Raw genomic sequence first — 144179 nt, 5'->3', positions numbered from 1 at the left:
CACGTCCAGAGAGAAGAAGGAAAGGCAGGAGAAGGGAACGATTACTGACTGCATTCTGTTTTGTGCCAGGTTCTGCCCTCCTCACTGCCTGCATTATCTCCAAAATCCCTAACAACAAGGCTTGTGGGGTGGGTATCATCTCCCCCTTTTTACCAAAGTAGAAACTCAAAGACCTTAAGTAATGTGGCCAAGGTCACACAAGTTTGAATCTAGATCTGTCAGAAGATAAGCCTTCTCCTTTAGCATGCTTTCTGATGTAGGAAGGGATGATAGGGAAGTGAAGGGACACAGAGGAAAGGGACACTGGATTCTTTTTTTTTTTTTTTTTTTTCTCGGTACGCGGGCCTCTCACTGTTGTGGCCTCTCCCGCTGCGGAGAGCAGGCTCAGCGGCCATGGCTCACGGGCCCAGCCGCTCCATGGCATGTGGGATCCTCCCGGACCGGGGCACGAACCCGCGTCCCCTGCATCGGCAGGCGGACTCTCAGCCACTGCGCCACCAGGGAAGCCCGGGACACTGGATTCTGATTCCAGGGCAGAGAACATGCAGCAGTGAGATCTGTGGTTCTGAATGTCAGACTTGGCTCTCAGACACCCCCTTGCATGTACCTCTGAGTCTTTGTTTCCTTCGGCCAATTTTCAGGAAGACAATTGTCAGGTGAGGCTTGGACACCTGGTCTCCTCTGCTTGGAACCAGGGAAGGTCATCTCATAATTAACTTTGTGACACAACTCATTGGAATGAGAAGGGTATTCTTCAGTTGTTTTGTGGTGCAGAACAAATGCCTCATTAATCAGAAATACATCAACCTGAGCCCAAGCACTAATAATGTGAGGGAGAATAATGAGTTGGCATCACCTGGGACACAACTGCAGCCACAGAGCCATTCTTCAAAGGAGGCCATCATGCTTGGACTTGCAAAATATTCACAGGAGGGGTGAAGGGCAAGAGATGGAGGAGAGAGTTGCAGAGAGAGGAAGAGGGGCTCTAGCAGCTCTCCTTCAGAGAAATTGGGGAGCAAGGGAAAGCACAGCATTTTGAGGCCCATGATCCTGGGGCTAAGAAGTAGAGTCAAGGACCACACTGTTTTGGGGTTTGGGACAACATCCCAGAAGCAAAAAATCTACCCCATGGGGCCACATGGCCATGGGCTCTTGGTTCCAGCATAGCCTCTCTGGGCCCATCCAGACAAGAACACAGAGATAGATATGGGACTTATAGGTCATGTGCTGGTTTCAAATCCATAAGCTATTACGTCATTTGTTCCTTTGCTCATTCATTCATTCACTGATCTTATCACCCATTCAATCAATAAATAGTCATTGTGGAGAGTCTTGACTTTGAACTGGAAAGACATCTGATGAATGTGGCCACCCTGGTTATCTCATACCAATCCAAAGCTCTGACTGACTGCTGGGTCATCGTAAACTTCCCATATGTTGAATCACAGGAGAATATCATCCCAATATCCCAATTAAATGAACCGAGTTTTAGCTATCTTTGATTTATAAAACTGAAAATAAATTACTACATAATTGGTGCACTTTATTTGCAAACAAAAAATTTGAAACATAAGATTTAGTGGGGCTGGTGAGAATAAGAGCTCCTTGGTGATAAAAAAAAAAAAAAGTAAAAATCATCTGAATGAGCCCTAATCCCTCATTTTAAACATAAAGAGACCAGCGCCTTCTGAGAAGGAGGTTTTGCCCAAAATCAGCACAAAATCTGAGACAAAGAAGGAATTGAAACCCAGAGAGTCTTGACTCCTGCCTGGTTCCATACCCTTTCCATCACCTCATGTCATGAAACCTTCTGATGCAAGGAAGACAGGTGATCTTCCCAGTCATGATAGGACTGGCCTAAGCCCTTAGGAGACAGGCCAACTTTCCCAAGCAGAGTACATCCAGACACTTGCTGGGGTGCCCATACGCTTGCTGGCTGTGCAGGAAGCTGTTCTGAACTTCCACGTTCCTGGATCTCCTCAGCTTTCCTCAGCCTCATCCCAGGCCAGAAGCTGGCCCACCTCAGGATGAAGCCACCCTTCCCTCTAACTCAGAACGCAGTCTCCAGCCATATGGGGGTCCCCTTGAAAGAACACGGGGCTCGGGAAAGAGCTTGGAGACTCTGCCAGAAAATGTTGAAAGGCTGAGAAGATTTCACAGGAATCCAAAGTGAAGTAGATGAGAGTCAGCAGAAGAGAACCTTCAACTGAACAAAGATATCATCTGAGGAAGGAATTCTTTTTCTCAGTAGAAAGCATCTTTTATTTAGGTAACTGTTTCACAGTACAGTGATAAATACACCTGTTGGTTTTACTATATTGAGTGAAGGCTATTAGGAGTTAAAAATATTTTTATTTTTCAAATGCAAAACAATGTTTATTTATATTTTAATCCAAAGGTCTAGTGTGCAGTCAGTCAGACTTCAGCCCCCAAATATCACACATGGGAGAAGAAGTTGGGGAGGGGACTTTGTTGTTGAAGTGATGGGTAGGTGCAAACAAATAGTCTTTAAACTATCTTCAAATAGTCAAAATGTCTTCACCCAGGAAGGGATTCCTCTTTCCATGACCTGGAGGGGAATGGAATGAATGTTGACTTCATACTTTGCTCCATATTAGGACCAAGTCTTATTTTACTTTGCGAGACAAGGCTTATTACAGGAATGGTCCTCGGATGGGACCAAATCTAGTCAGTACTTTTCAGTCCTTACTCTAGAGTCCTTGACTCTTGAACATTCTTTCCTTTTTAAACTCTTTTCTTCCTACTGCCTCAGTGGTACTTAAATAACCACGTGTGTGTGTGTGTGTGTGTGTTCCTGATGCTTTCCAACCCTCCACCCTTCTCCCGTTCTCTTCGTTCAAGGCCCTAGGACTATTCCATACTCTCTTTCCTCATCTCCAGTTAAAACCTTTTACTGTATCACCATCTCCCTTAACATATAGACTCCTTAAAAATGGCTTTTTCCCCATGGTCTGTTCCCTGCCTCTTTGGTCTCATCTTTCCCCATAGTCTCCTTGAATTATGTCCAGTATTTGGAATACACTTCTTTATTTCTTGCATCTAAGATTTTTCACATATAAGTCAGGTTTATAGATGAGGAAATCAGGGCTCTAAGAGATGAGATAATTTATACCTAAGGTCACATAATTGTTAGGAGGAGGCCAGAACACTGCTTTGGGTAGCCTGGTTTCTTTCCTTGGAGTCTTGTGGGATCATGCAGCATACAGGGTAGGCAGATTTCGATAACCAGACTCTCGTCCAATATGGTGATGCTTTCTCCAGTAGTACCCATGATTCTTTGCCCTGCCAGCAGGTGAACTGAAATCCACCCTGCTCTAGATGCAACACTGGGGAAGAGGAGAGGCTCACTGGTGCCACCTAGTGGTTAGTATGCTCTATTTCACTGTGCCCTCCAGTGCAGGGGCAAAGGGTTTCCCTGTGCTTCACTCAAGTGCAAGAATAACTACCCATCTGTGACCACCTAGATGGGTGGGATGGATGGGGGTGGGGAGGGAGGTCCAAGAGGGAGGGGATAGATGTATACGTATAGCTGATTCACTTCATCGTACAGCAGAAACTAACACAACATTGTAAAGCAATTATACTCCAGTAAAAGAAAGAAGGGAAAGAAAGAAAGGAAAGAGAGAAAGAGAGAAAGAAGGGAAAGAAAGAAAGGAAAGAGAGAAAGAGAGAAAGAAGGAAAGAAAAGAAAGTATGAGATTAAAAAAAGAAAAACTACCCATCTCACCCTCATCTCCTCCTCCTCCTACTTTTTCCTGCTGTCTCTTCTCCATCCTCTTCCACTTCTGTTGTCATCTTTCTACTCTTTCTTCTTTCTCTTTCTCATCCTTCCTCTTTTTTTCCTTCTTTGCCTTCTTTTTAAACATTCCCTTTTTCTTTTCCCTGCAGTCCTCAGCAGGACAGCACTTTTGACCCTGACTCTCATTGGTCCTTGGCCTCTCACTTGTTATAACGGGAAATCAACAACTCTCTCTTTTCTCCTCTGCCTCGCATTCCCAGTCTTCTGCAAAGGTCTCATCCTACAGCACTGCGCTGTGTGAGGCTTGAGGCTCTAAGTCAGGACACATGTGTTTGCATCAGGGATTGCTTTAATTAGAGTCTATGAGACTTCAGGCAAGTCATTTCATTACTGAGTGCTTTTGCTTCCTTACCTATTGTAGGGATAACCAAGACTACTTTGCTACACTGAGGTGAGGATTAAATGAGACAAGACATGATGGTGGCATCTTTATCAGCTACAAGTTCTCAAAACCATGGGGCCTGGAACACCTGCTAATTCCTGTGGGGTTACCATCCTCCACGTGCCCCATCACCCAGCCTGTATTCTAGGCACCACTGGTCCCTCACTGCCATCCTGCCCCATCATAGCATTCTGACCATTGCATTTGTGCCTTCGCCCACATCCAACTTGCGCATTTGTCATCTGCCAGAGACCAACTCCTATGTCAGCTCTGCCAGAGGCCTTCCTTGCTGCAGCTCCTTAAACATCAGCATTCCCTCCAGCACTGTGTTCTTCACTCTGTGGTAAAGGCTTTTCTACTCAGGTTTAAGCAATAGACGAAGGAGAAATTATTTTCCTTTTAAATTCTCTGTGGCACTAACCTAGCTCTGAGTACAGAGGTGACTCTCACTGAGTACTTGATTTATTGATTTCCTAAAGCTCCTCAGAGTGCTGCTTAATTCTAGTGCTGGGGAGTAGAAGCCTGAAGGCTCATGAGCTATGTCAACACCCCTCAATTTTTTTCTGCAGAAAACAGTGCATGAAAGCATTAAAGGATCAGACAGAAATGGCTTTGAGCCCCAACTCCACTATTCCCTGGCTGTGTGGTCTCAGGCATAATACTTAACTTCTCTGATCCTTATATTGCTTTTTTTTTTCCTGTAAAATGGGACTATTACTAGTATCTACCTCATAGGTTTGTTGTGAGGATTAAATAAGATAATGGTTATTAGGTTCTTCCAAAAATTAGCAATAGATTCATTTTAGCTCCACCCTCTCTACTTTTTCCCAAATGATTCATCTGTCATGGTTCCCTTCCTCATAGTAGAGACTGGTCTGTCAGATGAATGGGAGAAATGAGGAATCTGTAAATACTGATGGCTCAAGAAGTCAAAGACATATTCAGAAGGACAGTGACCTTACAGTCTAGTCATTTAGAGGCAGCCTTGCTGCTTTTTAATGCTAGGGACATTTTAACATGCCTTCTCCTGCCCATTTTCACTTACCAAGACATGGGTACAACAGATACAATCATTGCACACCTGTTCGTATCTCATCCTTGAGCCCAGCCCACATCAAAATGATCTTAGCAGAATCTCCACTTTTGTGCTAAAAAATGTCTCAAGATGCAATTCCACCATTGGGGCAAGATGGGTTCCCCTACACCACCAAGCAATTCTTAAGACACCAGCTGGGTATCCTATAATTCAACTCAATTCTGACACTATCTATGCAGAGATAGCATCGGATTCCACAGGTTAACAGCTCAGTCCCACAAAACGGTCCCCACTTCAAATGCCGATCCGAAGTCCAGATTGTTACCTGAACTTCTGACTGACTGCCTATAAATCACAGGTTCCCATAATCTCCTTTTGGGTTTGATTAATTTGCTAGAGCAGCTCACAGACTCAGGAAACCTGTTTACTCACTAGAATAACAGATTATTACAAAGGGCATTAAAGGGTACAAATCAACAGCCAGATAAAGTGATTCATAGGGTGAGGTTCCAAACAAAGGAGTTTCTGTCCTCCTGGAGCTTGGGGCTCAGCCTGGTGGCAGGAGAACTTTTTCTAGTTCCCAACCTGGAAGCTCCCCCATGTGCCCTCCTTTTGGGTTTTTATGGAGGCTCCATTACACAGGCATTGTTGATTAAATCATTGGCCATCAGTGACTGATTCAACCTCCAGCTCCTCTCCATTTCCCAGAAATCAGGAGGCAAGACTGAGTTCCACCCCTCTATTCATGGTTGGTTCCCCTGATAGCCAACTCTCCCCATCCTTAGGTGTTTTCCAAAAGTCACCTCATTAACAGAAACCCAGTAGTGATGGTGGAAAAGGGCTTGTTAGGAATAACAAGATACTCGTTTCACCTTTATGGCTCAGAAGGGTTTTCAGGAACTGAGGACAAGAGGCCAAATATCATAACAAAAGATTGCTCTTATCACGCAGGGAATTAATTCCAAGTGTTTTGGGGAGTTGTGAGCTAGGAGCTGTGGACAAAGACCAAATATGTATTTCTTATAAGTCACAGTATCACCCCTGCCAGGGAAGGCAGTGCTCAGACCAAAAGGAGGCTGCTGGTAAGGGTTAAATACTGTTGAGATAGGGACCAAGCAGTTCTAGTAAGGGGCCCAGGCACAGAAGTTCAAACTAAAATACCAGAGGTGTCAAAGTAGAAGTAGCTGCCACCTAGGAAGGCAAGTTAAGAAATGTCACCATCCCTCAAAGCAAGTAAAGTGGCTGATACCCCAGTGGGAAGGAAGGTATGGCCCCCAGAAATTCCTATTAACTTCTTTGGCCCCTAAATTGCAATTTTGGCAAGGTTTTTAAATTCATTTGCTTCGTGAGAAGGAAGAAAAGAATTTTTTCTTTTTTTTTTTTTTGCGGTATGTGGGCCTCTCACTGTTGTGGCCTCTCCTGTCGCGGAGCACAGGCTCTAGACACGCAGGCTCAGCGGCCATGACTCACGGGCCTAGCCGCTCCGCAGCATGTGGGATCTTCCTGGACCAGGGCACGAACCCGTGTCCCCTGCATCGGCAGGCGGATTCTCAACCACTGCGCCACCAGAGAAGCCCAAGAATTGTTTTTTTAATTGAAGTATAGTTGATTTACAATACTGTGTTTTAGGTGTATAGCAAGGTGATTCAGTTATATATATGTCTATTTTTTCAGATTATTTTCCATGATACATTATTATAAAATATTGAATATAGTTCCCTGTGCTATACAGTAAATACTTGTTGCTTATCTATTTTATGTATAATCACTTGTACCTGTTAATCCCATACTCCTAATTTATCCCCCACCCCGCTTGAGTCTATTTCCATTTTGTATATAAACTCATTTGTATTACTTTTCACATTCCACACATAAGTGATATCATATAATATTTGTCGTACCCTGTCTGACTTACTTCACTTGGTATGGTATTCTCTAGGTCCATCCATGTTGCTGCAAATGGCAATATATCATTCTTTATTATGGCTGAGTAATATTCCATTGTATATATGTACCACATCTTTTTGTTTTAACATCTTTATTGGAGTATAATTGCTTTACAATGGTGTGTTAGTTTCTTCTTTATAACAAAGTGAATCAGCTATATGTATACATATATCCCCATATCTCTTCCCTCTTGCATCTCCCTCCCGCCCACCCTCGCTATCCCACCCCTCTACGTGGAAACAAAGCACCGAGTTGATCTCCCTGGGCTATGTGGCTGCTTCCGACTAGCTATCAGTTTTACATTTGGTAGTGTATATATGTACATGCCACTCTCTCACTATGTCCCTGCTTACCCTTCCCCCTCCCTGAGTTCTCAAGTCGATTCTTTAGTAGGTCTGTGTCTTTATTCCCATTCTGACCCTAGGTTCTTCATGACCTTTTTTTTTTTTTTTAAGATTCCATATATATGTGTTAGCATACAGTATTTGTTTTTCTCTTTTTGACTTACTTCACTCTGTATGACAGACTCTATGTCCATCTGCCTTACTACAAATAATTCAATTTCGTTTCCTTTTATGGCTGAGTAATATTCCATTGTATATATGTGCCACATCTTCTTTATCCATTCATCTGTCGATGGACACTTAGGTTGCTTCCATGTCCTGGCTATTGTAAATAGAGCTGCAATGAACGTTGTGGTACATGACCCATTTTGAATTATGGTTTCCTCAGGGTATATGCCCAGTAGTGGGATTGCTGGATCATATGGTAATTCTATTTTTATTTTTCTAAGGAACCTCCATACTGTTCTCCATAGTGGCTGTATCAATTTACATGCCCACCAACAGTGCAAGAGGGTTCCCTTTTCTCCACACTCTCTCCAGCATTTATTGGTTGTAGATTTTTTGATGAAGGCCATTCTGACTGGTGTGAGGTGATACCTCATTGTAGTTTTGATTTGCATTTCTCTAATGATTAATGATGTTGAGCATTGTTTCATGTGTTTGTTGGCAATCTGTATATCTTCTTTGGAGAAATGTCTATTTAGGTCTTCTGCCCATTTTTGGATTGGGTTGTTTGTTTTTCTGATATTGAGCTGCGTGAGCTACTTATAAATTTTGGAGATTAATCCTTTGTCAGTTGCTTCATTTGCAAATATTTTCTCCCATTCTCAGGGTTGTCTTTTCATCTTGTTTATAGTTCCCTTTGCTGTGCAAAAGCTTTTAAGTTTCATTAGGTTCCATTTGTTTATTTTTGTTTTTATTTCCATTTCTCTAGGAGGTGGGTCAAAAAGAATCTTGCTGTGATTTATGTCATAGAGTGTTCTGCCTACGTTTTCCTCTAAGAGTTTTATATTGTCTGGCCTTACATTAATCCATTTTGAGTTTATTTTTGTGTATCAAGTTAGGGAGTATTCTAATTTCATTCTTTTACATGTAGCTGTCCAGTTTTCCCAGCACCACTTATTGAAGAGGCCATCTTTTCTCCATTATATATTCTTGCCTGCTTTATCAAAAATAATGTGACCATATGTGCGTGGGTTTATCTCTGGACTTTCTATCCTGTTCCATTGATCTATATTTCGGTTGTTGTGCCAGTAGAATACTATCTTGATTACTGTAGATTTTTAGTATAATCTGAAGTCGGGGAGCCTGATTCCTCCAGCTCTGTTTTGCTTTCTCAAGATTCCTTTGGTTATTCGGTGTCTTTTGTGTTTCCATACAAATTGTGAAATTTTTTGTTGTAGTTCTGTGAAAAATGCCAGCGGTCGTTTGATAGGGATTGCACTGAATCTGTAGTTTGCTTTGGGTAGTATAGTCATTTTCACAATGTAGGTTCTTCCAATCCAAGAACATGGTATATCTCTCCATTTGTTTGTATCATCTTTAATTTCTTTCATGAGTGTCTTAATAGTTTTCTGCATTCAGGTCTTTTGTCTCCTTAGGTAGGTTTATTCCTAGGTATTTTATTCTTTTTGTTGCAGTGGTAAATGGGAGTGTTTCCTTAATTTCACTATCAGAATTTTCATCATTAGTATATAGGAATGCAAGATATTTCTGTGCATTAATTTTGTATCCTGCTACTTTACCAGTTCATTGATTAGCTCTAGTAGTTTTCTTATAGTATCTTTAGGATTCTCTATGTATAGTATCATGTCATCTGCAAACAGTGACAGCTTTACTTCTTCCTTTCTGATTTGGATTCCTTTTATTTCTGTTTCTTCTCTGATTGCTGTGGCTAAAACTTCCAAAACAATGTTGAATAAGAGTGGTGAGAGTGGACAACCTTGCCTTCTTCCTCATCTTAGAGGAAATGATTTCAGTTTTTCGCCATTGAGGACGATGTTGGCTGTGGGTTTGTCATATATGGCCTTTATTATGTTGAGGTAAGTTCCCTCAATGCCTACTTTCTGGAGGGTTTTTATCATAAATGGGTGTTGAATTTTGTCAAAAGCTTTCTCTGCATCTATTGAGATGATCATATGGTTTTTCTCCTTCAGTTTGTTGATATGGTTTATCACATTGATTGATTTGTGTATATTGAAGAATCCCTGCATTCCTGGGATAAACCCCACTTGATCATGATGTATGATCCTTTTAATGTGCTGTTGGATTCTGTTTGCTAGTATTTTGTTGAGGATTTTTGCGTTCATCAGTGATATTGGCCTGTAGTTTTCTTTCTTTGTGACATCTTTGTCTGGTTTTGGTTTCATGGTGATGGTGGCCTCATAGAATGAATTTGGGTGTGTTCCTCCCTCTGCTTTATTTTGGAAGAGTTTGAAAAGGATAGGTGTTAGCTCTTCTCTAAATGTTTGATAGAATTCTCCTGTGAAGCTGTCTGGTCCTGCGGTTTTGTTTGCTGGAAGGTTTTTTTTTTTTTTTTTTTTTTTGCTTTTGAGATTTATTTTCTTTCAATCTTAAATATTACATACACACACCAAAATTACATAGCTGCAATGTGCTCAACAGTATCCTATTCAGCTGGAGCTTCAACATTATCAAATGCTTAGAAAACGTGTAAACCTCTGGGCCCATCGCTGCGAGGGAGAAGCCTGCCGGCTGCCTCTCTCCCGCACTGAGCCTGCAGCTTGTGAGAGAAGGGTTGACAGGCCTCTCTCTCATCCTCCGGAAGGGAGGGCTGGCTCGCTGTGTTCAGGGAGCTATATGCCGCCTCCCAACGTTAGCATTCGATAGCGGGAGGGGCACAGTCTACAGGAGAGGCCCTCTCACTTGCCCTGGCCTTGTCTGTGCTGCTGCCTCCTGTGGCCCTGGGATGGGGCCGAGCGGGTCAGCAGATGAGCAAGGCCTTGAAGCCAGAGCTGCCATCCCCCGGCCCCATGGGACGGGAAGAGCAAGGCACCTACAGCTGTTTCTCTCCCAGCAGCTCCCTGGTCCTCACTCCATGTCAGCGTGTGAGGGCCACCACCTCTCCTGGGGGTGTTGGAAGGTTTTTAATTACAGTCTCGATTTCAATGCTTGTGATTGGTCTGTTTATATTTTCTATTTCTTCCTGGTTCAGTCTCAGAAGGTTGTGCTTTTCTAAGAATTTGTCCATTTCTTTCAGGTTGTCCGTTTTATTGGCAAAGAGTTGCTTGTAGGAATCTCTCATGATCCTTTGCATTTCTGCAGTGTCAGTTACTTCTCCTTCTTCTTTTCTAATTCTGTTGATTTGAGTCTTCTCCCTTTTTATCTTGATGAGTCTGTCTAATGGTTTATCAACTTTGTTTATCTTCTCAAAGAGCCAGCTTTTAGTTTTATTGATCTTTGCTATTGTTTCCTTCATTTCTTTTTCATTTATTTCTCATCTGATCTTTCTGATTTCTTTCCTTCTGCTAATTTTGGGGGTTTTTTGTTCTTCTTTCTCTGATGGCTTTAGGTGTAAGGTTAGGTTGTATAATTGAGATGTATCTAATTTCTAAATGTAGGATTGTACTGCTATAAACTTCCCGCTTGGAACTGTTTTTGTTGCATCCCATAGGTTTTGGGTCATCGTGTTTTCATTGTCATTTGCTTCTAGGTATTTTAGGATTTCCTCTTTGATTTCTGCAGTGATCTCTTGGTTATTAAGTAGTGTGTTGTTTAGCTTCCATATGTTTATATTTTTTACAGATCTTTTCCTGTAATTGATATTTAGTCTCATAGTGTTGTGGTCAGAAAAGATACATGATATGATTTCAATTTTCTTAAATTTACCAAGGCTTGATTTGTGACCCAAGATATGATCTATCCTGTAGAATGTTCCATGAGCACTTGAGAAGAAAGTATATTCTGTTGTTTTTGGATGGAATGTCCTATAAATATCAATTAAGTCCATCTTGTTTAATGTATTATTTAAAGCTTGCATTTCCTTATTTGTTTTCATTTTGGATAATAGGTCCACTGGTGAAAGTGGGGTGTTAAAGTCCCCTAACTACTGTCGATTTCCCCTTTTATGGCTGTTAGCATTTGCCTTATGTATTGAGGTGCTCCTTTGTTGGAAGCATAAATATTTACAATTGTTACATCTTCTTGGATTGATCCCTTGATCATTATGTAGTGCCCTTCTTTGTCTCTTGTAATACTCTTTGTTTTAAAGTCAATTTTGTCTGATATGGGCATTGCTCCAGCTTTCTTTTGATTTCTATTTGCATGGAAAATCTTTTTCCATCCCCTCACTTTCAGTCTGTATGTGTCCCGAGGTCTGAAGTGGGTCTCTTGTAGACAGCATATATACGCATCTTGTTTTTGTATCCATTCAGCCAGTCTTTGTCTTTTGGTTGGAGCATTTAATCCATTTACATTTAAGGTAATTATCGATATGTATGTTCCTATTACCATTTTCTTAATTATTTGGGGTTTGTTTTTGTAGGGTTTTTCCTTCTGTTGTGTTTCCTGCCTAGAGAAGTTCCTTTAGCATTTGTTGTAAAGCTGGTTTGGTGGTGCTCAATTCCTTACCTTTTGCTTATCTGTAAGAGTTTTAATTTCTCCATCAAATCTGAATGAGATCCTTTTGGGTACAGTAATCTTGGTTGTAGGTTTTTCCCTTTCATCACTTAAAATATGTCCTGCCACTCCCTCTGGCTTGCAGAATTTCTGCTGAGAGATCAGCTGTTAACCTTATGGGGATTCCCTTGGATGTTATTTGTTGTTTGTCCCTACTGCTTTTAATATTTTTCTTTGTATTTAATTTTTGATAGTTGATTATATGTGTCTTGGTGTGTTTCTCCTTGGATTTATCCTGTATGGGACTCTCTGTGCTTCCTGGACTTGATTAACTATTTCCTTTCCCATATTAGGGAAGTTTTCAACTATAATCTCTTCAACTATTTTGTCAGTCCCTTTCTTTTTCTCTTCTTCTTCTGGGAACCCTGTAATTTGAATTTTGGTGCATTTAATCTTGTCCCAGAGGTCTCTGAGACTGTCCTCAATTCTTTTCATTCTTTGTTCTTTTCATTCTTTGTTCTTTATTCTGCTCTGCAGTAGTTATTTCCACTATTTTATCTTCCAGGTCACTTATCTGTTCTTCAGCCTCAGTTATTCTGCTATTGATTCCTTCTAGAGAATTTTTAATTTCACTTATTGTGTTGTTCATTATTGTTTGTTTGCTCTGTAGTTCTTCTAGGTCCTTGTTAAATGTTTCTTGTATTTTCTCCATTCTAATTCCAAGATTTTTGATCATCTTTACTATCATTACTCTGAATTCTTTTTCAGGTAGACTGCATGTTTCCTCTTCATTTGTTTGGTCTGGTGAGGTTTTACCTTGCTCCTTCATCTGCTGTGTGTTTCTCTGTCTTCTCATTTTGCTTAACTTACTGTGTCTGTGGTCTCTTTTTCTCAGGCTGCAGGTTCGTAGTCCCCATTGTTTTTGGTGTCTGCTCCTAGTGGCTAAGTTTGGTTCAGTGGGTTGTGTAGACTTCCTGGTGGAGGGAACTGGTGCCTGTGTTCTGGTGGATGAGGCTGGATCTTGTCTTTCTGGTGGGCAGGTCCCCGCCCAGTGGTGTGTTTTGAGGTGTCTGTGACCTTATTATGATTTTAGGCAGCCTCTCTACTAATGGGTGGGGTTGTGTTCCTGTCTTGCTAGTTGTTTGGCATGAGGTGTCCAGCACTGTAGCTTGCTGGTCGTTGAGTGGAGCTCGGTCTTGGCATTGAGATAGAGATCTCTGGGAGATTTTTGCCATTTGATGTTTCATGGAGCTGGGAGGTCTTTGGTGAACCAGTGTCCTGAACTCAGTCTCCCACCTCAGAGGCACAGGCCTGACACCCAGCCAGAGCACCAACACACTGTTATCCACATGGCTCAGAATTAAAGGAAGGAAGGAAGGAAGGAAGGGAGGGAGGGAGGGGGGGCGGGGGGAGGGGGAGGGAGGGAAAGAAAGAAAGAAAGAAAAGAATAAAATTAAATTAAAAAGCTATTAAAATCAAAAATAATTATCAAAAATTTTAAAAATTTAAAAAATAACTTAAAAAAAAAAGAAATAAAGGAATTAGAGAGCAACCAAACCAAAAAACAAATCCATCAATGATAACAAGCGTTTGAAACTATACTAAAAAGAAAACAAAAAAAACAGGACAGACAGAACCCTAGGACAAATGGTAAAAGCAAAGCTATATAGACAAAATCACACACAGAAGCGTACACATACACACTCACAAAAAGGGAAAAAGGAAAAATATATATATATCGTTGCTGCCAAAGTCCACCACCTCAATTTGGGATGATTCATTGTGTATTCAGGTATTCCACAGATGCAGCGTATATCAAGTTGATTGTGGAGATTTAATCCGCTGCTCCTGAGGCTGCTGGGAGAAATTTTCCTTTTTGTTCACACAGCTCTTGGAGTTCTGCTTTGGATTGGCCCCGTCTCTGCATGTAGGTCACCTGAGGGTGTTTGTTCCCGCTCAGAGAGGACAGGGTTAAAGTAACAGCTGATTAGGGGGCTCTGGCTCACTCAGGCCGGAGGGAGGGAGGGGTACGGAGTGCGGGGTGAGCCTGCAGCGGCAGAGGCCAGCTGATGTTACAACAGCCTGAGGTGCTCCGTGTGTTCTTCCGTGGAAGTTGTCCCCGGATCACGGGACCCTGGTAGTAGCAGGCTGCACAGGCTCCCGGGAGGGGAGGTGTGGATAGTGACCTGTGCTTGCACACAGGCTTCTTGGTGGTGGCAGCAGCAGCCTTAGTGTCTCACGCCTGTCTCTGGGGTCCATGCTGATAGCCACGGCTCGTGCCTGTCTCTGGAGCTCCTTTAAGCAGCTCTCTTAATCCCCTCTCCTCGTGCACCATGAAACAAAGTGGCAAGAAAAAGTCTCTTGCCTCTTCATCAGCTCCAGACCTTTTCCCGGACTCCCACCCGGCTAGCTGTGGCGCACTAGTCCCCTTCAGGCTTTGTTCACACAGCCAACCCCAGTCCTCTCCCTGGGATCTGACCTCCGAAGCCCGAGCCTCAGCTCCCAGCCCCCCGCCCGTCCCGGTGGGTGAGCAGACAAGCCTCTCAGGCTGGTGAGTGCTGGTCGGTACTGTTCTTCTGTGCAGGAATCTCTCCGCTTTGTTCTGCGCACCCCTGTTGCTGCATTCTCTTCCATGGCTCTGAAGCTTCCCCTCTCCACCACCCGCAGTCTTCTCCCTTGAAGGGGCTTCCTAGTGTGTGAAAACCTTTCCTCCTTCCCAGCTCCCTCCCACTGGTGCAGGTCCCGTCCCTATTCTTTTGTCTTTGTTTTTTCTTTTGCCCTACCCAGGTATGTGGGGAGTTTCTTGCCTTTTAGGAGGTCTGAGTTTTTCTGCCAATGTTCAGTAAGTATTCTGTAGGAGTTGTTCCACATGTAGATGTATTTCTGATGTATTTGTGGAGAGAAAGGTGATTTCCACTTCTTACTCTTCCACCATCTTGAAGCTCCCCCTCTACCACATCTTCTTAAGCCAATTGTCTGTTGGCTTAATTGTTGAAGGGCACTCGGGTTGTTTCCATGTCCTGGCAATTGTAAATAGTGCTGGTGTGAACAGTGGGGTGCGTGTATCTTTTCAAAGTACAGTTTTCCTCTTTTTCGGGTATATGCCCAGGAGTGGGATTGCTGGATCATATGGTAACTCTGTTTTTAGTTTTTTTAAGGAAAGTCAATACTGTTGTTGTTTTTCATAGTGGCTGCACAAATTTACACTCCCACTAATAGTGTAGGAGAGTTACCTTTTCTCCACACCCTCTCCAGCATATATTATTTGTAAACTTTTTGGTGATGGCCATTCTGACCCATATGAGCTGATATCTCATTGTGGTTTTGATCTGCATTTCTCTAATAATTAGTGATGTTGAACATCTTTTCATGTGCTTGTTGGACACCTGTATGTCTTCTTTGAAGGGATGTCTATTTAGGTTTTCTGCCCATTTTTTGTTTGGGTTGTTTGTTTTTTTAATATTGAGTTGTATGAGCTGTTTATGTATTTTGAATATTAACCCCTTTTCGGTTGCACTGTTTGCAAATATTTTTCCCTTTCCATAGGTTGTCTTTTTGTTTTTTTTGATACTTTCCTCTGCTATGTGAAAGCTGTGTGTGTGTGTGTGTGTGTGTGTGTGTGTGTGTGTATCTGAAAGCTTTTAAGTTTGATTAGTCCCATTTGTTTATTTTTGCTAAAAAACAGAATTCTTAATTGAATGCCTGCTATGTGTTTAATATAATCATATACATGTTATTTAATTACAAATATATCTATAAAATATATTTATAAAAATAGTGTGAAATAACCCCACTTCATTTGACTCTGCCCTGATCTTGTTACCAAACCAAACTCAAGTCCAGTTGCCCGTGCACAGCAAAGCCAATCATCTGACACGAGGTTGTGGTGAAGGAAAGTACAGTGTTTATTGCAGAACACCAATCAGGGAGAATGGGCAGCTCATGCTCAAAAGACCTGAGCTCCTTGATGGCTTTCAGGGGAGGGTTTTTAAAGGTAACATTTGGGGTGAAGGTTGAAGCTTGTGGACTTTCTTCTGATTGATTGATAGTGAGGTGACAGGTGATGTTTTGGGCATCTTAACCATCAAACTTATGGTCCATCCAGTCTGGGGTCTACATGCTTGTGGTCAGCATGTAGTCACTATCCTCCACCTGGATGGGTCGTCTTTATTTCTGCAGAACAACTTGAAGATATACACCAGATTGTCATGTATATCCCTTGAAGAGGAACTAGGACTCTGTTCTGTCGATGAACTATCATTTAAGCTATCACTACTTTTCTTGCTTGACTTTTTCCGTTGTTTCTGTGTTCCCTCACTTCCCTAATTATTTACTCCTTGAGTCTGCTCTTTGGGACTCAAAGAAGGCCAGGAGGCTAAAGCCATTTTCCACAAACAAGAAATGGGGGACATGGAAGGGTTTTTGTGCCCAGAAGAGCTCCACAGGGTCCTGTTCTGTTTCAGACCCCCTTTTCTTTGATCTTCTCAATCCTGAGGGGAAAAAGAGTGGGACACAAAAGGGAATAGAGTTTTGGATAGAGATGTTAATCATAAACTCAACAGAGAACTCGGTTTTACGGGGACTTGATTTCACTCTCCTGTACTCTGCTCTGCCCTCCCCCTCCCCCACTCTGCTCCACCACATTGGCCTACATCTTGTGCTTCAAACACTCCAATCTCACCCCTACCTCAGTGCCTTTGCACTTGTTGTTTCCTCTGCCTGGAATATTTTTACCCTACATGTCCTCATGGCCTGCTTGTTTCCTCCTTCAGGTCTGTATTTATATGTGCCGTCTAATGAGAGAGGCCCAAATTATGGAGCTCACCCAGTACTCCATATCCCCTTCTCTGCTTTCTTTTTACCTCCTTGGTAGTCATGGCTGTGTAAACACACACACACACACGTACATACTTGTGTGTATATATATATATCCAGAGTAATATATATATATATAAAACTTCTTATATATATATTATATATATACATATATATAATATATATAACTTCTTTATTATGCTTTTTATATTTTATCATCCTCTGTTAGAACCTAAGCCCCTTTGAGGCAGGTCAGGGATATGTGCCTAGCACTTAGCATAACACTTGGCATATAGCAGATACTTGCAGAAAAGATAAATGTTTGCAGAAAGAATGAATGGATGGATGAATGAATGGGGATTATTCTTGTCATTTCATTGATGAGGAAACTGAGGCTCAGAGAGGTGAAACGCTATGGCCATGGGCATCTAGGCAGGGAGTGCCTAAACCAGAATCGAAGCACAGTCTGCCCAGCCTGAGAGCAGTGATGGCCTTGGCCTCTCCATACCTCCCTCACCCGGGGCAATGAAACAGAGGCAACAGGGCATAGGATGCACTGGGCTGAAGTTAAGTGGGAAGGAGAAGTTGAGATGTTCCCATAAGACAAGTTTGAAGAAATAGAAATCAGGGCTTTGAACTCATTCCTACAAACTGTGTTGGGAGGCAAAGCTGGGGCAGCTAATGCCATAGATTGTTTTCAAATTGAAAGCCAGAAATGGCCAGATATGAGGTTATTGGTTATGTGATCCACTTCATCCTCTGTGTGAATTAAATATTATCATCAGTCTCATTTTATAGGTGGGCAATTATATGCTCAGAGCATTTGAAACTCTTTCCCATGGCTATACAGTCTGGGTCCTGAGACCCTCACCCACACCCTTTCTTCTTCCCTACCCTGCCTTTCACCTGGTGTCTGATCCCCTCTGACCACAGAGAGTGTTGTTCAGGCTGACCTGCAGCCTGCCTCACAAGCTCACCGCTACATGACTGGACGTGAGCTGCCAGCTGGGCTCCGGGCTCCCAGCATGTGGCTAGCCTCTCTGGGCCAGTCAGCTTATTTTCTCCAGATGCAGGGAGGCATGGGAATCTCCATGGCAGGACATTCAGGTGTTTTATCCTGTGAAATATCACAGAAGGCCCTACTTTGAAATTCTCACCCTCACCAATATGCAGAAGTGCTAGAGTCATTCCCATTAATCTGAATCGAGGGCAGGATAGCTGATGACATGAGTGTTGCTTAACCTTGACCCTGGGGAGCTGGATAGGGCATATTCGCTGGTCCACCAGGAGAAATCGCCTCCACCAGGACCTTGGTAAGTAAGAACTTGTGCTCATTTGGATGGGGAATGGGTGGAAGTCTGTTCTGACTGTGAAAAAAGTGTTTACAAAGCTAACAAGAAGTACAAACAAGGACTGGAGGGGAATGCTGCTGCTTCTAATGTGCTTGATATGCTAATTACAAATTATGCACATCTTTTTGTATTAAAGCAGGTCCTCTCAGGAATTTATGTTAGCTAGTTGTTCTGAGTACTTGAAAGATGGTCGATGGGATTTCTTTATATAATTTAGGCAAGTGTTACCATCTATTTAATCATTCAACCATTTATTCAATAAATGTTTACTGAATTCTTATTCTGTGACAGGGACTGCTCAGGACACTGGAGTGGGGGAGGAAGTAGAGAATGAAACAGAGGAGGTCCTGCCCTCAGGAGCTTCTGTTGGGTGGGGAGGGAGGAGTGGACACTGTTCTGGCTGGACAGGGATGGTGTAGCCTGCTGCCATTTCAGAAGCGGAGTGAGGACGTCTCAAAACATGTTGAAACATGGTGTCTGTGCTCTGCCAGGCTGCAGGAGGTGGGGCTCTAGCCCATACATTAATTGGTGCCCAGTTCCTGATAAGCCTCCCTTGCAGTGCCAGAGAGATCTAGGTTCAAATCCTAACCCTGCCACTTAGTCGCTATGTGACATGGACGAGTCACATGACCTCCAGGAGTCTTAGAGGATTTATTGGCAAAACAGGGACGCTAATTTGAACCTCAGGGGACTTTATGGATTAAATGAGAAAATGGACATAAAATGCTTGTCACAACATAGAAAACAGCATGTGATTGCCAGTGTCATCAGCCTTTACCTCTAAAGTATAAGATATCCTGTAATATCCTGAGCTTTGATGTTAACCTTTAGCACAGGTGTGCATGTGCATATATAGAAAAAACGATATATACGTATTTGTGTGTCAACACTTGCATATATCTTCACTACACACAAGTATATATGCCCATGAACCTGCAGGATAAGTATGAGCATATTCACAGATGCACACACATATCCACATGCATGTACACTTTATGGCCATTTTGCTCTTTCATGCTTTCTTCATCCACATGGACCTGGGCCTCCTTTAATTTTCCAAATTCCAAATGTGAAGAACACCAGTTACAAGTTACTGAAGATCCTCTATGTTTCTTTCTTTGACTGCTTTCACTCTCTCATTCATATGTGTTTCTTTATTTTCTCCCTGTAGCTCACTACCTTTCTCCACTCCACACTCACCTCCCCTACAGGGAGACAGTCCACAGAGGACAGTCATTCCTCTATCACTAGGAGTCTAGGGTTCTGAGTTTACTGAAATTGGGAATTTTTCCTGTTTGAAAAGCTCCTGCTTTTCAAGCTTTGCCTCTGGGATACCTTCTGGGATTGCTCAGTTTCCTTCCAGTGAACTCCAGGTTCTAGCTCTATGGTGGGAGGAATTTGTCAACTTAATTGTTGTCCCCTGTTCAACTCAGTCTCTGCCATCAACATTTCTCTTCATCTACACAAACACCTCTGGGCTTCTTCAGAATATTTGTAACTAAAGTTAGAAAGCTATCCTCTCTCTTCAGCTGTGAAATTTGCAAGATGGACTCCCCTCAGACATTTAGCCATACATAGCTGGAAATGTATGAACTTGCATTCAGAGACATACACACACACTCTCACGTACCTTCTTTATTTTATTGTTGTTTCTTTCTACCACTCTTTCGCCCTGTTACTTCAAGTTCATGTGCTAGAAGATGGAACTCTGGTGAAAAAGCAAGTTGAACTTTACTACTTCAATGATGTATTTTTTTAAAAAAACTTTGAGGTTTTCTTCATGTGTATCTTTTTTTTTAATATTTATATATTTGGTTGCACCAGGTCTTTGTTGTGGCACATGGGCTCCTTAGTTGTGGCATGTGAGCTCTTAGTCACATCATGCATGTGGGATCTAGTTCCCTGACCAGGGATTGAACCCAGGCCCCCTACATTAGGAGCGTGGAGTCTTATCCACTGTGCCACCAGGGAAGTCCCCAGTGATGTATTTTATTCTGTTTCTCAGTAAGTCTTTATTTCCACTCAAAATGAACCTGAAATCCTCACTTTTTTCATTCTTCCTTCCATATATTAGTGGAGATTGACATGTGAGTGAAATGGATGTAGGAGTTTGGTCAGGGAAATAGAGGACTGGTTCCCTCTGCAGAAAGGTTCTTAGGATCTTCCCCAGTGAGAATCAGGCTTGACTGTGAAGATTCCCTGGTATCCTCCAAACCCCTGGAGTTGTCTTATGTAAGACACAACTCTTCCCATGTAAGGTAGGATGTAATTCTTACAACCATCCATCAAGCACTGGAGTGGAGTTCCAGTTCTAACCTACAGGGCAGAGGTTAGCTCTAGGAATCAGAGAACAAGAAAGATGCCTTAATCTGTTCAGTAATTCAGCAAATATTTATTGAGCACCTGTTTTGCAGCAGACATCACACTAGGTATTAAAGTTGGTTGACAAGACAGACTCAATTCCAGATAACACTTACAATCAAACGAGGGACATGGGCATTAAATGCAATAGCACACTAACAGTGTTCCAAGTACAACTGTGATAAACACTAAGAAGAACAAAAGTGGGGTCTACGGCAGTGTAAAATAGGGATCTTGGCCAAGTGAGAGTTGCGATAGGGTGAGAAGAGTGTTACTTAGGGAAAATTCCCTGAGGGAGTGTCGTTTTACACTATGACTTGAAGGATACACAGAAGTTGGCCAGAGGAAGAAGTGAGGAGAACATTCCAGAAAGAGAAAGCACATGCAAAAACCCTAGCTCATCCACAGGGCATAGATGTCAAAGTGGTTGGAACATAGTGAGTTGGGCAGGGTGGTTTGAGATGGAGCTGGGGACGGTGGGGAGCTGAGCACTCTGTTAGTTCACCCTGAAGACTCCTGGTGCTGCGGCCATGTCTGTGGGATAAATGACACCAAGACATATTCAGAGCAAAGGACAGCCTCTTGGATGCGAAGGTCCATCAGGATAAAAATGATAAATATTTTATGTTTGCCTTTAGACCTGTGCAAAATTACTTCTTTTTGTGGAAAGGCTGTTTTCAAATGACAACTTTACTTTTTTCCCTGTGTCAGAAGAGCCACATCAACATATCATGTACCAAATCCCCTCTCTAGCTGTTGAAATGACCTTCTTAAATGGCTTATCATTATCTCAGAAATTGCACCACAGGGCAGAGGCACCAAGAAGCCAAACCTTTTACTTCCCAGGTTAGTGTATATGTTTAATCCTCATTATAGCAATACAACTGTAAAGCATTTTAAGTAGTTTTATATCTGATGAAGTTGAACTAATCAGCATAGAGACCTTTAACCTGATTTACTTTCCAACAATCAACAAGCTAAAAATATTAGTTAATGAAGCTTTTTAACTACTTGTTAATGTGAAAAATAATTCTTTAAATTTATGTTATTTGTATGATAAAAATGACAGAATACTAGCCTGAAGAAGTTGAAACACATTTTCAGGAATTGGCTGCTTCACAAAAATCCATGGGTTCTTTGAATGTGACAGTTAGGCCAGTTGAGGTTCTTCATGCAAATGCTGAAGAGATTGATGGCATTGTGAGAGAAGACAGAACATTAAACCCACACGTGCCCTGGGCATTTTGACAGGCTCCAAATTCCCTGGCAACTCTTTCCCTTCCTGTCAGCAAAAATGAAGTTTTTGACGCAAGCTAGTAATTATAGAAGATACCTTAGGTAGAACAAAGCCTGATCTATATTCACTCCTTAGCTGTGATTCCAAACCTCAACACCCATTTGAGTGTTATCACTTTTGCCTCTAACAGCTGAAAAACTTTGTACAAAAGAGACCTCTGCTTCTTGGACTGGCTAGGAAAGAGCAGTTGAAATTTGTGGAAGATCCAAATTATTGATCTATTTTTTAAGCAAACGCAATTTGATTATTTATTTATTTATACATTTATTTCTTTTATTTAATTCTTTTTGGCTGCATTGGGTCTTCGTTGCTGCGCGCGGGCTTTCTCTAGTTGTGGCGAGCGGGGGCTACTCCTCATTGCTGTGCACGAGCTTCTCGTTGAGGTGGCTTCTCTTGTTGTGGAGCATGGGTTCTAGGCGCACAAGCTTCAGCAGTTGTGGCACGCGGGCTCAGTAGTTGTGGCTCACAGGCTCTAGAGCGCAGGCTCAGTAGTTGTGGTACACGGGCTTAGCTGCTCCGCGGCACGTGGGATCTTCCCGGACCAGAGCTCGAACCCGTGTCCCCTGTATTGGCAGGCGGATTCTTAACCTCTGTACCATCAGGAAAGTCCCTAATTTGATTGTTTAGAGTGCAGACCAGAAGAGGACTGACCCATGGGAAACGAATTCTGTAACCTCTGCTGTTTTCTCTCCTGGGCTCCCCAGCCTCCTGGCTCATTTATCACAGCCCATACTATTTTTGCATATGATTTTTGGTTCACCTGTGTATCAGTTAGGAAAAAGATTACACACTTGGAGTGGGTAATTTGAGGAGAGTTTAACAAAACACAAGCATTTACAAAGATGGGGACAGGGATTAAGGAGAACAAGAGCTGGTGCAGGACCCTAGAGCTGGTAATGATGGGGTACTCTTCCCATGCCAGGCCTGAAGGGGTGAGGGGAGGGAGTGGCTACCTGACAGGAGTTTGACCTCTGATAGAGGGACTCAGCCAGCCCTCGGTGTCTCTGCTTGGAGGGAGCTGGGAATAAATACCTGATCTCATTTCCCTTGCACGCTCTGACTCCCAGTGCTTCTAGTTGACCAAAGAAAACCAGAAGCCGGTAGACAAGGGAACACCCTTCAGCAGCCTTCCAGAGCAGAGTGGTGTCAAGAAGAGTGGAAAGTGAATCTCAGGGACGTGGGGGTGGAGCATGGGTGGATGGAACGTCCTGCACAAACTGCTGGCCTCCTGTACTCAACCGTGAAAGCCTTTTCAACAGGGGATGTGTCTTTTATTTTGTAGCCCAAGCTCCAAACTCAAGCCCTGACAAACAGAAAGGACTTAATAAATTCTGAGTCAATGAATGGATGTAGGGATGGTGAATGGATGGATGATTAAATGGGTGAATAAGCAAGTGACTGAATGAATGATGGTAAGATAAAGTTTTCCCTACTGGAGTCCTTTCGATGATCTGCTCTGGTAACTACCTCGGAACAATTTGTAATTAACATATCAAATTCTTCTAAAGGTCTTGAAAGACTGTCTCTTCTGCAGCTTAAGCAGTCTGCACAGAAGCTTGCGTATTGGATGAAATTGCTTCCTTCATAGCAGAGATAAAGCACCCCCTACCTCCTGTTCCAAAGACCTCAAATTCTGAATTAGGAGAGACATGAATTAATGAGCTCTGCATGTAACAAGAAAAACCTCTTTTAATAACTGGGAGTTAACAGAGTTTGGATCCCTGCTGATCTTATTGGCAAAATTAAATAAAAGTGACATTCTGCTGGCCCAAGCAAATTAGCAGCCAGCCTGTGTAAAGGCTCAGTTAACCCAAGACATTGTGTGATGTATTACCCATTGTTTGACATACTTTCATAAGAGCAAGACGAAGTGTCCCATCCTTTAGACTCTGGTAATGTGCTTCATTGTTAAATTCAATAGGAAAAGTGATTCATACTGTGGTATGATTGAAAAGAAAATTGAATCCTTTTGATGTTATAAATGTGTCTATTACTGCGTGTGCACACAAATTTTCCATGGAAATTATGGTGAAAGTAGTGATTCTCCTCGAAAAATGCATTAGTGTTGACACGTTCAATTTTATCTGCATCAGAATATAAATACCCTTTAACCATGGTCAAATTGTGCGGAATGTATATACCACATCTGCATAAGTCACTTGTCTATCCATCTATTGGAAAAAAGCATTGAGCTCTGAGAGCTATCCTGGTTCTCCATTTGCAGTTTTAAAAATATATATTATTGAAAGCATTGGTGCAAGATTTGTGTGAGGGTCTTTCTAATTTAAAAAACAGTTTCATAAAGCAAAGGTCTGTAATTTCATGTCTCGGTTACACAAAGCTAGTTTGAAGGCTTTGGGAAACCTGGCGAGTTGCAATCTGCGTGTCATGCTAGCATTGGCCACCAGGCCATTATTGGCCATGCCCTGACCAAGTGGTCATGGAACCTTCTTACAAAGCAGTGGGTGATGTCAGGGACATATACTCAGCTTGGCTCTGTGGTTTCAAATCCCATTGCTTACAAGCTAAATGAGGACAGTAAAATGCCTGTCACCTCTTGCCTCCCTCTGCCTAAGATCTGCCCCTTTTCTGCTCTGCTCCTCCATCCTCCTGACTTTGTCCTTCTTTGGATCTGAAACTCAAGGGAGCCACTTATCCTCTCTGGGTTTCAGTCTTCTCTTCTGCAGTCAAGGTGGGTGGTCTCTGTGTCCTTCAAAGTCAAATGTTTGGTACTATTTGAACACATTATCCTCTTTTTTCCTTTCCTTCCTATATGTCAGGACTTTTTTGGTCACAAGCAGTAAAAAATTCAACACAGAATGGATTAATAAATCTGAAAATTCATTGCTCTTCCACCTTACCACCCCACCCTCCAAAAAAAAAAAAAAAACCTCAGGGGCAAATTGGGCATTGGGCATTGACATCAGAATTGGCTTCTCCTTTAGGGTTGAGTCCATTTGCAAACTCTCTTGGTGATCTCTTCTCCTGGAGGCAAGACAGCCACACTCCTTGTTCACATCCTTCCTACTCCACATTCAGGCACACAAAAAATTATGAATGTATTTTTGAAAAATATTCCTGGACGTGGCTCTCCTTGGCCCAAATTAGGTCAGCATCTATCCCCGAAACAATCACTTCAGTCAGAGGCAGGCAGTGCTCTGATTTGCCAGGCTGGTGTCACATCCACCCTTGGAGTTAAAGGGCAAATAGACAGAGAAAGGGGGATGCGGTAATCACTCCAAGAAAAATTATGTTCCTGTTATTAAAAGAAGGATAAACATGCAACGGAAGGCGATTGGGCAGGCACATCTGCTGTAACGTGTTCATGCAAGCAGTTCCTGTTTCCTGAAATACCTCTTTTTCCGTGTCAGTATGATGAATCCTTGCTTATCCTTCAAGATCAAGTACAAAAAAAACCCCTCCTCACTGAGCCCTCTCAAATCCCTACCTGACTTCTTTGCTCTCTTAGCACTGAAACATATCTCTGTTACAGAATCTGCAATACTCGTCCCATCCTTCCAACAAATATTTATTGAACACCTATTACGTACAAAGCACTGCAGGCTTACTTTCTCTAAGGATTTGGAATACCAGGCTCTCTGTGCCAACTGCGTGACTTACGAGAAGAGAAATGTGGGGCTAACTTAAGGAGGAGGGTAGTGGAAGTGTTGGCAGGGGAACAGAGAAACTAGCAGGAGAAGGTAAAAGAATAACAGAATAACTTGCTCTTCTAGGAGGGCACTGGCAAACCAAGACCACTCAATACATATTATTATTGAGTATCTACTAAGGGCCAGATACTGTCTTGGTGCCTGGGGTGAATCAGTGAAAAAAAAACGTGCAGAAATATCTGTCCTTATGGAGGGCATTCCAGGCTAAAGAAACAGCCAGAGCAAAGCCCTGGACTAGGAGTGTGTTTGACTTACTAACAGATCAGCAAAATGGTTAGTGTGGCTGAGAGGGAGTATAGAAGGAGGTGACATTAGAAAGATACCAGGGCCGGATCATGGAGGGACTAGTAGGCCATGATAAGGACTTTAGCCTTTACTCTTCAACCCACCATCCAAGTCCTGGAGCAATTCGGAACTGGACAAAAAAATGCATTATCAGTCCATGGAGATAATGGGGCTAGGATTAGACTTGAATCAGGAATCCTGGGTTCTCACCAAATTATCACATTCCTCTCAGTATATCCCAGGCTATGAAAAAATGGACTTCTGCCTGAGTTTCCCAATTAACAATTCTTATTGACCAGCTAGCTCTGCTGAGATTGTGACATCTTTGACATAACCTATAGCTCTTGGGGGTTGGGGGGGTGGAAGAAGGGTAGAGGAATGGGTAGAGTTTAATATTCAAGAACACGATCTATGACTCAAAGTACTGGGTTTGGACCATGGCTCTGCCACTTATATGTGTATAGCACTGGGTTGTTACTTGCTCTGAGTCTCATTTTCCTCATCTGTTAAATGGGAGCACGAAAACCCGTTCCACAATGCACTATATAAGAGTGTATGTCAACTGCATAGCATAGAATTATCCCTCACTAAATAATCACTATTACTACCCTGGATATTTCTTGCAAATCCTCTCTACCTGGGGTTGACAGAGTTCTTTATCCTTCCACTCACTGGCTGAGACCTGTTTTCTAAGCGCCATGAAGCTGCTGCATACTTGGACTTTCAGTGTAATCAGTCACCTGAGTTTTGGCCCTTTATCACCTTTGTTCCATTCCTTCCCAAGAGATGAGTTAGACCCTGTTGGCTCTTAAAGCCTGTCTGACTTATGTCCAATGGAACCATAACTATTTGGACGTGGAATATTTGGCTGCTGACCACTCCTCCAGTTGTGGAGAGCAACCTGAGAATTGCCTTGTTTATACCCACATAGGCTCTGTCCTGCCTTGTCCCCATTCACACCCTACAAGCTTGGCTGGTCCCAGCAGGACTTGTAGCCAAGCCTTAGCAGAATCATGCCACATGTCTGCTACATTATTCCTCATCCAAAAAGCAGTTTCTCCAGGTGCTACATAAGTAACAAAACTCTTCCTTGGATTGTTTCATACAGATGTTGTCTCTAATTCACCTCCAGGCAAAACTGACCAGTGGCCCCTTTCCTAGGGAAAAACTTCCTTGTGTCATTTCTCTGCCTCTTGCTCCTTTCTCTCTCTCCATGTGGAAGTCTCTGCCACTCTCCCTCTTGTATCATGTGAATGTTGCCTTGTAAATTGTTCAGAATCCAAGTCTGGGTGGGATATTTACCCAGAGCAAATTATGGCTGGATGCATTCCTATGTCAACATGTGCCATGCTTATTTCTTATAAAGTAGTTCATTATTCTGTGGGACATAAATAGTATTACCAGATTGATATGATTAAAGCTAGTGAGTTGTTAATTAGCATCTAATTAAAAGAGATGAGTTACATACCCATGTACAGTAGCTAATGTTATGTTTTCCTTAAAAAAGAAATGATTAAGTGTACAGCAATTGTGTTTTCAAAGAAACCATACCAGACCATATGTGAGGTTCTCTAGGGATGCAGGGCCAGTGTCTACCTTGGGACATCAGAAAATTGAGTTTGCTACTCCCCAAAGAAGCAGATGCCAACATGGGCTAGGATCTTCCTTGTCACAGGGAGCTGGCTTGAACTGTGCATGGTTTCCAGAAATAGCAACAGAGAAGCCATCAAGGCAGCTTCGTAGAGCCCAAGCCCGGGCTCCAGAGCTGTGTATCCTTCTGTTCAACTTTCTACTGTGATTATCAACTCACACTGCCAAGTATTCTTGCACTCTTTATCTAATTTAATTTTCAAAGAACCCATATCCCCATTTTATAAACCAGAAAACTAAACCTCAGGCAGGACTCAGTTGTGACTCACTTGATAAGACCAGAGAATTTCTGAAGAAGCACCAGGACACGTTCTGAGCATCCAAGCCAAGGCCTTCTGAAACCTGATTTTTTTTTTTTTTTTTAGTAAATTTATTTATTTATTTATTTATTTTTGGCTGTGTTGGGTCTTCGTTTCTGTGTGAGGGCTTTCTCTAGTTGCGGCGAGCGGGGGCCTCTCTTCATCGCGGTGCGTGGGCCTCTCACTGTCACGGCCTCTCTTGTTGTGGAGCACAGGCTCCAGACGCGCAGGCTCAGCAGTTGTGGCTCACGGGCCTAGTTGCTCCACGGCATGTGGGATCTTCCCAGACCAGGGCTCGAACCCATGTCCCCTGCATTGGCAGGCAGATTATCAACCACTGCGCCACCAGGGAAGCCCTGAAACCTGATTTTGATGTCTCCATATAGCCTTCTCTCTCCCTATTCCATACTTTTCTCCAGCTGAACTGCGCTCCACCATGTCTTTCCTAATGGCCTCATTCTGCTCACAGCCAACTGAGAAGGCTTCCATATGTCTACCTCCCACCTGAACTTCTGGATGCAGGCCAATCCTAATTTCATCAACCTTGACTAACCTATACTCTAGTCACTCTCCCTCTCAGAGAATTCTTGGTAGATTTGTATAATAGAACTCAAATGGGAAGAAGATGAGGGTCCACTGGACTCCAGCTCTCCACAATGCAGAAATTTCCATTATGACATCCCACAGATGTAGTCACTGAGCCTGTTTTACAGTTTGTTGTAAGTGGGTTGTTTACATTTTTATTACTTATTGCCTCTGAGTATCCAAATAATACAGAAAAGTGATCTGGAAAGAAGTAAAAGAAAATAGTGGTTACTCCTATAGAATGGATTAAGGTGGGAATAGGAAGAGAGCAGCTGAGAATGTCAAAGGGAACTTTTATTTTATTAGTACTTGTATCTTTTATATCACTATTATATTCATGTATTGCTTATGTAATAAAAAACAATAAACAAAATCAACATATTCCCATTGGAGGAATCTTGTGTATTTATAGAAAAGACAAATAAATAGAACAAAATATAACTCTCTTGCCTATAAATAACTGTTATTATCTGTATATCTACATTTGGTATTTTTATTCTACTTTGTTTTTTATTAAATTTATATTAGATATTATGATACTGTATAAGAATTGGGAATCTTTGTTTTTAATAGGTTAACATATGCATCTCCCAACTTATTAAAAAGTTGTTATTAATATGAATTTTATTTATGGCATAATATTCTATTGAGGGTTGAAACATCACTCATATAACCTTTCCCTGAGGTTGAACATGTATGTTTCTAATATTTTTGCAGTATAAATATTGCTGAGGAAAACATCTGTTTTTAATTGGGAAGTTTAAATTATTTATTTTTCTTATAACTAGTATGCTCATTTGTTCTTATTCTATTATATTTGTTATATTTGATCCTTCCTTGCTGTTTTCTTTGGACCATCTTCTCTTTCATTACTTTTTCCCTATGGTAGTTTTAAAGATATATATGTTGTTTTTAACGCTACTAATGTTTCCTTTTAAACTTAGTACTTAAGGGTGAACTATTCAAAGTTCTCTTCTAAAGTTTCTAATCTTGTTCCTCCAGTACAATGATGACTAGCTAATCCTACTGTTAACTCATCTACCGAGTTCTTAATTTCAATCATTATATTGTTCTTGATTCTATAATTTCAATTTGATATTTTTTCATAGATTGATTTCTCTGGAATCTTAGCCAAACTGTTGCAGATTTTAGTAGATACTTTTTACGTGATTAAAGAATTATACCATTATTTTTCCTTAATATATTAAGGAAGAACCCATACGCCCTTTTTGGCCAACCGAATCATTGGCAATGTTGTTATATTTAGATTCAGAATTTTTATATCTTCATGGGGGAATTTGTGATTTGCCATTATGAATTATATATGTTTACTTCAAGTATATTTGCCTTAAAATTTTCCTTGTCTGGAATTACTGGTTATAATTCCTGGTTATATCAGTTTTTTGTTCTCTTCTTTTTTGAAATATAAATGATATAGGCTGAAAGGCACATCACTGAGTTTTAATGAATTCATATAAATATGAAGCTCATATCCCTATCAATATACAAAATATTTTCATCACTCCAGAGAGTTCTAAGTCAATCTTTTCTAAATCTTTTACAATAGTAAAAAGAGATGAGTTATGTACCCATGTACCTTTTGCTCATTTACATATTACAGTATGTACAGTATATACTCTTTTCCATCAGCTTATTTCACCTAATGTCTGTGAAATGCATCCACATTGTGCATGAATAAGAAGTGTTTCTTTTTGTTTTGGCGTAATATTCCATCATATAAATATACCACAATTTATTTATGCACTCGCCAGTTGATAGACATTATGAATAAAGATTCTATGAATATTCTTGTACAAGCATTTGTACAGACCTAAGTTTTCATTTCTTTTGAGTAAATGCCTAGGAAAGGGATTGCTAGTTCATACGGTATGTATGTATATGCTTAATTTTATAAGAAACTGCCAAATTGTTTTTCAAAAAGACTGTACCATTTTACACTGCTACCAGAAATATATGAGTTCTGGTTGTTCTACATTCTCAAGCCAAGGAAGTTCCTTCTATTTCCAGCTTCCTGAGATTTTATCATGAATGTGTATTGAATATTTCAAATGCTTTTTTTGTAGATATTGAAATTATCACTTTTTTTCTTTAGTTCATAAATCTTCTTTAGTCTGTCAATTAATATTTTAAAGTTACACAACCTTGTATTCCTAGAATAAATTTCCCCTGGTCATGATACATTATCAGTTTTATATATTACTAGATTTGATATGCTAATATTTTATTAACAACTTTTGTATCTTCTGTGTTCATGAGGATTGTTGTTCTGTAATTTTCTTCTCTTGTAGTGTATTTGCCTGATTTTGGTATTAAGATTTTCCTGGCCTTATAAAATGACTTGAAAAGTTTTTTTGTGATTTTTTGGAGAGTTTTGGTAAAATTGCCATTATTTCTTTCTTAAAAATATGGTAGGGCTTCCCTGGTGGCGCAGTGGTTGAGAATCCGCCTGCCAATGCAGGGGACACGGGTTCGTGCCCCGGTCTGGGAAGATCTCACATGCCATGGAGCAGCTGGGCCCGTGAGCCATGGCCACTGAGCCTGTGCTTCCGGAGCCTGCGCTCTGCAACGGGAGAGGCCACAACAGTGTGAGGCCCGCATACCGAAAAAAAAAAAAAAAATGGTAAAATTTACTAATGAAGACACTGAGTGTGGAGTTTTCTTTAAAGTAATTTTGTCAGTTACAAGTTCATGTTATTTAAACAGATACGGGACTATACAGCTATTTATCTTTTCTTGAGCTAGTTTTGACAATTTGCATCATTCAAGGAATTTGTCTAATTTATCCAAGATGTAAAATTTATTGGCATAAAATTTTTCATAATATGTCCTTATCCTTTTGATATCTGCAGGATCCATAGTGATGTTCCCTCTGTCATTTTTGATATTGGCAAATTGTGATTTCTCTTTTCTTGATAGTTTAGCTAGAAGTTTATCCATTTTTTTGGTTTTAATTTTCCTTCAAATACCAGCTTTCAGTTACATTTTCTCTGTTGTTTATCTATTTTATATTTCATTGATTTTTTTCTCTTCATTATTTTCTTCCCTCTTAATTTGGTCTAATTTGCTCTTCTTTTTCTAGCTTCCTAAGGTGGGAACTTAGATTATTGATCTGTTTTTCTTTTAAGTTAGTTTGATTAAGGTAGAATTTAAAATAAAACAAAATCCATCAATTTTAGGGGAAGGGGTATATTGTTCACAGAGTTATGAAATGTGTATACACCTAGGTCTCTATCACCAAAATCAATACATTGAATATTTTCATCTACTCAAAGGGTTTCCTCAAACTCCTTTTCAAGAAATCCCCCAACTTTACAGCAACCACCGTTGTGATTATTTTCCACAATGAATAAATATTTTCTTCACTCAACACAATAATTTTGGGATTTATCAATGCTATTGTACAAATTAATATTTTCTAGTATTCCACTTCATCAATATACCAAAATTTGAGTGTGTTTGCTCACCTGTTGATAGATATTTGGGATGTTATAAATAAAGCTGATATTTTTCTTTCTTTTTTATCTTTTGACCCCCTTTACCCATTTCTCCCCCCCCTACCAACCCCTTGCCTCCAGCAACCACCAATCTGATCTCTGTATCTATAAGCATGTTTTTTTGCTTTTGTTTTTGTTTAGATTCTACATATATGAAATATGATATTTGTCTTTCTCTGACTTATTTCACTAAACGTTATGCCCTTGAGGTCCATCCATGTTGTCATAAATGGCAAGATTTCATTCTTTTTTTAGGCTGAATAATATTCTACTGTATATACAATATGCAGCAATTATTTCATCCATGCATCCATCGATGGATACTTAGGTTGTTTCCATATCTTGGCTATTGTAAATAAAGCTGCAGTGAATATGGGGGTGCACATAACTTTTTGAGTTACTGTTTTCATTTTCTTCAGTTAAATACCAAGGAGTACAATTGCTGGATCATATGGTAGTTCTATTTTTAATTTTTAAGGAACCTGCATACTGTTTTCCACAGTGGCTGCACCAATTTACATTCCCATCAAATGTGCGCAAGGGTTTCCTTTTCTTCACATCCTCACCAACACTTGTTATGTCTCGTCTTTTTGATAATAGCCATTCTAATAGATGTGAGGTGATACCTCATCATGGTTTTGAATGCATTTCCCTGATGATTAATATTTTGAGCATTCTTTTCTATACTTGGCCAACTTTATGTCTACTTTGGAAAAATGTCTATTCCGATTTTCTGCTCATGTTTAAAATCATATTGTTTGCTATTGTTTTGTATGAGTTCTTTATATATTTTGGATATTAGCCCCTTATCAGATATAGGATATGAAAATATTTTCACCCATTCAGTAGGTTGTCTTTTCATTTTGTTGATGGTTTGCTTTGCTGTGAAGAAGATTTTTAGTTTGATACAGTCCCACTTATTTATTTTTCCTTTTGTTGCTTTTGCTTTTGGTGTCAGATTAAAAAAATCATTGCCGAGACCTATGTTAAGGAGCTTACTGCCTATATTTTCTTCCAGGAGTTTTATGTTTTTAGGTCTTATGTTCAAATCTTTAATCCATTTTGAGTTAATTTATGTGTATGGTATAAGATGGTGGTTAAATTTCAGTCTTCTGCATGTGGCTGTCCAGTTTTCCCAGCACCATTTATCGAAAAGACTGTCCTTTCCCCAATGTATATTCTCAGCTCTTTTGTTGTAAATTAGTTGACCATAATATATGTGGGTTTATTTCTTGGCTCTTAATTCTGTTTCATTGATCTATGTGTCTGTTTTCATGCCAATATCATACTGTTTTGATTACTGTAATATAGTCTGAAATCAGGGAGCATGATGCCTTCTGCTTTGTTCAAATAAAGCTGACTTGACCTGTCATGTACAAGCCTCTTTATGGACATATGGTTTTATTTCTCTTAGGTAAATATTAAAAAGAATACTGAATCATATAAGTATATGTATAACTCCATAAGAAGTTGAAAAATATTTTCTAAAGTTATCATACTATTCTATACTCCTACCAGCACTGTATGAAAGTTATAAATGCTCCACATCTTTACCAACGCTTGATATTCACAGGTTTTAAAATTTTAGCCATTATAGTGAGTGTCTGGCAGTATCTCATGATTTTAATTTGCATTTTCCTGATGGCTAATGCTATTGATCATTTTTTCTTGTGCTTATTGGCCATTCATATATCTTTGTGTGTTTGGAGTGTCCATTCAAATGTTTTGCTCATTTATTACTGGATTATTTATATTATTTTGATTGACTTGTAAGATTTCTTCATATACTGGATACCAGTCTTTCATCAGATATATGTTTTATGAATATTTGCTCCCAGTCTTTGACTTGCTTTCTCATTTTCTTAATGGCTTTTTTGAAGAATAGAAGTTTTTAATTTTAATAGAATCCACTTCATTCGTTCTTCCTTTTATGGTTTGTGGTTTTTTTGTCTTAAGTCATCTTTTCCTGCCATGAGATCACAAAGATTATTTTATGATTTATTCTAAAAGTTTTATATTTTAAGCTTTATGTATAGGTCTATGATCCATTCTGAGTTAATTTTTGTGTATAGCATGAAATGAGTCAGTGTTATTGTTTATTGTTTGTTTGTTTACCACATGGTTATCCAATTGTTCCTTTTCCATTTGTTGAAAAGACTATCATTTTTCCACTGAATTACTCTCGTGTTTTTGTAAAAATTCAACTACCATATTCATGGGTCTCTTTCTGGGCTCTAATTTGTTTTGTTCATTTACTTGTCTCTCTTTATGAAAACACCATCAGGTCTTAATTACTGAGGATTTCTAATAAGTATTTAAATTAGATGGTATGGATTTTTCAACTGTGTTATTCATTGTTAAATTTAATTTTGTTATTCTTTTGGTTTCACTGGTTTTCTCTATTGTTTGTTCATTTTATATTATTATTATTATTATCATATTATTCTTTATACTTTGAGTTTAATTTCTTTTTCTACCTTCTTGAGGTAGAAACTGAGATCATTGATTTAAAATATTCTTTTTATTTTCTAAAATAAACAGAACTAACAAAAATTTCTCCTGAAGCACTGCTTAGGTTAGTTGAATACACAGATTTTGTTATGTTTTATTTTTATTATTATGCAGTTCAAAATATTTTCTAATTTTCCTTGTGAATTTTTCTTTGACTTTTGTGTTATTTAGAAATATCACTTAATTTCCAAATATTTGAGGATTTTCTAGATATATTTGTGTTTGATCATTCATTTTTATTGTAATCCAATAACATATTTTGCAGTTGTTCATTTTTAAAAATTTGCTTAGACTTTATTCATGGTCCAGTATTTGGTATAGCTTGGTGACTGTTTCATGCACACTTGAAAAAAGAAAATGTCTTCTGCAGCTGTTGAGTATAGTGGCATATAAATCTTAATCAGGCTACTTTGATTGATAGTGCCTTTCAAATCTTTTGTATTCTTCCTGTGTTTTTGTTTACTTTGACTGTTGGAGAAATATTAAATTTTCCAACAGTCATTGTGAATTTTCTGTTTCTCCTTTCAGTTCTACCAGATTGTGTTATATGCATTTTGAACCTCTGTTATTACATGAATACTCATTCAGGATTGTTTTGCTTTCTTGATGGACTGACACTTTCATCATTATGAAATGTCCCTCTTTATCTCTGGTAATAACTCTTTGTCTTAATGTCAGCTTTGTCTGGTATTAATATAGCCACTTCAGCTTCTGGTGATTAGTGTTTTCATGGTATACCATTTTCTATCTTTTACCTCTAAGCTTCCTGTTTTTGTATTTAAAATGTATATATTATTGTATATTGCTTTCATATCCAATCTGCCAATCTTTGCCTTTTAATTAGGGTGTTAATGACATTTATATTAATATAATTATTAATACCACTACATTTAAATCTATCTTAGTTTTAGAAAAAAATAAGATAAACTGTCTTCGTTTTTCTATTTATCACATCTGTTTTTTGACCATTTTTTTCTCCTTTTTTACCATTTTTTGGACTAATTGAGAATTGTTTTTAAAATTCCACCTTTTCTCCTTTTTTAACTATAACTCTGTTTTATTATAATTTTTTTTAGTGGCTGCAGTAGGGCTTACACTATGTTTTCTTAACTTATTGTAATCTTCCATGAGTTAATATATCACTTCTCAGATAATGTACTAACATTACAAGAGTACCCTTCAATCTACCCCCATTTTTTTCACTGTTGTTGTCATACATTTTATTTCTGTATATGTTATTATCACACAATATATAATCAGTTTTGCTTTAAATAGTCAATTATCTCTTAAAGGAATTAAGTTTTAAAAAAGGCTTATATTTACCTATATACTTACCATTTCTGGCACTCCTTTTTCCTTCATGTAGGTTTGATTTTCCAGATGGTGGAAATTGTTCATTTTCAAGAACTTCTTTAATATTCCTTGTAGTGCAGGTTTGCTGGTGATGAATTCTCTTAGATTTTGCTTATTGGAAAATGTTTTCATTTTACCTTTATTTTTGAAAGATATTTTGTCTGGATATAGAATTCTAGACTGACAGCTTTTTCTTTCAGCACTTTAAAGGTGTTGTTTCTCTGTCTGCTAGCTTGCTTTGTTTCTGATGAGAAGTTAGTGCACATGTTTATTCCTAGTTCCTCAGTGTGTGTGTGTGTGTGTGTGTGTGTGTGTGTGTGTGTGTGTGTGTGTGTGTGTGCATGTGTGTGTTTTAAATGTGTTCTGGTTGTGGGTCATAGAGCCTCTTGAGTCTGTAAGTTGATAGCTTTCTTCAGTTTTGGAAAATTCTTACCTAGTGTTACTTCAAATATTGCTTCTTCTAAATTCTCTTTCCTCTTCTTCTGAAGCTTACCAATTCTTTTATACTCGACTTTTTCAAACTACCCATATATCTTGTGCACTGTGTCACCAATTTCCATTTCTATTTCATTATTTTTCTCTGTGCTTCATTCCACATATTTTACAAATATATATTCTAATTCATGATTCCTCTTTTTTGCTTCTAGTTAATAGTTAATATATTGTGAAACCATGTATCAAGTTCTTAATTTCAGTTGCTGTATTTTTCAGCTCTATAATTTCTATGTAATGATATTTATAGATTCCAAGTCAATTTCTCTACCTTTTCTCCTATATTCTTGAACATATAAGTCATATCTGATAAAAAATAAAGTCCATGTTAGATAATGCCAAACAACTAGATCATTGTTAAGTGTGCCTCTATTGCCTTTTTTCTCTTAATTTTTAGTCATTTGGTTCTTTTTCCCGAGATGCAATTTAATTTCTAATTGCCATTAGACATTTTTTTAATAAAAATGGTAGAGGCTTTGGATGCATTATCTTCCTACATTATTTTTTTTTTCTGAAAAGCTATGAGCAAGTCACTGTCATCCAACCACAGATTGTAGTCATTTGAGAGTGGATTTCAGGCATCACAAGGGCTGGCTTATTTATGAGTTGTCTTAAGTATAGCTCTTCAGGTATTTCAGCTGAAAGCCTAAGGTTTCCATGCTAGGTCTGGACTCCTATTTTTGTGGTTTTATGGCCATGAAACTGCTGAAATTCTGTTTACCATTTTCATCTCTTAGCAGTCACTTTCTCCTTTTTGTATTTTCGTCTCTTTATGGGAGTATGTGCAATTTAAAATTCAGCTTAAGATTCAGAAAATTCCTTTGAAGGAAATGTTAGGCTCACTTCTCTGGGGTTCCTTTTACTTCTGGGATCTCGGCTCCTCCATCCTGGTTACCTTGAAAGCCTTGGGCTCTAATTTTTGTCTTCTAGCACAATGAGACTGCCATAGACTTTAGGCTTCCACTTTCTGATCAGTATCTCTGCCCCACACTATGAATTTAAAAATGCCCCACAGGGGGACTTCCCTGGTGACACAGTGGTTAAGAATCCGCCTGCCAATGCAGGGGACATGGATTAGAGCCCTGGTCTGGGAAGATCCCACATGCCTCGGAGCAACTAACCCCATGCGCCACAATCACTGAGGCTGCACTCTAGGGCCTGAGAGCCACAACTACTGAGCCTGTGTGCCACAACTGCTGAAGGCCACACACCTAGAGCCTGTGCTCCACAACTAGAGAAGCCACCACAATGAGAAGCCTGCGCACAGCAATGAAGGGTAGGCCCCGCTCGCCACACTAGAGAAAGCCCTTGTGCAGAAAAGAAGACACAATGCATGCAGCCATAAACAAACAAACAAATAAATAAATGAATTGCGGCACACAGGCTTCGTTGCTCCACGGCATGTGGGATCTTCCCGGAGCAGGGATCGAACCCCGGTCCCCTGCATTAGCAGGCAGATTCTTAACCACTGCACCACCGGGGAAGTTCCTAGCCTTGTTATTTCTGATATCTCTTGTCACTGTCTGTTTTGCTTATTCTAGTCGAGCTACACTGGTTTCCTTGTCATTCTCTCACCATACCCAGGGCCTTTGCACTTGCTGTTCTCTTTTTGAGGAACACTCTTCCCCTAAATCTTTGCATGACCTGCTCCCATATATTATTCCAGGCTCTACTCAAAGGTGTCAGCTTAAGAGACATCCTCCCCGACCATCGTATGAGAACTGCTCCACTGCCAGCCTCTATCCTCTGACCCTGCTTCATCCTCCTTCAGAGCACTGACATGTTGGATAGCTTTATGTATATTGTTTCTTTTCCTCAATTGGAATGTGAGCTCCTGGAGAGCAGATGTATTGCTGTGTTTATTGTTACATGGTCAGAAATATCCACCATGTAAATGATTTGGTTGAATGTGGCAGTGAGGAAAGAGACAGTGCTGAGGATGGCTCCCTTGTTTCCGGCTTAGAAAGTAGGGTAACTGGGAGTGCTGTCCACTGAGAAAGGGAAGTTGGAGGAGGAAGGGTTTTGGAGAGATCAGGAGTTTGAAACTGGACAGGCTGAATTTAAGATAACCTTAAAACATCAAAAGGAGATATCTAGTAGCCAAATGGACACATGGGCTTGTAAAGTGATCCATATATGGGCGTTCTCAGCCCTAGGTGACCAATTCCTCCCAGTTAGCTTAGGACTTTTCCTAATTTTAGCACTATATCCCAAGTCTTCTGAAACCCCTCAGCCATGGACAAACTGTGCTGGTTGGTCTACCTACAGTCATCACGTAGGTCATAGGTGGAAGTCATGGCGTGACTGTTGGATCACAGGGAGAGTGTGCAGAGTGAGAAAAGATGCTTGTCCAAGCTTGAGCCCTGTGGAGCTCCAGTGATAAAGGCACGGTGGGCATGCTTCACCTCCCGTTGGGCTCTGGGCTCCCTGTGGGCTGGGAGGCATAATGCATGGTAGCTGCCCAATCATATTTGTTATGAATGAAAGAAGAATTAAAGGTTGAATAAGTGAGGCAGAAAGGAAGCTGAGAGAAATAGGAGTAAAGAAGAGTTTTAAAGTAAAGTTTTAAACATTGTGTTACTCTTGTCCTCTGTTCAAAACTCTTCAAAGATTTTCTCAGGTAAAAATTCAAAAACCTTGCTTGCAAGGCCTTGTAAGGCTCTACTTTCTCCAACCTCATCACCTGCTTCTCTTTACCTTGCTGACTTTGCTGCCGCAGGGCCTTTGTACCTCTCTGCCTGTTACGCTCTTCCCTGATAACTGCAATGCTGGTAGAAGAGGAAATTGGAATCAAGAGGGATCTTTTCTATCTTTTTAAAACTCCCTGCCTCTCTTACATGTGTGTGTGATAAGTTTCTCTAGTCATCTTGGTGTGTGTGTGTGTGTAGTGATATATCATTATGGTCTCAATTTGCACCTCTATAACAAGAAATGATGTTGAGTGTTTCTTTTGAACATTTGGACACCCCATTTTGTGAAGTGCCTCTTTAAGCCCTTTTTGTGTATTTTTCTATTGGATTGTTTTTCATTTTCTTATTGTTTTGTACAAATTCTTTACATTTCTGGATACTAAACTTTTGTCAGATATGTATTATAAATATCTTCTACTCTGTGGCTTTCCTTTTCCCCATTTTAATGGTATCATTGATAAATTCTTAATTTAAAAGTATTCCAGTGTACCAGTCTTCTTCTTCATGGTTTGTGCTTTATGTGTCCTACTAGAATAATTTTTTTTTTTTTTTTTTTTTTTTTTTGCCAACTTGAGGTCATGAAGATATTCTCCTGTATTTTCATCTTGAAGCTTTATTGTTTTTCTTTTCACATGTAGAGCTATGCTTTCTGGGACTCCATCCTTCCCATGTTGTACTACAGTGTGACTGTTCTTATACATCAAGTGGCTATATGTGTGGGTCTGTTTCTAGATTTTTTATTCTGTTCCATTGGTTTCTTTGTCTATCTTTGGGCTAATACCACACTATGTTTACTACTGTAGCTTTATAACAAGTCTTGATGTGGCACAGGGTGTACTTGACCTATGTTGATCCCATTGCCTTGAGTGTGAAATATACAAACTCCTTACCAAGGACTACAAGGCCCACATTCTTGTCCCTGCCTATGTCCCCAATCCCATCTCTCCACTCTCCTAACTCACTACACTCCAGTAGGCATTTCTCTTCCTTCGAAAACAGACATTCAAGGCTTGTTCCTGTCTTAGCACCTTTGCACTTGCTGTTCTTTTTCTCTGGATCTCTCTTCCCCAGATCATTGCAGGGTTAGAGCCTTCTTGTTATTTCAGATGCCAGATGAAATGTCCCTTTCTCAGAGACTCTTCTGATCACCTTCCCTAAATAAATTTTCCCTCTCCTTTCTGCCCTTGCCCACACTCTGTCACCTTGCCCCATGCAATTATAAGACTTACCAGTATCTGAAATAACATGTTTATTTATTTATTTGGCATATTATAGTTCTTCCTTTCACTAAAATGTAACTTCCAACGGCCATAGGACCCTGTCAGTCTTTTGTATCCTTGCTGGATGCTTAGCTACTAGAATAGTGCTTGGCACATAGAAAGTTCTCAATAAATTTTGGTGGGAAGAATTTGCTTTTCTTTAATTCATTGGTCTCAGTATCTTCTGGAGGCTTTCTTCCTCTTCTCGGTGAAGCTTTTGAGATATTTGAAAACAGCAACCATTTCTCCCTGAAACTTTCTCTTCTTAGAATTAAATGTCTTTAGTTGCTTCCACTTAAACAAGGATGGATCTTTGGCTTAGCTGTTTTGTTTAATCATATAGTGAGTTCATCAACACTTTAGATCACACTTTGTACCTTCTCTCTGTGAACCTATTCCTACCATATACACACAAATACATCTTGCCTTGCCTGATGCTGCTTATGGCCAGGAGACTCAGGAAATGTTTGCCAAATGAAAGGCTGAATGTAATGTGCTACAAGCAGAGAATCCCTGGTGCTTAGGCCTTGGAGGGTGAAAGGATCAACATGGCTTCCCTGGCCAGATTTATTACTCTCCCTTTCACTGCATTCTGTCGCCCACACTCCCAGGGCCTTTGTAAATCACTGGGTGTTATTCCTTCACTTACACATTTTTTATGACTGTCCTTTTAGGACCACATAAATCACATGTCAAATCAGGTTATTAGCGGGAGCTATTTTTTCTCTCCTGTCAACAACCTGGTATTTTAATTCACTTTGGACTTTTCTATTTCTATTTGTAACCCTTCTCTGAGATGTTGGATGCTGACAGAAAGATTTGCTCTGAAGGAAAACTGGGGGGTTGGGAGGAAAGTTAGGCCAGATATCAGACAACAAGTGTATAGTCTTATAATTATGAGAATGGTGTAAAAAAAGAACCTTCTACCTTTGTCACCGAAAGATGACCTTAATCCCTGGGTTAATCAGGAGGCTTTCCTTGTTAGCTAAGGAAAAATGAAGAATTTCCCTCAGGAACATAGAATTGGAGAAATATTTGGTTTAGAGTAGAGATTAAAGGTCATTCCATCATTCAAAACATATTTGAGTGAACCAATAAGGAAATATGAAGAGGGAGGAAGTTACTTGTTTAAGTTAATGACAGAGATGTGCTATGAACTCAGACCTCTTATTATTTTAGGTGTTAAGAAATTTTAATGTCAAAATACTATAAAATACAAAAATTTAAAAATCCCTCATACTCCCACTATCAACAATTGAAAGTGTTAACACTTTCACATACTTTTGACTTCTAGAACCCTTTGATTTCCATCTTCAGTCTAACCTTTACTCCCTCTCCATATTTGGGCTCACTATTACGCTTTGTATGTTTTCTTCCCAGACTTCTTTTTCTTTTCTTTTCTTTGCATTTATTTTTTGTGGCATTTATTCCCGGGCCATAAATTTTTGTTTCTTCAGTTTCTTCTAGGCAACCTCCTCTTCTGGTTTAGGAACAATCTGTTCTTTTTCAGTAAGGGTCAGTTCAATGTGGCAGGGAAAGCTCACATGTGGGTTGAGTCAACCACGAGCTCTGTAAGTCCTGTGCTGCATCTTGGGGGCTTTGTTCACCTGGATGTGCTCAGTGACCAGAGAATCTACATCTAAGCCCTTAAGTTCAGCATTACTCTCTGTAAAAATTCAGCACTCTTTTTGGGCCTCCGACCGTGTGTCCAGCCCCAGTGTTTGGCCTGGGCACACCTACCAACTCCACCATTGTAACCATGGAATGGCACACATTGCTTCTTTAAAGAGATATCCTTCAGATACTTTGGCTTTTCAGATATGCATACCCTTAATGGCCTGGGCAGTTTCACGAGTGTTCTAAAAGTGAACACGAAGATTTGAACCTCTTGACTTGCATGATTTTGTGGGGTTTTCTGGGTCAAGTGAATATGAACCATTTTTAGAGGTCACCTCAGGCTGCTTACCAGAAAAGTTCCCAGCCTTTTAAAATATGTACTTGTGCATTTTTGTGCATATCCATAGATCTCTATAGTAGTATTTTTTGTGTGTGCTTTTAAGATTTATAAATATAATTACAATGTTTAAAGCAGTATGCAACTTGTTTTTTTCACTCCACAGTGTTTTTTTAAGGTCTTTCCATGTTAATTCACATTAACCTACATGTTTATTTTAATTGCTGCATGGAAGTTATGTGCCCCCAGTTTTACCTCCATTCCTTTTTTTGATGCACATGTAGATTGTTTCTGACTTTTCCAATTATCAAATAATGATATCGTGAACATTCATGTAATGGTCTCAGTGCTTATATATATGATTATTTTTCTAGGTAAATAACTAATCCTAGAATTGCTGGGTCAAAGGGTATGCACAGTTTTAGTTTTAATAGAAACAGTCAAAACTTCTCCAGAGTGGCTGTACAAACTTATATTCCTATTAGCAGTGAATAGCAAATGCTTATTTCAACAAGTCCTTGTTGAAACACTTAATATTATCAGAATATTTTAACTTTTCCAATTTGGCAAATTAAAAAAATTCTCATTTTTGTTTTAATTTCACTGAGCTTGAAATTAAGCTTTTCTTATGCTAATTGATGATATTTAAATTGTCCTTATACCCTTTGTCCCATTTTTTATCTTTTTATTATTGCTTTGTGGGAATTCTTTATATATTCTGGATCTTGAACGTTGGTTGGTTATTAGTCATTGCAAGTAACTCTCCCCACTGTATGGCTTGTCTTGTCTTTCTGCTTTGTTTATAGGGTATCTTATTAAATGGACATTTTCAATTTTTAATGTAGTTAAATTTATCATTTTTTTCTTTATGACTTGGTGCTTTTGCTATCTTTCTAAAGAAATTTTTGTCACTTCTGATCAAATGTTTTTTTTCTAATAGTTTAAAGTTTGACTTTTAAATTTTGGAGTTTTAATAAATCTGGTATTTATTTTTGTGTATAGTATGAGATAGGGATTTAACTTAATTTATTTTTTGTCTAGATAACCAATGTTCTACACCCGTTAATTAAGACTATTACCTATTCTTTCTTCATTATTTAAAATGACACCTTTGTCAAATACTAGATTTCCATATATGTATGTGCTAGTCTTTGGACTTCCTAATCTGTTCCATTGATCAATTAGTCTATTTTAACTTTGTTTTAATTTTAATATCTGATAAACTGAGATACCTTACTTATTCTTATTTTCAAAATGGTCTTGGTAATGTTTCTTTTTAAAAGTTAACTTTTAAAATTTATATATGAGAAAAACACACAGGTTTTAGATGTACCGTCTGATGAGTTTTGATATACCTATACATGTGTAACCACCACCACTACAAATATGTAGAACATTTCCATCATCCCAGAATATTCCCCTAGGTCACCTGCAGTTAATATCCCACCCTACCCCAAAGCAGCACTGGAATATAATGAGTTGAATTAGGCAACTAGGATGCAAAATTTAAGGAAGCATTTGCTCACAATTCTGCAAGTGAGTGCTTTCTTAAATCATGTGCAATAGGCTCTTCACTAGCCTAGCCCTAGTCCTGATCTTCCATCAAAGGCAACTGCTGGTCCAATTTCTATTATCATAAGAGAGTTTGTTTAGCCTGTTATGCACTTCATATAAATGAAATAATAAAGTAAGTACTCTTTTGTGTCTGACTTCCGTTGTTTAATGTAATGTCTATGAAATTCATCCATGTTCTTGCATGTATCACCAGTTGGTTAATTTCTATTGCCTACTAGTGTTCCATACGAGAGTTTACCAAACAAAAAAATGTTTATTCATTCATTTGTTAATGAACATTTGGACTGTTTCCAGTTTTAGTTATTATGAATAAAGTTTCTGTGAATATTTGTACACATCTTTTTTTGTGGATGTATATTTGTATTTCTCTTGAGTGATGTCTAGGAGAGGACTTTCTCGGTCATAGAGTAGGTGTTTGCTTAACTGTAAAAGAAACTGGCAAATTATTTTATAAAATGATTGGAAAATTTACTCTCCCACCAGAAATTGGAGACCTCCAGTTTTTCCACATCCTTATTAACTAGTCATAGTTTGCATGAGGTTGCATTTCCCTGGCAACTAAAGTCCAGAATCTTTTCATGTGTTTATTAATCATCATAACTGCTGTGAAATACCTGTATATTTATTTGATTGATTGTCTTCTAATTATTGATTTTTAAAAGTATTTTTTTATCTATTCTAGAGACAAATTCTTGTCAATTATTATTATGACTTTTTTTTAATCCTGGTCAGTAGCTTGAGTTATTTTTAATGATGTCTTTTGAAAAGTAGAAGTTTATAATTTTAATAAAGTCCAATTTATTTTTTATTTATACTTTATTATTTTTGTGTCCTATCTGCCTACATCTGTGATTGCTAAGATTTCTCCTAAATTTTCTTTAGAAGTTTTATAATTTTAGTTTTTATGCTTTTAAGATCTATGATTCACTTTGAATTAATATTGATTATGGTATGAGGTAGGGGTCCAAGTCTGTTATTTTCCTGGATATGGATATCTAGTTGTTTAGCACAATTTGAGGAAAGGGACATTATTTTCCCATTGAATTGCCTATTAAAATCAATTGATTGTATATGTGTAGCTCTCTACTCTGTTCCATTGATCTAATTTTCTAAACTTCCACCACTGTCATACTGTTTTGCTTTATAACAAGTGATGAAATCAGGTAAAGTAATTCTTCCAATTTTGATTTTCTTTTTAGTGACTATACATCAATTTGAAAAGAACTGACATCTTAACAATATTGAGTGTACCAATCCATGAATATGGTATATCATCTCTCCAAGTATTTCAATATTTTAAAAGTTTTTTTCAGGAATCTTTGTAGATATTAGTGACAAAGTCTTACACATATTTTATTTACATATTCCTAAGTATTTTATATTTTTGTGTTATTTTAAATACAATTTTTTAAATCAATGTTTTTATTTTTTATTACTGGCATGTAGAAATGCAATTTATTTTTGTATATTGCCATTTTATATGTAACTTAGCTGAATTTACTTATTGATTTCAGCACTTTTTGTAGAGTTTTTAGGTTTTCCATGTAAACCACCAATCTTCAAAACTTTTTTAAATCTCAAGAGTATTTTAGACTCTTACAAATTGTTGGGAAACCTAAAGAGCTTTTTAATATGGGTTAGATTAATTGTATACCTACCCATTTAGAAATATAATCAAAAAATTATTTAAATATGTGTGCATCCATTTAAAATAGCAATAAACCCATTGTACATAAACATAAATAACACATTTTTATTTTTAAAAACTCTGCTTTCCTAAACAAACAAAATAATGGAATTGTTTCATATTTTTGTAAATTTCTTCAATGTCTAGCTTAATAGAAGATGGATGGATTCTTATTTATTTATTTATATATTTATTTATTTATTTATTTATTTATTTATTTATTTTTGGCTGTATTGGGTCTTTGTTGCTCTGCCCGAGCTTTTTCTAGTTGCAGTGAGCAGGGACTACTCTTCATTGCAGTGTGCAGGCTTCTCATTACGGTGGCTTCTCTTGTTGTGGAGCATGGCCGCTAGGTGCGCAGACTTCAGTAGTTGTGGCATGTGGCTCTAGGTAGTTGTGGCTTGTGGGCTCTAGAGCGCAGGTTCAGTAGTTGTGGTGCACGGGCTTAGTTGCTCTGTGTCATGTGGGATCTTCCCAGACCAGGGCTTGAACTCATGTCCTCTGCTTTGGCAGGTGGATTCTTAACCACTGTGCCACCAGGAAAACCCCCTGGATGGATTCTTGTATCTGTTTCTACATTCTGTCTGTTACAATATCACACGTCATGCCTCCGGAGAACTACACTGTACGCTCATGAGGCAGTGCGGATAAAAAGCAAGTAACATCTTATATTACTTTGAAAATGTCTTTTTCCTCATGGACTCCCTAAAAGAGACTCAGGGACCTGCCAGGAATCCTTGGACAATACTTTAAGAAGCACTTTTTAGAGCAAATATATCAGCTATAAACAAACAAAATGAGTTTTACTCTCCCAATTCAATTTTCGTATCATTTTTTTCTTGTCCTTTTGCTTTGGCTAAGACCTCCACTACAGTATGTAATAGAAGGAGAGCAGACATCATCACCTTATTCCCAAACTTGGGGAAAACGTTTTTTAAATATTACCATTTACTATGATGTTTTTGTAGATGTTTTTAAGTAGATTGAGGAAGTTTCCTGCATTGTAGATTTCTGAGGATTTTTCTTTTGTTTTGTTTTATCATGAATGCCTATTAAATTTTGTCAGAATGCTCTTCTGTATCTATTGAGGTGATTATATAATTTTCTTCCTTTTTCTGTTAATTGTGGTAAATTACATTGATTTATTTATCACTGATGAATCAACCCCACATTTCTAGGATACACCCCACTTTGTACATATTTTTATGTATTGCTGGATTAAATTTACTAATGTTTTAGACAGCGTTTTTACACCAATGTTTGTGAGATTTATTGGCCTCTAATTTTCTTTTCTTGTAATATCCTTGCAACGTTATTGCACTTATGTTGACCTCACAAATTCACTGGGGAAACACTCTCTCCTCTTTTATTTTCTGAATGAATTTGGTTAGATTACTATTATTTCTTTTTTAAGGTTTCTGTAGAATTCACCAGTGAAACCATCTGGGTCTAGCTTCGTGCAAGTTCTGATTATAAACTTCTTTAATAGATATAGGCTGTTCACTTTTTCTATTTTTAGTTCTTGTGGAAGTTTTGGTAATTTGTGCTTTCCAAAAAATTAGTCATTTTCTTCTATGTTGTTGAATGTATTTACATGAAGATGTTGACATTATTCTCTTATTACTCTTTAAAGTCTATCTTATCTTCAATAATATCTACTCTTGAATTTCTGGTATTGTTAATTTGTGTTTTGTCATTAATTTTTAAAGGAATTTGTTAATATTAATAACGATTTTTAAGAAACAAACTTGGGTTTTGCTAATAGTCACATTTTTTTTCTATAGATTTCTGTTTGCATGTTTTTTGTTGTGTTTTGTTTTGTTTTGCGGTACGCGGACCTCTCACGGTTGTGGCCTCTCCGGTTGCGGAGCACAGGCTCCGGACGCTCAGGCTCAGCAGCCATGGCTCATGGGCCCAGCTGCTCCACGGCACGTGAGATCCTCCCAGTCCAGGGCGCGAACCCGTGTCCCCTGCATCGGCAGGCGAGCTCTCAACCACTGCACCACCAGGGAAGCCCCCTGCATCTGTATTTTTTTAATCATCAGATTTAACTTCCTTGTTTTTTGTTCCTTACTTCTTAATTCAGAGATTTAGTTCATTGATTTTGAATCATCTTCTTTTCTAATATAGGCATTTTAAATGCATACATTTATCTCTATGACTGCTCTGCTTGTCTCCTATATTTTTTAAATCATCATTCAATGCAAAACAATTTTTGATTCCCTATTAATTTCTTTAATTTTATATTAATTAGAAACGTGTTTAAATTGCAACTATTGGGGGATTTAAAAAGCATATCTTATTGCTATGGTTTTCTGATTAAAACACTTGAGTCAGAAAATATACTGTATAAGATTTCAATCTTTTGATGAAAACATAGGATCTATCTTGGTGAACTTTTTTTTTTTTTAGCATCTTTATTGGAGTATAATTCCTTCACAATGGTGTGTTAGTTTCTGCTTTATAACAAAGTGAATCAGCTATACGTATACATATATCCCCATATCCCCTCCCTCTTGCATCTCCCTCCCACCTTCCTTATCCCACTGCTCTAGGTGGACATAAAGCACCGAGCTGATCCCCTTGTGCTATGTGGCTGCTTCCCACTAGCTATCTGTTTTACATTTGGTAGTGTATATATGTCCATGCCACTCTCTCACTTCATCCCAGCTTACCCTACCCCCTCACTGTGTCCTCAAGTCCATTCTCTACATCTGCGTCTTTATTACTGTACAGCCTGTATGTTCTTCAGAACCTTTTTTTTTTTTAGATTCCATATATATGTGTTAGCAAACAGTATTTGTTTTTCTCTTTCTGACTTACTTCACTCTGTATGACAAACCCTAGATCCATCCACCTCACTACAAATAACTCAATTTCATTCCTTTTTATGGCTAAGTAATATTCCATTGTGTGTATGTGCCACATCTTCTTTATCCATGCATCTGTCAGTGGACACTTAGGTTGCTTCCATGTCCTGGCTATTGTAAATAGAGCTGCAATGAACATTGTGGTACATGACATTTTGAATTATGGTTTTCTCAGGGTATATGCGCAGTAGTGGGATTGCTGGGTCATATGGTAGTTCTATTTTTAGTTTTTAAAGGAACCTCCATACTGTTCTCCATAGTGGCTGTATCAATTACATTCCCACTAATCGTGCAAGAAGGTTCCCTTTTCTTCACATGCTCTCCAGCATTTCTTGTTTGTAGATTTTTTGATGATGGCCATTCAGACTGGTGTGAGGTGATACTTTATTGTAGTTTTGATTTGCATTTCACTAATGATTAAAGATGTTGAGCCTGCTTTCATGTGTTTGTTGGCGATCTGTGTATCTTCTTTGGAGAAATGTCTATTTAGGTCTTCCCCCCATTTTGGATTGGGTTGTTTGGTGTTTTTTTGTTTTTTTTTTTTTTTTGATATTGAGCTACATGAGCTGCTTATATATTTTGGAGATTAATCCTTTGTCAGTTGCTTCGTTTGCAAATATTTTCTCACATTCTAAGTGTTGTCTTTTCATCTTGTTTATGGTTTCCTTTGCTGTGCAAAAGCTTTTAAGTTTCATTAGGTCCCATTTGTTTATATTTGTTTTTATTTCCATTTCTCTAGGAGGTGGGTCAAAAAGAATCTTGCTGTGATTTATGTCATAGAGTGTTCTTCCTATGTTTTCTTCTAAGAGTTTTATAGTGTCTGGCCTTATATTTAGGTCTTTTATCCATTTTGAGTTCATTTCTATTATATGGTGTTAGGGAGTGTTCTAATTTCATTCTTTTACATGTAGCTTTCCAGTTTTCCCAGCACCACTTATTGACGAGGCTGTCTTTTCTTCATTTTATATTCTTGCCTCCTTTATCAAAGATAAGGTGACCATATGTGTGCGGGTTTATCTCTAGGCTTTCTATTCTGTTCCACTGATCAATATCTCTGTTTTTTTGCCAGTACCATATGGTCTTGATTACTGTAGCTTTGTAGTATAGTCTAAAGTCAGGGATCCTGATTCCTCCAGCTTCATTTTGCTTTCTCAAGATTGCTTTGGCTATTTGGGGTCTTTTGTGTTTCCATACAAATTGTGAAATTTTTTTGTTCTAGTTCTGTGAAAAATGCCATTGGTATTTTGATAGGGATTGCATTGAATCTGGAGATCGTTTTGTGTAATACAGTCATTTTCACAATGTTGATTCTTCCAATCCAAGAATGTAGTATGTCTCTCCATCTGTTTGTATCATCTTTAATTTCTTTCATCAGTGTCTTATAGTTCTCTGCATACAGGTTTTTGTCTCCTTAGGTAAGTATTAGGTAGGTATTTGTGTCTCCTTAGGTAGGTATTATTTCTAGGTATTTTATTCTTTTTGTTGTAGTGGTAAATGAGAGTGTTTCCTTAATCTCTCTTTCAGATTTTTCATAATTAGTGTATAGAAATGCAAGAGATTTCTGTGCATCAATTTTGTATCCTGTTACTTTACCAAATTCATTGATTAGCTCTAGTAGTTTTCTGGTAGCTTCTTTATGATTCTCTATGTATAGTATTGTGTCATCTGCAAACAGTGACAGCTTTACTTCTTCTTTTCCGATTTGGATTTCTTTTATTTCTTTTTCTTCTCTGATTGCTGCAGCTAAAATTTCCAAAATTATGGTGAATAATAGTGGTGAGGGTCGCCAGCCTTGTCTTATTTCTGATCTTAGAGGAAATGGTTTCTGTTTTTCACCATTGAGAATGATGTTGGCTGTGGGTTTGTCATATATGGCCTTTACTATGTTGAGGTAAGTTCCCTCTATGCCTACCTTCTGGAGGGTTTTTATCATAAATGGGTGTTGAATTTTGTTGAATGCTTTTTCTACATCTACTGAGATGATCATATGATTTTTATTATTCAATTTGTTAATATGTTTTATCACATTGATTGATTTGCATTTATTGAAGAATCCTTGCATTCCTGGGATAAACCCCACTTGATCATGGTGTATGATTCTTTTAATATGCTGCTGGATTCTGTTTGCTAATATTTTGTTGAGGATTTTTGCATCTGTGTTCATCAGTGATACTGGCCTGTACTTTCCTTTTTTTGTGACATTCTTGTCTGGTTTTGGCATCAGGGTGATGGTGGCCCATAGAATGAGTTTGGGAGTGTTCCTCCCTCTGCTATTTTTTGGAACAATTTGAGAAGGATAGGTGTTAGCTCTTTTCTAAATGTTTGATAGAATTCACCTGTGAAGCCATCTGGCCCTGGGCTTGTTGGAAGATTTTTTTTTAACATCTTTATTGGAGTATAATTGCTTTACAATGGTGTGTTAGTTTCTGATTTATAACAAAGTGAATCAGCTATACATATATCCCCATATCTCCTCCCTCTTGCATCTCCCTCACACCCTCCCTATCCCACACCTCTAGGTGGTCACAAAGCACCCAGCTGATTTCCCTGTGCTATGTGGCTGCTTCCCAGTAGCTATCTATTTTACATTTGGTAGTATATATAAGCCCATGACACTCTCTCACTTCGTCCCAGCTTACTGTTCGAAGATTTTTTTTTTTTTTTTTGTGGTACGTGGTACTCTAACTGTTTTGCCTCTCCTGTTGCGGAGCACAGACTCCGGATGCACATGCTCAGTGGCCATGGCTCACAGGCCTAGCTGCTCTGTGGCATGTGGGATCTTCCTGGACCGGGGCACAAACCCGTGTCCCCTGCATCGGCAGGCAGACTCTCAACCACTGTACCACCAAGGAATCCCCTGTTCGAAGATTTTTAATCACAGTTTCAATTTCAGTGCTTGTGATTGGTCTCTTTATATTTTCTATTTCTTCCTGGTTCAGTCTTGGAAGGTTGTGCGTTTCTAAGAAGTTGTCCATATCCTCCAGGTTGTCCATTTTATTAGCATATAGTTGCTTGTAGTAATCTCTCATGATCCATTGTATTTCTGTAGTGTTGCTTGTTACTTCTTTTTTTCTATTTCTAATTCTGTTGATTTGTGTCTTGTCCCTTTTTTTCTTTATGAGTCTGGCTAATGATTTATCAATTTTGTTTATCTTCTCAAAGAACCAGCTTTTAGTTTTATCGATCTTTGCTATTGTTTCCTTCATTTCCTTTTCATTTATTTCTGATCTGATCTTTATGATTTCTTTCCGTCTGCTAGCTTTGGGGTTTTTTGTTCTTCTTTCTCTAGTTGATTTAGGTGAAAGGTTAGGTTGTTTGTTTGAGATGTTTCTTGTTTCTTGAGGTAGGAGTGTACTGCTATAAATTTCCCTCTTAGAACTGCTTTAGCTGCATCCCATAGGTTTTGGGTCATTGTGTTTTCATTGTCATTTGTTTCTAGGTATTTTTAAATTTCCTCTTTGATTTCTTCAGTGATCTCTTGGTTATTTAGTAGCATATTGTTTAGCCTCCATGTATTTTTGTTTTTTACCGTTTTTTTTTTCCTGTAATTGATATCTAGTCTCATAGCGTTGTAGTCAGAAAAGATACTTAATACGATTTCAATTTTCTTAAATTTACCAGGGCTTGATTTGTGACCCAGCATATGATCTATCCTAGAAAATGTTCCATGAGCACTTGAGAGGAAAGTGTATTCTGTTGTTTTTGGATGGAATGTCCTATAAATATCAATTAAGTCCATCTTGTTTAATGTATCATTTAAAACTTGTGTTTCCTTATTTATTTTCCTTTTGGATGATCTGTCCATTGGTGAAAGTGGTGTGTTAAAGTCCTCTACTATGATTGCGTTACTGTCGATATCCCCTTTTACAGCCGTTAGCATTTGCCTTATGTATTGAGGTGCTCCTATGTTGGGTGCATAAATATTTACAATTGTTATATCTTCTCGTTTTGATCTCTTGATCATTATGTAGTGTCCTTCTTCGTCTCTTGTAATAGTCTTTATTTTAATGCCTATTTTTTCTGATAATTGCTACTGCAGCTTTCTTTTGATTTCCATTTGCATGGAATATCTTTTTCTATCCCCTAACTTTCAGTCTGTATGTGTCCCTAGGTCTGAAGTGGGTCTCTTGTAGACAGCATATATATGGGTCTTGTTGTATCCATTCAGCCAGTCTGTGTCTTTTGGTTGGAGCATTATTCCATTTACATTTAAGTTGGTTCTCGATATGTATGTTCCTATTACCATTTTCTTAAGTGTTTTGGGTTTCTTATTGTAGTTCTTTTCCTTCTCTTGTGTTTCCTGCCTAGAGAAGTTCCTTTAGCATTTGTTGTAATGCTGGTTTGGTGGTCCTGAATTCCCTTAGCTTTTACTTGTCTGTAAAGGTCTTAATTTCTCCATTGAATCTGAATGAGATCCTTGCTGGGCAGAGTAATTTTGGTTGTAGGTTTTTCCCTTTCACCACTTTAAATATGTCCTTTCACTTCTTTTAGGCTTGCAGAGTTTCTGCTGAAATATCAGCTGTTAACCTTATGGGGATTCCCTTGTATGTTATTTGTTGCTTTTCTCTTGCTGCTTTTAATATTTTTTCTTTGTATTTAATTTTTGATAGTTTGATTAATACGTGTCTTGGCATGTTTCTCCTTGGATTTATCTGGTATGGGGCTCTTTGCTTTACCTGGAATTGATTATTTCCTTTCCCATATTAGGGAAGCTTTCAACTATAATCTCTTCAAATATTTTCTCAATCTGTTTTCTTTTCTCTTCTTTTTCTGGGACCCCTATAATTCGAATGTTAGTGCATTTAATGTAGTCCCAGTTGTCTCTGATAGTGTCCTCAGTTTTTTCATTCTTTTTTCTTTATTCTGCTCAGCAGTAGTTATTTCCACTATTTTATCTTCCAGGTCACTTATCCATTCTTCTGCCTCAGTTATTCTGCTATTGATTCCTTCTAGAGAATTTTTAATTTCATTTATTGTGTTGTTCATCATTGTTTGTTTGCTCTTTAGTTCTTCTAGGTCCTTGTTATACGTTTCTTGTATTTTCTTCATTCTGTCTGCAAGATTTTGGATCATCTTTGCTATCGTTACTCTGAATTCTTTTTCTGGTTGACTTCCCATTTCTTCTGCATTTATTTGGTCTGGTGAGTTTTTACCTTGCTCCTTCATCTGCTTTGTATTTCTCTGTCTTCTCATTTTTCTCAACTTACTGTTTTTGGGTTCTCCTTTTCTCAGACTGCAGATTCGTAGTTCCCGTTGTTTTTGGTGTCTGCCCCCAGTGGCTCAGGTTGGTTCAGCAGTTGTGTGGGCTCCCTGGTGGAGGGGATTTGTGCCTGTTTTCTGGTGGCTGAGGCTGGATCTTGTCTTTTGGTTGTCAGGGCTGTGTTTTGGGGTGTCTGTGAATTTATTATGATTTTAGGAATCCTCTCTGCTAATGGGTAGGGTTGTGCTCCTGTCTTGCTAGTTGTTTGGCATAAGGTGTCCAGCACTGTAGCTTGCTGGTTGTTGAGTGCAGCTGGGTCTTAGTGTTGAGATGGAGATCTCTGGGAGATCTTTCACCATTTGATATTATGTGGAGCCCTGAGGTCTCTGGTGGACCAATGTCCTGAGCTTGGCTCTTCCACCTCAGAGGCTCTGGCCTGACAGCCAGCCAGAGCACAAAGACCCTGTTAGCCACATGCCTTAGAAAAAGAAAGAAAGGGGGGGGGAGGGAGGGAGATAAAAGAAAGTCATTAAAATAAAAAATTAAAAAATAGTATAAAAAATTTTTTAAGTGATAAGAATGAAGAAAAAGAAGGAAAGAAAGAAGAAAGCAACCAAACCAAAAAACAAATCCACCAATGATAACATGCACTAAAAACTATACTAAAAGAAAAGCAGACAGAGAGAACCCTAGGACAAATGGTGAAAGCACAGCTATTCAGACAAAATCACACAAAGAAGCATACACATACACACTCACAAAAAGAGAAAAGGAAAAAAAAGAAAAATATATATACATGTATTTTTTAAAAAAGGAAGAGAGCAACCAAATCAATAAACAAATCTACCAACGATAATAAGCTCTAAATTATAAACTAAGATAAACATAAAAAGAGAAACAAATTAGATGCAGAAAGCAAACCCCAAGTCTACATTTGCTCCCAAAGTCCACCGCCTCAATTTTGGGATGATTCGTTTTCTATTCAGGTGTTCCACAGATGCAGTGTACATCAAATTGATTGTGGAGCTTTAATCCACTGCTCCTGAGACTGCTGGGAGAGATTTCCCTTCTTTGTTTGCACTGCTCCTGGGGTTCAGCTTTGGATTTGGCCCTGCCTCTGCATGTAGGTCGCCTGACGGCATCCCTGACAGGACGGGGTTAAAGTAGCAGCTTATTAGGGGGCTCTGGTTCACTCAGGCCAGGGGAAGGGAGGGGTATGGAATGAGGGGTGAGCCTCATTCTGTGGTGGCAGAGGCCGGCATGACGTTGCAACAGCCTGAGGCACACCGTGTGTTCTCCTGCAGAAGTTTTCCCTGGATCACAGGACCCTGGCTGTGGTGGGCTGCACAGGCTCCTGGGAGGGGTGGTGTGGATAGTGACCTGTGCTTGCACACAGGCTTCTTGGTGGCTGCAACAGCAGCCTTAGCATTTCATGCCCGTCTCTGGTGTCTGTGCTCATAGCTGCGGTTCGCACCCATCTCTGGAGCTCATTTAGGCGGTGCTCTGAATCCCCTCTCCTGTGTACCCCAAAACAATGGCCTCTTGCCTCTTAGGCAGTTACAGGCTTTTCCCTGGACTCCCTCGCAGCTAGCTGTGGTGCACTAGCCCCCTTCAGGCTGTGTTCACACAGCTAACCCCAGTCCTCTCCCTGGGATCTGAACTCCAAAGCCTGAGCCTCAGTTCCCAGCCCCGACCCGTCCTGGCAGGTGAGCAGACAAGCCTCTCAGGCTGGTGAGTGCTGCTCGGCAGTGATCCTTTGTGCGGGAATCTCTCTGCTTTGCCCTCTGCACCCCTGTTGCTGTGCTCTCCTCCATGGCTCTGAAGCTCCACGCCACCCTCCCCCTGTCTCCAGCAGTGAAGGGGCTTCCTAGTGTATGGAAACTTTTCCTTCTTCACAGCTCCCTCCCCAAGGTGCAGGTCCCATCTCTATTCTTTTGTCTCTATTTTTTCTTTTTTCTTTTGCCCTACACAGGTACGTGGGGAGTTTCTTGTCTTTTGGGAAATCTGAGGTCTTCTGCCAGTGTTCAGTAGGTGTTCTGTAGGAGCTGTTCCACATGTAGATGTATTTCTGTTGTATTTGTGGGGAGGAAGGTAATCTCCACTTCTTACTCCTCCACCATCTTGAAGGTCTCTCCTATCTTGGTGAACATTTTACATGCACATGAAAATAATATGTATTCTGTAGACATATTGCTTAATTTTAAAGTTTTAAACTAAGTATGCATATTAAAAATTTATAGGTAACCACTAAAAATCAAAATAGAATGGATAACTTATAAACCAAAGGAAGTAAAGAAAACTTGATAATATTAATAGAAAACAAGAATGAAAAACTAAAACTAAACAATAAAGATACTGATAAATAAAAATGACAACATAATAGAGTAAAAATAAATTAAAATATGTCAACAATTATAATGAGGTAAACAAATTTATTCTCCTATGAAAGATGGTAAGTATCAGATTTAAAGAACACAGCAAAATTGTTATATGCTATTTATAAGAAATGCAACTAAAATACAAAACATAAAAGTTGAAAAAAAGGAAAAGAAAAATATATTAGACAAATGTCAAATGAAACTATTATAGTTGTATTACTAACAGACAAAATAAACCTTAATACAAAAACCAATATTAGAAAGAGAGTAACTGTATAATGATAGGAGAAAAAAAATCAGTAAAATGTAATTATTTTAAACTCATACTCTTAATAATGTAACTTCAAAATAAATCATGGCATAATTGAAAGATATTTGAAGATAAATTGTTAAGTCCACAAATGCAGTGAGAAGTGTTAATTCACCTCTCTCAGGGACTGATAGATAAAGCAGCCAAAAATTCTAAGGCTTTAACAACACAACTAAGAATCTATATCTAATTCTTATACAGAACCCTAAATTGAGCTGTCAGAGCAGTGGTTTTAAATTTGAATGATATCAAAATCACCCAAAGAGTTTGTTAAAACAGAGTACTGGTCTCTATCCCTAGAGATTCTGGGGTGGGGCCTGAGCATTTGCATTTTTAACAACCTCCAGGTAATGCTGATGCTTCTGGTCCAGGGACAACGCTTTAATAAACCATTATAGTAAAAAATACATTCCTTCAGGTACACATGAAATATTTAGAAAAGTTGAGCATCTACTGGTCCACAAAACATCTCAAAGCATATTCTGAGAAGTCAGTGTCATATATACCATGTACTCTGACTTCAATGAAGTTATAAATCAATTTACAAAAGAGAGCCCAAATCACCCACATGAACAGACATTAAACAAACACACATTAAAAAAAAACAACTCATGGGTCATAAAATAAATCATAATAAGAATTAGAAAATATTTAGCACTAAATGTTGCTAAATAAACTACATATCAAAACTTGTGGGGTGCAGCTAAATTATAGGATAAACAAAACTGAAAATAATAAATTGAAAACTTTTCTGACAAGGAAAAAAATGAGGAAGAGAAGACATAAATGCAAAATGCCACAGATGAAAAAGCAGACCTAACAATAAATACAGTAGAGATGTAAGAAATTAGGAGAAAACATCATGGCTGCCTGCATGGCTAAACATTTGGACACAAGGTCAGTCTTCCCGAGTCTGCTGCATTAGGCTTATTGGGCCTTTTAGAAAATAGTGATTCCTAGACCCCTCTCCAATGAAATAAATCAGAATCTCTGAAGGCCAGGCAGGTCATTAACTCCAGCGGGGAAATTCCAATAGGCAGCCAGAGTCCAGAGCCACTACCCTAAGCAGTTACAGGCTCAGGAGAGAAGCTCCCCCCATGCTGAGGCATCAGCCCTCTGAAATATTGGTAAATCACAGAAGCCCCCCGCCCCCATCAACAAGACATGAGTAGCAGACCCCACAGAACACTAAAATCTGTCACATGTCCTCCTCCATCTCCACTATGGTGAAATCTAATGTCACCATGATGCTTAAACAGCAGAGGCTACTCTTCCTCTGTGACTAATATTACTTCCACAAAGTGAGCATCATTTTCCAGCGAGTAGTCCTGGGTCTCTTTTCCTGTGAGTCAACAGTACATTTTTTATTCTCTCCTGTGTGATCCTGATTTATTCTTGAAATCAGAGTTGAGAAGACAAGTAGTACTTTCTTCAAAATAAACTTAATGATGGTTGCTATATATGGAGCATTGTATATGTGATGTAGGGGAAGATTAAGACAGGGAAGTCCCTAAGACCTTACAGTCTGATTGAGTATAAAGGATTCGCATGCACACAAACATATGTGAATGCACACACATGCGTGCACATGTGAGCACACACACACATATTTATTGGGTTGTGTAAGACAGTCTTTGACTAAATATGGGTTTGACTGGTGATATCAGTCAGGGAGCAGGTGTAGGAAAAAAAAAAGAAACCATTTTAACTATTTTAAGAAAAGAGAGATTTAATACAAGGAATTAGGTGTTTGCAAAGTCCCTGGAAGGTCTCAAGGAGCAGGCTCTAGGCTAGATCTCCAGAGATGATTCTAGAGTGCCAATGCCTAACTGATCCACTGAGAGAGCTTCCATTTCTGCCTCATCATTTGGCAAGAAGGGATATCAGGAAACTTCTGGGCCAACTGCCAGCCCTAGGAGCACACCCACAGAGCAGTGATTTGTGAGTCATGAGCCTTGGCCGGAAGTGTTGGCTCCAAAACCAGGCTGTGGCTTCTAGATCTACTCCAGAAAAAAAAAAGAAAAAGATGCTTCACTGGCATTCACAGATGCCATGCCTTCCCCCTAGTTAACTCATTTCCAAATTCTAGTCTCCCAAGAGTGCATTTCACTGTTGGAATCTAAGGCACAAGTGAAACCATAACTGTAAGGCAGTCTGGGAGGCAGCTGCTAGCTTTCCAGGCCTCCGAAGTCAGGAGGAGAGTGAGCCAGGCAATCTCCCTTATGGGAGGTGGGGCATCAGATAAAGAAGAAAACATGTGAACCAAACCCTTGAAACCTTGATGCCTTCCTCTCTTGCTCTCCCATTGGATAGATAAGAAAACAAACTGGCCATCAGGACCCATCGACTTCTACTGCATAAAATATTTCACATGGGTCTCCTCTTTCATTTTCTTCTGCCAGTCTCTTTGATCAAAGTTTCTTCATATTTTGACCTAAGTCACTGCAAGAGCCTTCTGACAAATCTTTCCATTTATAATTTTATTACTATGAACCATTTTGCACAGTATTTCTACATGGATCTTTAAAAAGTATAGTTCCTTGATCAATACATTCATTTAACTGTATCATAATTACTCGAGTTCATAAGCATTGTCTTCATTGTCTTTTATTCTCATCTCTTGTCATATAGTAGATATTCAAAATCGTTGTTGAATGAATGAACAATAACAGCATTTCCCAAGTGTGATATGTGTATAAAAAATGATTTAAGGTGGTACATGGGTGAATTATTTTTATTTTAACAGATATATCACTATATTAAATGTAATAGAAAATATAGGGCTTCCCTGGTGGCGCAGTGGTTGAGAGTCCGCCTGCCGATGCGGGGGACGCGGGTTCGTGCCCAGGTCTGGGAAGATCCCACGTGCCGCGGAGCGGCTGGGCCCGTGAGCCATGGCCGCTGAGCCTGCGCGTCCGGAGCCTGTGCTCCGCAACGGGAGAGGCCGCAGCGGTGAGAGGCCCGCGTACCGCCAAAAAAAAAAAAAAAAAGAAAATATAACCAGTACATCAAGCCTATGATATTATAGATGTCATTTAGAATGAGGCTAAAGTAAAGAGTGAGTGCATGTTAAGAAGACAAAAGGTCATTAGAGTTAAACATGGGATGAAAATATCATATGATGACAGAGTATGAATAACCAATATTGGAAGCAACTACTAGTGTTACTCTTTGGCTGAAAGACATCCAAGGCCCCCAGCACCTTGAGGGTAACATCCAACCTCCTGAGTGGAAATCCTCTCCCACCTGTTTCCTAACTACCTACTCAGCCTCATCTTTTGTCACTTCCATTCCATTCCCCAAACTGTATATCCTACACAGCCACATGAAAATCCTTACTGCTCCCCCAATGTCATTTTCATACACCCCCTTGTCTTTGCACATGCAGCTTTCTGCCTGAAATGCTTGCTCTCCACTGCTTCTCTGTTGAGTAGGGGAATTCCTATTCATCCTTTAAAACCCAACTTAGATGTCCACATTGCAACTGTAGTAAGATAAAATAGAGAAACCATAGACAGACACAAGGTTGTATCCCAGAGAGGCCCTGCATGTGAAGTAAAGTTTTTGTAAGTTCATCATGATCTGATGAGAGGTCTTCCCACTTAGAGATGCCAAAACTCCATTTTTGGCAGCTCTCTCAGAGCTGATTGAATTCAGAAGGAATGCCCCACATGAGCTCAATAAACTCTCGTGGTTCATCACTAGACACCATATCCATATACATAGATGTTATCACTAAGGCTCTTTCTTTCTCAGTGCCTTTGACCCTGCCCTCATGAGGATGAAGCACCAGTCTCTCTCCATGGACTCACAAGTGACCCAGTCACCTCTGCAAAGTCTCAGGGGCTTCTAAGTATCAGTGCTTAGAATTGGCATTTCATAGCTAGAATAATTTTTATTTTGCTTATTTTTTCAGAGTGTACAGAAGCTTAATTGAAGAAAATTGAAAATATAAAAAATTATAAGAAATAGAAATAAATATATCACTCATAATCCCACTACCTAGAGGCAAAAAAAAAAAAAATACTAATGTTTTGTCACATTTCTCCTCAGTCTTTTTTCCACTCCTTTCTGCCTCCCAGTTTTATATGCTGTACTTGTATTCTGCTTTGCTCACTGACCATTACTCTTCTGTGTTATTAAAAATTCTTTTCAAACATTAATTGCATTAATTAAGCATACCTTAACCACCAGCTATTTCGCTATTTCCAGGATTTTTATTATACATAATACTGCAATAAAAAAATTTGTGTATAAATCCAGGACTGCATTTTAGATTCTTTTCCTAGCACTGGTACCTAGTTGTGAAATCATTGGTTCATAAGTTATGAATATTTTAAGACCAAATTAGGAATACTTCTGCCTCTAGATTTCTATTTCAGGGCTTTTTCCACTTCAACAAATTATTACTCTCCTTTGTCAAAATCCATGTGAAGAAAAAAAATCACAGGAAGTTTGTCTCCCCAGACTGGCACAATATTCTCATGGCACACAATTGGAGCCACTGACACTCTAGAAGTCTCTTTAGAATCCCCCATAATGTGCCTCCTGAGTCCCTCTTGTCTTGATCTGGAAAATCCAGGTGTCCATGCTATTGGTTTATACCTGGATTGAACCTGCCTCACACTTTTGGGTTAATATCTTGGTGGGAACCTGCCATCTTTATGTTTATTTTTTCAGGTAAAATTCTGCAGGAAATCTTGCAGTCTGGCAAGGATATTTTAACTGCTCCTCAGATACTCTGGAGCCTTCATTCTCTGGTTTCCACTGACCCCACTGGAAAGAACTTATTGCTGCTGGACACAATTACCATAAGACTTGTCCTTTCATTTCTGGGATGTAGGTGGCATAGTCACATAGCTGATTCTGTACTGACTTCATGCAAATCGCAATGAACTCCTCCTCTGTCTGGACACATGCTTGATGAGTGGGCTGCATTTTTGTGAGTTAAACAATGTGCACCTTCTTCCAGGTGGCTGTAGCCCTGCATCAAAGCACACTTGGAGTTCAGTCCTTGCCTGCCTCCCAGCTGGGCACCTCAGGGTCAGGGCAATCTGCAGAGGGAGGTTGGGCCCTTGGTATTATTCTCCCAGCCAGGGATTTTTCCTGGGTTATCAGTGTGACCCCTTTAAGACCCTTCTTTCAGCAGTCTTTGGATGTAAGTGATGGTATGCTCCTCAGATAATGTCTCTGGACAGAAAGGACAACCTGACATGGAAGAAGAAAATAAAATGGCAAAGGTGAGAGAGAGAAGAAGGTCTTTCCTCCTATTCCTATGCCAAAGAGGATTCTGATGGGACTATAAGAGTAGGTGTAGCCCTGCTTCTCCCTTATTCCCCTGGACCTTCCATTGTAGTCTGGCAGCAAGTCGTCACCATCTGCATCTCTTTGCCTGAAGGTTTTGTGTTTTTGTTTGTGTGTGTGTGATTGGAGCCCCATCACACCCTCGTGCACAGCAGGCCAGATCACGGGAGAATTAATGCCCCTCCAGCAGCCCTTATCCAATGAGTGCCAAGATGAGAATTGGTGTCAACGTAGCCCAGTTGTCTGGCCCCTCAGGTGCCATAACTCCGTAGCAAGCCCTCTACACAGGTCCCCAGGGTTCCCCAGCAGGAAGCCCAGTCCCCCACAATGGAAACTCACTTGGTACTATACTTTTTCTTGGCCTCTTCCATTTCTTATTTTACCTTCTCCTTTATTTGTTTCCTACGATTACCTCCTGTATTAGTTTGTTTGGACTGCCATAACAAAATGCCAAAGACTGAGTGGCTTAAAAAATAGAAATTTATTTTCTCATTGTTATGGAGACTGAGGGTCCAAGATCATGGTGCCCGCAGGGTTCATTTCTCCTGAGGCCTCTCAACATGGCTTGCAGATGGCCACCTTCTTGCGGTGTTCTCACGTGGTCTTTCATCTGTTCAGCATCCCTGGTGCTTCTATGTATGTCCTAATCTCCTCCTTTTATAAGGACCTACCCTAATATTCTCGTTTTAACTTAATTACATCTTTAAAGGCCCTGTCTCCTATTACAGTCATATTATGGGGTTAAGACAGTCATATTATGGGGTTAAGGCTTCAACATATGAATTTTGAGGAAAGTTCAGTCAATAACAGCTATTCTACCAAGCTACTTGTTCCTGAATTCTTGTCCCAAAATATGACAGCAAATAAAATAGCCACTCTGAATTAGTGACTGTGGAGGAGCCTTTGCATTAGAGAGTGTGTGGAGGGATCCAAACACCTTGCTGGGATTAGCAAGGCCCAGGAAAGAAGCCCATGTTGAAAATGTCTCATAAGTTTTGTTACCCTAGAGAAGGCTGGGGTGAGTGGAGAATTTACCAGCTTTGTACACTGAGATATTGTTAAATATTGCATATTTTGATTATAAATATTCCTAATAAAGTTCTGCTGAGTAGCTCTTGCAAGATATGTGCTGGGAAAAGATCACCCCCTGGTTTATTGTAGTAAATATTTTCAGTAAAAAAAGATATATATATAGAGAGAGATTATCTCTATCTATCTATCTATCTATCTATCTATCTATCTATCTATCTATCTATCTATCAACAAAGCAGGTTAATTCCAAACTTCTTCAGCTAAGTTCTTTGGAGACCTGCAACAAATAACACAGAAGGAACAGGTAGTCAGTGTCCCTGTACCTTGTTAATATGTTTAAAATTGGGTTAGACTCCATAAATAAATAAAGTTGGGTTTCTTGGAAGGTCCAGGACTTGCTATTCTGAAAATTAGTAAGATTCCAGTGGATGCCAAGCAAATCTGCACAAATGGCAGAAATACACAAGGGAAGTTAAAAAGAGGCCCAGAATTCTGAAGTCAGAGGGCATAGTTGGGCAGCAGGCAGGTGGGCAGAGTTGGTAGCCATGGCTGTGGCTGCTCAGATGCCCCTCCAGTCTCGCCAGTCCCTGACCCTGTCTTCCATGTATAATGGTGCTTTGAGGCCTGGAAGTCGGGCTGAGGGCCCACCCTTGCAATCAATGAGCTCATTACCTTGGGAGATGGTTTCTTCTCCTTTCAGCTCCTTTGCAGATTTCATTTGCATTTCCCCAGACCTGTTTTTATTTCCATCAGCCTGGGCTGCCTCATAGTCAAGTTACCTCCTTGATATTGCTTCTGGTTGGGCCTGTTTGGGCTTGCTTTGGCAGCACAATCCCAAGTGTCATTCAGGCAATTAAATAAGGTATTTTATTTTATTCAAGGGGGCTGTATCATGCCTTTTTCAGGAGCTACTTGATGGGAACTGGGGCAAAAAAATGTCCCTTGAAAATGGCATCCCATCTGTAGCCCGATGTGAAAGGATCACAGAATTAGCTTTTCTTTAACACTATTATATTCTTTCAATAGGGTGTAAAGTTTTAGGAGATGAACTTTCATGCTCCATGTCACGGGAGCAGATTGGTTTTGCATGTGTGACAGAGCAGGCCCTGAGACTCCAGCCATGGGGGGATGGTGTAGAAACAGAATTCTTAAGTGAGTCAAATGTCTTTCCAAGGCCTGCATCTGCCAAAACACGTTCCCTGGATTCCCTGTGTCTGTTTTCCCTAATTTGTTCACTTTCTTTTAACTCTAATTTGCAGAGTAACTTTGGGCAGCTGTTCCTTGTTCTTGTCTAGAAGTCCACTTCTTCGTTAAAATGGGAATGGAACCATGATCCTATGCATGTTGAGTGCCAACTCCAAATGTAGGCCATTCCAGGTCTTTTTGTCTTTTCTTGCCTTCAGTTTCCTTGAAAAGGGATCTGCTTTGGTTTAGATTCATCTACCAGGAGACCGAGGTCCCAGACCTCCCTGTGTTTGAATTCACAGAGAGTAATCTGTGGGTTTACAGCCCCACCTACTAGAGGTCATGGTTGGAACATAGGAGTCATTTATTTTGTGTCCTTTGCTCCTCTCCACCCTTCATCGTTTGTAGAATACTAAATTAATTTTTATACTAAAACTTAAGGGATTTTGATATGAAAGTTGCCTGGAACATGGAAAAAACCAGAATATACTATCTCGAATAATATTTGTTAAACCTTCTAAAAAATGGAACACTTTACAATAATTTATTCATAACTATAAAAATTTTCTTGCACAACAAATATAAGGAAAAAAAATTCCAGGAGTATGTAGGGCTAACAGTAGTAAAGTCATCAAATTAACTGTTAGAATAGCAAAGAAGAAACATTCTAATTGGCCTTAAAAACAGAAATTCTGGTACTATTTGAAATCACTTTGTTATTATACACAAAAAGCATTGTTTGTTTTCTTTCCTTTGTAAAGAATTACATAGCATATCTGAGTATATTAGCACTTGGTTTCCACAAGGCCTGTGTTCTAATAGATGTATATTTGTATGAAGCAAATCTCTCATTTCATGGTGAGGTGCAGTCTAGATACCAGTGTAACTACTATTGTACAAGCATTAGTTATAGAGAAGAACATTTTTGGAGAACTTCCTGGCACCAAGAATAGCAGGACTAATGGAAGGTGAAAAGACCTTTCAGAGGGGTTCTGAAAGGATGCTTTGAACACAGGAAAAGGCCAGAAAATGGTAAACTAAGCTGGCAATTCAGAAAGAAAAGAAAAATAAATTTTCCTTTCCCTGTGTTTTTCTCTCATTATCCTTAGTGTGGAGGGAGTATAATTGAAACTCTTGGATATTCAGTGTGTATATAGCATAGCTCCACTGCCTTCTGCCTCTGGGGGTTAGGTACTCACCAGAGTACCTAACTGGGGACTGGTCCCTGTGTTCTAGACATCTCAGGGTCCTTCCCCTGGGGCCCCAGTTATGCCACCAAAACTGACCTAGCTGATCACACTTTGGAACTGCCAGTCCATCAATAAGAAACATTATTGAAATCTCACTTAAGGCAAAGCACTGCTAAAGATGGAAAGAGTTTTAAAGAAGATGTCACTATGTTCAAGGAGATCCCAGTTGATTTGAGAAGATAAGGCATAATCATGTGGAAAATCAAATGTGAAAAAATTCATAACAAGTTTAAAATATTAGTATAAAAAGTGCCAGAGAGGGCTGGATAGAACGCTTATCACTCCCCATCAGCCAGAGTAACTGAATCAACAAGCTGGCCTACATACTTCAAAAGACCTGCCTTCACATCCAAATTTTGCCCCACCCCATCACATGTTGGCTGCTAGTTGCCTGTTCTATAAGCCTTTGTTTCTTTATGTACAAAATGAGCTTATATTACCCATAGGATTATTACCCTATGGATGTTATCATAGGATTATTAAGGATTGCTAGAATAATGTACATTAAGTCCCTGGTGTAAAGTATGAAACATAATACACATTCAAGAAATGTATTCACCTTCTTCCATCTACACATATATTGTCTTCAAAGGTTTAGGACAGCAGAGACTATGCAGGATTAAAAGTCCTGAGAAATAATACACTAGAATCCAGCTACCAGCAATTTTGTAACTACTAGTCATCAGATGGAAAATTCTGATTTAAAAAATCAAACTTTATCCATCTCTCAATAGAACCTAACTTTCACCCATCCCCACCTTACACTTAACTGTTTACACACCTCAACTGAGTTCAGGCCAAGAAGAAGTGCATATGACCCGACACCTGAAGTAGGGATGTAAACACCATCATAAGTATCTAGTCCTAATGGATTATAGGATGGGGGAAGTTCTGGGGAAAGTGCTGCCCCAGGAGGAGAATAGGAACCTGCTCTAAGTTCTCATCGAAGCAGTGGGTTCATTGCAACACCTCCCTGGCCCTGTCTCAGCCTCCAGCACAAGATAGAGCCTCCTGGGCTATTCCAGCTTGACCTCTGCATATATGTACTGCCCACAAACCCATGGCCTTCCTCCATAGCCACCCTCTTGCCCACATTTCAGCCAGCAATCACCAATCTTGAGTCCCCTGTCTGATCACATTCCTCTCTGAAGGTTTTCTGAGCTCCAACCAAAGCCCAGCTAATAGACCGTGGTCTCATCAATAGATGGGTCATGGTAACAGAAGTGTGATTAGTGACCTGTCCTCCTGGGTGATGTCTCTCTTCTTTGGTCCACATGTTAAAATAGGCGGCTATCAGTCTGGGTGAAGGGCATGGGAAATGATGATAATCACCAGGCTGAAAGGACAGAGGAGACCTGCATGTAGCTGATGAATCAGATAAGCCACTTATCCATGTAAAACCCTCCAGGGGTTTCCTATGACACTTGACAGAAAATCCAAGCTCCTTCCCAGGGCCTGCAAGGCCCTTGATGAACTGCCCTGCTGCCCCCTCCAAACCTATCTGCCACTTGCTCTCTTTACTCACTCAGGTTCAGTCACACTGCCCTTATTTCTGTTTCCTAAGTACCTTACTCTTTCACAGCTCAGACCTTTCACTATTGTTTGCTCTCCCTGAAATTCCCTTTTCCTAGACCTTCTCATAACTGACTTCCTGTCATTCAAGTCTCAGCTCAAGTGTCATGCCTCTGCAAAGAACTTTCCTGACCACTCAACCTGCCCAGTCACTCCTTAAACCGTTACCCTGTTTTATTCTCAGCATTACCTTATCCCTCTGAAATGATCTTATTTATAGTTGTATACTTACTTAACATCTGTCTCTTCTACTAGAATGTCATTACAGTGAAGTCTGGCACTTGTGTTTCAATGCCTAGAACAGAGACTGGTACATAGAACAGTCCCCAGAACAATATCTGGGTGGACAGTTCGCACTGTTCTAAAAGCACATCTGGCTGCCTCGTAAACTGACTGGCACTGAAAGGGCAGATCAAATAACCATAAGAGCAGCAAAGATTTCAAGTGGAGCAATGGAGGGTTGGACAGGCAAAGATTATCCAAGGAATTTTTTTCCTTTGGCAACAAGATTCCAGCCACCAGGACTAAGCGTGGGTTCTTGAATGGACCAGGAAAGGGCAACAGGGCTCCCACTCTGTCTCAGTCTACAGGAAGACTGGTATTAGGCAAGGGAATCCATCAGGACTAAGGAGAAAGGAAAAAGGTCTAATCCTGGAATGGACAAGCCAGCCTAGAAGAGGAAAAGGAAGGTGTGTCATAGGAAAGACAGCTAACCAGTAATCAACCCTGAATGTACAGATTTCCCAATCTCATGGCAAGTGGCAGTGGTTTGGTGAGATTGATTGCAGCAACACCTCGTCAGTGTTGACTCAGAAAACAGAGCGACCTAATTCTCTATCCTGCCAAGAGGGGTCCAGGGGATTGAGGGTAGAGAGTGAGGGATTCTAGGGAGGACAGAGCCACATAGAGGTGGGAGCTGACAGTTTCCAGCAGCCAGCCGCTGCAAGAGTTAATCAGCTCACAGTCCCAGAGGCAGCAGAAGATGAATAGCTGTGTGCTGTGATTACTCTTCCTTTTAAACTGTCGCGTGTCTCCATGTTACAGGCAACACTTTCTGGAGTAAGTAAATCATGCCCAGCATTCATCTCACACATATAGACAAATATGAAATCAACATTTCTCCATGGTAAAAAGATCCTGCTGTGTCTGCTGTTGCTGGTGGGGATCCTGAATGTGACTCCCTTCCTCTAAGGGAATAAACGGCTCAGAAGAAGGACCTGCTTCCTTGTCAGGGGCTCAGTTTAGGCATGGTTAGGAGTAACTGCCTAAAACAGAAACAGACTATTATGAAGTGGGCTCAGCTGTGCCAGTTCTGGGTAGTTTGAACTAGCTCCTGTGGAAGACTCTTTGTAGCAGTACCTGCAGTGGATCTTTATTCAAACTTGAAAAGAGAGGATTAGTTGAGAGGTACTAAGTGTGTATTAAAGACTGTATAGTTCCCTAAATAGAGAACTTAAGCATACACGATATTTATTTGCCTTTAATTTACCTGTATAAACAGATTTCTCAGGCTGTATGTAGTCTGGCTGTATGTGAACTGTAGAATCATATACAGCCTCTAGGCTGGAATGGAGGCATGGAAACAATACAATGTCATAGACATTGCAGTGGATCTTGCCCCCAACCTGTGGCTCCAGGCTTCCAGCACCCCTACATCTCAGGTGGTTATTCCAGGAGTTCTTGGGGGTGTCTTAAAGAAAACTCACAAGTAAGCCCACTCTCACTGGGTGTGACCCTGGCCCTGCATCCCTCTCCCAGCCTCCACAGGGTTCTTCTGTATCCTGAAGAGCGGGATGCCACAGATGCCCACTATTTTGTCTTGCTGTCAGGAATGCTTCTTCCCCTCTTTTTACTTGTAATTTCGGGAAGGGTATTAACCATAATAATGATAATGATCATTGTAGTAATGATAGTTGTGAATTGTTGAACATGGTTACTATGTGTCACCATTCTAAGTGATTGACATGTAATTCATTTGATCCCCAGAACAACCCTACAAGGCAAATGCTATTTTACTGATGAGGAGACTGAGGAACAGAGGAGGTAACTTGCCTAAGGCCACTTGTGGCATGGTATTCGACAGAGTTTTAGTGAAAGAATGGGTTTTCTTACACACACACACACACACACACACACACACACACACACACACAAAGGAAGATATCCTCAGAAATAATTAATATTTATAAGCATATTCACAAATACATATATAAAGAAATTATATACTATACAAGATGCTTTTAGTACAGTTTTCTCAGTTCAAATTTTTTGAGCATGATATTATATAATGAATGTAGATGTCTCACCTTTAAACTACTGCATGGTATTCCATTGTGTGATGATACCATAATGTACTTAATGAATATCTTATTTTGATGTTAATAGGGTTTTCTAATTTTTCCTATTCTACTAATGCTGAAATGAACCTCTTTGGACCTGTATCTTTAGATACTTGTCCTATTATTTCCCTAAGATTAAATTCTAGAAAATGCCTTGTTGCATAAATGGAGATCCACATTTTCAATTTTGATAACATATTGCCCAGCCGTTCTCTAGAAAGTTTGTTGTATCAGTCTGAATTTATACCAAAGCATATGACAATGTCTGTTTATTCATGCCCTAGCCAACATTGGATACTACCAATATTTTTCATCATTTTGAATTTAATAGGCAAGAAATGACATGTAACTGATGTTTTAACTTGTGTTTCCTTGATAGCTAATGAGGGTCAGCATTTTTTCAATGCTATAAGTGTATGTATCTGTTCTTCTATGAATCACCCGCCTGTCTTTGGGCCATTTTCTGTTGGAATATCCCTTTTTTCTTATAGATTTTCATGAGCCCTGAAAAGATTAAGGAAGCCAAACCTTTCTTTGTAATATCCCTTATGAATTATTTTCAGAGTTCGTCTTTTAATGTTTATGGTATTTAGGTGGACAATTAGATTAGAGTTTATGTTTGCTATTCACAAGTTGTAGAATTTTATGCAGTCAAATACATTATTAATCTTTTCTTTTCAGCCATTGAGTCCACACATTTTTAAGTCTTTCACCACCACGAGATTACATAAATACTTATTTATATATTCTGGTATTATAAATTAAGGTATAAGACTCAAACCTGTTTTTTAAATGCTTATCTACTTGCCCCGATCATATTTTATCGAATAATCCATTTAATAAATAGTTGATTCTTTCCCTAATATTTTCAACTGACATCATTAATAGACACCAAATTATTATACATACTTAATTCAGCTTCTGAATTTTCTTTTTAGTTTTATGGACTACTTTGGTACCATACCACGTGATAATTTAATTTCTGATAGGGCAAGTCAATCTCATTATTCATTTTTCTTGGTCTTTTCATAACTATTCTAACACAATTATTCTTCTAAATGAACTTTAGAAAAATTTGGTCAAGTTCCAAACAAAAATCTCATCAAATTTTAATTGGGATTGCATTAAATTTATAAATTAATTTGGGGAGAAATGACATCTTTAAAATATTGAAGCTTCTCATCTAAAGACATGGAATGTCCCTTGATATATTAACATCTTTTGTGTCTTTAAGTCAAGTTTATAATATTTCTATGGTAGATCTGTCATATCTCTTTTTAAGATTAGTTCTAGTTATTTAAAAATTTTGTTGCTACTGTTAATCTGATTTTTAAATGTATTTCTAAGTAGCTATTTCTATAGTATAGAGAAGCTACTGATTTTTATGTTAATTTGGTAACTGGAAACTATGAAATGCTTTGATTCTATTTTTCAAATGATTCTCATTTTTTTCTAGGTAGACGATCTTAATCCTGAATAAATATAATTAATGTTGCCTCCTCTCATAATATTTATGGGACTCATGTTGGTAAAACAAATATTTTGACACGTGTCTTAACATGGAGATTCTTGGAATTCTTGAAGAAAATAATCATGCTTCTAATAAAATGTAGAATCATCACTTTCTTTTTAAACTAAGTATTGTCTTTAACACACTCAGCTGACCATTAAACTTTCCCTAACTTCCATTCTAACTACTGGGGATTTACTACCTTCTGTATTTCATTCTTAAATTATTTTAAAATTTTAACAATGAGAAAGAGGAAGAGCAAGAGATTGAGATTGAAGTGGTCTAAATTGTGGACTCTGAAGCCAGACTGTCTAGGTTCAAATCCCTTGTCTGTTATTTATTAGTTGTTATTATTTGGGGCTAACTATTTCATTTAGATGTGGTTCCCAAATCTGTAACATGAGGAAAATAATAGCACCTACTTAACATGCTTGATGTAAGAGGTTTTACACACACACACACACACACACACACACACACACACACCGTCTAGTAGCAAGCTCTCAATAAACATTTACTATGCTTATTTTTATTTTGCTTAGTTCCCAAATCTTGCACTCATTTACTACTTGCTATCCATCAACAGGGCAATCTCAGCATGTCTTCATATCTGAAAACATGACTAAAGACAAATTCAACTCCAGAATCATTGATGATTAATGTCACTGCAGTTTCATGGGGAAACAAAGCGGTAAAACATTCCTGAAATACCTTTGAAGTTCCTCCACTTTTTCCAAGGTTCTCCCTTCTGCAGTTGCCACATTTCTCACCATCTCTCTCTCCCTCTGTATCCAAATTTCTTCTTCCTACCTCCAAAACTATTATTGTTTTTAAGTTTTATAATAGTAAATACACTGAGACAATTGTGAGATATTTAATTATATCCCATCCAATCTGAAGTTGAAATCATACTACAGCCCATATCATTTCCAAATCTTCCTCCCCATGCCCTCTTTCTCTCTCCCTTGATATTTAATATGCCGCCAATCCAATAAGATTAACTCCTTAGGTACCTTAAAACAGAGATCATATTTTACATTTCCAATGGGAAAACAATATGCACCATTATTAACCAACTCAGTGTATTTATGTACTAAATATTATAATTGTATACAGATAATATGAAATGTAGCAAATAATGTGACATGTAGACCATTTATGTGAATTATCAGAGAATGAGAAGATTGTTCCAAATTATCAATGTTTCTTTCTGAGATGAGCAAGAAGACTACTGGGTGTGAAGGTTATCTTTCCATTAGTGCCCAGCCACTAACCCATCCCTAAACTGAACGATTAATGGTTTTATTTTTGTATCACATTAAAAAATTATTTGTGTAAGGAGAGTGTCAATAGGATTTTTTGTATTTTCCTATATTTTCTCATTGGATCATTCAGCTGCAGGATGATGCTTAATTATAGAAGTGACAGTAGATATGGATGTCACATCCTTGATAAGAATGACTCTAATGTTTCCCTACAGAGAGTCATGCTAGATGCCACCTCTTGGTTGAAGATCGGATTTTTCGTTGCATTTAAAGAAAATTAATTTTTCCTACTATGGCAAAATTTTTAAAAGCAGAAATGGCTATTGAATTTCATCATATGCCTTTTTAATGACTACTGATATGATTATATGGCTTTGTATTATTGACATTTATATGAGTCAATATTGATTGACTTTGTTATTCTAAATACCCTCTAATTCCCAATTAGAATTTACTGGTCATTCATTAACTTATCAAATATATATTGAATAACATGGTTTATTATTTTTTAATGCCAATGCATTCATTTTGTTTATGTTTTATAGGATTTTTTGTCTGTATTCATATTCTGTAAGAGTGTGTGGTTATACATTTGTGGTGCAGGTACTATTTTTGTCAATTTTTTGTCACTAAGTTTTTGTAACTAGCTTCATAAAAGGAATTGAGAAGTTTTCTGTATTTTTCAGTGCTCTGGAGAAAAGTATTATATTTGTAGTAGTCTATTTTTAGTATGAAAATATAAGGTTTAGAACTTGGAAATATTTGGGTTTTTAAAGTTTGTTAGACCCCACCTGAGAAACTAATGGCTCTAGGAGTCTCAGTTTCTACTGCAGTGATTTATCTACTCTGTTTATCTTGATAAGCCTTATTTTTTAGAAGTTTTAGATTTACAGAAAAATTGTTAAGAGAATACAGAGAGTTCCCATTTACCCCACACCCATCCCTTTCATTAACACCCTACATGTATATGGTACACTTATTACTATTAATGAACCAACATTGATACATTATTATTGACTAAATTCCATACTTCACTAAAATTTTCTTCTCAGTTTTTACCTAACATCCTTTTTCTGTTTCAGAATCTCATCCAGAATGCCACATTACACTTAGTCATCATGTTTCCTTAGGCCCCTCCTGGCTGTAACTTTTGTTAGTTTTGATGACCTTGACAGTTTTGAGGAGTTCTTTGTAGTCAGGTATTTTGTAGAATGTCCCTCTGCTGGGATTTATCAGATCTTTTCTCTTATGATTTAGACTGGGTTTATTGGTTTATGTGAGGAAGATCCCAGAGGTAAAGTGCAATTTTCATTACATCATATCAAGGGTACATACACTATCAACATGACTTATCACTGTTGTTAACTGTGATCAACTGTCTGAGGCAGTGTTTGTCAGATTCCTCTACTGTAAAGGTACTCTGTTTCTCATCCCATACTGTACTCTTTGAAGGAAGTCCCAATGTGCAACCCATACTTAAGGAACGAGGAGTTGTGCTCTATCTCCTTGAGAATAGAGCATCTACATAAAATGTTTGGAATTCTTCTGCAAGAGAGATTTGTTTATTCTCCATTTATTTATTTATTCAATCATTTCTTATATCAGTATGGACTCATGGATATTTATTTTATACGTTGGGCTATAATTGAATTTATTTATTTTATTGCTCTAATTATTCCATCTTTGGCTATTGGGAGCTCTTCCGGTTGTCCCTTGTGTCCCTTTGACATGTCCACGTCATTGTGTGGTTTTGGTTTTGCTTTTGTTTTAGCATTTTCTTTCTGGTACTACAAGATGCTCCAGGCTCATGGAATGAGGAAGTATTTCCTCTGCTTCTGCTTTCCCATGGAGATGATGGAAAATTTGTGTCATTTTTTTCCTTAAATAGTTGGTAGAATTCACCAGTGAAAAAGTCTGGGTTTGGTGTGTTCACTTTTGGAAGTGTATTACTTATTCATTCAGTTTTTTAAGTAGATATAGGCTTATTCATGTGATCAATTTATTCTTGTGTGGGTTTTAGTAGTTCATATTTTCCAAAGAATTAGTCTATTTCATATAAGTTATCAAATTTGTGAGCATAGGGTCATTTATAGTATTCCTTTATTATCCTTTAAATGTCCATGGTATCAATAGTGATAATTTCTGTTTCATTCTGATATTAGTAATTGTGTCTTCTCTTTTTTTACTGATTATTATAGCTAGAGGTTTTTCAATTTTATCGATCTTATTGTTTGTTGATTTTCTCTACTATTCAGTTGTTTTCAATTTCATTGCTGTCTTGTCTAGTTCTTATTATTCCTTTTCTTTTACTTGTTTAAGCTTAAATTATTCTTTTTCTCTTGTTTCCTAAAGTGGAAGCTTAGAATATTGATTTTAGGTCTTACTTATTTTCTAATATGGATTTTTTTTTTTTTTTTTTTTTTGGTGGTACGTGGGCCTCTCACTGCTGTGGCCTCTCCCGTTGTGGAGCACAGGCTCCGGACGCGCACAGGCCCAGCCGCTCCGTGGCATGTGGGATCCTCCCGGACCGGGACATGAACCCGTGGCCCCTGCTTCGGCAGGCGGACTCTCAACCACTGCGCCACCAGGGAAGCCCCTAATACGGATTTTTAAAAAAATTTATTTATTTTATTTTTGGCTGCGTTGTGTTATCATTGCTGCCTGCGGGTTTTCTCTAGTTGTGGCAAGCGGGGGCTACTCTTCAGTGCACAGGCTTCTCATTCCAGTGGCTTCTCTTGTTGTGGAGCACGGGCTCTAGGCACATGGATTCAGTAGTTGTGGCTTGCGGGCTCTAGAATGCAGGCTCAGTAGTTGTGTTGCACGGACTTAGTTGCTCTGCAGCACATGGGATCTTCCTGGACCAGGGCTCGAACCTGTGTCCCCTGCATTGGCAAGCAGATTCTTAACCACTGTGCAACCAGGGAAGCCCTCTAATATGGATTTAATTCTATAAATCAATCAATAAATCATCTCAATGAATGCTTTTACTATAAAACACAAATTTTGTTTAACTTGTATTTTCCTCTTCATTTACTGTTGACCCTTGAACAAAACAGGTTTGAATTGCATGGGTCCACTTATACATGGATATTTTTCAATAATAAATACTATAGTACTACATAGCCTGTGGTTGTTTGAATCCACAGACGTAGGGGAACTATAGATACAGAGGGCCAGCTATGAATTATACACAAATTAACCCCCAAGAGTTGTCCAAGAGTCAACTGTCATTCAAGATATTTTAAAATTTCTCTTGATACTTCTTCTTTGACCCACATGTTATTCAGAAGCATATTGTTTAATATCTAAATATTTGGAGATTTTCCAGCTATTTCTCTGTTATTGACTTTTTGATTCTGTTATGATCTAACAACATATTTTGTATGTAATTTCTTTTTTTTTTTTTTTTTTTTTGCGGTATGCGAGCCCCCCATTGTTGTGGCCTCTCCCATTGCGGAGCACAGGCTCTGGACACGCAGGCTCAGCGGCCATGGTTCACGAGCCCAGCCGATCCCAGCATGTGGGATCCTCCCAGACCGGGGCACGAAGCTGTGTCCCCTGCATCGACAGGCAGACTCTCAACCACTGCACCACCAGGAAAGCCCCTGTAATTTCTATTCTTTTAGATTTGTTAAAGTTCGTTTTATGACCTACAATGTGATCTACCTTGGTATATTTACTATATGAACTTGAGAAGAATGTGTATTTTTCTGAATGGAATATTCTCTATGTCTATTATGTCACATTGATTAAAAGCACTGTTCAGGTCAATGATCTATTTACTGATTTTTCTGCCTGCTTGATCAATTACTAAAAGATGAGTATTGAAGTCTCCAGCTGTAATAGAGGATAAGTGTATTTCTCTTCACTGTTCTATTAGTTTTGTGTCACATTTTTGATGCTCTGCTGTTTGGTGCATACATATTAAAGATTGTTGTATCTTTTTGGAGAGATGACCACTGTATGATTATTTAAGGCTCCTCTTTATCTGTGGTAATTTTCCTTATTCTGAAATCAGCTTTGTCTCTAATTAATAGAGCTGCTCTAGCTTTCTTTTGGTCAGTTGTTACCATGGCATATCTTTTTTCATCCCTTTACTTTAAACCTACCTGTGTGTTTATATTTAAAGTGAGTTTCTCATAGACAATATGTAGTTGGACCTTGTTTTTCTTTTTTAATGTACTCTAACAATCTGTTTTTTGTGTGTGTGTATGGTATGCGGGCTTCTCACTGTTGTGGCCTCTCCCATTGCGGAGCACAGGCTCTGGACGCACAGGCTCAGTGGCCATGGTTCATGGGCCCAGCTGCTCTGCGGCATGTGGGATCTTCCCAGACCGGGGCATGAACCTGTGTCCCCTGCATCGGCAGGCGGAGTCTCAACCACTGCGCCACCAGGGAAGCCCTAACAATCTGTCTTTTAATTCATGTATTTAGACCATTCACACTTGAAGTGGTTATTGATATAGTTGGATTAATGTCTACTGTGTTTGTAATTGTGTCTATTCATTGTAGTTCTTTGTTTCATTTCCCCCCTCTTTTTATGCCTTCACTTATTTTAAATGAGCATTTTATACAAATTAATTGTATCTTCTCTATTAATATATCAATTATATTTCTTTAAAAACATTGTTTTATGATTTCCTATACCACTTCATATGTGGTGCAGGTACCCAACAGAGTATTCCCAATTCCTCCCTCCTGTCTCTTAAGACATTGTTGTCTTATATTTCACTTGTTCTTATTCTGTAATCATCCAAAATGTTGTATTATTATTTTAAACAAATTATTATCTTTTATATTAATTGGAATAAGAAAAATAAAAGATTTAATTTTACCTTCATTTATTCATTCTCTGGTATTCTTCCTTTCTTTATATAGATCCAAATTTCTGGCCTATATTATTTCCTTCTCTCTGAAGAATTTTTAACAATTCTTACAGGGCAGGTCTGGTGACACTGAATTCCCCCAGTTTTTGTTTGTCTGAGAAAGTATTTATGTTTCCTTCTGTTTTGAAGGATAATTTTTCTGGCTATAGAATCCAGGATTGATTGTTTTTCTTTCAACACTTTAAATATTCGACTCTCTTCTTGCTTTCATGGTTTCTGAAGAGATCTGTTAATATCTAGTTTTATTGCATTGTATTGTTAAAACACAGAATGTGTAGTTTCAAATGTGAACAATTTGTTGAGGTTTTATTAGGCTAGATATAAAGAATTTTGTGAAAATGCCATGAACTTTGGAAAATAATGAGTCTTGTGTTTTTAGTACATATAATTCTCCATTTAGTTCAGTTAACTTATTCAACTTAATTTTCACTTCATTCACTTGATAAGTACTTGTGCTATAAAAAAATAGATGTTTCTTTGAGTCTGCCACTACAATTGTACTTTCATTAACTTCTCTTCATAATTCTAATAGTGTTGTAAAATATTTTAATACCATACTATCTGGTAGATTAAAATAAGTAATATGATTGCTTAATTTTAGGTTGTATAGTCTAATCAATATTAAGTAACATTCTACTTTCTTTTTCTTTGTTATATGAATTTTAATTTGAGTTCTAATAGAATTAGAGACATTTCTGATTTTGTGTGTGTGTGTATCCTTAGTATGTCTCTACTCCTGAGAAGCTTTCTAGATCAACCTAGTCTTAGAACATTACCTATAAACAGTATTTAGATAGCTTCATAATTTTTTCATATTTTTATTTTTTCTTTTTAAAATTCTCTATTGATTAGGTAACTATCCACTCTATTTTATTCTAATAATGATTACCTGTATTCTTCTTAAAGCATGTTGAATTTTTATTTTTCCATCATGGTGAAGCACATAAACATTACTTAGCAATTCCTCTACACCATCCCCACCCATAAATTCTAGTAGCCATGAGGAGGTGGACTGGTTCTCTGGTGTCTTCCACAAGACTTGTCATATGAATAAAGACTTGTAACCTAAAACATAACAAAATAATATAACCCCCATCCCTCTCCCATTTTCTGCTAAACAAAGGCAACCACTTCCAATTTTTTTAGCTGATTTTTTTAGCTCCATAACTTTAAATAATACAAGTATACTGCTACTTGGCTTCTTAACAGAATTTAACCAGTCCTTATTTTAGTCTCTTCTTAACACCATCCACCCAAATCCCATAGGTACTGGGGCTACTGATTCTTGAAAATTTAGAGTGTTCTGTGAAGTAAATTGTATTCTTTTTGACGTTCCCTGCTGGCAGTTAGGATCCTGCTTTCCTCATTCTGCTGTGTCAGTTACACTCATCCACCTACTTCTTTGCTTCCCAAATTTTATTGCTATTATTTTCCTATTTTTCTTTGCCATTTTCAATTTTAATTTTTAAACATTATTTCACTCTCATTTTAGGGAGATTTCAAGAGGAAGTAAAAATAAAGGCATGTGTTCAATCTGCCATTTGTTTTTTGTCAGAAATCCTCAAATATATTTTTTTTAAGTCCTGGAAATTCAAACATGTTACCAGGATACACCTTAGAGCATATCTTCTTTTATCAGTTCTACCTGGGTGCTCAATCTGGGATTTGGTTCTACAGATCTAAATTTGTCCTTAATGTAAGGAAATCATCTATTCTTTCTTTGCTCTTCCAACTGCTTTGTTTCACTTTCTGGAATCCTATTCTTAGTTCAATTGGGCTGCTATAACAAAATACTATAGACTGAGTGGCTTATAAACAACAGAAAACTTTCTCACAGTTCTGGAGGCTCAAGGTCCAAGATTAAAGCATTGGAAGATTTGATATCTAGTGAGAGTTCTCTTTCTAATTCATAGATGACCATCTTTTCACTGTGTCTTAACATGACAAGAGGAACAAAGGAGCTCTCTGGGTCTCTTTTATAAGGGCACTAGTCCCATTAATAAGGACTCTGGCATGATAACCTAATCACTTCCCAAAGGCCCCACATCTTAATACGATCATGTTGGGGATTAGGTTTCAACATAATGGATTTTGGGGGTACACAAACATCTAGTCTATAGCAAATAGATTATATCTCCTGGACTTATTATTTACTTCTATCATCTTTTTGCTCAATATTTTCATCTGATTTAACTTCTGAATTCTGGGATAATTTTTATATTCAATGTCAGTTTAATTTTCTGCAATATTTAAACAACTATCTACTACTTCATTGTGGGGTTTTTATGTTTGATAAACATATTTTTGGCTAAAAACTCTTTTCTGATCTCAGATCCTTGATGGATGCATTGTCCTCTTAAATCTCAATGAGAGCATGGATTATAGATATTTTAAAGTTCCTTCTTGGTAATGGAATATATATATTTCATAAGAGAATATGGTTGTGCCCCTTAAGAATGAGCCTCTTATATTTGAACCAGTGAATATTTTTATATGCCTATGTTTATTTAATCAATTAATTTTTGAAGAAATTAAGTACAGCTGGGAAGCTTGTGGTACTTTCTTTGGAGACCACTGGTAATGAGTAAAATGCATGAAATCCTAGAGGACTATAGTATAGCTGAGAGCAAAACTGTGGTGGGGAACCGTCCACTCTCAAACCAGGAAGTGGCTCAAATCATGCCTCTACTTTCAGTGGAAAACCACTTTTTATTTTTTAACATCTTTATTAGGGTATACTTACTTTACAATGGTGTGTTAGTTTCTGCTTTATAACAAAGTGAATCAGCTATACATATACATATATCCTTATATCCCCTCCCTCTTGCATCTCCCTCCAACCCTCCCTATCCCACCCCTCTAGGTGGTCACAAAGCACCTAGCTGATCTCCCTGTGCTATGCAGCTGCTTCCTACTAGCTATCTGTTTTACATTGGGTAGTGTATATATGTCCATGCCCCTTTCTCACTTCGTCCCAGCTTACCCTTCCCCTTCCAGTGTCCTCAAGTCCATTCTCTACATCTGCATCTTCATTCTTGTCCTGCCCCTAGGTTCTTCAGAACCTTTTTTTTTTTTTAAGATTTCATATATATATGTGTTAGCATACGGTATTTGTTTTTCGCTTTCTGACTTATTTCACTCTGTATTAACAGACTCTAGGTCCATCCACCTCACTACAAAAAACTCAATTTCATTTCTTTTTATGGCTGAGTAATATTCCATTGTGTATATGTACCACATCTTCCTTATCCATTCATCTGTCGATGGACACTTAGGTTGCTTCCAAGTCCTGGCTATTGTAAATAGAGCTGCAATGAACATTGTGGTACATAACTCTTTTTGAATTATGGTTTTCTCAGGGAATATACCCAGTAGTGGGATTGCTGAGTTGTATGGTAGTTCTATTTGAAGTTTTTTAAGGAAACTCCATACTGTTCTCCATAGTGGCGGTATCAATTTACATTCCCACCAACAGTGCAAGTGGATTCCCTTTTCTCCACACCCTCTCCAGCATTTCTTGTTTGTAGATTTTTTGATGATGGCCATTCTGACTGGTGTGAGGCGATACCTCCTTGTAGTTTTGACTTGCATTTCTCTAATGATTAGTGCTGTTGAGGATCCTTTCATATGCTTGTTGGCAATCTGTATATCTTCTTTGGAGAAATGTCTATTTAGGTCTTCTGCCCATTTTTGGATTGGGTTGTTTGTTTTTTTGATATTGAGCTGCATCAGCTGCTTGTGAATTTTGGAGATTAATCCTTTGTCAGTTGCTTCATTTGCAAATATTTTCTCCCATTCTGAGGGTTGTCTTTTCATCTTGTTTATGGTTTCCTTTGCTGTGCAAAAACTTTTAAGTTTCATTAGGTCCCATTTGTTTATTTTTGTTTTTATTTCCATTTCTCCATGAGGTGGGTCAAAAAGGATCTTGCTGTGATTTATGTCATAGAGTGTTCTGCCTATGTTTTCCTCTAAGAGTTTTATACTGTTTGGCCTTACATTTAGGTCTTTAATCCATTCTGAGTTTATTTTTGTGTATGGTGTTATGGAGTGTTTTAATTTCATTCCTTTACATGTAGCTGTCCAGTTTTTCCAGCACCACTTATTGAAGAGGTTGCCTTTTCTCCATTGTGTATTCTTGACTCTTTAGTCAAAAATAAGGTGACCATATGTGCATGGGTTTATCTCTGGGCTTTCTATCCTGTTCCATTGATCTATATTTCTGCTTTTGTGCCAGTACCGTACTGTGTTGATTACTGTAGCTTTGTAGTATAGTCTGAAGGCAGGGAGCCTAATTCCTCCAGCTCTGTTTTTCTTTCTTAAGATGCTTTGGCTATTTTGGGTCTTTTGTATTTCCATACAAATTATGAGATTTCTTTATTCTAGTTCTGTGAAAAATGCCATTGGTAATTTGATAGGGGTTACATTGAATCTGTAGATTGCTTTGGGTAGTATAGTCATTTTCAGAATGTTGATTGTTCCAATCCAAGAACGTGGTACATCTCTGCATCTGTTTGTATCATCTTTAATTTCTTTCATCAGTGTCTTATAGTTCTCTGCATACAGGTTTTTGTCTCCTTAGGTAGGTTTATTCCTAGGTATTTTGTTCTTTTTGTTGCAATGGTAAATGGGAGTGTTTCCTTAATTTCTCTTTCAGATTTTTCATCATTAGTGTATAGGAATGCAAGAGATTTCTGCATTAATTTTTTATCCTGCAACTTAACCAAATTCATTGATTAGCTCTAGTAGTTTTCTGGTGGCATTTTTAGGATTCTCTATGTATAGTATCATGTCATCTGCAAACAGTGACAGTTTTACTTCTTTTCCGATTTGGATTCCTTTTATTTATTTTTCTTCTCTGATTGCTGTGGCTAAAACTTCCAAAACTATGTTGAATAATAGTGGTGACAGTGGACAACCTTGTCTTGTTGCTGATCTTATAACAAATGGCTTCAGCTTTTCGCCATTGAGAATGATGTTGGCTGTGGGTTTGTCATATATGGCTTTTATTATGTTGAGGTAAGTTCCCTCTAAGCCTACTTTCTGGAGGGTTTTTATCATAAATGGGTGTTGAATTTTGTTGAAAACTTTTTCTGCATTTATTGAGATGATCATATGGTTTTTCTCTTTCAATTTATTAATGTTTTATCAAATTGATTGATTTGCATTTATTGAAGAATCCTTGCATTCCTGGGATAAAGCCCACTTGATCATGGTGTATGATCCTTTTAAAGTTCTGTTGGTTTCTGTCTGCAGTCATTTTGTTGAGGATTTTTGGATCTATGTTCATCAGTGATACTGGCCTGTAGTTTTCTTTCTGTGTGACATCTTTGTCTGGTTTTGGTATCAGGTTGGTGGTGACCTCGTAGAATGAGTTTGGGAGTGTTTCTCCCTCTGCTACATTTTGGAAGAGTTTGACAAGGATAGGTTTTATCTCTTCTCTAAATGTTTGACAGAATTCTCCTTTGAATCCATCTGGTCCTGGGCTTTTATTTGTTGGAAGATTTTTAATCATAGTCTCAATTTCAGTGCTTGTGATTGGTCTGTTTATATTTTCTATTTCTTCCTGCTTCAGTCTTGGAAGTTTGTGCTTTTCAAGAATTTGTCCATTTCTTCCAGGTTGTCCATTTTATTGGCATATAGTTGCTTGTAATAATCTCTCATGATTCTTTGTATTTCTGCAGTGTCAGCTGTTACTTCTCCTTTTTCATTTCTATTTCTACTCATTTGAGTCTTCTCTCTTTTTTTCTTGATGAGTCTGGGTAATGGTTTATCAATTTTGTTTATCTTCTCAAAGAACCAGCTTTTAGTTTTATTGATCTTTGCTATTGTTTCCTTCATTCTTTTTCATTTATTTCTGATCTGATCTTTACCATTTGTTTCCTCTGCTAACTTTGGGGTTTTTTTGTTCTTCTTTCTCTAATTGCTTTAGGTGTAACTTTAGTTTGTTTATTTGAGATGTTTTTTGTTTCTTGAGGTAGGGTTGTATTGCTATAAACTTCTCTCTTACAACAGCTTTTGCTGCATTCCATAGGTTTTGGGTCATCATGTTTCATTGTCATTTGTTTCTAGGTATTTTTTGATTTCTTCAGCCATCTCTTGGTTATTTAGTAGTGCACTGTTAGCCTCCATGTATTAGTATTTTTTACAGATTTTTTTCCTGTAATTGATATCTAGTCTCATAGCGTTGTGGTCACAAAAGATACTTGATACGATTTCAATTTTCTTAAATTTACCAAGGATTGATTTGTGACCCAAGATATGATCTATCCTGGAGAATGTTCCATGGGCACTTGAGAAGAATGTGTATTTTGTTGCTTTTGAATGGAATGTTCTATAAATGTCAATTAAGTCCATCTTGTTTAATGTATCATTTAAAGTTTGCTTATTTATTTTTACTTTGGATCATCTGTCCATTGGTGAAAGTGGTGTGTTAAAGTCCCCTACTATGATTGTGTTACTGTTGATTTCCCATTTGATGGCTGTGAGCATTTGCCTTATGTATTGAGGTGCTCCTGTGTTGGGTGCGTAAATATTTTCTATTGTTATATCTTCTTTTTGGATTGATCTCTTGATCATTATGTAGTGTCCTTCTTTGTCTCTTGTAATAGTCTTTATTTTAAAGTCTGTTTTGTCTGATATGAGAATTGCTACTCCAGGTTTCTTTTGATTTCCATTTGAATGGAATATCTTTTTCTATCCCCTTACTTTCAGTCTGTATGTGTCCCTAGGTCTGAAGTGGGTCTCTTGTAGACAGCATATATATGGGTCCTGTTTTTGTATCCATTTAGCCAGTCTGTGTCTTTTGGTTGGAGCATTTAATCCATTTACATTTAAGGTAGTCATTGATATTTATGTTCCTATTACCATTTTCATAATTGTTTTGGGTTTGTTATTGTAGGTCTTTTCCTTCTGTTGTGTTTCCTGCCTAGAGAAGTTCCTTTAGCATTTGTTATAAAGCAGGTTTGGTGGTGCTGAATTCTCTTAGCTTTTGCCTCTCTGTAAAGGTTTTAAATTCTCTGTCGAATCTGAATGAGATCTTTGCTGTGTAGAGTAATCTTGGTTGTAGGGTTTTCCCTTTCATCACTCTAAATATGTCTTGCCACTCCCTTCTGGCTTGCAGAGTTTCTGCTGAGAGATCAGCTGTTAACCTTATGAGGATTACCTTGTATGTTGTTTGTTGTTTTCCCCTTGCTGCTTTTAATATTTCTTCTTTGTATTTAATTTTTGATAGTTTGATTAATATGTGTCTTGGCATGTTTCTCCTTGGATTTATCCTTTATTGGACTCTCTGTGCTTCCTGGACTTCACTGAGTATTTCCTTTCCCATATTAGGGAAGTTTTCAACTATAATCTCTGCAAATACTTTCTCAGTCCCTTTCTTTTTCTCTTCTTCTGGGACCCCTATAATTCAAACGTTGGTGCATTTAATGTTGTCCCAGAGGTCTCTGAGACTGTCTTCAGTTCTTTTCATTCTTTTTTCTTTATTCTGCTCTGCAGTAGTTATTGCCATTATTTTATCTTCCAGGTCACTTATCCGTTCTTCTGCCTCAGTTATTCTGCTATGGATTCCTTCTAGAGAATTTTTAATTTCACTTATTGTGTTGTTCATCATTGTTTGTTTGCTCTTTAGTTCTTCTAGGTCCTTGTTAAGCATTTCTTGTATTTTCTCCAGTCTATTTCCAAGATTTTGGATCATCTTTACTATCATTACTCTGAATTCTTTTTCAGGTAGACTGACTATTTCCTCTTCATTTGTTTGTTCTGGTGGGTTTTTATCTTGATCCTTCATCTGCTGTGTGTTTCTCTGTCTTCTTATTTTGTTTAACTAAGTGTTTGGGGTCTCCTTTTCTCAGGCTGCAGGTTTGTTATTCCCATTTTTTTGGTGTCTGCCCCCAGTAGCTAAGGTTGGTTCAGTGGGTTGTGTAGGCTTCCTGGTGGAGTGGTGTGGTGCCTGTGTTCTGGTGGATGAGGCTAGATTTTGTCTTTCTGGTGGGCAAGACCACATCTGGTGGTGTGTTTTGGCATGTCTGTGACCTTAGTATGATTTTAGGCAGCCTCTCTGCTAATGGGTGGGGTTGTGTTCCTGTCTTGGTAGTTGTTTGTCATAGTGTGTCCAGCACTGTAGCTTGCTGGGCATTGAGTGGAGCTGGGTCTTAGTGTTGAGATGGAGATCTCTGGGTGAGCTTTCCCCATTTGATATTACTTGGAGCCGGAAGGTCTCTGGTGGACCAGTGTCCTGAACTCGGCACTCCCACCTCAGAGGCACAGGCCTGACACCTGGCCAGAGCACCAAGATCCTGTCAGCTACAGGCCCTGGGTTCAGTTCTGTGGCTACAACTCACAGCTCAGCTGGAATGGCTGGACTGTCTTAGATCGCTGGCCCTCTCTCCACATGGTCTTCTCTCAGACTTCTTTAGATCTAGCTTCTTCAGGGGTCCTTAAAGGCTGGGCAGGCATGGTCAACCTGCTGGGACTGGACAGGACAGGGCCAGGAGTGGATCAAAAACCACTTTAGAGTAGCTTCAGACCTGACTGCTCTTGAACATGCAGAACCCACTATAGTGTACTTATCTGAATCCCTTCTCTCCTTCATGGCTCAGCTCCAGGCCCTATCTGTCCTTTGATATTTTTTTTCTCTAAAAGTTTGACTCTGTTGAGGATTAATGCAAATTCTCAGCCTTCCTTTTAGTTTTTCCAAGACAAGTCAATGTAACAACTGTCTTCAATTTCATTACTGATGTTTGTATTATTATTAACCCCAATAGCTACTACAGTATTTTAATTAGCATATGCATAGTTCAGTTCAATTCTTCTCATATCATTCCAGGAGAAGAGAATATCTTGTCATCTGAAATGGATGGTGACTGATTTTCTTATTAAATGAATTGTTTAAAACACAAGAGTGAAAGCCTTTTGCAATGCATAAAAAGCCATATTTGTCTGACGATTATTCAGTGAAAATAACACTGAAACTTGGCTTTCTTGTTTATTGTTGCTCAGAAATTCACTAATTCTGTAGCTCTCTCTGAAGATCACATAGTCCAAATCCACACTCCCTTTTCGTATACCCTTGGGACCAGATGTATTCAGAATTCCATTTTTTTAAGAAAAGAAATTATTTTATAAGGTTAATAAAGGAGATATATCATATGTTTCATAACACTTTTGGCAGTGTTTGAGGTAAGACGTCATGATAAAATTCACAAAACTATGAATTCTGAGCCTAAATGGGATAAATAAGGATGATTAGCCTCTCCCAGATTAGGTCAAGTTTTGCTACCCAAGGAGCTGCAAAAAAACTGTCTATTTTCAGAGCTTTTATGGGCAAGACAGTATAAGCTTTTCCTTGCTTGTTCGGTTTTCTTCTATTAGTTGGTTAAAATACAGTAATAAAACCTGACCTGGGAGGTGGAAATGAACAAAAGAGACAGCAGGGTCTCCTAGCAAAAGGTTGAGGTTAAAACAGTATTTGGAAACATCTTTCTGCTTGTTTTCATTGACTGTTTCTTTCCAGAAGAATAGTTTGGGATAACATTCTCAATTATAGTCTAAGGATATGAGACATCCGGATGTGTGACTGGGAAAAGGAATTTGATCTCTTGAGACCAAGAAATTTGTCCCTTGGTGAGATGGCGCTCACAGGAGCAGACTCTTGAGTCTACAGAGATTTCTTTTTGGCTTCACCTTATCTTTTCTTCAACACTTCCAAAATTATCCTCAGTGTTAGCAGTTCTAGCTATTAGGTCTGTAGGAGAGTTTGATTCAATTTTCACTATAATTCATTGCCATCCCTGGGGAGTGTTTCCCAACAATCTCACTAAACTTGTTATTTACAGGTCCGATTGTAGAGAAATGATTACACATATTAAGAACCCTCAAATGCAGATTGTCAAATTCTTCTTGGAGCTAGGAGAGGAGAGAAAGTTGAGAAGGAAGGAAGGAAGGAAGGAAAGAAGGAGGGAAGGAAGGAAGAAAGAGAGGGAGGGGTGGTGAGATATTTCCTAATCTCATTCATTCCTTTCTACAAATCAGTAATTAAGGCCCCAGAAAATTGAAGATTAAGCTCTGTGGTTAGAGTTCTAAGCTCAGGGACCAACAACAAGTCCTGAACTTCCAGCTTGCCTCCTTATCTGCCCTTCTCTCCTTCTCCTTTTTTTTTTTTTTTTAAATTGTTTGAGGGTTTGCAGAGGTAGGGTAATGAAGGGACTTACTCTTGTGAAGTCTCACTGGCTCCTTTTGAAATAAAGTTTAAGGAAATGGAGTACTTCAGTGTTCTTGTTTCCAGAAATGAGGGAAGTGTTTGAATCTCGGTTCTACCACTTCAGTTATGTCACCTGGCAGCTGAGATCCTTAATTTCTACCATCTCCAATACTAGCTCCTCAGAACTAGAAGTCCTCAGGAGCCACTTCTTACTCTTGCAGGAAGAGGCAAGAAGGAGAATCAAAGGGAAACTCATCTGTGTCTCTTGGAGTCCAACTTCGCCCAGCACGAGGGACCCACCCCCGCGAGGTGAGCTGAGCATGCCCTGTGGCTGCAGGCAGCAGTTACTCTGCATTCCACTTTCTTGTTCCAGCTCTGCCTTTGCTTTGGTCACCGGTTCTCCCAGCTTCAAAATCCAGCCCCTGGAGCTTCCCTGTTGGCGCAGTGGTTGGGAGCCCGCCTACCGATGCAGGGGGGCGCGGGTTTGTGCCCCGGTCTGGGAGGGCCCCGCGTGCCGCGGGGCGGCTGGGCCCGTGGGCCATGGCCGCTGGGCCTGTGCGTCCGGAGCCTGTGCTCCGCAACGGGAGAGGCCACAGCAGTGAGAGGCCCGCGTACCACAAAAAAAAAAAAAAAAAAATCCAGCCCCTGTACCTCTGGACCTAAACCCTGCACTGTCACCTGTAGTGTTTGCACCTCAGATCTCCCCTGTGGGCTCTGCCTTTGACTATCAGACTCTTCCCTCTGAGGAAGTCCTTTGCACCCCAGTCTTGACTATTGAAGCCAGAGGCAAAGCTGGCAGAAAGCAGAGAAGACAGGTGCTCCCTTGAACGGTTTCTCCCAAAGGCAGGACCTTTTCTGACCTTGTGACATATATGAAAAATGATAAAAGTCGGTGCCTCTTTCGTCCCCTGCCCATCAGGATGGAGGGACAAGGCTGTGCTTCTACCTGGACCCGCTTCATTCAGTGACAGGGAAACCCAGACCTTTCCTCCAAGTTGTACCTGCTCTCAGAAGGGGAAGGAGAGGGTAAGAGGACACTCTTGCTGCTGTGGGTACAGAACAGAGCCTTGATGCCTTCCCCTCCCCCCAAGGAGAGTACAACTCTTAAGACGCGCCCTCACTCCTGCCTGCATTTTAATTAATATCATCCCACCATCTATCAACAGCAAGTCAGCATGCTTCACACCAGGGGAGAAAAACAGTCCTCGCCTTGTCAGCCCTGCTTCTCCAGGAGCAGCTGAGGGTCTCAACACCCCCTGACTCTCTACCACCTCTTTTTCCCTGGGGGCTTTTGACAGGGTGTGGTGCGGCTTGCCATGGAGATGGCTTTGGCATCAGAAGGGGGCAGCAAGGGAACATGGCAGAATGGGTTGGGCCGGCTATTGGTCAGGCACAGGCATTCAGTACAAACCCTGTGCTCAGGGTTTGCCAGTCCTTGGAGCAATGCTGTGTGATAGGGATGTCTACCCACATCTTAGTAAAGGGAGCGACGGGGTTTGGAGACATGCAGGGACCACTCCTCAGCGGTCATGCCGCTAATAAAGGGCCAGGCTGCGCATCTGGATGCAGACCTGGCCCATGGAGCCCTCAGGGTCTTTCTGCCCCACTTCCCCTGGACTCCAGGGCAGTAGCCTGGGGAGGGGCTGGCCCTGACTGCTCTGTGGGCCGCAGAGGTGGTGGTGGTAGGGCCTTGCCTCATTACCACAGCTCCCTCATCCTCATCCATCACAGCCACACCCTTGGGACACTGCTCAGCCCACTGGACTTTAGAATGTTATCCCAGATGATCAACGCCTTTTTCTGAGATGTGAGAAAACAGCCGTGACTTTAGCAGCAGGGTGAGAGGAGCTCTGTCCATAAGATGGAGACAGAAGGTAAAAATAGGCAAGACCACAAGGTTTAGTGTGGAAACCCTATAAGGTATGTGTGCACATGTGCACGCCCATGGAAATGTGAGAGTTGGAGCAGTACGTGATTGTGGTAAGTGTGTTTTTGGTGTCTCTGCAGGCACAAGCAGAACAGCGTGCACTGTGTGTGCACAGGCTACCATTCTAGCCTGGAGACAACATTATAGAATAGGGTGGCACAGATCCACCCAAGCTGCTCTGTGTTTACCAAACCCCTCTGAGCCCCACTTTCCTCATCTGTAAAGAGGCAGTGAGGTGACTCAGTGGTACCATGGATGGAAAATCCAGTATGGTACTTGGCATGTGGTAAGCACTCAATAAATTGTAGGTACTAACTAGTGCTAAATCCCACTAATTAACTTATCGTCTGTCTTTTCTAAGAAGATAAAAAGAAAGACTTTGTCAGATGTTTTGCTGTAATCCAAGTATACTTGCTCTCCTATATTTCCACAGGCTACCAGCTTAGGAAGCAGAGAGAAGGAAATGAGTCTGTTCCTTTATAGCTAATTCTCAGGGTACCACTGAGAATTAGTCTCAGGTACCACTGCCTCCCTAAGGTGCTCACAGAGACTATGCCCTATAGCAATACTGCCCCATGTGAAATAGTTCCGAAACCTGTAAGAAAGATCCTCACTCCACCTTCCTCTTCACGAGGATGAGAAGAGAGATGTCTTTCTGGGGACTGCCTTCCTCTCCTACTCTTCCTGGTGAAACCCTAGATTCTGGAAAATCTCCATCTGCCTTTAAAGCTGGCTTCCATCATCCTTATTAAAGAAAATCCCCTTCAGCTGGGCCCTCAGCTACTTAGGAACAATTGTCCAATTTGCAGCCTCACTTCCTTTTATGCAGAATTGCCTGAGCAGGTGTCCTCTGCGCCTTGTGCTCCTCGTAGGGTAATGCCTTCCTTTGTGCTCAGCCTGGCAGGAGTGGCAGTCGTGGTGATGCTACTGCCGAGCACTCTAGGGATTGAGTCTTTGCCAGCCCGGGATTTCTCTCCTGGGTGATGCCGATGAAGGTGCTGGCCCCTTCCCAAAGGATATAAGCCAGAGGAACAGGTCTAAATGAGGTTCCCCCAAAACGGCAGAGGTTGGAAATGGCAATGGGGAACTCAAGAGTCAGAGAGAGGGATCCCACTGCTCAGGATTTCCTGACCTGGGTAAAGATGGTTGTCTCCCTCTTCAGAATCTCTGAGCCTTCATGAATTATTGGATCTTAACTCCTATTGCCCCATCACCTTTGTAGAGAGAATTCTGGTTTCCCAAATTTTGCGATGCTCTCTCTCTTCTTAATTCTTTTTTTTTTTTTTTTCCTTCCTGGATCCTCTTTGATCTAGCTCCCTTGGAATAAAAGAGAGCTTGTCAGTTCAAGGGAATAAAAATGCTTCCTGGAGTGGGGAGGTTTTCACAATGGGCCCTTGTCAGTGCCAGAGCCTGGATGTGAAAGGACAGGAGCTGTCTAGATGGTCCAGGAATACGGGGTAGAAAGAGGCAGGAATAAAAGTGGTAAAGGTGATGGAAACAAGAACAGAACACCTTCTCTTTCCACTTTTTCCTCAACCCATAGGCCTTTCCAGTGCAGATCATGGTGTTGGGGATGATGGCAGGAGTGGGGCTGGAGCATTGTCAGGGAAATACAGACAATGATGGTGACAAAAGTAGTATTGGGAGTGGGGTTGATGGCAGTGGTGGTGATATTGACATTACTGAGGATGGGGGGGGATGATGAGAGCCATCCTCTGGAATATTCTCCCTACTCCATGTCAAAACGAGTCCTACCCATCTCATAATGCATAGTGGAAAGGAATACGGACTTAGGAGTCAGAATTCCTACTACTCTTATAAACTTATACATCTTACCTTTTTTTGTTCTCAATTTGCTCATCTGTAAAATATAGAAATCAGAAGAGGTAAATACAAATAGCTCTGCCTCTTGATGATAGGATTTCAGGATTTCAGATTTAGTTCCAGTTCTGTTTTCTCACAAACGTGCCAGGCCACAAATCTCCTGCCAATCTGTGTTTTGAGAACACTTGATGCCTAAACTATTCCTTTGGTCATTCACAGGCGACTGTGCTGATAGCAGTGTCTTGGTCTGAGGCATTGGGTTCCCATATGGGAAGGGCTACTTTTGGTTCCATGTCTGGAACAAATCTCACGTATAATAGATGTTCAGTACACGCCTGATGTTCCCTGGGGATAAAGATTCAACCAACAGTTGTTAAATACTTCCTGCATTCCAGGCCCTGACCTAGGTCCTGGGGATAAAGGGATTTAAATGCACATTTTCTGACTGTGAGGCCCTCTGAGTTAGAGGCAGCAGACATGTAAACAAGTAAAGTGCAATGTGATCAGTTTTATAACACACAGATGAACAAAGTGAAATGGACTTGCAGACAAGGAGGCCCAGGTAAGGTAGAATGCAATGATTTCACGTGAATCTTGGAAGATGATTCTTGTCTCTTCATCGACAAGGAGAAGAAAGCATTCAGGCAAAGAGAATTGAAATACCACATGTGAAGGGTGGTGAGAGTGTGTAACTAGGGCATAGTTGGCTGGTGTGAAGGCTGAAGCCTGTGTGCGAAGAGAGTTGAATTTTATCCTGTGGGTGCCAGTGAAGGATTTTAGACAGGAGAACCATATGTTCCCAGCCTTTTCAGAAAGGCCCTCCGATGACAGGATAGAGAGTAGACAGGGATTCAGTAAGAGGGAGGCAGAAAGATGCAATAGGAAAATCTCATGAGTCCAGGCTCTGTCTTGAGACCTGACTGAAAGGGGACAGAGAGCAAAAATCAAGGGGCACTTAGGAGGAGGAATCTATAAAATTCAATGACTTATTTGGATCTAGAGAGTGATGGATAGGGGGAAATTTGGAATGGTTCTACAATTTTGCTAGGGTGAGAGTTTCTAATAGAACGCGTGGGAAGGAGGGTTGATGACAATGATGGGATTAAAATGAGGCCATTTCTCTTTGCATCTTTGGTCTCAGTGTGGTGCACGTGCATAGTAGCTACTTGGAGTGTGACCTTCTATATCGTCCCATCCTTTCCTTGCCCACATCTCGGTAGCTCCTGAGGTTCTACTGGCCTGCAAGAGCCAGGAACAGGCTGGAAGGACAGAGCAGAGGGGGGGGCCTCATGGATCCAAGAAGTCATCGGTTTCATTTCTCAATGACCAAACGCCTCTGTCCCAATAAGACCCATAACTAATCTCTTTCAAAGGCCCCCAAAGAGGTCTGAGTTTGGTGCAGTTGAGTAGTGGGCTTCCTTCTTTTTTAGGGTTTTTTTTTTGCGGGGGGGGCGGGGACTGAAAGCAATTTCCATTTTATGCCTTCTGTCTCTTCATCCAAGCAAATGCGGGTGGGATCTGGCAACCTGAGTTCAATAGCCAGTCCTTTTGGTCTTTCAAAGGCTATGAATGTAATAAGAGCACTCAACCCTTCTGAAGATATGCAAATCCGTGCATTTAAAAGATTTACATTCATCCTTCACAGGCCCTGAAATATAAATATGAAATACCCAGAACCTTGTCACTTCAGTAATAATTAAGCTGATGGCCTATTATGTTCGATTGCAAATCAATATAGTATCTTTTGGTGCCACTTGAGTTCTTGAGGGTTGGCGCGGGGCCAGCTCCAGTTATACAATTGAATTGCTGCAGCTGCCTGGGAAACTTCGCTGCCATTCCCATTCAGGAAGAATAGGCGGGTAACAATGGTGACCAGCCTCCTTGCAGTAATTGTGTATGAGGACACATTTCCAATGGGGTTTTTGTTCAGCAGGTGCTGTTATTTTAGTTTAATTTGAAGTCTGAAATATGGAGGAGAGAAGGAGACTAATCTTAACAGCATCTAACCTACAGCTGTTCGAAAGAGGCCAGCAAACAGCATATGTTGCTTAGATGGAAATCATAATTGCTCATTCTCCCTGGGCTGTTGGCCCACCAACGTGGAGCCTCTGAAATTAGCCGGTATTTTTCTGGCATTTTCCCCGGTGGCGAGGTCTCTGCAGAGCTCAGGAAGAGCTATTCTAGAGTGGCTTGCCCCCCAGGAGGCGTTTGCTGCTGCTGTGTCTCCTCCTCCATCCTTCTTTCTCCTTCTTGGTCAGCTGAGGTGAGTTCCAGTAGCTATACAAAATGCATCCTGGGCTGGCTTCCTCATTTGAGGCTGCCATGTGGAGGCATGAGGAGATGGACCCTGAAGAAGGCTGGTGGTGACCCTCGAGCCAGAGTCCCTTGGGGGCAGAGTGACTCATAGCCCTCTGCCCCCGAGGGAGTCTGACTCAGTGGAGACACTCTGGAACAAGAAATAACATCTGCAAGGCGTGCTCCCATCCACAACACACTGTTCACGTGCTTTGTGTTTTTATTTACGTCCTCACCACACTCCTTGGAAGGAGACAACACTATTCCCATTTTATAGAGAGGGAAACTGAAGGGCAGGGACAGATCCAAAATTAAAATAGCCAGGACTGGAATATAAATCCTGGAACTTAAAATTCCATGTCCTTCTTCCCTGGTGGCGCAGTGGTTAAGAATCTGCCTGCCAGTGCAGGGGTCATGGGTTCGATCCCTGGTCCAGGAAGATCCCACATGCCGTGGAGCAACTAAGCCCGGGCTCCACAACTACTGAGCTTATGCTCTAGAGCCCTCGAGCCACAACTACTGAAGCCCACATGCCTAGAGCCCCTGCTCCACAACAGCGGAAGCCACCGCAATGAGAAGCCCACACACGGCAACAAAGATTAGCCCCCGCTCGCCGCAACTAGGGAAAGCCCGCGCGCAGCAACAAAGACCCAATGCAGCCAAAAATAAATAAATAAATTTATATTTTTTAAAAAAATTCCATGTCCTTTTCCTACACCAGCTGCCACCCTTTTTAACTCTAGTGACTTCCTTCACCTCTCTGGTGGGTAAGAAGTCCTGAGAGATGGGCTTCCTTCAGCCCTTAAATGTATGGAAATGAACACAAGGCCAGATTAAGCTGAACTCTGTACTGGGAACTGAAGCTTGCATGATGTGGAGGCTGGGCTTAGGAAAGGTCAGAGGTATGGCGTACTAAACGCCTAAACCTCTTTTCCTTTCCTCCAAACCTTCCCTCCCTCCCTCCTTCCCTCCTTCTCCCCTTCCTTCCTTCTTTCTTTTCTTCTGTTCTTTCCTCCCTCCTCCCTTCCCTTCTCCCTTCCCTCCCTCCCAATCTCCTTCTTTCTCCTCCACACCCCTTCCTTCCGCATTTACTGAGCCACTATTCTAAGGCAGGTACTGGACTAAGCACTACAGGGGAAGCAAAGATAAACAAGATAAACAGATAACCTGGCTGTCAGCAAGTTAGTCCAGAAGTGATTAAAGCCCTACAAAATAGCAAAACAGCTTGATTGTTGCCCTAAGAGCGGGATGTATGAAGTGCTGGGGTCCTGGCATAGAGGAAGTTTTCACAGGGCACATGACTATTGAGATACTCTATCATGGAGGATGTGCAAACATCTTGCAAGTGGACAAAAGGGGTCAGGGATTACAGAGCTGGCATGAGTCACTGGTTTCACCCTATCACGGGCCGATTGTTAGCAGGATATGAGGGGGTTAAGGGCTTAAGGAGTGGACTGACTTAGCAGGGCGAAGTTAGCTGCATCATATTCAGGGCTAGCAGTGCTGGGATGAACATTCAGTGTGAGGTATGACCTGAAGAAGGAAGGTGGGGACAGTGTGTAGTAGGGATCTGGCCCAGTTGTCTGTTGTCAATCTCTCCTGGCCTGAGAGGTTGGGGCCCTAATAGCTTGTCCTGCATGTGTTTGGAGCAGTGCTTCCACTCAGATGCTGCTGCCATCCGGAGAAGTGTGTGTGTGGTCCTCTGAGCTCAGGGACTTGGGACTCACAGTGGGTCTCTGCTCTCTGTCAGAGACCCTTTTACCTTCCTTTTTTTTGGCCAGAGACTGTCACTTCCTCAGCCTAACCTTCATGCTCACCTCCTCCTTCCTCTGGAATGTTCCTGGCTAGGAGGTATAGTGTGATCCCTGAATCCATACCAGCCTCAGGTTCAGCTCCCAACAGCTGCATGTCTCATGGACCTGCCCCCTGCATTCTAGACTTGTAACAAATCCCACTGTCAGGAGTATGACTTTGGACTCATACAGCTCTGGGTGCTAGAGAGGAATCTAGAGAGGAAGCAGAAGATGGTGTTGAAGGGCGTGGACTTTGCAATCACACTGCCTGGGGCTGGAGCCTGATTTTGTCACTTGTAGCTATGTAACTATCACTTAATTGTTTCATCTGCCAATAGGAGAAAATAATCTCTAATGGATAGGGTTATTGTGATGTCTAAATTAATTAATAAATTTAATGCATTAACACAGGGCTTGGGACTAACAGCCAATAAATTTTAGTGGCTAGTAGTGATGTAGAAGTGCTAGTAGTAGTAGTAGTAGTAGGGAAGTAGCAATGGTAGTGGCAGTAATAGCGGTGGTAATGGTGGTGGTAGTAGTAGTAGTAGTAGTAGTAGTAGTAATAGTAATGGTAGCAATGGCAGTAATAGTAGTGCTAATGGTAGTGGTAGTAATAGTAGTGGTAATGGTGGTCCTGTGGATAACATAGGAATGTCTCTTCACCTCATCTTAACTGAAAACTGGGCAAATGATATCTCTGACAGCTGTAATAATGTTAACAAACAATCCAGTTCCACAGACGTTTACTGAGCACTCTGAATATGTGAAATTGTCTTTAGCCCAGCGTCTGTCACATGGAGTATCTCTAAGTGTTAGATAAGTTTAAATGTGAACCCCCTTCGTGGGATGAGTAACTCGTGTTCTCCTTCATGATTCTTTCTTTGCAGACAAAGCACTGGCTTTGGAGAGGAAAAAAGCCAACTATTATGTGTAAACTGTATGGTGTAAACCAAGAGCAGGGACTATTTCATCTCTTTCACCACTGGGTCCTTGTGGCCCAGCACCATGCCTGGCATGGCAAGTATTTAAGTAATGCGTGTGCTTAGTGAACGTTTGCTGAATGCAGGCTGAACAGTGCTGGACTGCCCAAGTCAAAGCCCGTGGAGATCCTAGAAGAGTCTCTACCAGAGGCAGTGATGACCCTTTGGCCCTGAGCCTTTGGTTAGGATGGGAGGGGAAGAAACTCAGCTCTGCGGGGGCCTGAGGGCCACCTTAGGTGGAAGAGCTCTGGGCTTCCTTTGTGAATGTAGAGAGAATCTGCTACAGAACAGTTCCTCTGCCTCTGTTTTTACTTTAGGCAAGCCAGACAGACCAAGGCCGTGTGTGGGTGGGAATTTATTTTGGCAGCTCAAGTGAGGAAAGGAAGCCAAGAGCCTGAGGCTATTCAGCAAAACACCACATGTTAATCTCAATCTATCCTGGGTAATCCCAGCAAACATTTTGATCTCAGGAAAGGGTAATCCAAGATCAAACAGCTTCTGTGAGAGGCTTGTTCTTGATGTGGCTCAGTGATAAAGGAGGATGTGAGTGAGGGTCAGACCTGGAAGCCCATTCCACCCCCCAGATTATGATGTCAGGGGAGGATGGGCCCCCTCACCTGCTGATGGCTGCGGTGACCTCTTTGCCTCCGTAAAAAGAGCACGGACGTTGGAACACATTGTAAGTAGAAAAAAAAAAAAAAATTAAAAAATAGAAGCAGCCTCTCAGAGAATAGCTCTGCTAGGCCCTGGTAGCTGGGTCATGAATATACAGCTTCTGAGAGCAGGCTGTCTTCACCAGGAACAACCAACCAACTCCAGTCCCTGGGTCATGTCCCAAAGGCCTCGGCGTAGTGGAGGTGGACCCTAGCTGCTCTGGGAAGAGACTCATGAGGCGCTGGCCCTCTGCTGATTGGTGTCTCTCCCTGTGGATGTGCATCCCACCTTCCACCCCAAGAGGTGGGTGCATCCCCACCATTTCACAGGTAATCGATCACCAAAGAATCTGTAGTTCTGGTCGAGGTGGGGTTACTAGCCAATGGCCATATAGTCCCTGAAAAAATATACACAGATACATATATATGTATGTATCACAGCATTGTCAACATTAAAATCATTTTAAATATCAGATAACGTCTCTCTCTATTCCCCCTGCCACACACACCCACACACATACACACCATCCCACACACATACATCCACCAGACACTCACTCCATTTTATAGGTGGGGAAACCAAGCTGCAGGGTGGAGAAATGCCTTGTCAAAGCCTTTACAACAAGTTAGCATCAGGCAAAGCTGGACCATGACATACATCTTCCTGCTCCAGATTCTCTGCTCTCTATCCTCTACAAGGTGCCTCGTGCATTCTAGCCTTTTCCCCCCCCTTAATATTATTTCCTTAATATGGCACTTCCAAATCATCTGCATTTTCTCCAGGATGACTTTTAGTTGTATCCAGTGGGCCGAAAATAATGTTAGCCTATGAGATAAATCATTACAGTCTCAAGGCAAAGAGAATATTGTCACCATGGGCTCAGAAGAAATTAGGTAAAGGCTTAAAGAGGATATGTGTGTATGTGTGTGTATGTATACATAATATGTGTATAAATATATATATGTAAAAAAATATGTATATATAAACATATGTAAGAAGCTATACATAATATAGATATGAATTCAAATCTTAATTTACCACTACAAGGTGAATACCTTTTGTGTAATTCACCTTTCCCAACTTTAATTTCCTCATATATGGAAAAGAGATAATAATCCCTACTTCCCAGTGTTGTTGTGAAGGTCATATAGATCATGTTCTGTGTCAGGAATATTTTTGGCTTTGAGTGACAGAAATATCCAGCTATAATGACTTAAACCCATAGAGACTTAATTTTATCACACAACGAGATATCTAGAGGCAAGCAACTGCTGGCTAACAGTTCAACTCTCTGTGGGACGTCTATGCAATTCTCTTCTCCTTTCCTCCATGGTTGCAATATGGCTTCTTCTGCAACTCCTTCCATCACATCTGCAATCCAGTAGGAAGTGGTAAAGGGAAGGAGAAGTATCTGTGTCAGGAAATCAAAAGCTCTCCCGGAAGTCTCACAACAAGCTTCCACTTATTTGTCATGCCCAGGGCTATGTCTTATGGCCACCTCAGGCTGGAAGCTGGCAAAGAAGTTGGGAATGTTCAAACTACTATATCTGTCAGCATAAAGCATCCATACTAGGACACAGTTAATTGGTGTTGAATGAATGCTCTCATTTGGCTCTTTCTGAAGACTCTGAAATATGCCAGAAGCTCTGGAATGGAGGAAACATGGTGGGAGTGGCGAAAGGTAGGGTGAGCTGCTGGTCATTTCCTGGGGAACTGGGTTGTTTGTTGCCCAAATAACTGCGTTATTTGACTTCATTGGTCTGGAAATGAAGGCTATGTGGTCAGTAAAGTGAGCACTGCCATTGAGGACTAGCAAGGGGACAGACATTCCACTCGTCCCTCCCCCCACCGACACTGGCTGGGCTGCAGGACACTTCCGTCTGGGTCTTGGCCTCCAGCCTTATCACACGCAACATGTTCACAAACACATTGGCATTTGGGGGACACCAAATCACCTTCACCACTAGATGGCTGTCCATTGGGGCTGCATCAGCCTCTTCCTTGATGAGGCTCTGATGTTCAGAGCCACCCTCTTTGACTGTGAGGACTGTTTCTCAGCAGATGTTTGGCTTGTGTCGCCCAGAGACAGGGAAGTGCTGATGGCAGAGGGATACTCAGGCAAGGAGGAGGGTAGTGTTCACACAAGGGGAGCACTCTCTCGTGAGGGGAGGCCGAAAGAAATACAAAGTCTCTGAGATAGGGAGTATCATCTGGACAAAAACAAGATGGGGTCTCATCCCCTCTGCCTCCCCCTCCACTCCTCCTTCTGGTCAGGCCAGAGACCTATTGCCTGGTCCTCTCCGATGTCTCATGCATTTCAGCTCCTCTTTTTCTCATCCCTTGCCCCTCTCACATGGAGCACAGGGACAGCTTCCCTCTGGGCTCCATGATTGCAGTCTCTCCTCTTCCAAACAGATGGTGGCCTGATACTGCAGGAGCACTGGGCTTGCTGGAATCAGGAGGGCATAGTTCCAAGCGTGACTCATGTCCACTTCCCAGCCACGTGACTAAACCTCTTTGAGTCTCACGGAACTCATCTGTAAAATGGGAAAATAATATTGTCATTGAAGAATTGCCATCAGGACTGAGTTAATCAATATTTTTGAAAGACAGTTCATGAGCTTCAAGGGCTAATTTTATGGGGATTTGGGTAGGAAGAGACTGAAAGAGTGAGTGGACTTGAGGTCTATCACCTGGGCTTCAACAAGAGCAGTTCTTCTGTCTCTTTTGTATGTTGGGCTTTTGAAGAATTATTCACGTGATAAAAATGTTTCTCTGCAGAAAAACCCAAAAAACAAAAAAGAAAACCCAAATTAGAAAATTACCAATTTATGTCTAGCGCTCAGTATATATCAGGCACTTAGTAAATAGCGCTTTCTTCTCCCCAACCTCTTTTTCGAAAAACGGCAATTGCTGTTTCCAACAGCTTTCGTTCCCTGCACTTTTAAAAGTTAAAAAAAAAAAAAAAATACACTAAATGCTTGCCACTCGCATCTAATTATGAGAATGATTGGTCCAGTGATTCTGTGTGTCGAGATCACAACTCCGGTGCTTATCTCTTAATCCATCAGTTTCAAATGACCATCCAGGGACTCCTTTTTCTTTGGTGTGACTTCTTTTTGCAGCCAAAATTTCCTGGACCTGCCTGAACTCCCATCTCTATGCAGCTCCCCTTTCACTTAGCTGACCTGATAAATGGCCAACAAGGTCTGGTTTCAGCAATGGGCACATTTCACTAGAAAACAAAGTGACTGAAACCTGCTGAGATCTAATAAATATTCACTCATCCGCCTGAATAGATGCCAGTTACAGGAGAAGAAAAATACAGCTCCTGGAGTCAGGGAATTTGCCCTGGTCTAGGGCTCCTAGCACAAGTGTAAAAAGAAACGAGATAAAGTGAAGACAATCTTGCAATAGGAAAGACATCAGGGAACGAAGAAAGATGGGGTGTAGGTTTCTGTCCATGTGAAAGTGATACCCAGGGATCCCCATGTGTGAATTTATCTCCCTTTTAGCAGAAATGGTGACTTGGATGTGTATTCTTCATGTTAAGAGTTGCATAGCACATCTTTGGGTTTCTCCACGGTGCTTGGAAGAGGACCCGAAGATTCAGGAGCGCTTATTGAGCAAGGCTTAAAGTGTTGCTGCTTTAGGAGACACGAGGACACTCCTCACACCCCTGTGATCCCTTAGGAGGGGTGACAATTTCAGGCAAAGCCCAGAAAGATCCACGTGGGGCAGTGGCTAAAACCAAAGATTCTTGAACTCCAAAAGGGAAACCACCTCTGCCTAGAGGGGATTAAAGAAACTGTATGGCAGAAGTGGCATTTCAGATGGGTCCTGGGATATAGCGGTAGGATAAGGGCTCTTGAGGAAGAGGGGATGATGTGAGCAAAGGATGGGAGGGAGGAGGGTGTGGGCTGTGCTCAGGATCCTGGAAAATGCTGTGGTTCGGAGACAGATGATCAGGCTCTGGTCCAAACCTCCGTCTGTTCATGAGGAAACAGTTTCAGAGGAAGGTTATGGGTGCAAATTCACATCGCCAATTACAGGCTTCTAACAAAGTTCCAGAGTGATAGCTAACAATACATGAAGCATCAGTGGACAATATAAGATGAGTCAATCACTAACTGACTGAAAGAAACTTTTGAATTTGGAGGAGATACAGTGCTGTAGGTGACAGCAGAAAGCCTCCCTGGAGAAAGTGCAAGGAGAGTTTCTCAAAGATGAGAGTAGAAGAGAAGAAACAGAGAACAGGAACTTCTAACTGTGGGACTAAGGCATTGGGTCAGCCACCATATTCTCCAACTTGATAAAAAAAATTAATTGCAGTTACTAGTTTTGTTGACTGATTATATGCCAGGTGTTTCGTTTTACATCACCTGCAATCTTTAAAATGATTTCAAATAATTATTCCAGTTTTGCAGATGAGAAAACAAAGCATCACAGAGGTTAAGCACCTTGCCAAATCCTGCTGTCTGGAATCAGAACCAGGAAAAAAAAGGGCCTGCCTTCTATACCTTATCGATTCCCATGTTGTTTTTGTCTGTGTGTTTATTTACTTAATAATTACAAAATAAATAGCATTCCATTTTATATATGTGAAAACAAGTTCAGAGTAGTTAAGAAATTTGCCCAAGGTCACACAGCAAGAATGTGGCAGGCTCTCTCTAAAGACAGAACTGATGTCTTTTGTTTTTTTTTAAACCGTAGAATACATTCTCCCGTTTGGATGGGCCCAGGGGCAAAGCAAGAATGTAAAGACATAGAGGCTGGAGCAAAAGCATCCGCCTGCAGGATGTTGAAGCAACTTAACCCCCTGTCCATCAAACTGTATAGATGTGAAGGGTGCAAAACCTCAATCTTGGCTCCACCTCCTGTTTTCAGCCAGTGTCTTCTCAGGCCTTGCTTAGGTATTTTTGCTCTTCCTACATTATGCGTTGGGTGATAAAAGAAAAATTCTCTTACTTCACTCTCTCTGCTGATCTTGGACAGAGTTTTGTACCAACTCTCTAGCTCCCTAATCTCTGAGCAAGCCATTTCCTTTCTCTGAGCCTCAGTTTCCTCCTCTATAAAATGGGAGTGTCAATCTCTACTTCAAGAATCGTGTGGGTAATAAACTAAACAATGTTCATTAAGGGTTAAGGACAATGTCTGGCACATATTCGGCACCCTGTACACAGTTGTCGTAGCAGTAACATTATCAGTGGATGGTGTGGTTGTTAATATTATTATTTTCATCTACCTCAGTCAGTCAGTCTCCAGCCACCAGGATCCACTGAACCTGAACCAGCTGTCCAACAACCCTGCTGTTCTTTCCCTGCTGACAAGACTCCTTTTTGCTGTGTGGCAAGAAGGATTGAGCTAGAAAGATGGGGGTGGGGGTGAGAGCGGGAGTGGGGTGTACCTGGCAGGGTGGCCAGGAGTTTCTTGGCAGTAATTCATGGAAGTGATGATGGGATCTGGGGTAAGGGACAGCAGATAAAGGAGGGGTTGCCCCATGGCCAACCAAGAATCCCTGGAGAAACCAATTTATGAGAAGAAAATGAAGTCTCTTTCCTCTCCACTCTCCTTATTCCTGCCCATCCCTCCTTTGCCAACTCTGGGCTCCAGCTGGTCTGGGAAGCAGCTCACCTCTGCCTGGTCATTAACAGTTCATTTGCTTAAATACCCATCATCATTACTGCCAACGGCTCCTTAGGGCCCTATTGCATCCCAGGAACTGCAGCAGACATTCTCCTCTGACTGATGGCCCCATGCTCAGCCCTGCCACCTGCTAATGACTCCTGGGCTGACAGCCCGGCTTGGAGGCAGCAGGATGTGGAACACTGAAGGAGGTCTGCCTTTCTCCTTGTGAGTCTGACCCTCACAGTCCTGGAAATGACGATGCCCCCAGTCCTCCCGGGAATGAGCAAAGAACCTGAGAGAAGAAAAGTCCTCTTAAGAGGCATCCTCAGTGCCCTCCCTCCCAAGTCTCACCTCCTGGGAGCTCGTCTCTGCCCAAACCCCAGGGTATCTCCATCTTCCTTTTGCTCATAGGGTGCTTCTCTTAAGTGTGTTGGTAGGTGTGAATCCAAGGGAAAGGAAACTCCTCTGACTTGAGCACCACGTCCCGCCAGGTCATGTAGAAACTCTCCCCTCTCTCTTCATCTCCACATGTGGGTGGGTATACTTGAGCCCACTTTGCAGATGAGGAATCTGAGGCTCCCAAAGTTTGAGTGAGTTTCCCAAGGTCACACAGCTAGCAGGTGGCAGAGTCAGTGTTCAACCTCAGTTTGGTCTGAATCTAAAGGTCATGCTTTTTCTTCTGCCCTCACTCTTCAAAGTGAGGGAAACTCAGGGACTTAGTGAAATTCAGAAGCTGATAGTAACAGACCAATTGAGTGGCCACCCTATCAGTGGAAGCATTTTCTCTTAAGACTTTTTCTCAATTCTGGAAACATTTGGTGGCTTTGTTTATTTGAGGGAAATCCCACTAGTTTTCCCTTTCCCCGACTTGCTGACCCCTGCCCTCTTCTGCATGACCTCATAGGACACCATTTAAGTTTATTCAGGAGGAGGGCACTGCTCTTAATTACCATGGAGGCTAACTTTCCTTTGTGTCAGATACTTTTCAAAACCCTTTACGAGTATTGTCATTGAATCTCCACAGCAAACCTATGAAGTAGGTCTGGTTATTATACCCATTTGCAGACGAGGGAATTGAGGGTACAGAGGTTAAATAATTTGCTCAAAGTCAAAAACTACTAAGCTAGAACCCTCAGAGGGCAAGGTGAGAGGAATATCTCTTGGGGCATCTATGCCCTGTCATGGTGTGAACTCCTTAAACCAGCTATAGTTTAAGCTGTGGTATCAGAAGTCGGGGATCAGACTGCTGTGGAATGAGGCAGGTTTAGAAGGGCCTGGAACCTGGATGTGCTTTGCGGTGAGGCTGCAGCATGGGGCCCAACCTGGTGAGGTGGGGAGCGGGCATCTCACTGGACAGCTGGAACAGTAGGGGCAGGAGTGATGCTGAAGTCTGTCACCAGGGGCAGGAGGGAGCAGGGCAGGAAGCAGGGTCTGTGACAGGTTTGAAAGCTGTCTGAAGGTCAGTCACAGGGCTGGAGGTCAGGCTCAGTGGAGGCCTGGCAACCTGGCAGCCTGGGCCAGATTCTGGGTCCAGGAAAAGAAATGCATTCAGAGGAAGGCCTTGGGTCCTGAGGATGAACTTCTGGTCTGGCCCCCAAACCAGGCAGAGTCAGCCACCCCCTCCTCTGACTCCAGCTTATCACCCACATCCCTGTTGTCACACTTACTTCTTTGTCAAAGTTGCAAAGCTGTCCATGGCATTCTTCAGCTTAAAATCTCTTAGTGGCTTCCACTAAGAGTCCACTGTCTATAAATGCCAAACTCCCTAAAATGATAGAGAAGGTCCTCCATAATCCAGTCCTGGATTGCACCACCAGCCTCATCAGTCACCACCCCTAGTAAGTTTTATTCCATCGACACAACACAACTTTCAATCCGCATCACAAGACGTTTCCTTTCATCATCTCATACCTGGTAAATATGGTTCCCTGGCTTGGAAAATATCCCCACCTCTCCACTCACAGCCCCGCCACCTAATGTGTTCACACTTACTTCCTATTGCCTGGTGAACTCCTGTTTATGCTTCAGCTCAGACATTGCTGCTATGGGGAGCCGTTCGTAGACAGCTCCCCCTCAATCCTAATGTCCAAGTCAGGTTTAAATGCCCTTGCTGTATTTCCTCTTAGCCACTGGTATTTCCTCTAGCATAGCTCTTGCTCACTGGAATACGATTGCTTGTTTGTCTGTGATGGGCCTTACACTCTCAGTTCCACGAGGGCAGGCACTCTGTCTCTCCTTCTCATTGTTGTGTCACCAGTGTCTGATGCACAGTAAGTGATCAAGCAATGTTGCTGAATGATTGAATGGCCTCCATGTGTTTGCATAGGAGACTGTTTCTCTTCTGGAGTGACTCAGAGACTGTTTCTGAGTCATCTTCAGGACTCGGGAGCCTCCCACAGGGCAGGTCCAGAGCAGGCAGAAATACACTTTGACTTGACGGAAGGCAGGAGATTGGGGCGCTGGGACCAAGGTCTGCTCCAAGTCAGGCTCAGGTCATGGCAAGTGGAACCGGCTTGTGCTGGGCCCTGAAGTCAGTGTCAGGCTTCAGCCAGAAGGGCCAGGCTGAGTCACCTCATGTCACCAACAATAGCTATTTAAAGTATCTCTAGCTGAGAACCGGACTGGTCCCTGAGTCTCATTTGGAGCTGACCTATAATTGGTATCATGTGACCCCTTTTGTGGAAAAATTGGGACTATGGGAGTTGGGACTGAGACAGAGTGGGCAGCGGGTCCCAAGAGGGAGAGGTCCATGAGCAAGAGATGGCAACTAGAGGAAGGAGAGGAAGTCTAATTGTACAGTCACCAGCTGATGGTGGGTGACCAAGAGCCACAACGGCCCTTTCCTCTTGGCTTCCCAAGGGAGAGGCTGGGCTGGAAGGACCCACAAAGGAGAGGTCCCAGGAGAGGCCCAGTCCCAGGAGAGGTACACATCACAGTGAGGCCTGAAAAGGAGTAGGGACCCTTCCTGAAGCAAGTCAAATAGCTGATGCAGCTGAAAGGAGATCCATAGTCAAGTTCTGGCTCAGTCACTTGGCCAGGGTAAGCCTGACAAGCCTCTTCCTATCTCTGAACTTCTGTTTCCTTTTCAATACAATGAGGGAGTTGGGCCTAAGGTGTGAAATTACGTAACCTACTCAGTCTGGAATCTGAGACTCACCTGTGTTTATGCCAACTTCATCCAGTTTTATCCACTCAACCTTATCAAACACTAATGTGTGTAGAGATTAAGATCATAGGCCCTGAGTCAGATCACTGGGGTCTGAATTCTGATCTTGCTACTGCTCCGTGTGGGACCTTATTCTTGACTTCTCTGTGAAGCTTTCTCCTTCTATAAAATGAAGATAGTATTTGTACCAGCCTCATCAGAATGTTAAGTTACATGAGACAATGCAGACAAAGAAGAGCCCAGCACATGATATGTGCTCAGTAAATATTAGCTAATATTACTCAGAGTTGAGGTTTTATGAAAACACCCAGTTGATTTCCATTCATTTTCCTTGCTCTCACCCTTGCTCTCCCTCCACATCACTCCAAACCTAACCCATCCCTCAAGCATGGTGTAGTAGGGTTTTTCAGAGAAATAGGAGCACCAATAGGAGATATCTAGATATATGTATATATGTGTAAAGATAGATAGATAGATATGTTTATATGTGTGTGTGTGTATATATATATATATACAGGAATATATATATTTGCATATACATATATATATATATTACTTTTTTTGGCAATCAGTCACATATGACCTTGCATCATAATAAAAGAACCAACATTTATTGTATACCTACTATGTGCCAGCCACAGAGGGGTAGTCAACATTATTCTCATTTTTAAGATGAGGAAACTAAAGCTTGGATGGTTTAAGAATTTACCTAAGGTAAACTTCACAAGTAGGAGATCCAGGATCCAAATCTAGATTGGTTTGACTCCAAACACAAGCTGTTGCCAGTATATCAAGCTATTTCCTTAACTGATAATATTTAAATAATTCGTCCATGTGTGTTTCCCCCCTCTTTTTAGATTGCATGCTGCTAAAAGGAAGGGATTTACATTTCTCTGGGTCTTTTGGTCTCCTTAGGCTGGTGGCTAACACTCACTAAAATAGAGATATACCTGGTTTTTTGAGGTTGGACACACCTGTGTGTGTGAAAGGGTTGAAAATTTTCATGAAGACACCAGTTGTCTTCTTGGGAAGAAAGGATAAGGAACTAAACCTCTGCATGGGATAGATCACGAGAAGAATTCATTGGCTACATGTCCTTGGGGATGGACACTGGACCCAGAACTGGCCTGGCTATTCCTTTGGCAAGCTTGTGCCCTAGGGAAGTAGCTAAGTGAGTGAATTCAAAGAGGCGAGCTCAGGTCAGTGGAACAGGCTGAGCAGATCCTTGGCCCCTTGAAGAACCACTATGTCCTGGGCAGTGTCTGCTGTAGCATCCATGGCAGACTCTGTAGCATGGCATTCAGCCACATGACTTCCAGTTCCACCGGCTGGGAGAGCTTATCCCAGCAGAGTGCAAAGGGGTCAACAGCAGAGAGAGGGCAGCTGTTTGGATTGCCCACATGTCTGCCTGGACAGCGGGCCTTCAGGTTTGCACCTCCTTTAATGTTGAAAGGCTAACACAGATCACGAAACAAATCTCACTCTCCATCCTGCCGAGTGCAATGTAATGGCGGAGCTGTCAGAAAGACACTTGGCGGAATACATCCTTCTACTTGGCATGATATAATTTGCACCACCTCTACAAACTTTTCCTAATTATTTCCTAAAAATAGTGTTTCAATTAGAAACTGATACAACTTCTGTTGGGGAAGGTGTGAACAGCCGTGAAATGCTCTGTAAGGGAAGGAACAGGTGAGACCCCAGTAGATCATCAAATGCCAAATGATATACTATAATGTATGGTAATTGGTTATTATTAAAATAGTCTATTGCTTATCACACAGTAGCTAAATGGCCTTTCAGTTGCTCTATAATTACCCAGTGACGGGTGATCTGTTTTCTTCTTTGGGATCTGGGTACCAAAGGTACCAGAGCAGCATCTGTCACAACAGAGAAAGAGAGCACGAAAAGGGGAGGGTTTCTGCCAAGGTGGGGCTGAGCCGGGTTCTTTCAAAAATCCCTGGCAGGGCCAAATGCTCCGAGGGGTCCCCACGGGGCCAGGGAACAGAGGATGCAGTTCAGTCTCTGCAGGCCTTCCGCTGACTTGCGTGGCTTCTTGCTTGTCCTTGAAGCAAACTGTTTTGAAGCTTTCCAAAGGTTTTTGCTGCCGGCAGAGAGACAAGAGACATCTGTGTGGGGTGAGGCGGGGCTGGGGGTGCCAGTGTCTGCTGCTGTTCCTTCCCAGAAGCTAGTAGAGGATTCTGAGTCTTGCGGGGGATGGGGGGCTGAAGCTGGGTCTCTGGGGGTAAGAAGTGAGACTCAGTGGACATCAGAGAAGCCTGGATTGGATCCCCAGGGAGGTGGAGAGAGCAGGGAAGACTTGGCCCAAGACAGTACAAGAGAGGAGGAGAAGGCAAAGCCAAAGGAATCCAAGAGATGGAAGGTGCATAGTGGTTGGAGTCTCATCTCTCATTTCTCAGATGGGAAAGAGGGAACCAGAGAGGGAGGGGCTTGTCCAGAGCCACATGCTGTAGTGATATAGTAATGTCCAGAACTTGGGTGATAGTTCTGGTCTTCTGAACCCATCTGGACAGCCCCAAACCTGAGAGCACTGCCAACAGATTTGTTCGGAGGCTGGGATCACAGGAAAGTGGAGGGATGCAGGGCCCACAGTTCCCTCCTCCATCCCCTCCCTGTACTCCAGCAGGACTCCTCCTGTCCCTGGGGCAAGGTGAGAGGAAGGAACAGTTTCATGGAAAGAAGGACTAGGTACTCCAAGATCTGGGGTGGTGCACAAAGGGAATTCCTGTGGCTTCTGGGCTGGTTCATCTCTTCCTGAGTGAGTAGCCAGAGCTATGGTTGGAGGAGATCAGACCTTGGCCAGTGAAATGCACACAAGTCAGGAGAAAATTACTCAGGAAAGGTCTCTGCCACCTTTTGCTTACTGGTTGTTTTTGTTTTTGTTTTTGTTTCTTTTTTAACATCTTTACTGGAGTATAATTGCTTTGCAATGGTGTGTTAGTTTCTGCTGTATAACAAAGTGAATCAACTATACATATACATATATCCTTATATCCCCTCCCTCTTGCATCTCCCTCCCACCCTCCCTATCCCACCCCTCTAGGTGGTCACAAAGCACTGAGCTGATCTCCCTGTGCTGTGCAGCTACTTCCCACTAGCTAGCTATTTTACATTTGGTAGTGTATATATGTCCATGCCCCTCTCTCACTTCGTCCCAGCTTACCCTTCCCACTCCCCGTATCCTCAAGTCCATTCTCTACGTCTGCATCTATATTCCTGTCCTGCCCCTAGGTTCTTCAGAACCTTTTTTTTTTTAAGATTCCATATATATGTGTTAGCATATGGTATTTGTTTTTCTCTTTCTGACTTACTTCACTCTGTATGACAGACTCTATGTCCATCCACCTCACTACAAATAACTCAATTTCATTTCTTTTTATGGCTGAGTAATATTCCATTGTATATATGTGCCACATCTTTATCCATTCATCTGTTGATGGACACTTAGGTTGCTTCCATGTCCTGGCTATTGTAAATAGAGCTGCAAAGAACACTGTGGTACATGACTCTTTTTTTAAAAAAATTTATTTATTTATTTTTGGCTGTGTTGGGTCTTCGTTTCTGTGTAAGGGCTTTCTCTAGTTGTGGCAAGCAGGGGCCACTCTTCATCGCGGTGCACGGGCCTCTCACTATCATGGCCTCTCTTGCTACGGCGCACAGGCTCCAGACACGCAGGCTCAGTAGTTGTGGCTCACTGGCCTAGTTACTCCACGGCATGTGGGATCTTCCCAGACCAGGGCTCGAACCCGTGTCCCCTGCATTAGCAGGCAGATTCTCAACCACTGTGCCACCAGGGAAGCCCCATGACTCTTTTTGAATTATGGTTTTCTCAGGGTATATGCCCAGGAGTGGGATTGCTGGGTCACATGGTAGTTCTATTTTTGTTTTTTTTAAGGAACCTCTATACTATTCTCCATAGTGGCTGCATCAATTTACATTCCCACCAACAGTGCAAGAGGATCCCTTTTCTCCACACCCTCTCCAGCATTTATTGTTTGTAGATTTTTTTGATGGTGGCCATTCTGACCGGTGTGAGCTGATACCTCATTGTAGTTTTGATTTGCATTTCTCTAATGATGTTACCGTTTGTTTTTATGTGCAGGGGTAGTTATTCTTTACAAGCCAAATAAACTCAGAGTCTCACACACTCTAGGGCCCTAATGAATGTTTGTTGAATGAATTTATAATGAATGGGAAGATGTATGAATGCTTAGCATTACAAACAAACCATCTCCATTTCCATTGTTCTAGAGCTGAAAGATCTGGCTTGTGTCATTTCTTCTGGAATGTTTTTCTGGACTTCATCAGGAAGAGCAGGACTATATTTCCACAGCACTGTGTACATGTGTGTATTGCCATATTGTGTTCTAGCCGTTGAGGCTCACCTTTCCCCCACTATATAGTTACTTTCTTCATCACTACATCCCCAGTAGTGAGCACGTGCCTGGCAGTGTAGATGTTCAGAAAACGTTTGTTGAATGATTGGGTGTTCAAAACCACACACACACACCATTCTAAACTGTGAAAACAAAGGTAGAGAATTTTGGAAGAGGGAAGGCTATAAAGCTTCCATTCCCCATTCCAACCAGGAACTTGACTTTTTGGAGAAATTAATTTCCCCTGGTTATTTGCAACTTTGATGGGATGGTAAATTTGGATGCCTGTTCTCCCACCGAGCCCCTGAGGGCTTCTCAGTCAGACCCAGGGGTAAATAAGTGACCAAAAAAAAAAAGTGACCAAGCTTGGCCAGTCGATGCCCTCTCAGAGGCATCTGATTTCTGAGTAAATAATACAAAGATGAAAGAGGTGGTCCTGTATCCCTTCAACTCTCTCATCCAATTGCTCCTGCTATAAGAATATACTCATAGTTCCTCATTCTGCATTATTTGCTTCAAGCCCATTTCCAGTCTTGGGTCTCCAACTTTCCCATTGATTCATTAAGCTCCTTTTATACTTCCAATAAATCCTCTTATATTTACATCAGCGAGAGTTGGTTTTGTTGCTGGCAACCAAGGTCTTCTGGCTGATATAGCCATAAATTCCCTCCTGAGCCAGAACGAATAACCAACAGAGGGCCTAGCCTATCTATGAAATAAATAAGTTATGCCCAGTGGGTATTTGCTTATGGCTGCCACTAAGAAATGTTCACTGAGGGCTTCCCTGGCGGTGCAGTGGTTGAGAGTCCGCCTGCCGATGCAGGGGACGCGGGTTCGTGCCTCGGTCTGGGAAGATCCCGCGTGCCGCAGAGCAGCTGGGCCTGTGAACCGTGGCCGCTGAGCCTTGCTCCGCAATGGGAGAAGCCACAACAGTGAGATACCCGCGTACTGAAAAGAAAAAGAATTGTTCACTGAGATACTAATTTTTAACAAATATTGTTGAAGCCCAAGGGTTTGAAAACAAGTCCAGATTTCTCCCTTGGCATCTCCTAGATTAGGAGAAATGAAATATAGGTCTGGAACCTGCCAAAGACATTTCAGTGGGCATTTAGACTCTGGGATGCTTGGGCCTGCCAATCTAGAGGGCCTTTTCTGCTTTTGCCAAGGGAAGGGTGCCAGGCTGCTCAAACAGACACACCTGTGGTCAACATCTCCCCCCAGTGTGTGTCTTGGTGGGACCAGGAAGGCGGTGAGTGAGGAGGCACCACATCTACGCACACCAGGAAAAGAAAAGGAAGCTGTGCATAGGCATTTCCCTGCAGCCAGAGCCACTTGATTTTCAGCCAAGCACTGACAATAAAGGAGTTTGGAAAACAAATCTTCCCAGAGAGCATTTCCCGTGGCCTTCACCCTGGCTGTGGAATGGTGACTATTATTAGCATTAATAGAATATCCAGGGCAAGAGTAGTTTTGTTTGTTTTTAAAGACGTTAAATATATTGGACAGGAGCATCCCATCCTCTCTGTGAAAACGATGAGAACTGAACCATATGGGTATAGACACAGAACTGCTTCAGGGGCCAGCACAGTCTTTGCACTGCACATCTCAACCCCACAAGGCTGATGCTGGGCTTGGGGGTTCAGGTGCTGAGCGACCACCAGGGTACTAGTGGGGATTAGCTCTCAGTAACCCCAAAGTGCCTTCCTGGAAGCATGGGTTGTTCAGGGAAAAGCAAGTTATCCAAGAGCAGTGGAAGAAAAATTAGTTCATCCAATACGCTACAACTTTATAGGGTAATAAGAATAGTTATGCCTCTATGTTCTGTAAAATCTCTGTCAGCTCATTAAATATAGCAGTCTGTGAGTTAAGGCTTCTTATGCCCATTTGACAGAGGTGAAAGCCAAGGTCCAGAGAGGGTTAAGTGACTTGTCCAAAGTCATAATGATTAGTAGAGGACCTCAAACTTGAGGATTGTTCTCTGGTTCCAAATCCTGTTCTATCTCTTCTGCCATGCTGATTCCCTGTGGTTTTGTGACTTGGGGAAATAATTTTTGTTTCTGGATCTCTATGGCTGCCGCAGTACAATGGAGAGATCTGTTCAATTTTCTTTGAATCCCTCCCCGCTAAAGTTATATTGCTTTAAGACTGAGGACACAGAATCTCTATAGCAATAAAAGACAAGGCAACCACCTCCTGGTTGGTTTAAGCACCCCAGAAAAAACCGAGCGCTCACTTACAGATGGACAAGAGCAGGTCTCCCCAGGAAGTAGATAGACATATAGGGACTAGTCTGATGAGACCACAATCTCTGATGCCACGGGGAATTTAAGGGAGAAAGGTTAGCTCTAGGAAAGCTGCAGGGTGGTGGAGCACGCTTCCCCTTGGAACCTCAGTTTCTGCATCTGCAAACTAGGGATGATACCACCTCCCTCCAAGGGTAAGGGTTAAATGGGATGACCAAAGGAAAGTTCAATCCATGTAGGTTTGAGGTCAAAGACAAGCTCCCTTCCAGCCCTTTACTGCACTCTTACTTCCCAAAAAAGTCTCCTCCCTCAGGAATCTTTGGATTTCCAGTTTCCTTCCCCAGGAGGGAAACACCTTTCTTTCTGGGACAAAATAGTGTGAGACGTTTCAATCCAAATTTCACTTCCCCAGAGGGGTCTGATTGATACTTTCTTTCCCCGCTCAGCTCAGAGATGCTGAGAGCACTGCGGAAACATCTGGGATTTTCACATGCTGCCCATGTCTTTTAAGGAACAGCTCTAAGATGTACTGGAGACTCCAGGGCTTAAAATAGGCCATGTAAATTCTCCAGTGCCTAGAATTGAATAGTAGTTTGGAGGACAATAACTTCACTAACGTAGCATTTTAAAATTATAGTATTAATTGTGCCTAAGAGTCTCCATTTTCATTTAAGAAAGGGGCTCCTCATAAGTACAATGGGAAGGATGCAAAAGAGAAAACAAAAAGAAGTCAGTTTTTCTCCAAACCCACAGAAGTATGACACAGTCTGTCCCGTGGCAGAGAATGGGGCTGGCCAAAGTTTCAGAGGGAAGGATCTCACCCACTTTGGCCTAGGGGCTCCCTGGGAGAGAGCCTCTTGCAATAATCCTTATGTTGCAGAGAACAGAGGCCCAGAGAAAGAAAAGACCCACCCAATACAAATGCCCAAATATGCAAGGATGTTCTTCAGCCAAATGATTTTTAAGTTCTTCTTCCACCTTGGATGTCTCTCATTTTACAGATGAGGACGTTGAGGCTGAGGAAAGTAGGCGTCCAGGATTCTGCCAACCGTATACACTTGAGCTTATTTGGCGGAACAAAAGGAACCTTGGGCTTGAAGCTCTACCTCTTGGCCATAGCATAGGTATCCAGGTCACTCAGGAAAAATGACCACAAGCCATACTGAAAGCCACCTGCACTTACTACCTATTGCTAGTACTCAGGGCCTCCCATTTCTCCAGTTTGCCTACAACACATTCACAGATATCTGGCTAACTATCAAGTCCACGGTTAGACATGTGGGTACCAGATGTGCGCAGCATTATATACAGCTGTGTTCTTGCCAGATGTAGGAGGTACCAGTTTCTACCCACATGACATCTGGGGAACAAGGCCCACAAGAGAAGAAACTCCTAACAAGGCACTAAGGCAAAGTGTCCATCTGGGCGACAGTAGCAATGCCCTCAACACTCATAATGAACCTAAATAAAAGTGAGGAACTGAATTCTGGCCAAGACCTTCAAGAAATATTTATTGAGTGCTTATTCTGTGAGAGGCTCCATGCTAAGTGCTAAAGACAAGTGAAAACAAGAGAGAAAGGGTCCCACTTTGGAGGAAGGGAGGACCTGTGATTCTCAAGCAGCCAGGATGATCCTTTATGAAAATCAATCAGATCATATGTTTGCCAACTTAAAGCCACAGTCTTTACCATGGTTACATAAACTTGCCTTCTTCTACCTTCCCAGCCTCAACTCCTATTACTCTTCCTCTTGTCCAGTCCACTCCAGCTTCATGGGTCTCTTTGCATTCCTAAAACACACTAAGTTTTCCAAAAACACACGTTTCTACCTCAGGGCCTTGCACTTGCCATTTTGTCTAGTGTTGGGCACATAGCAGTAACTCTTAGTTCTTAGTTGCCTTCCTTTCCTTTTCTTGCCTTCCATTCCCACTCCAACCCCTACCAACTACCTAAATTTTTAGGAACGAGTCATTATAAGTGATCAAAGAAGAAACAAGGTGGGTGGTGGCTTAGCTTCTTCCCTGGTCTATGTTAACCTCAGTGCTGTGTGCCTGGTGTCCACACTCAGCCCCAGCTTCAGATCCAGCCTTCGAGTTAGAAAGCAGACTGACCGTGGGCTGGCCTGAAATTCCCACCAGCGAAAACAGCTGGTCCTCTTCCCTGCCCCTGAAGGAGTGAGTTGGGCCACAATCCAGATACATCCCAGGCAACAGGCCTGCTCTGTGACACTGTCAAGAAGCGAGGAGCCTTGGGAAGGTCACAGACATAAACAAGATAAAGCCTGTGAACTTCCAGGGCACTTGGGCCTGCGGACCAGAAAACTGTCAATGGCCCAGCCCCTGTCCTGATAACAGAGGGCAAAAACTTTCTAGGAGGTGTATCTGTCCCTGAGCCCAAAGGGAGGGCAAAGGCTGAGCATCCTTTAGCAGCTGGGGGCAGGGGCTAGGGGGAAGGGGGGAGAGAATGCCTCTGGAAGATTCTCTAGGGTGCACAGCCAGCCCCACTGCCCGGCTGTCCCTGCAGCCCAGACATGAGGCAAAGAATTCAGTCAAATTTGACAAGCGTGCACTAGCATCCCCTGCCTGTCTGGCACACAAAGGGTGAACAAGATGTGGGTGTCAATAACCCACATGGAAAACAAGAGGGGAACAGAGGCCGGGCTTAGGGTTCTGCCTGGGGTCATGGGAGTCCAGGAATATTTCAAGGAGAATAAGGCCCCTAAGCACGGCTGTGGTGGTCTGGTGGTTGGTATGATTGTAACAGGTGGAGAAGGCAGGGGCGAACACTCCCGGGCAGAGACCAGTGTGCTCTAAAGCACAGAGGAAGGCGATGGCAGATGCGTGCAAACTGACGTTAAGGCCTCTGAAGAGTTGCAGTGGGGGAACGAAGCTGGAGGGGCAGCTCCAGGCTGGCGTAGGAGGGGCAGTGGGAGCCTGGGCCAGCTCACCAGCGGGCAGCAGCAGACCAGCTGTGCTTTATGCAGTGGAGGGACGTGTGGACTTGGGCAGACAGTGATGGGTTGTGATGTTCCAAGTAAGACGCTGCTGAAGCCTGGCTTCCTGCAGTAGCCGTGGGGTTGCTAGGAAAAGTTGCTGATTTTTTTTTTTTTTTTTTCGGTACGCGGGCCTCTCACTGTTGTGACCTCTCCCGTTGCGAGGCACAGGCTCCGGACGCGCAGGTCCAGCGGCCATGGCTCACGGGCTCAGCCGCTCCGCGGCATGTGGGATCTTCCCGGACCGGCGCACGAACCCGTGTCCCCTGCATCAGCAGGCGGACTCTCAACCACTGCGCCACCAGGGAAGCCCAGTTGCTGATTTTTTTTATCCCCTTTCTGAGACAGTCATTCCCAGCTGTGGGGTCACCTGAGTGTGTACTGAACACTCTGGAAATGGGTTCTGAGACAGAAAGAGTTCCTAGGTATAAGTCTGTATCCCAACTCTGGTCAGGCAGAGGTTACCAGGAAACACAGGGGCCTAGCCAGGTAAGGGTCTGGCATCCAAAATGCCCTGGAACTGTCTGGGTGATCCTTCTATAACATGGCTACAAACATATCCTCATCCTCCTTAAAACCCTTCACTGGTCCCATGTGTCACTTTCAGAATAAAGTCCAAGCTCTTTGACTTGGCATTTAAAGCTTCATGAAGTCTGTACTTACCTCTCTCATCCCATCCCTTGGCCCCTTCCCCGCTATGGTGTGTGTCTGCACATTCAACTCACCTGGGGATGTTTCAGAAATTCCAAAGCCTAGACCAACTGAATCCCATCTCCATGGAGAGGACCCAGCTCCTCAGGTGTCCCCAGACAAGCCCAGGAACCTATTGTAGTTATAGGGCCTCCACCCAAGGTCCAGTCCCACCAGGTATATTAGCCAGCAGTTTCCATCACAGACCACTTCAAAACCTCCACGGCTTACAACAACCATTAATGATGATGGTCACAGAAGTGCAGTTGGACAGTGATTTGGCTGATAAATGCTGGTGGCAGCTCTGCTTCAGGCCTCAGGTCAGCTGGTGTAGACCCCTGGCTGCACAGTGCATCTGGGGGTTCCACAGGTCTCTCATCTTTCTGGAAGTAGCAGCTTCCCTGGGGCAAGTTTTCAAGGTGATGACAGAAGTACAAGTGCCCCTTGAAATCTTGACTCTTATCTGGCACCCTTTGCCTTCCACTTACATCCCACTGGTCAAAATGGGTCAGATGGTCAAGGCCAACATCAATGGGGATGGGAAATAAACTCCACCCACTCTCCTGCTCAGTGAGTCACATGGGAATAGGGAATGAGGAACTAAGAATAATCCAATCTACTTCACAGGTAGTCTCATTGGAGGGACCACTACTTTGAACTTGTCTCTTCATTTGTAGAATGGGAGATTGCCCTGGATGTTTCATAAATGCCCATCCCAGCTCTTCTCATCCATACATTTACAAACATAGGCACAACCATCTGCTTGTGTCCATACAGTGCATTTTAACCAGGACTGTTATTTTTTTATTTTTTATTTTTTTTGCGGTATGCGGGCCTCTCACTGTCGTGGCCTCTCCGGCCGCGGAGCACAGGCTCCAGACGCGCAGGCACAGCGGCCATGGCCCACGGGCCCAGCCGCTCCGCAGCACGCGGGATCCTCCCGGACCGGGGCACGAACCCGCGTCCCCTGCATTGGCAGGCGGACTCCCAAGCACTGCGCCACGAGGGAAGCCCCAGGACTGTTATTTTTGAATGCTTTGTAATTTCCAAAATGCTTCTGTGTACTCACATAGGCCATATACTCATCTGCAGGTATATACACTTATATACAGTCCTACATAGGAATATATTAACTTCTGTTCAAATACACATTTTCACGTGGACATATCGCACATATACAAAAGCACGCAGATGCACACTGCACGCTTGCACACGCTCACACACAGGCACATATCTTCTCAGACACGCTTATTTACAAACACACCTTCCCCCACACTTATTCACCTTCACTCACTAACTCACATACATTCTGTTCCTCTGTGAGCACAGCTGCTTAATCAGAATCAAGGCCTGCTGATGAGGCTGTGGCCTGGCCCCCTGGGAGCTGCATTAACTCTTTGCTGCCCCTATCAAGGCTGCTGTACCGAGTGTCGTCCATCTGGGGATCCCAGGGAAAAAAGGGGCAGCAGGGGAGACACACAGAGCTGCTTTCTCTGCAGACCTGGCACTCTTTTTGGAGAGACTGGACCAGGGAGGGAGAGAAGGAGACAGAGGCAACAGCATTCTGGACCCTCTGACTTTGCTCCACACTTTCTTCTCCAACCCCATCCCCACTCCTCACGTCCAGTGTATCAGATAAGTAGGATAATCAAAAACCAGGACAGTGTTGAGAGAGACAGAGAGGTTATTAACAACTACCCTGAACAATAGAATTACCTGAAAAGGTCACAGGCAATCAGGGATGTGTGGTCCCCCTACTCAGGAGAGACTGGACCTTGCAACGTAACTCTGAGCTCCTGTTTCAGCACTCAAGATCGGTCCAGGTTGAAAAGAACTTTAATGTCAAATTTGCTCATTTTGCAGTTGAAGGCCCAGAGAATCTGAGACTCATCTAAGGTCACACAATGTGATAGTAACAAAACAGGGTGCAGAACTAAGTTTTTCAGTGTCCCAGACCAGAGGTCTCCTTGGTCCTGGTCCAGTTCCTGGGAGACAGACTCATAGTATCAGCTCAGTCTGTGCGTACTCCTGGGGGAAGAGGCAGGGGTGGGCAGAGGGGGGACAGTGGTCTCCACTGATCCCATGGGACTGAGAGGCTCCTTCACATTTGTCCCAAATTACAAAAAAGGGGCCAAGTCTTTGTGCCTCCCTGGGGGAGATGTGACCTTGGGTGTGGTGGTATCCTGTAGCTCAGAACAGTCCCCACAGAGGGACCCAGCCGTGAGCCCAGCAGCCACGTCCACTGACAGAAGATTTGGACCTTAAGGGGGACGTGGGCAGCACACTCAGCCTCCACTACACCCTGAGCCTGGCTGTCCTTGAGCAGCAGTTGGCATCTGGCACCCATTTCACTGGCTGGAATGAAACTGCTGGGGAGGGTCCTGCCCAGTCCAGGCAGGCGAGGAAGGAAGACTGTTCCTCTGGAGACTGAGTTCCCTGGCCTCCCAGCACTGCCACCTCTGCTGTTGCACGTTTTACTCAAAAGAACAGTCACCGTTGCTTAGTTTGTTGTCCCCTCGATCCCTTCTACACTGCATGATGTGGAAAAAGGAGAGTTCAGGAGGCCATTGCTCTGTGGTGAGCAGATCGGATTCTGGTGACAAAACAGTGCCTGGGTTTGTCTTCTGGTTCCAGGGATCCTCCTGTGACACTTAGAGGAGCAGGGGCAGTAGGAGGAGAGATGAAAGGGGGCCCCCGGAGCATGCGCTGAGAGATACGTTGCAAATCCATTATAAAGCTAAAAGATCAAGATCATAATGGGACATTTCGGGCTTCCCATGAAAGGAGAGACGCTTTTCACACAGGCTTTGAGGTCCAACAAACCTGACTTCCAAGCCCAGCTGTTCTCCTGCCTACTGGGGGGGCCTTCTACACACTCCCAAGTCACCTGTTGTGAGAATTCTGTGAGGCAACCTGGGAACCAGCCTCGGGTCAGGAGCGGCAACACGCCAGCACTCTACCAAGCCTCATTCATCCTGACCGCAAGCCTGCAAGGTGGTGCCACAATCCCATTTTACAGGTGAGCATGCTTGCCCCAGGGCTCAGAACGGAGTCTGCATGAGTACCAAGTCCTTGGTCTTTCCAATATTCTCTACTGATTATTCCTGATGTGGGGCAGCTCCTTACATCAGCAGGGCTGGAATTTAAGCAATCTGGCCTATAGCAGGTCTTGGTATTTTATTACATGGGGGCAGTCACCAAGAGGAGCAAAATCCTCCTTAAAAGCCCAAGAACTTCAGTGCCAAAAACAATGGCTCTAGAGTTTTTTCCATTCATTCACACATACACATGCAGGTACACACACTGCAGGTACACACACACACACACACACACACACCCTCAGAGTTTTTTCCTGAGGGCCCTGCAGATTTGTTTTTCACGAAAGAGGATTCATAGGCATGGGGCTGTTCTGGAGAGCAGATCAAATGGATTGTCAAGTTTCCGGTGGAGGGAGGGCCCTCTGACTTTCCCAGTCAGTGGAATGCTGGCTGGGTTGATGGTAGGGGTTACTCAGGGGTTACTGACTATAAATGCAACTCCTCAAATATGGATAGCTGACTCCCATGTGCCAGGCTTCCACTAGGGAGTTCTTAGGCTACTGGGGAAAAAACAAATGTAAAAACAGGAAATTACAACATGTTAGTAAAATTCTATCATGGAGTCATAGAAGCAAGTACAAAGTCTGCAGATAACTTGGAAGCTAGCTCTGTGTTGGAGGCTCAGGGAAGATTTACTGAAAGAAGTAACAACTAATCTGAGTTTTGGAGGATGAATAGGAGTTTGTAGGAACTACTATTTAAGTTGTTTTTTTGTTTGTTTGTTTTTTGCGGTACGCGGGCCTCTCACTATTGTGACCTCTCCCGTTGCGGAGCACAGGCTCTGGACACGCAGGCTCAGCGGCCATGGCCCACGGGCCCACCCGCTCCACGGCATGTGGGATCCTCCCGGACCGGGGCACAAACCCATGTCCCCTGCATCATCAGGCGGACTCTCAACCACTGCGCCACCAGGGAAGCGCTCTGCACTTTTTGAGATAGAATGATATTAAATCATTAGAAACTGATTTAGCAAATGGTCTTATTTAGGATCAACCCTACAAAATTTCCTCATTTGGAAGCTTCAGTTCTCCAAAGCCTTGTCCTACCTACCCAGTCCTTAGCCCAGCCCTGCAACTTGAGCAAGGAGGTCCCTTGTCTGGTACATCAGGGCAGAGCCAGTCTCTTGACTCCCATTCCACTGCTCTCCGTGTGACACCAGGGTTTCCCATATCTCTTCCCTGTTGTATCCCTGGCACTAGAAGGAGGATTCTGAGCTCCTGGCAGACGCTAGGTGCCTTCTGCATCCTTGTGTAAGATAAAATGCCACTTAGTACAGGTTTGGCATCAAGCATATTCCTTTGTATACATGGGTGTGGTTTGGAGTTTCCTGTGCTGACCACTTCTTGATTAAATGATGTTGCGCCATGTCACTTAGCACTTTAGATTTTAAGTCATCTGAGAAATGGGGTGTGGGGATAAAGTCCTACCTCAGAGGACTAGTGTACAAAAAATACTTGGTACTTACTAGGTGCTCGGTAAACGTGAATTCACTTTTCTCATTCTTTGAAGAGGCATGGCCTGTGTCCAGGGTACACAGCGTTAACATAACTCCCCCAGGGACCTAGGCATTTGACAAAATTAGGGGTTTTGTGTCCTTGTGCACTAATTATCTATGTATTGGAAAAGATCCTTGATTTAAAAACTGGTTTCAAAAAAGCCCTGAGGTCCTGGGAGGTGGTTCAAGGGTGGGGGACTCAGTGCTGGCCACACCGCCCCACCCCCCAAGTCTGTCCTGACACCAGCCTCCATCCAGGACATGGGCCCTCTCTTGCCCTAGCCAGGCCTATTCCAGGCCAAGGAGTTCCACTCCTCCCTCCAAATCCTGACCTCCCCCCACACCCACCTGTTGTCCTGCTGGCTGGCTGGTGGCAGGGCTTATGTGTTGCCCTTGGACAGGCTCTCAGATTAAGATTACCAACTAGGTTTCCCTGTCTCTCTGTCCCACCCACCTGCTAGGTCAGCCTTCCCGTTAGAGCCAGGAGAGGGCAACCGCCTCCTGTGCCAGGATTTCCCCAACATCAGGAGCTCCTGATGTCAGCTCCTACCCGGTCAGATGCCCCAACACATGCCAAGCCCTCAGGGCATCCCCAGACCAGTACTCAACCTCCTCCTGCCTTCCAGACAACCCTCGTTAAATCTGGAGATGAATGGGAGAAGGCAGGCAGGGCCAGAGAGCACTTCCGTGAAGGTCCAGGTGTGGGCACACATATTGGGTGTTCAAGCTTGACCAGGCCATGGAAAATGAAAGATCACATGGGGTCCAAACCTCAGGCTGTGTGTCTTTGGACAACTCATTTTACCTCTCTGTGCCAGAGGGTTTTTCATCTGCAAACTGGAGTTAAGGAAACACAATAACTACTTCAGGGGATTGTTGTGAGGAATAAATTAGATACTGCACATTAACCTCAGTGCCTGGTGCATAGTGAGACTTCAATAAAAGTGAGCCTTTTTCCACATCGCTGTGACATTGTCCTTGTGCTGTGGTTGCTGTTCTTGCCATTAAGAAGGATGTGCGGCATCCCCAGGTAGGCCTCCTGTGCTTCTCCTTTTCCTCAAACTACTCATTAATATTCTGAAGACTAAGTCAGGGAGGCAGTAGCAACACACCAGGCTTAAAACTAATCAAGTTCCCGTCAGTCCAGATGAACTTTTCGCACCGATTCTCAGATCTTCTGCATCTCGTCACTGGGTGCATTTTCCACACTTAATGAAGTTTGGGCAGCCCTGGCTGGCCACTGCCGGCTCCTGCTTGGTCCCGGAGTGTGACCTCCACGCAGTCACAGCTGCTCCCAGGCACTGCACTGCGAACACCCCCATCACCCGTCTGCCTTCTCATCGGGGGGTGATGAGACCCCAGCAGATTAACATGATATCCTTGTAATTCTGCATCCAAGACACATGTTATTTTCCTTCAACACATTTGGAAAGGGGGCAAGTTCTACTTTGTAAGGACCGTCACTTATTTTGAAGTGGAAGAAAATAATTTACTTGGTCAAAATTTGTGTTTTTCCATCAAGGGCACGTATTTCCCTTTTGTAATGGGACACAGGGCCTTCTGGATCCCCACATAGTCAATTTTCCAAGGTTATTCCAGTGTGAGGCTTTCTTCTTCAGTTTATTTCATGAACTAATCCAACAACTAAGAAAATAAAATTCAAAAATAACCACATAAATGAAGGTGAAAGGCAAAGAGGCAGGTGTGTTAGCGTGATTCTCCTATCTCCAGTGTTTCTGAAAGAACTCTTAAGAATGTCCCTCATCTGACTGGAAACCCATTCATATTTTTCTACCATAGAAATAAATGATTTGAAGGGCTGCTTCCAAGACCTGGGCCCTGGCACTCTACTTAGAAGCTCTGCTGGATTTCCCAGTGCCACCTACCACCCAACTAAGAGGGTTTCCCAGCATTTTTTTCTAGTTTCTAGTGCTGGGCTGTCTGGCCTGGCATCTCCAACTTGGGGAAAATTCTTAGAGGCTGAGATTTTTGTCAGTGGCAAACTGGAAGATTCAAGGCCTTGAATGGAGCTGCAAAATCTCAAGCCCTGGGAGATCATGCCTACAGGGACCACCATGGAGGGCCACTATCCCTGCTTCCACTTCTCATGGGCCATTTTCAACAGATGTTAAGTTCTTAGATCTAGAAGGCATGACCTTTAGGCCACATCTTCAGGCCTGTGAATGGTGAGCAACAGGACTGCCTCAGACATTCAGACATTCTCAATGTGACTCCAAGAGAAGAGACAGGGGAAGGACCTCCCTCAGGATCACACAAGCTAGTAACTATCATAACTGAACCTTGAATCCAAGTTTGTATGACTTCAAATTATGCCACACTGCTCTATTACTACCTGGTAAAGCAGGCTCGGTGCTGCAGGGGTCCTGGCAGATAGCTACTTTCCCCAGAGAATGAACTTGGCAGGTGACAGCCAGATCCCCTGCCATCAGCTCACTTTCCTGTAGCTTCTCCAAAAGCCAGGCATCCCACTGGGTGGCTTTAACTTCTCAAAGTATTGCTGACACTCCGGCACTCACTTGCAAAGAAAAGCTAGTCCCCAACCCCCACATGGGACAGACCCTATAGGAGCTTTTTTTCAAAGTCTAAGAGAAAACGAAAAAGCATTAAGGCCATGGTAGCTTACATCCCAGGGAAGGAGCGCCATCGCCCCCACCTCCCGCAACGGCTGGGAATTGCATTTGTGTTTAATATCAACTTTGATCCCTCTGCTAGCGCAGCGGTCATTGAGAAATCCTGACATAGAGAAGGTATCTGGGAGATAAAGTTCTGCAAGCGATGATTACTAGCACTTAAGTTCTCTTTTTGTTGAAAGGAAGAATCCCAGAATGAACAGTGCATTGAATGATATGACAAGCAAGCACTTGATCCCTGTCCAGCTGGAGGGGGATTGTACCCATCAGCAGCTTTTTAGCTAAGGATGTCTTTATATTTCCCTTCTTTGTCTGGGCCTCTCTAGTTCCTCCTTTTACTTCATGTCAGCACTATATAGTAGGTATGCCAAGTGGTTTTGAAATTTAAATTACAGTCTCTTTTTCAGATGTTATTGGAAAGAACATGTAATTTATAACCACGTGTTAGGAGTACAGGATGTTCATGGTCCACTGCCAATTTTTCTTTTGTCAAGTTAATAAAACTTTCATAAAACACTTATACACTTGTATATTTCATGGTAAAGATTTTTTTTATCTCATAGGCTAATGTAAAGATTTATTAAAACCATTTTTTTGTTAAGAGGAGTGTCAATAGTTTGCAGCTGAGTGTAATTTTGAATCCGTGGAAGACGGTCTGATGGAAAATGACAGTAACAGCTTTGTTGATTTAGCACTGAAAATAAAGGAGCCTTTCAAATGCGAGAATGCTCTAATATCCAGAGTGGGTTAGGACGCACTCAGGCCAATAGAGGCGAGCTGGAGGAGCTGGCCACCAACACTCCAACCCCTGGCAGGAGCGGAGGAGGAGTGGATGCAGCCCAGGTGGGAGGGTGAGCAGCGCCCCCCCCCCCCCCGGGAATAACTGGCAGGAGGGCTCCTGTTGGGGAGGGAGGGAGGTGCCAGGAGGAGTGTTTAGGGCCTGCGTTGACTTCTTGTGGCAGAAAACTCTGGGATCTCCCTGTCCCCAAAGGCACTCCTCACCCTTCTAGCCCTCTCTGGGACCCCGGTTTTCCTGAAGGTCAAGGGCTACAGAACATGAACTAGTTTAATCTGGCCCGTCCCTTCCTCCCCTTCACCTTACTCACCACCTCCAGCAAACCACATGTGCCCCAAACTGGTCCCTATCGAAAGACTATCTGAAGGAACCTCATTTAACTTTCTTCTGCCTATACACCCCAGGCTCTTAGAAGACCCTTCGTGGATTGTTTTTTTTTTTTTTTTTTTCTTTTGCAACTGGTAAATGAGTGTGCTTTCTTGCATGGGGTTCAGCATTGGGTCTGAAACAGAATTTAATAATTTGGAGTAAATAGACTTCTTAGAACTTCTGTTTTCTCCTCCGTGAAATGCAGATGATAACTCATATCTCCAAGTCCCTTTATGAGACCATTCTGAGATTTGCAGTTTGCAAAAGCATATGGATGGGCTTTGCAAACTGCAGGCAGTGGACATGGGAACTCTTCATCTTGCAGGCTGGATCCATGGTCCTTTAGGAGGAATGTCAAGAGGATGGCAAACCACTTGCACAAAGACCCTCATTCTCTCAAATGTGGAGATGAGCTGAATTTACAAACATTAAAAAGTTAAGAGGAAATAAAGAGGAAGGGATGATTGTTAACTGTGTGCCATAGATCTTTCCATTACAAAGTCCTACTATCCCCATTTTCTAGATGACGAAAGTGGAAATACGAAAGGTTCCACAGTCAGCCTGAGATCACAAAACTAGTGAGACAAGCAGGTTTGACACTTAGGTCATTCTAGCTCCTAAGATTGTTTTCTTTCCACTCCACAATAGTAGCAGATGCTCTTAACTGGCTCCTAAATGCTAAGCTCCCTGCTAGGCACTCTGCAAGCGTTCTGCCCCTGAATCCCCATATGCCACTCCTGCAGAATCACTCCTGTCCTCATGCAAGGTGAGAATACTGGAAGGGCTGCACGGTTCAAAGTGAGTGGCTCCACTCTGATCATGGCTGACCTACCCTTCAGAGTTCTAATACTCATAGAAAAGGAATGGGTGTGCTTTTGAGGAAAGGCTGCAGAGGGTGTGGGTACCTTTGGCGAAGTCCCAAAACTCTACCTAGCTGCTTCTCCCCCAGGTGAGGGTTGGCCCCGAAGGTCTGGCTCAGGAACTGGGGCTTCAGCATTCTCATTCCTCCCCATGGGTCTCTTCCCTGCCTCCCTCGCTCTGCTGTCCTTCCAGCCCCATTCAATTCAGTCCCCCTTCCTTGTTCTTTCTACACTCCTGCCTTCTTTTCCTTGCTTACTTTCAACTGAGCTGGCACTCTTTGAAGCTGCATTTCTCCTGGTGACCCTCTCTGGCAGCACTGAAGCAAGGACCAGGCACATTCCCAACTTAGGGTCACTGGTTTTTTTTGTTTGTTTGTTTTAATGAGTCTGTAAAGCACAATATTTTTCTGATTTGTATTATTGTGCATGCTTAGAGGAATACTGTCTAAGTACAAAGGGAGTTAAACATCATATAATAATTTTGTTCTTAGTAGGGTCCCTCTCCAGCCACCTCTCTCACCCTATTTACTGTCCAACTTCTATTCCTCATGGAGATTTCTGCTTAAATGTCATTTCTTCAGACCTTTCCTGACCCCTCTGACTAAAGCAGGCCATCTCTTTCATACCATCTTTCATATCATCTCGTGTTTTCCCATCACTTTCATATCATCTTGTGTGCACTCTTTCATATCAACTTGTGTTTTCCCATCACTTCTCACAAATATAACTAAGTATTTATAAGATTATTTATTTGCTGTCTATATTGCCTGGTAGACCAGGAACTCCAAGAGTAGGGGAGCCACCTCAGTATTTTCATTGCTGTATCTTCAGTGCCCAAAATATTACCAGGTTAATCCTCCCCGTGACCTCACACCACCGCCAAATCTTCCTCCCCTTCCAGATAAAAGCTCAGATGGCCTCCTGCCTTTACACCTGGTCCAGTTTGTGACTATGTGCTGTGTCACAAATTGCAGCATCACAGAGTCCAGTTTGCAGAGATTCTAGTGACAGTTTTTACCTGTGTGCTTCTGAGGAGAAGGTGCAAACTCCTAGATGGTGGGAAGTGAGGGAAAATAGCTTGCAGCCCAGCCTCCTATCACATCTCAACAGCTCTGAAATATGGAGGCATAGGGAGCTCTCAGCTCCTGGGAGAAATTGTAGTAGAGAAATTGGGACTCCAGGACAAGAAGTCGCAGAAAAACAAATAGAAGACTCCTGTACAATATCTGTCTTTGTCTTTCCAGGTACAAAATGAGCAGTTAGAACCAATGAGGCAAGCAGGTGCACAGCATGGAGTGTGGATGTGAGAGTTTGGTTGAGATAGGGCCCCTCTCCATCAGATCTGGGAGAGGCTGTGGTTCAACTGAGCAAGCCATTTCAAGGTGTTTGCTTGAAATGTTTGCTCATGGCTGTTACTGCTGATTGATCTTGCAGCCGTTTTTGCTTCTAGAATGAAGCAAATGTGGTCTAGTAGCAGGTGCTGCTTCTAGAGCCTCAGAGGGCAAGCCTGGGTGGTGAGCACCAGTGGCTGGAGCCCTGGCCATGCCTGGAGCCTCCCGAGCATGCTCACAGCACAACCAGGCTGAGGCCCCTTGAGTGGGATCAGCCAGCTCCTCTTGCAGGGGCCTAGAACAGGGAGTGTTGGCAAGGTTGGAGGGTTCACCATTCACCATGTATCTAGCTTGAGATAATTTAGCAGAGCGGTCAAGAGTTCAGGTTCTGCAGTTAGATAGACGCTCAGCTTATTAACTTCATTTTGGAGAAATTACTTATCATCTCTATATCTTAGTTAAAATTATAAGCAGGGCCAATTTCGTGAGCATGTGACCTGTGAATCCACAAAAGGCCCCATGCTCAGAAGGGCCCTGTACTCACTTTAATGCTCTGCTCTCGCCATCCTGAAATTCTTCATGATTTTTTAACAAGGAGCCTGTATTTTCATTTTGAACCAGGCTGGGCCTTGCAAATTATGTAGCCAGTCCTTATTATAAAATAAATATTTATTACAAGAGTGAGGGTGAGGAACAATGAGGCAGGTCTGTTCCTAGCATACATTAAGGGCCTAATATTAACGGCCATTATTATTATTAGCTCCTGGGTTACCTACCAAGTATTTCATGCATCTCCAGCTTTCTGGCAGGTGATTGGTGAGACAGGACATCTCTAGGCTTCAAAGACAATCATGGGCAGGGCCTCTTTAATCCTTGAATAGAAGTCAGGCTGAATAAAGAACCAGAGACCTTGGTTGTCCTAGTGGCATATTTCTCCAGGAACCCCATGGGGTGTGAATAGGGCCTACAGGTGGCAGGCTGTGGGAAGGACACCAGGAGTCTCCTGGGTGACAGGTGGCCCAAGAACCAAGTTCATACTCTCCTCTCCTTGGGCCTCATTCTCAGCAGCAATGCCACTCTGCTATACCCACCAAGTTGACCGTTTCTGATGCTGTTTTGCCAAACCAATCTCTCATCTCTGCTCTCCTGTGTCTATGAGTCAGCAACTGGTTGCACTTCCCAGCTGGGTATGTCCAAGGTAGCAGAAACAGGTGACAGAAAATTGGCCTCACTCTCCATTCACCTGGTTGAATGGCCCCATCTCCCCCCAGGCCACTCTGACCACCTCTGGTTCTTCTAACATGGGCAGCCATGGCCAGCAGTGGTAACTTTTTCCTTTACTCTTCTTATCTCTTTTCACCTCATTCCCTAACCTCTGTCTTAATCCATGTACTGGAATGCCTTTGTCCATTTGGTTCTGACAATATCATCACCACTGCTCTGTCTCTTTGCTTTGTTCTCTAGAGAACAGGACTCCTTTATTGAAAGGAGGCATTTTCTATTATATTGGACCAAAATCTCTTCCTTTATTCATAACAGCTGGAAGCATGGCACAGCCCCTAAAGTTTTTTATGCAATCACAAGTATTCTTTAACAGAGGGAGGGGCCAGGAGAATCAGGTCTCTTCCGCTGTCGGGTATCTGAAGAGCCAGGGAGGCATAGCAGGTATCTGCAAAGCTAGGCTTTGAAAAAGGGCCTCTGAAATTCAGCCCAGAGCTTTTTCTTCCTGCTGCATGATGTTGTCTCTATTGAAAGATTCTCCTTCCCCAAACACAGAGTACAACAATCCCATTGAATGCATTGCCAATGATAAACTATGTACGAACAAATAACAACAGTGACAAAACCACACATAGAGACAAGGCAGTCTGTGTGGGGGAAGAAAGAGAAAAATAAATGAAATTAACAGTGGGAGACAAAAACAGAGGAAAACCCAGCAATTAGATTAATCATAGACTTCCAGGAAATTGGCCCAAATTTCTTTAAAATCTTGTTGATTGTTATTCAGATTGAAGGGTTCCCTCAGCAAGATCAGCCAGAGCCCACCAAACTTGCATACCAATATGCTACATCCTACGCACGCACGAGCTGCTCAGATCCCAGGGCTGTGTCCCTGCTACAGTGAATCACCTATGCAGGTGTGAAGTCCAGCTGGGGTCAAGAGGCCATATTTTTAGTCTAGGCTCTCTGGCCAAATCTATTGGGGACTTTGAACAAATCACATCGCTTTCTGGACCTCAGTTTCCATATCTGTTAAATAGGCAAGTTCTACCCTTCCTTCTTAAGTCAGTGGGTTTTGAGAGGTTGAAAAAAGAAAATAGATGTGGAATTCCTGGGTAGACCAAAAGTGCTATGCAAGCATAACACAGAGCATCTTCAGAGTCAGAAAGAAAGCAGGATATTGCCCAAGGGTCAAATACCACCCCCTCCATGCACTGGGATAGAGGAAATGCAGTGTGGGGCTGGATTGAGTGAGCTGCTACAAACAAGTTCCAAAGCCTTCAGATTCAGTAAAACCCTCAGTACATCTTGACCCAAATATTCCTCCCTCTTTTATGATCTGCATTTAAAAGAAAATTGAATGACCTATCTCTGGCTTTATTAATGCTTAAATCATTAGGATCTTGGCTCCAGAATGCTCCTGGATTGCCAGAGGGACGTCAGAGCTTTCAAATGCCTGGAAGTCGCCCTTCACTCAGGGTGAAATAATCCAAGCATAAAATGGTTTAGGTTTGATTTGAAGGATTGAATGCCTGAATTCCTCTTAGAACTGAATTCTTCAAATATGACCATTTTTGGCTCAATGTAAAAAAAAAAAATTATTCACTGTCTACTAGGTGCTAGGCTCTGTGCTAAGTGCTCTGTATGCGTTATTTAATGTAATCCTTACAACAACCCAATGTGGTAAGTTATATTAACGTTCCTCTTTTAAGGATGTAAAAAATAGGACACCCTTCAAGTATTCTGGAAAAGATTTTGACCAATTTTTTTCTTGGCTTCTGTCTTTGAATGCCATGAAAAGAATAAATAATGTGATAACTGAAGAGGACAAAAACAGCCATCCAGTATTACATGTCCTTAAATATGTCTCCATTAAATTTAGTACGTGTTAGCATTTGGGCATCAAATAAACTTGAGAAAAAAATAAGTAGAATTATTCGCTGCAGGACTTTTCAGGGCCTTTGAAATAAAAATGTTCAGTGCAACTCTCTAAGAAGGGGATGGTGCGTGCAGCATTTTCCAAAATTATTTGGTGGTAGAAGATCTTTTTCCAAAGGATCTTACTATTCTTCAGAAAATCGTTTATCATATATCCTCATATCATTTTGTGAAGCAGGAAACCATGGTTCAGTCAGGGGAAGTAACTTGCGCATGTCATAGTGTATTCATGGTAGAGTCAAGACAGCAACCCAGATGTCCTGAGTCCAGGCCTAGGACATGTTCCAGATTCCACTACAATAAAGGGAGGTGTAGTCAGAGGGCCAGCTGTGAGTCTTTCATAAGTTGAAACCATGAGGGCCACACATAGCCTCATAGACCATAAATCACACATTTGTGATTCAAATGGTCACAGGTATTGTAAGCTAGAAGAGAAGATATTATTTCAGTAAACTCTTTTGTGCTTGAGGGGGTTGTTTTAATTAGGGTTCTCCAGAGAAACAGGGAAAGAGAGAGAGATTTATTTTTTAAAAATTGGCTCACGCAATTATAGAAGCTGGCAAGTCCAAAATCTGTAGGGCAGGCCAGCAGGCTGGAGACCCAGGGAGGAGCTGATGTTGCAGCTTGAGTTTGAAAGCAGTCTGGAGGCAGTATTTCCTTTTCCCCAGGGACCTCAGTCTGTTTTCTCTTAAGGTCCACCCAAAGTATGGAAGGTGATCTGCTTTACTCAACGTCTGCTGATCTTTTTTTTAAGATTTTTTTTGATGTGGACCATTTTTAAAGTCTTTATTGAATGTGTTACAATATTGCTTCTGTTTTATATCTTGGTTTTTTTGGCTGCGAGCCATGTGGGATCTTAGCTCCCTGACCAGGGATTGAACATGAACCCCCTGCATTGGAAAGTTAAGTCTTAACCTCTGGACTGCCAGGGAAATCCCAACGTCGGCTGATTTAAATGTTCATCTATCTTAAAAATTACCTTCGCAGCAACATCTACATTGGTGTTTGAGCAAATATCTATCTGGGTACTGTGGCCCAGCCAGGATAATGTGTAAAATTAACCATCACAGGGGCCATGTTCCTTCCTGCCCTTAAAATGCAGGTGACACCTCTCTACATCATCCTCATCAACAGAATGTGAAAAGCACATCTGGAGATCACCCATCACTCGGGGCTTCCAACTGTGCCTGGCGTAGACTCAGTGGTACTGTGGAGGTGCCTTCTGTGTTTCTTCATCAGTGGATGAGGCTAGAGGCAGAGAGGCCAAGGAGGATGCCTGAGCTGGATATATTCAAGATTCCACCATGCTGCCCTCCCTCAACCAGAATGAGTCCATATTTATCTGTTACAGATTAGACTTCCATTTAAACTGATGCTACAATCTGTTAGAAATTCTCTCAACCTACATTAGCTTACTACCTCCTGTAGACCCTTTCTACTCAAAGTGGATTCTGAAGACCAGCATCATCAGTACCACACAGGAGCTTGTTCGAAATGCAGACGTTCAGGCACTATCCCAGAGCAACTGAACCCAAATCTGCATTTTAACATGATCCCTGGGTGACTTGTAAGCACTTTTGAAGACTGAGGAATAAAGCTCTAGACTTCAGACTTTTGGGGAACAGAGGCCAACACAGCACCAGACACATAGTAAGCAGTAGAGAATTAATTCTTTCCTGAATGATGGCCTGGCTTAGGAAACCAAGGCCCAGAGGGGAGAAAGGTATCACAATTAGTATAGTATTGGTACTGGAAAACAAGAGTCTCTGGTTATGTGTTCCTTGTGCAGTAATATGATTCCTCCATGGAGAACCAAAGTTATGGTTGAAAACTTAAGTCTCCAGTCTGAACATTTCAGAAATCAAGATGTTCCAACAGAAGCATCCAAGTTCTTTGTGTTTATGGGAAAACTCCTTATAAGGAGTTCTGTCCAGCAAACAAAATCATTTGGCAAGAGTAAGCAGGCTCCCCTGTGAGGCCCCTTGGCATGGAAGAAAACCAAACTATTATCCCAAACTCTGACCTTTACTTGCAGGTACATTCAAACTGAAGTAAAAATCCCCTTCTCTGAAACCGTGGGTCCATCTTAACTGCCCTTTCCACAAGGATGGGAGAGATTCTGAGCAGATGATCAGCTGAGGAGTTAATTTGCAGCTGTGCTAAACTGCAAGCACTGAGGCTGTCATAGGGGAAAAAAAAGAAGCAAGTGGAGAAATCTTTGATCCTCAGTTCAGCCAGCTTCTTCCGGAAACTTAAATGGGAGATCAAACAAGAACAGCAGTGCAGACTCTGGGCTCTGTCCAGGGCTATAGGAATCCAATACTCCAATAATCATCCAAGTTCGACAGAAGTCAACCCAGGAAGCTCGCCAAGGAAAAGGCTTGCCTAAGAAGAGGACAGAAGTCCTGACAAATGAGGCAGAGGGAGAGAGGATTGCAAATGGCCTTGGGCTGCCTTCCTTGCAGTACTCCTCCTGTGCATTTCCTCCCTTACACAGCCAGCCTTCCTCACAAAACTTAAAAGAAACAAAGATGAATTTGGATAATCATCTGCATTTCCAGACTCGGCTAGTAGTTCAAGGGCCTGGTCTTGGATTTTCAGTGCTAAGGATTCACACAATCTCAGTGCAGGGAATGGACTTACTGTGCCATGGGCCATGCCAACACTTCTGTCTAGATCACATGTGATATTCACCATAAAGACCCTCACATCGGTTTAGCACCTTATAGTTTACAAAGCACTTTCACACTCATTATCTCATTTGCCCTGGGGTAGGTGGGATATGTGTTTGCTCCAGGGGCTCTGGATTGATTGCTGGATGCCTCTTCATCCCATTTTCACTCCAAGAATCCTGGTCATAAGTGATATGCAGGACAACTTGATCAAAGTCCAGCAAACCCTGCAAGGGTGGGCACTTACAGCTACAACCAATGTAAAATCTCATTACAGTCACTGGAATACAGCCAACTGCACTAATATTGGGCAGAAGTCATGGCAGATAGGCAGAATAGCACCTTTCATAACTGTCTGAGTGTCCAGACTGATGCCACCTTACCTTGACACACCCAGACCCATTGCACAGAGCAGATACTAAGTAAAAGCTGTACCTTGGGACGTAATATCTACTCATAGTCTTGGTACTGAATCAAGCTCTTCAACCCGCCTAGCTCTCAAATATCGCGGCCACCCGCCGCAATACCGATTCTTCCTTTCTTTCCTCTCCCCCAAATTTTCCCCTGCCCCTCACCGAGATGTGCTTTACAACTCTGACCTCTTATTAATGTCAACCACAACCTAGCTACCCTACCCAAAACTTACTTCAGTATCATTCTCTTCTAGTTCGATCTAGCCTACAGGACACTGTGCACCGAAAGACAAACATCAATCTTCGGGGTAAAAAAAAAAAAACACAAAACTGTGAGAAATCTCCATAAATCTACAACTTGGCATGGTCCACTGCAGATCCACCCAGTAAAGACCATCAAAATCTAAAGAGAGAAACTAGCAAAACCCGGTGAGCTCTGGACCTGTTGTTAAGCGTGGTGGGCTGGTCAGTTCACCCATCGTTAGGTGAATTGACACAACTTATACTTATGGGTAATAAATAAAACATAGTCCTTTCCCTCAAGAAGCTTAGAGCCCATCAAGGAAGACAGACATTCAACATGCAGTTAGTCCTAGGAGATGGTTCTTGTAACAGAGATTTCCCAAGTCTTTTGAAGGATGTTGCAGGTAGCACTGGACAACTGCAGCAGACACTATTCACTTTAGAGGTGGCTAAGGTAACTACTGGGAGGGGAAGTCCTTAGCACTAAGTCTATAGAACCTGACCACATACGCCAGTATTCACCAACACATGATTGTCTCTGGCAAAGCTTGAGATTTTATCCTTATGTGATGAGGCTGCTGAGCCCAATGAGGGCCCTCAAGTTTCCCAAACCCAGTATAGCCATTGGGGGCTCATAGAAAAGCAGGACAGATACAGTCTCTGAAGCATATAGTCTTTGCAGAACAGGCATTATTGGAGAGCCCATTTGGCTTTACAGTACAGAAAAGTTTGCAGGCTCTGTGCTCAGAGGATTGGAGCTCCAGATCTGCTGACTGCAAGCTTCACGGTCTTGGGCAACTCAACTTGTTAATCTTCATTCCTTCTTCTGTTCAAAGGGTACACTGATACCCTTCTCATAAAGTTTCTTGTGAAGATTAAGTGTAAAATGCCTGACATACCATCTGGCAGACAGTTGAAGCTTTTAAAATGTTTCTTCTTTTCTTTCTTCTTTCCCTTTTCCTAAGCTTGGTAGAGATTATAGAATGCAAGAGTTGGAAGAGAACAAGAGATCACCTAATCCAAGTTTTTTCATTTTATAGATTTGGAATCTGCAACACAGTTTGGAATTAATCTGCTTATCAATCATCAAAACATTCCAAAAAAATATTGAGCAACTATTATCTGCTTAAATTAAATCACTCTATGTGGATGAGGCTTAATTGTCCCAATAGTTTATCATCTGTAAAACAAGGATAGTAAAATTCCGACTCGTTAGGACTAATGCAAGGTTTAAATTTAAAAGTATAGGTAAAGTAACAATAGTTCTGTTAAAATTTAAGTTTGTTTAATGTTACAGCTGCCTTGAGCAAGAATGAGGTAGAGAAAACAAAGAACTTGTATTTCTTCTATCTAGTATTTTCTTTTTTTTTAAATTGTTGTTATCTAGTATTTTTAAAATCCAGGTTTTCTAGAAGTGGATGATCTCAAATGTCAAGAATTCTCACTATTACCCTTTTAGAATAGCAGAAGAGGTCAGGGATAGGAAACCTCTCTTTTTACACCTGATGGACATCTCAGAACTGAGGAGGAAGCTGCAGGCTCTCTGTTCTGTCTCTCCCTGCTCACCCCAACAGAGAGAGCATGACTCTGGGGGTGCATTCGGAAGCAGACAGAACTGATGGCAGGGGACCGAGTGTTCACTTCATGAAACTCTGGGGAAAGTTTACCCTTCTGGGGCTTTATCTGAGTCCCAAGGCAAGAGCCTTCTGAGATTTTGTCTGTCAGCAGTTTACATTTCACTCAAACTTTCTCCAGGGAGATAGAACCATAACTATTGATGGGATGTTCTTTGTACGGTAGCCTGAAATTATTATAATTATTGTTGGCACAGTGTCCATTTTCATGACAGTCTGGCATCTGATATTTACTGAGCACCTACTATATACCAGGCATTGTGCTAGTCATGTTATATGCACATTTTTATTAATTTATACTCACATCAACCTGTAAGGGAACTATTATTTCCCCCATTTTCCAAATGAAACTCAGAAAGCTCTATTTGTACATGGCCACACAGCCAGCAGGTAGATCTGCAATTCTGAATCAAATCTGACCCCCAATCGCATCTGCTTTCTCCTGGCTGCCTCAGCCTCAGGTCTGCTCCTGTAACTGGCTTTCTCTGGCTTCATAGCCCCTTTTGCTGGTTGTCTGATATCAGTGGATAGAAAGAATAGAAGTTTTTAACTTCAACATGTAAATATTACGATTATTTAGTTCTTTCTGCACATCAAGTGTTACCCACTCCTTAAGAAATAATACAAAATGGGAGCTAGAAGCCCAGAAAGATATATCTGGATTAAAATTCTGTATTTGCCACTCACAAGCCATGTGATTGGCCAGTCTGGCAGGGCCTCAGCTTCCTTGTCTATGGAATAGTAGGCAAAATCTCAGAAGATTCTTAACAGGTTTAAATGAGAAAATGTCCCAGGAACATTGTAAAGCTAGAAACATGATTTCCTCCCCGCTTTCAAAAGCAGGCACTCTGGAGTGAGTCTGGTTTATGTTACAGCTTTTTTACTATCTAAATATAGGAACTTAACTTGCCTTCTATCTTGTAAAATGGGATAACAATAGTATTTACCTTATGGGATTGATTAATCGTGGGATGAATAACTGTAGATTATTAATACATGTAAAGTGCTTAGAATAGCACCTGGCACATAATAAGTTCTGTACAAGAGTTAGCTATTTTTATGATTTCTTTCCTTCTTCCCTCTCTCCCTCCCTATCTTCCTCTCTTTCACTCCTCAGAAGAACAGAAAGTCTCTTCCTGACAATACAGTCCATTTGGAATTATCAGTTTTTAGACCGTTGACTTCCCCTCAGCATCAAAAGAGTTAAGATCCTTTCAAAACCAAATGCAGAGATACATGCCCCTCCCTCTCCTTTGCAGAGGCTAAGGCCTTGATCATTTCTTAATGTAACTACTTCAGGAAATTTGTCACACTAATAATGTTAATATGCCTTATTTCTACACTGCTCACGCCCTGAGCTCTCAATCACTTCAAAACACAGTGATTGAAAATTTTCAAAAGTCTTTGATTTGGAAGTTGTTATGTAGAACACTAGTCAAGTATAAATATGGCAGAGTGATTTAAGGTGGATGGAGCAATCCAAATGTTTAAGCTTGTTTCAGATAATTATCAATCTTTCTGCACTGCATTTTCAACACCCCCCTTCATTTGAAGGAGTGGCCCTCGCCAAGGCCTGGAGCACGTTGTTGAGGCTGCCGAGTGCCTCTCTGCTCCCCGCGCTGTGTCTTGTCATAATCATGTTATTAGACCCTGAATGGCTTGTGCTACTCCTGGTATCAGACTCAGGTCATACAGAGAACTGGTCACCCTGGATTCAAAAGCTCATTCTCTGTCTGCATCAATCCAGGCAAACTCTTTCTAGGCCAGGGCTCTGAGGCTGTACAGCCAAGGGGACAGTGCCCTCTGATGGCCTCACATTGGTCAGTTCAGATGCCTACACAGGGGCTCTGGTCGAGTATTTGCCTCGAAATTCTGGAAGGACCATATCATACTATTCTGGGCTGGGACGCCTCTGTGCACCACTTGTTACCTTATCCCAGCCACGCTCCACCTCCAACATTCTACTTGGATGGTGACAGATTCTAATGGGGTTCCCTGATCTCTGCACATCACACACCTCCCTCTTCCTGCCCTGGGGCTTCTCTGACATGGAGGTGAGAGGCAGCCAGACAACCTGCTAGCCATATGCACACACCACTGGAACCGCAGGCAAGCAAATGACCAGAGGACCACCCTCCACCAATGGAAAAGAAAAGCTGATGGAAACATATGCTTTTCCTCTGTGCTCCAAGTTTTTAGTTCCAAGACACACTTTCTGAGGCTCCTCCGAAGGCCCCAGTGGGATGAACATCAGATGCTCACAGCAGTGGTCAGTTCCTGAGCACATACTCCTATGGCCGTTCCTTCCAATGCTGTTTCACCCCCTCAGGGCCCTCTCTAGTGCCCTCCCTGCCCCAATAAACTACCTGTATACATCTGCCTCTGCCTCAGACTCTGTTTCCAGGGGAACTCAGGAATCCCCCATACCCATACCAGGTAGGATTAAGCTCTGAAAAATCCCAGGCCCCCCAAAAATGGACTTGGAAGGACCGGAACACATGGATTCCTGAGAACAAAAGGAACAGAGCCACACACCATAGTGCAGAAGGACAAGGTGACCCAGCTGCCTGAGCATAGAGTGACGGGAAGGCAGCACCACCTCAGCATAAAGGGTCACTTGACACAATTTTTTTCAGCACCAGAAAACCAGCAGGCAGGACCACTGCAGTGAAATTAGTTCAGATGGCACAGTCACCATAGCACGGGGGACCAGGGCCCCAAGCAGAGTAAGACCAATAAACGTAATCACTTTGGACAGGAGCTTCAGGTAGAGCAGTTGTCTACATGTAAATGGGCCTAGAGATTCCCTTGTTCAGAAGAAGCAGGCCCATGCTATCCAGGATGGAGATGGGCAGTCTCGTCTACCTCTCCCTGCACCTCCACACACCGGTATGACCCACCCGTTGCTCCCACTATTACTTGTGGAGAGCACATGAGGGATAGCGTGGGGTTGGGCTCAGACACCCCGAGTTAAAACTCCACTCTACCCGTGCACTGCCTGTGTGACTTGGGCAATTCATAGAACTGTGTGAGACACACCTGCCTCTTTTATAAATGGAGGATAACAAAATGGGAGAGAGTAGATATCAAAGTCCTCTGTGAAACTGTAAAGTGTTGTATACTTAATGTTGATATTACCATTCCCTATAAAACAGGTGTTTGACTGAGCCCAACAGGAATGTAAACTTATCATTGCTATATTAATTATTATTAATTAAAATTTGCATAGCTCTAGTTTACAAAGTATTTTTACATTTTAAAACCTATTGGGTCACTTGATCCTGTCAAAAACTCACCTGGCAAGCTGTATCATTACCCCTCATTCTAGACAGGAGGAAACTGCAACTCCGAAGGTGACTTTCTCAAGACGCTCAGGCAGGGAGCAGCGGACCTGAGGCACAAAGCTGGACTTCTGGGTCCGCATCCTTACTGTGTTTTGACCCCGACATGCCAGAAAGGAGTGCTGAGCACCGTGGCTCCATGTTTTTCAGCTTTAATTGGAATGATGCCGGGAGATAGTAATTCTGCTTAAGAACAGTGAGATGATAATGTTCTGTCTCCGTGTTCCCTGAGGCCATTCCTGGGTAGCACTCACATCATGCTGTCGCATCGAGAAGCTTCTCAGGCCTATATTTAAGTAATAAGACATGACAGGCTGTGTATTTCTGGGACATTATTACATGCCCGGGGTGGTGGTAGGAGGCTGAGGCTGAGGAAATTTCTTTGAGCGTCGCTTTGGCTATTATAAAATATCATGTATAAATCAGGATGGAGTGAGGGCTAGTCAAAGAGGCAGACAACCACTTAGAAGGCTGTGCTGGTATGGCTGTGACATCACCGCCAGCCAATCCCACAGCTCTTCCACCTTACCGAATCCCCAAGCGATTTGATCATTTGAGACCTAAGAACCATTCAGGTTCAAAGTCATCCTCAGGGTTCTGAAATTGTCAGGGCTGGATGCTGGAAGGTCAGCCCTCCCATTGTGTCCATCGTGAGCTGGTGTGATATGATCTAAGTGAATCTGGACTTGAGGATCTGGAAAAGACTGTCCCCCAGCACACTCTGGTCCTTGCCATTTGGGTAGTCACTGGATTTGCATGTCTCACGGTCTTGTGGGTTGTGGTTGTGGTTTTACACTCTATTTGGGGGAGAGGCCTTTACTCTCTGCCAGGTTAAATGACTAGCAGGCATTAAAGATGGCTGTCAAGCTGATCAGAAACAGACCTCTGGGCTGATCTGCAACTGAATCCCTGAGCTCTGATGTTCCAGCCAAGGTTAGGCAAATCCAGGCCACACGCCTGGTCTCTTGGGATGTTCTCCTGTGCAGCATCCAGGCTGTGATTAGGAATGGTAACATTTTCCAGAGACTTTGCCCTCAGGGAACTGATAATCTGGAAAAAGGTATAAAATAAATACACTCAGATAAATCCAATATGGGGCAATAAAAAGAAATCTTAAGACCAATTCACATTTACCTATATCCTCTGTGTGGCGCAAGTTGGAGATAATAGTTGCTCAGTCAATGCCTGTTAAAGGGATGAACGTGCCCTCAGAACACCAAGTGCTGAAGGAGTGCACATGCCCTAAGCCTCGGTTTTTCAAGCTGTAAAGAAAGGAAAGTGGGACTTACTTTCCCTGCCTTTCTTGCATGGTTAGAGTGAGAATTAAAATACAAAAATTATATTGTAAGCTGAAAAGCACTACTCAATTGTAAGTGATTTGCATTGAAGGATGTGATCACACATCTGGCTAACAGTAACTGGGAGAACTTAAAGAGGAGACTCTTGAAGGTTTGGGGGGCGGTTCTTAAACATTTGCAGCCTCTGTCCTCTCCTCCCCATCTCCACTATCAGTAACTTGGACTAGACCCAATTTATGAAGGGGTTCCATCTATTGGTTCACTGGTAAGGTCAGCCTTGTATACTCATTGAGTAAGATATGAGATTTCATCTGGACTTGGTGGGGGAGTGCCATGATTGATTAATGATGTCTGCCATGGACCTGAGTTGGAGGCTAGCAGCATGTATGGCATTTATTTTGCCACTCTTTGCCTAGACCCTCATTTTCTCATTCAGTGTAACAACTTCCTAACTGGCCTCCATCTTCTGTTATCATCCAGCCCCAATCTACTCTTGCTTCTGCCACCAAAGTAGTCTCTTTCTAAAACATAAATTGTCGTATTACCCTACTAAAATCATTCAGGGGTCTTCTCCTTCTTCCAAAGAATGTAGCCAAACTCCTCAGCAAGGCCTATTACACCTTCAGTGATTTAGCCCTACCCTGCTAAGTCATTCTGGCCCAGCACTCCCTAACTTATCTTAGCCACACCAAGACAGCATAGCAATCTTCCTCCCCAAACACACCCTGCCCAACTCACTGCCTAAAATCTTCTCCTCATCCTTAGTCCCTAATGCATTTATTGTCACCTAGGTGATGTCTTCACTCATCACCTTCAGTAGAATTAATCTCTCCTCCTTCATCTCTACAGCATCCTATGTAGATATCTATTACAGTATTTTTCCTATGAAAGGTATCTCTCTGCTTGCTTACCTCCCTCACTAGACTGTGAACTTTGTAATACAGGAAACCATGTCTTACACATACACATTTGTATTTATCCTGGGTACTATGTCTGGGATAAAATACATGCTTAGAAAATATTTGAAAAACAAATAAATGAATTGTAGAATGTACTAATTGACCTAACATACATACACAGCCCTGTTTATGGAGCTTCTTCTTCATAAGTCACCATTCTTTGGTCTGATTGAATCTAGGGAAGGTGCAGACCTAAGACAGCCATTCTGTAAACTGGGTAGTACCTCATGAACTGCTCCATCAGGAGAACTGTGATAAACAAGTTTATCATTGGTCATGAACTAACAAACCATGTTCTCTCTCTGAACTTGAGATACAGATAGTCAGTTAATAGCAGGACTAGAAGGCAGAAGGCACAAGGAAAAGGCCAGCTTGGTCACCATGAGACATCAGAAGCCATGTGTAAACAGAAATTACAGGCAAGACAAAGATGAAATTTATATGGAGTAGAGAATAGGGTAATTGGTTAGTAGCTTTAAGAGGGTAGAAGTAATCCACTCTGGTCTCTGAGGGATGATCTCTAGAGCTCTCTTGGATCCTGAACAACTTCCTGGTTTCTGCATTATATTCTAGCTGCATTGTTTACTATGCTAAAACAACTGAATGCTTTTCTGCTAAATTTAGACGGTCCATTTGGGAGGGTATCATTTAAAATACGAAGTACATTGTTCCATAAATAGTGCAGTGGGCTTTAAAGACCAGAGCCCTTTCTTTTCAACAGCTGACCTCAGAGCTAACCAGTGATGGTCAGGGATGAAGCCCCCACGGCTAGAGGGGAACCTGGTGCCCAGTCCTGGTCTGAGCCTCACTCGTGCCGGAACTCCTTAGGTGTGTAGATGCTGACTTCTACCTGGAGGTTCACTACATCATCAAGTGTCTGGAGAGAAAAAGATTAATTTCAAATAGCCGAGTAGCTATTTGCATAGCTGAAAAGCTGTTCTTTATGAGATAAAGAGCAGACGTACACCATATGAATACTTCTCAAACTTTAGTGGACACACAAATCATCTGGGAAACTTGTTGAGATTCAGACTCTAATTCTGCTTCAATGGGGTGGGGCCTGAGATTCCTCATTTCTAACCAGCCTCCAGGTGATGCTGATGCTAGTAGGCGAGGACTACACTTTGAGTAGCAAGGTTCCATGTGATGCCAGAGGGAAGAACTAGAGCCCACTGGAGCAAGTTAAAGAACAAGAGTTCTAACTGAAGAACTTTCTACCTGCTCAGAGCTCCGTGGAATGGAATGTGATGCTTTAGTATCAGGAAGGACTGAGCAGAAGTTAGGCAACAATTTGGCAGATGCATATTACAGAGAGAATGTCTGCTCTGTCTGGCTGGTAAACTACCACAGTCATTTTCAAACTTGTTTTAATGTACTCCCTAAAAGATTCTGAGCACTATGTACCTACCTGACCATCTTTAGATTGACATCTAAAGTTTTATATCCTATATTTAAATACATTTATTTCTTAATAGAAGATTAAAATGTTAAATGGTTTATTAAATAAAGCAAAATGAAGATTAACTAATTTAAATAAATACTTTATTAGATCTAACATGTAAGTTCCAGAGAGCAGGGGAATTTTTTGCCTCTTTTTTTTCACTGATGTGTACCCAGCATGTAAAAGATGCTTAATCCGTGTTTGTTGAATAAACAAAGGCACAGCAAATCTGAAAGCAGACATGTAGAAATTTATCCATGGGCCTTATCTCATCTCAAAAAATGTGGTAGCCTCACAAAATATTCCAATTACATTTTAAAAAATGATTAAACAACAGTGTTCTAAATTCAGTGCATCCCAAACTTGGTCAAAATACCAAGGTTTTAATGCTAAGTTTTACACTCGGCAGAATTATGATCAAGACAGGAAAAGATTAAAAGCCCTATAAAAGATAAGATCCCTTGATACATTTTTTAAAATAAAAGCTTTTATTAAGAAATCCTTAGACACTCCAGGGCAGCCTCTCTGAACAAGGTCTGCTGCTGAATCCCCATCACTTGTCCCATCTACCTGTCAAAATGTCATGGAGATCTGAGTTAGGGCTCCAAATGCCAGCGACATCTCTGGGATACTACAGGGTGCCTATTTTCCTACTCTCTGGATGCTACATTCTGCCCACCAAGTGGAATTTTTCCTAGTGCCCACTCTATCCCTGGTAGGCAGCCAGTCCCAGGTCTTGTATGAGACAAAACTTTTCTATCAGCGTGGGCAGGCATCTGAGTGGTTGCTGGTGACAAATGCCCTCTGAGCATAAGCAGTTTCTTCTCACTGCCTCTGACATCTCTCATGCTCTTAATCTCCTCCTTAGGACATTTTACTCTTACCTTTGGCATTCTCTCTCCTTTCTACATTGGCTTTATGAACTCTGACACCTTTACCATTGGACCTATAGCTGGAAACTTTCTGAGTGATCCTATTTATGTCCCCAACCTGGACTCACTTCCAGCTTCTGTCCTATTCACATTCCAGTGCAGACCCTTGAGCTCCAGAATTTCCTTCTCACTCCCTTTCCCAGTCCTAACTCAGACCCCGGCCATTGTCCTTTCTCTCCCCAACCTTCCCTGGAGCCAGGGTTCCAGAAGGACATCTCGAGTCACCTGCACCAGGTGTCCTGCCAGCCTGCTGTAGTGGGAGGGGAGATACAACCAACCCATTTCTGTATTTTTCCCCCATTGTTCATAGCCCATCTTGCTAGCAACAGGTCAGACTAAGACCCTAAGACCCTGCTACAGCCTTGCCCTGAAACGGAGGGAAATGGGACTGAGAATGAGCCCTGGCCAAATAAAAAAAATATTTTTGATTGTGCCTTTTTTTTTTTTTTTTTGAGACATACCATAACTCATCTGCCTGAAGAAAAGTGGTGATATTCCAGTGTCTGTGTGATAAGCCCATCAGACAAGCCCACAGACCATGGGAACCAAGAGAAAACGGCACTGAGAGGTTACATGAGTATCGGACGCATTCCCGGACAGAACAAGTGTTATTGTGGGATGACACAGTCCAGAGCTCAGAGCAGATGCTAGTTGGTCCCGTTCTCAGAGAAGAGGCTGGCTGAAAATGGAGCTTTGAGACAGGGTCAAAAGCAGCAATGCTCTTTCTGGCTGGTAGCCCTCATCCAAGTCTTGTCTCCACAGAATATCAATGGGAAAAAGACAGAACCCAGAAAAATCTATGTGACTGTCTTTAGAATTAATCGTGATTGATATTGGTCCAAGGGAGTGAGCGAATCCAGGATGGGGAGAGAGATGTCTGATCATAAGACTGAGTAGCATATTTCCCAAATTTGCTTTCTGTTCCATTAAAATCTCATCAAGACAAATTTTGGGGGAGATCTAAGGCAGTCACCCTGGAGCATTTGGAAAAGCGGATAGATATCTGGGCAAGAAAGAGGCTGTCGATTTAGGTGTTCTCCACCGGATGGGTACAGTAGCAAGAATAGGGCAAACAGAATCCTCAGAGCTAATAAGAACATTGGAAATCATCAAATCTTGATTTCAGAGAGAAGGAAAGTGGGGCTTGGAGAGGAATGAGGACTTGCCCAAGGTCACACAGTCACAAGGTACGGGGGGGGGGGGGGGGGCGGGGAGGTGAGCCAGGACACGCCCTCAGGTCTGTGGATGCCCAACCCCAGCCTTTTTCCTTTGCACTGAGCCTTGAAGGACAGCCTAGGAATTGGTGAGGACACTGCTTCCCTTTTCTGTTGCTCTGGGGCTGGGGAGAAATGGGCCAGGTCCTAAATGCAGTTCTCAGGGAAGTCTCTAGCAGGTTGTCAAGTGCTCCTGCCTGGGCTGAGCTGGCAAAGGAGGATGGAGAGAAGGCTTAGAAATCCTGAGCACTGAAAGGTGGTCTGTCATTGTAAAATTCCATTTCCTTTCAATTAGCAGCTGATTGCATTTGATGAGCTGCAACATTGTTTCCTCCGTGTAGATTAGGAGTCAGAGCAGTCAATGAGCTGTGAAATTCTCTCCCTGCTGAAACAATAGACAGTGATTAAAGCGCAGCTAATCCCATCATTATAGCTGGAGCCCCCTGATCATTAGCTGCGAACCACATCCCAGAGAGCAGCTCCTGCCCAGCCACAGCCGGTGGCATGCAGCAGGTAAATGCTACCAATATGCTGGCCTTCCTCCTCTCCATGCCCAGGAGTCCTTGGTGAACCCAAGGGCTGGGGTGAAAACCAGGATGCCCCTGTGGGGGTGGGGGATGAGCCCGCCAAGGACAGCTTGATGTCAGTCCCAGAGAGCTGGGACTTTTGAGGCAGATGTAACAGATCTGGGATGAAATCCTACCACCTACTACCCCTTAGTTTGTCCTTTAACCTCTGAGCCTCAGAAAAATTATTTGCCCCAAATCCTTAATAATACCTTCCTTGTGTGGTTGTTCTGAGGATTAATGTCACAGCCTAGGTAAGATCTCTGGCATAATGCTAAAAATCAGTAATAACACTAACTAGCATTTCAAGTGTTTGCTACATGCCCAGCACTGTTCTGAGGGCTTTATATGGATCAACT

Source organism: Kogia breviceps, chromosome 7 (genome assembly GCF_026419965.1).
Source record: "Kogia breviceps isolate mKogBre1 chromosome 7, mKogBre1 haplotype 1, whole genome shotgun sequence".
Classification (NCBI taxonomy): Eukaryota; Metazoa; Chordata; class Mammalia; order Artiodactyla; family Physeteridae; genus Kogia; species Kogia breviceps.
Note: the sequence above shows the minus strand (reverse complement) of the source record.